The following is a 123,343-nucleotide window of genomic DNA, read 5'->3' on the forward strand; positions in this document are numbered from 1 at the left end:
TACTTGGCGGCGTCGGATCCACTGATTTATAATGACCCAGAGGTGCTCAATTGTATTCAGGTCTTCAAAACGCAAAAGGTATCATCTGTGAAGAAAACGCGGCCCCAATGTTGCACCTGCCAATTCTGGTGTTCTCTGGCAAATGTCAATCCAGCTGCATTGTGCTGGCCTCCGAGCACAGGTCCCACTACATAATTTCGGCCCTCATGAAGTCTGTGTCTGATCAGAAACATGCACACCAGTATCCTACTGAAGGTCATTTTGTAGGGCTCTGGCAGTGCTCCTCCACACACAGGACCATAAAGTCTTGGCCTGAGGAAGACGTTAGTCCAACGTCGAGACACGTAGCCTGTATGCCCTAATAAACTATTGTTGTAATATACAACTTTTTCCTACTGCATTCATTCAACACTACAAATATCAGAAGCACCTTACTATAGGTCCCCAAACATGTTTTTCATAACTTCTTTTCGGTTACTGAAATGGACCTGGATGCAGCGGATTAACTTGATTATTCTCTGCCTACACCAAAGTTTTGCCTGGGATTTGCACAACCCCATAAAGATGAAAATCCACTCGTTTGTCTTTTTTTTTTATCCTCTTTTATTTGCACCATGTGGCGCCGTGTATTTTTGTTTTTATTTTTCTCTCCTCCAGTCTTCTAAGATGTCTTCTACATCGGGGTGTTTTTACTACTTTTACTAGCTGGGCGTTCTGACGAGAAGTATCATCCACTTCTCTTCAGAACGCCCAGCTTCTGGCAGTGCAGACACAGCCGTGTTCTCGAGAGATCACGCTGTGTCGTCACTCACAGGTCCTGCATCGTGTCGGACGAGCGAGGACACATCGGCACCAGAGGCTACAGTTGATTCTGCAGCAGCATCAGCGTTTGCAGGTAAGTCGATGTAGCTACTTACCTGCAAACGCTGATGCTGCTGCAGAATCAACTGTAGCCTCTGGTGCCGACACGATGCAGGACCTGTGAGTGACGACACAGCGTGATCTCTCGAGAACACGGCTGTGTCTGCACTGCCAGAAGCTGGGCGTTCTGAAGAGAAGTGGATGATACTTCTCGTCAGAACGCCCAGCTAGTAAAAGTAGTAAAAACGCCCCGATGTACGCACAAAATACACGCCCAGTTGGACTTTTACTTTAAACACGCCCACTTGGACTTTTGCAAGCCTCATTTGCATAAATACAAAAATGGTCATAACTTGGCCAAAAATGCTCGTTTTTTAAAAATAAAAACGTTACTGTAATCTACATTGCAGCGCCTATCTGCTGCAATAGCAGATAGGGGTTGCAAAATCTGGTGACAGAGCCTCTTTAAAGAGGCTCTGTCACTAGTTTAGTAATGCCCAATCTCCCAGCTAATTTAATAGGTGCTGTCACACTGATAATGATAGTGAAAATTGTGTCCCCAAAAAGATTATTATTATTATTTTAAAAGTTATGAGCTTTTTTTTCTAAATATGCAAATGTAAAGTGGGTGTAAACACCAGTGATTCTCCTGAGGTAGAGCTACGTCACAGCCTCTGACGCTGTCCTATCAGCATGAAGCTGCTTCACACTGTGTGAGAGACTGAGACTGGAGGGAAGGGGGATCACTTCAAATAGCCATATCTCCGGCTGTGGACCACCTAGAACAGTTGGTTCTGATGGCATATGAAAGAGGCGATTCTAATCTTTCATATGGCACCAGGATCGCTGTTCTAGTTGTGAAAGAACCGGAGGTATCACCAGTTGGGAAAGGAAACTGTATAACATATGATCAAGCTGTGTTATTGGGATGGGCAGAGGAGAACTGTAGGACGCTGACTGGACAGTGTCATACAGAAAACATTACACCGCCCAGAGTGAAAATAAAGCGTAACCTCCCATTTGGCAAGTATAGCTGAATTAGCATATTTATTAAAAATCGCAAAGTTTAAGTGCACTTTTCAAAAAAATGTTGAAAAAAAAAAATAGCACCTATTAGATTAGTTAGGAGATAGGGCATAAATAAACTAGTGACAGATCCTCTTTTAGTGTTCCCTTAACTACTTTGAGCAGTGGACATGGACGGCTCAAGTCAATGAACTTCCTGCCTATTACACATGGGTCAAAAGAATACATGGCAAATGTTTGGTAAAGCGCCTTGTTTTATTTGGCTACAAATCAATTATTTTTTAGAAAATAAAACGCAAGTTAAGAAAAAAAAAAAAGAAGAGGAATAAAACTACTCCAACACAGTGCGAGTCCCATAAACACATATTTGGGTTAACAGATTTCAAACATATTTTAGATATTGTTCAGATTTAAATCATATGTATTGCAAAAAAGGGCATTTTAGAACATCAATAACATGATTGTATACGATAAGCTATTGCCACGCCTTAAACTATACAAAAAACGAAAACTAAACTTAGAAATAAAAGTAAAACAAAAACATTATATATATATATATTGGACATATGAAGAAACGACAGGGATAAAATACAGCTTTAACACTTATTTGTGGCATAGTCTAAAACAGAAAACACGTTGACACTTCAAAGCTTTGGAAGGGGGAAGAAAAAAAAAAAGTACAGAGGCAAATATACTACAAAGCTGCAGGCACTTCATGTCTGTATAGTGGAATATTATGGATTTATTCTTCACTTAAAGGGGTTATCCGTGAAATGTCTTTTCTTAGGGGCTGCAAATAAATGAAAGTAAAAAAGAAATACTTACCTATCCTTGCCCCCGGCGATCCAGCGCTGTCGCTCTGGCTGCAGTCTCGGTGCTTGTTTGCATGCTCGTAGCAGGTGACCGCCGCAGCTATCTGAGGGCTCTGTGGGGCTCTCTGGTGATGTATCATATTTTTGGCAGAATGCCAGAAATACACCATATGCTGCGTGCATTTTCACAAGCAACAAGACCAGAGCGAGGGCAAGGATAGGAAAGTATTGCTTTTTAGATTTATTTCATTTGTAGCCCATAAGAAAAAAACTTTGACTTCCCAGATAACGCCTTGAAAGCAATATCTCTAGGGTTGAAAGAGAACGCCACGAGGCTTGCCGCCGTTTTTTTCCTGTTGGATTCATATGGAAATCAGAAAATAAACAACTTTGCATTCAGATGATATGAGATGCCTTTTGGAGGAACATTGGGGCCCCATTCACTTCTAAAGGTGCCATATTACAGCTCTGTATAATAGAGGTTGCTTGAAAGGGGGGGGGGGGTAGATTTTTGCTTATCCAATCCTTCTGTTATCCCAAAAATTAGCAATGACAGGTGTCTGGCAGCCATTTATCTACCCCACTCTATTAAACCTTCGCTATATTAATAGGAGTGATTGAGACTGATAGCAGCCAACAGTTATCCTGTGTAAGAGCCAGTTTAAGAATACATAACATACAAGAATGTATCTCCAGAATATACATCAATTACAAATAATACACAATAGTATATAAAAAAAACACAGATCTCTAGTGCAAAGTTGTACCATCTTTAGATCAGTTCTGCAGTCACTCATAAATATGCTAAGAAGTACATGCCCTTTAAGTAGTAATGTAGTGGACAGTAAATGCACCCACACGACTGACAATTGGGTTGCAGCAACTAGCAACAAACTACCAATGCCAGCAACTATCCCATAAACCATTAACTGGCCACACACACAAAACTCAGGCCATGATTATATATATATTATATAGTTTACATTGGATTAAGTTATATAAATAAAAGATTTGCCAACAGTAGTTTGGCCATATGAGGATGCAACAAAGAGCACCACTCCTACCTGCACCCAGTGCTGCCATTTACCAGAATCCTCTCACACTGGAGTTTCTTCATCAGAAAGCCTAATGCAGGGATTGCAAGTTGTGGCCCCCACGGAGCATTATGGAGGATGCGCTTAACCTGCTTCAGTTACAAAAGCGCAAATACAATGTGTGCGGATAACAAAACAACTGTGTACATAAAACGTGGCTACTTTTGTGGGACACGGACAGACGCAGATGCTTAATTGTGGAAGATAGGAGCAGAAAACACGAGACGTGCAACGTAAGAATGTGCTATGTTAAACTTTAAAGGGCAAAAAAAAATAAAAAATAAGCATAAAAGAAAAATTAGGTTGACTTTTTTTACATGTATTAGATAGAGAGAGATAGATATGAGACTTATATTTTTTCTATCTATCTGTCTATCATCTCCATACTTTTTTTTTTATACCAAAACAAAAAAACTTTCAAACTTTAAAACCTATCTTAAAAACACAAATAAAACAAAATATGCAGACTTAGAACTTTAGAAACCAAAAACAAATAAAACAAAATATGCAGACTTAGAACTTTAGAAACCAAAAACAAATAAAAGCATTTTAAGTGTCAATGTAGAAACTTAAAAAGACAAAATCAGAATAAAGGAACACAAAGAGTTCAAATTAAAAAAAAAAAAAAAAAAAAGGACATGCACCCACTTTTTTTTGCATTGTTCAATGTTGCAGCTAGTGTACCTTAGCAGAAGATACAAAAGCTTACAAAGTGGATAAGGACTACACTAGCAGGTTCTTAACAAGGATGATCTATTTTAAAGGGCTATTCCCATCTGACATTTATCCACTGGATATGCCATAAATGTGATTCATGCGGGTGTCTGAGGTAGCACCCACCTCTCTCTAGAAGGGGGGCCCCCTGGCCTACCCATCCTGCCCTCTGCCTCCAGCCACTGACGAGGTGGCTGGGTTTTTCTGTAAGGCTGGGTTCACACGACCTATTTTCAGACGTAAACGAGGCGTATTATGGCTCGTTTTACGTCTGAAAATAGGGCTACAATACGTCGGCAAACATCTGCCCATTCATTTGAATGGGTTTGCCGACGTACTGTGCAGACGACCTGTCATTTACGCGTCGTCGTTTGACAGCTGTCAAACGACGACGCGTAAATGGACTGCCTCGGCAAAGAAGTGCAGGGCACTTCTTTGCAACGTAATTTGAGCCGTTCTTCATTGAAGTCAATGAAGAGCAGCTCAAGATTTTCGAGCGTCACAGACGCCTCGCATAATGCGAGGAGGAGCTTTTACGTCTGAAACGAGGCAGCTGTTTTCTCCTGAAAACAGTCTGTCTTTTCAGACGTAAAAGCCTCTCATCGTGTGCACATACCCTTACAGCAGAGCATGTCTTGCTAGGTGGTTTCCGGAACTCGCACAGAATTAAGTCTGAGTTCCGAAAACTGTAGCACAGCAAGTTACGCAGTTTCTGGAACACTGGAGTTACGGAAACCACGTAGCTCGCTGTACTACACCGTTTCTGTAACTTCTATTCACTACTATTGGAGTTATATAAACAGCATAGCAAAGCGCAATTGTCTGATGAGGTGGCCGTGTTTTCCAGAAACAGTCAGTGACTGGAGCCAAGCGACAGAACGTAGGACAGGAGTCAGAGGGCCCCATTCTAGAGATAGATGCGGGTCCCAGAGGTGGGACGGCATATACTAGCAATATGCCAATCACTTTGAGATGAAAAAAAATGACATGATTGCCAAAAAAAAACAAACAATAAAACAAAAAAGGTCATGATTTTAAACAAATATGCAGACTTCTATGCACCTATATTAGGGCGATCTATATATAATACAGGTCCATACATGCCCGGATCCTGTCTGACAGCGCGAGGCCTCATTCAGATGGATATACTGTATCAGTGTTTAACAGTCTGTATTCTCAATGTAACACCACAAGGGATCCCGTGTCCTAAGAACTGATCATACATTCAATCTGCCAATCAAAGAGGGTTTTACTCAATATGTATGGCTTGTTCTTTGAAGAAATTGCACATGGTAAAGAGCAGAAAAACACAATAAAACAGATCGGACAGGATTATTTTTAAACATCGAAGTCATTCGAGCATATATTGAGCCGTAAACTACCTGCAATACTGATGGGTAAATAGAGAGCTCAAAAACAAATCAGGTTTTTACGTGATGCTGCCTGGACTGTAAAGATGACAAAAATACTTAATTATTGAACAGTTTGACCCTGGATTTGCACAAGCGAAATGTATGTTCTGGATCACTATTTTCATCCTCTTTTGAAACCCAGCTGGCTTTCAATGGAGTCATATCTGGGGCTACAACATCACCATCCTGAAAGAAAAAAAAGGAGGGCAAGTTTCGTCTATTTGCAACAAGGAAATGTGTTTAAATCAATACACACACACACACACACACACACACACACACACACACACACAAGATATGTATTGTAGACGCACCCATATATTATTAAATAGGATGCAGTATATTACAATAAAGCAATAGTCTCTCAGAACAACGAGGCATTGACAACAGATGCACCCAAAACAGATTATGTTTATTGCATATTTTTTTTCCCCTTAAACTTCTTTTCATTATAGTCAACGTTCATCTCAGATCCCGAGTTTATTTAATCCGCTTTAATGACAGGGGCAGTTAGAGTGAGACATGTTAGGCGCAAGTTGGGCATTAATGACCTACCTACCAGAATTTGGATGAGATTTTTTTAAAGGCTTTGTACGCCTTTGAAAAAGTTTTTTTCTTTTTTTTAATAAAAATGTGTTTGTGTGTTTAGTGTTTAGTGCAACTTGCTAATTGCTTTTTATTAATGTTTATTAAAGAGGCTCTGTCACCAGATTTTGCAACCCTATCTGCTATTGCAGCAGATCGGCGCTGCAATGTAGATTACAGTAACGTTTTTATTTTTAAAAAATGAGCATTTTTGGCCAAGTTATGACCATTTTTGTATTTATGCAAATGAGGCTTGCAAAAGTCCAAGTGGGCGTGTTTAAAGTATAAGTCCAACTGGGCGTGTATTTTGTGCGTACATCGGGACGTTTTTACTACTTTTACTAGCTGGGCGTTCTGACGAGAAGTATCATCCACTTCTCTTCAGAACGCCCAGCTTCTGGCAGTGCAGACACAGCCGTGTTCTCGAGAGATCACGCTGTGACATCACTCACTTCCTGCCCCAGGTCCTGCATCGTGTCGGACGAGCGAGGACACATCGGCACCAGAGGCTACAGTTGATTCTGCAGCAGCATCTGCGTTTGCAGGTAAGTCGATGTAGCTACTTACCTGCAAACGCTGATGCTGCTGCAGAATCAAATGTAGCCTCTGGTGCCGATGTGGCCGACACGATGCAGGACCTGTGAGTGACGACACAGCGTGATCTCTCGAGAACACGGCTGTGTCTGCACTGACAGAAGCTGGGCGTTCTGAAGAGAAGTGGATGATACTTCTCGTCAGAACGCCCAGCTAGTAAAAGTAGTAAAAAGGCCCCGGTGTACGCACATAATACACGCCCAGTTGGACTTTTACTTTAAACACGCCCAGTTGGACTTTAGCAAGCCTCATTTGCATAAATACAAAAATGGTCATAACTTGGCCAAAAATGCTCGTTTTTTAAAAATAAAAACGTTACTGTAATCTACATTGCAGCGCCTATCTGCTGCAATAGCAGATAGGGGTTGCAAAATCTGGTGACAGAGCCTCTAACTTTTTGAGATGCAGCTGCTTTGTATCCTGTATCTGACGGGTTCAGTGTCAGCGGGTCCTGCGTGTATCTGATGCACAGGATCCTCCTGTTATCGATCACATCTAAGTTATGAACATATGTGATCGTTAACAGCTCGATCCTAGGCGTCAGACACACAGGACCCGCTGTCACTGAACTAGTCAGTCAGCTGATCTGATGGATAAAGGTTTCAGCACACGATACAGCCGCTCAGTATACAGAATACAAAGCAGCTGTATCTCAAAAAGTCAAACACAGTAATACATTTTTATTTTAAATTAAAAGACAGCTTTTCAAAAGTGTACGTAGCCTTTTAATGTCATCCACTTGCCTGCAAGTGTCTTCCGGACGCCCCTGGGTACAAAATCCGCTACGAGTGCAGGGGGCCTTAAGCACACTTCAGTGATATTCTTCAGAGTGCGATCAGTTTTTTTTAATGAATAGTACACTGACCCATTCATTTCTATGGGGCCATGCACGTATCAGTTTTGTTTTTTTGCATATCCGTGCGTCCAGCTCGGATATTATAGAACAGGTCCTAATCCAGTCCGTTTTTGCGGATCAGTCTCGGCCATTCTATCCAAACTATGGACCGCACACGGTAGCCATCTGTGTGCGGTCCCGTATTTTGTGGATCTGCGATTTACGGCTGTATAAAAGGTTCACGGATGTGTGCTTAAGGCATAAACCAGATGCCTGTTATCAAAAGGGAAGGCAATACTGGATTGAAAAAAAAGAAAAAAAAGGGAATAAAAAAATTTGAGAGCTTGATCGAATTCACCTTTTTATTATGAACATACAAAAATAAGTCTGCCTCAATTGAATGTAAAACGAAACAAACTTTACAAGAAGCTTAATTTGTACAGGTAGGTTTTAAGTCAGGGGGAATGTTACTATTCTTAATGATCTGGTAATGCATGGAAGGACCAGAGACAGAGAGACCAAAAAGTTCCACTGCAATCGCAGACCTGAGGTTTGGAGAAATCCCTGTTCATACACCACTGCACAAAATATCTCTTAGCAGCTTCCAAGCTCTTTTCATCTGTTTTCTTGCAATAGACGCGGATGATCTGCTCTGCAAATTTTTCTGGGAGAAGCTGTGAGACCTGATGGAGGTGTAGACACATAATTAATATCTTAAAAAAGACTAAAAAAAAACAAACAAAAAAACACACAATTTTTCCAGATAGCCAAGTGCAGAAAAACTATTTGATGTGAATGTCCTTGGATTCACAAGAGATAAAATGAGACTTGTCCACGGATTAATGATCCTGCGGAGACCATAAAGCACTATAAGCATAAAATGGTTATTTTTTTTTTTCCTTTATTATAATGATACCGTATATTCATACAAATACGAAAATCGGTAAGCATACATTGCAAGACAACATATAATATATCCATTCACTTAAGGAATCTTCAACACCAATTTCCTTCCTATACACCCGTAGGTGGATCCTGCTTGATCCATTTAAACAGAATAGTCTTATGTGCCCAATAATCTAGCTTTCTCCTCAAGTCCATATTCCCTAGTTAGTTCGTGGAATACTTTTAGTCCTTCTTTAAAGATCTGTCCTAATTTATATATCCCCTTGGGCTTCCAAAATGTATACTCCTTAGTAAAATAATCATCTCCCATATTTGTATTCCCCCATATAGGCGTACCACTATAGTGACCATCCGCTTCCAGTCTCTTAGCGACTACTTTCCAAACCATAGTGTACATATATAAAAGAGGGAAACTCAATCCTGTATCTTCTCCCCATTCCAGATTTTCAAGCATGTTATAATTCTGTCAGAATGGGAATCTATACCCTAGGGCCCTAACCCAAACATTACCAGTTTTTGTTTTAATAATCTTATTAACTTGCACAGCCAAAAAATAGTCTTTCAATGTTGGAATTTCCAAACTGCCCCTATCAACCGGCTTCCTCAGCTGTTCAAGTTTTATTGTATGACGTTTCCCCCTCCAGATATTTAAAGTAATCTTTTTAACTGCCCTTCCGGAATATGTTCTTTTGCATCAATCGGTAAGATAAAAGATTTTCCCCAGTTAATACCCACACCCAAAATTCGATCGAATTCATCAAATAGATTAAAGATAATCCCAATAGAATTGTGTACCCAAAAACAATAGAATATCATCTGCGAACAATGCTATTTTCTCTTCCTCCCTTCCATACCTATAATCCACCACTTCTGGGCTTTTTCTTATATAACTTGCCAATGGCTCAATTACTAGGTCAAAGAGCAAAGGGGATAGGAGACAGCCCTGTCTAGTTCCTCTTATCAACCTTAAATGGATCCGATATTGTCCCATTTATAGATATCCTTATATCCTTACCATTGTTCTAGTAAATAAAATTTTTATCCACTTTAGGAATTTTGGACGTATTGCTATATACCTCAATACATCCCACATAAAATCCCACTCAATAGAATCAAAGGCCTTGACTGCATCCAGCGACAATATTACGCTTTCCTCCGGATTGTCCGGCATCAGTTGAATATTCCGATATAATCTGGATAAATTATCCATTGTAGATCTACCCATCATAATACCAGCACGATCACTGTGGATTAGATCCTCCACTATTTCTTTTAATGTTGTTGCCAAAACGGTAGCCAAACTCTTAGCATCTGTATTCATGAACAATATTGGTCTATATGCTTCCAAAGATAATAGATCCTTTCCCTCTTTTGGAATAAGTATGATCATCGCTTTCCTCATAGACTCAGGTAAAAGACCAGCCTCAAAAGCTTCCTCATATATAACTAATAGTTCAGGCAACAAGATTTCCGAATATTTTTTTATAAATCTCAAATGGGAGCAAGTCCAAACCAGGGGCCTTTCCATCTGAAGATGCAGCCAATGCCTTTTCAAATTCCTCCACAGGGTAAACTACTCGCATTTATTGCATATCTAAAAAACAAGGCCGGTAAGTGTAACACCAGGGATCCGCTAAGAAACTTCTTAGGATATGCACCTCCATGTGTAAATTCAAGTTTCTAATCTAGACTGAAAAATCAATTGCTCTATGTTTTTCATTCTCTTCATTCACTTGCAGGCTGCACATTCCATTTTAATACAGGGCAGAGTATGAAGGAGGAAGTAAAGGGTTGTAGAAATTCTCCTAACGTCAGCTGAAGTGGATGAGCACGAAAAAAAAGATAGGGGAGAGGGAATAAATGGGAAGAGTAATGTGAGCTAGCACAAGATGACCGTGACCGGGCTGCAGCTCCACTGTATCTGTACCCTGGCAGACAAGGATACAACTGGTTAGTGAATTAAGAAGAAGAGGTCTGCTGCGCTAACAGCTGAGCTTTGAAGTGTAAGGCTTCACAAACACAAGAATCTAAGAGCACTGTAAAAGTTCTGTTCATCACTGAAGGTACACTTTAATCCTTATTTAAAGGGGTTGTCTCATGAAGACAACCCTTCTTCAAAGAGAAGCCGATGAAGGTTCTTACCCCCAGCGGGGAGCTGTTTTCGCTGGGGGAGCTGTAGCCAGCTACTCATTTCCCCTAAAGGGACCGCTGTATTCAGGGGCAAATTGTAAGGCAAATTTTTAATCAGTCTTACAGAGTGAGGTATATTTTAATTCAGGGGCACAGTGTGGGGCATTTAAATTCAGGATGCACTATGTATAGGGCATTGTTATTTTCAGGGGCACATTAGGAGGTTGTGCAGCAAAATCAAGGAGCAGAAGACATCTGTGTGGCCAATTCTGCGCAGACGAGTCGTGGCTGGGAGAAGTCATCATGAAGGTCTGGACCAGATGGAGAAAAAAAAGATAACTACTCCAGTCAGAGAAGACTTCACATTGTGAGTCGCTGGATGTAAAGGTTTATTCTGCCTCGGATTATTCAGTACTGTAATCACTGTATGGTCTGAAGCGATAATGGGTAGTATTATTGTTTTTCATAAAACAACTCCTCCCAGCATACCCTCACTATTGTTCAAGTCATATTGGAAACTGTAGTTTAACACGGTGTAAACTTTTTTGGCAGGAGTTAACCCGATTTTGCAATTGGTCTCTATACGGAGATTAGTTCTGCTACTGTGCGGTGTGGGGACGGGACTTAGCGATTGGAGGACAGAGGGAGTCCCCTCCCACAGTCTAACCGCTCAGATGCTGTGCTTGCTATTGACCGCGACTTCTGAGGGGTTATATGGCTGGGATCGGAATGATATTGGTACCCAGCCGGTGCAGGCAAGCGGCAGTTTTTTTTTTAAAACAGCTGGAACTGGCTGGTAGGGAGCTAAGGAGTTAATTAACCTTGATTGTGTTCGTGAATTTCTAAAGCTTTCAATTTGGTGGGGGGTGCCAGAAAAATGGAGATTTACTGCGGTGCGCAACTTACAACTCTGTGTTTAAAAACAACTAAATCGGCACAGCGTATCGATTAACGACACATACAGAGATGGAATACGGCACATACATCCCCATAGTGAACCGGTCCATTCACTATAGCGTACGCTGTCTGTGTGGGAACGGCGCATGCGCCGCTCCCAGACAGTCCAAAAGGTAGGTCTTCAGCCGAGCGACATCTGGCGCCATTTTCATGTGGACCAGAAGCCGCGGCCGGACAGTAAGAGGACTATTTCCGGTCGCGCTTCCGTCCATATGTTCAGAAGCAAGGACTAGGAGCGGAGGCAGCAGGTAAGTTTTGTTTGTGTATGTTCGTGTTATACTGTGTGATTACCACTGTATCTAATCCTCCTATACTGTGCATTCGCTCAAAAAATGGCGGAACACAGTGTAGGAGGTTTGAACATTCAACCCCCTCCTTTCTCCTGGCACTAGCCAGGATAAAGGTGGGGGCATTATGTGAGTACACTAGAGCGTGTATCTACACCAAATTTGCAGCATAAAGAAATGAGGTTGCTTTACTACATTGCAATGCTGCAATTTTGGGAATTGCTCCCTCTAGTGACCAGCACCTCGAAATGTTATAAATTAGAATCTAATTTATAATATTTCCGGACTTGTGAAAAAATTAAAAAAATTAGACCAATGTGTAACATTTATATACTAACAGTTTAACTAAAAAAAATAGATATATATATTTTTCTAGCGACAAATTCCCTTTAACTTCCCTAATATGGGGAAACACCAGACATAAATTAAAGGGGTTATCGGGGGACCAAAAGTTGCTTTGCATTCATCTTTTTATATAAAAAGAAGTCACTTACTAATATACGTTAATTAAAAATTTGGTACTAAATGGTGCCGTTCGAACCCGGTGAACTGTTCCTGGAGCTTTTCTAATAATGATGACGCGCAGACACAGCCCCACGTGACTGAGGGCTTGCTTCCTGTGCTGTTTTTGTCAGCATGTTATCAACGCATTACCGCAAGGGGCCATCACATTGCCTATTGCTGAAGTCCCCGAGCAGAGCATCAGCTAGTGCTTTGCTCAGAACTCCAGCACTGCTCCTGACATTTGGTCAGTGACTTCAGGGGTTTCCTATACCTGGAGTTCCCGAGCAGAGCATTAGCGAATGCTCTACCCAGGGACTCCAGCAATGCTGCCAACGTCACTGTCCATATATGGATAGTGTTGTCGGCAGCAGTACAGGAGTCCCCAGGCAGAGCATCAGCTGATACGCTGCTCGAGGACTCCAGCGATAGGAAACCCCTGAAGTCACTGTCCATATATGGACAGTGACGTCGGCAGCAGTACTGAATCATGTACCCCACATCCATTACTCTACGCGATACTCAAAATATGGTGATATATTGTTATCTGCAAAACTCATGAGCAAACGTTCAGTTTAACTATGTTCAGTTAAGTTTATACTAATTGTATCATCCTGACCTATGTTGTGCATCTTACATTTGTGTGGGAGTGTTGCTTCCGGTGTGACCGGACGCTCAATCTCTTATTCTAATATGTACGCATGATGTGATGACATTATTTCTTTACTGATGTACAAATTGCAACGTGTTTGTTGTTCAATAAAAAAAGTTTAAATATTTTTTTAAAATACTGACAAAAGTACTTCCGTGTAAAACTGGCCTAACTGGTCTACCCCTCCGCCTCCTTCCATTGTCTGTTCTGTTGATTCCCCCATGTTGGTTGCTATAAACGCCTGGGCCGTTGCCATTGTACTGGTCTTTCTCTAAACATTGTGGTTAATGTTAGCTTCTAGGATAATGGTGTTCCCAAACTACTAAATCTTAATGCACACAACCGTGTGTGCTGCCCGAGTCCTGTCCATGATCCAGGGAAACCTAGGACATGTTCTATCTTTCCACGGATCATACCGCTTAAAGAGGCTCTGTCACCAGATTTTGCAACCCCTATCTGCTATTGCAGCAGATAGGCGCTGCAATGTAGATTACAGTAACGTTTTTATTTTTAAAAAACGAGCATTTTTGGCCAAGTTATGACCATTTTCGTAGTTATGCAAATGAGGCTTGCAAAAGTACAACTGGGCGTGTTGAAAAGTAAAAGTACAACTGGGCGTGTATTATGTGCGTACATCGGGGCGTGTTTACTACTTTTACTAGCTGGGCGTTGTGTATAGAAGTGTCATCCACCTCTCACAACGCCCAGCTTCTGGCAGTGCAGACACAGCCGTGTTCTCCAGAGATCACGCTGTGATGTCACTCACAGGTCCTGCATCATGTCGGCACCAGAGGCTACAGATGATTCTGCAGCAGCATCGGCGTTTGCAGGTAAGTCGATGTAGCTACTTACCTGCAAATGCTGATGCTGCTGCAGAATCAACTGTAGCCTCTGGTGCCGACACGATGCAGGACCGGTGAGTGACGTCACAGTGCTGCACTGCCAGAAGCTGGGCGTTCTGAAGAGAAGTGGATGATACTTCTCATCAGAAAGCCCAGCTAGTAAAAGTAGTAAACACGCCCCGATGTACGCACATAATACACGCCCAGTTGTACTTTTACTTTTCAACACGCCCAGTTGTACTTTTGCAAGCCTCATTTGTATAACTACGAAAATGGTCATAACTTGGCCAAAAATGCTCGTTTTTTAAAAATAAAAACGTTACTGTAATCTACATTGCAGCGCCTATCTGCTGCAATAGCAGATAGGGGCTGCAAAATCTGGTGACAGAGCCTCTTTAAATCGACGGAAAAATAAAAACTTAAGGCTCTCAGAATTTGGTGACACAAAATTACATTTTTTACACTTCGTTTTTCCTTGTAAAAGTAGTAAAATATAGAAAAAAAAACTACATATATTTGGTATCGCCGTAATCGTATTGACCTGCAGAATAAAGTTAACATGTTGTTTTAATTGCACAGTGAATTCTGTAAAAACAAAGCGCAAATAAACAATGGAGGACTCGCTGTTTTTTTAATTTTCTACCCCACAAATATTTTTTTCCCCCGTTTCCGAGTACATTATATGGCACAATAAATGGCGCTACGAAATACTACAACTCGTCCTGCAAAAACCAAGCCCTCATAGTACTATATAGACGGAAAAATTAAAAAGTTATGACTTTTGGAAGGTGGGGGGAGGAAAAAACGAAAATGAAAATCTAAGTTATGTATGTTCAAAGTTGATCTAGATCAGATATACAGTTAGATTAGCTTAAATGGTTTGAAAAGTTAGTGTCTATTTAAGTAAATATTTCACAAGAGATCTGTTCACAACACTGTGGACCTTCATGTGATATGCTAAAATAAACATATGGAAGGAGAAAAAAAAAAAAAATATTTACTTACAGACTAATCAGTAAGCCAAAGCACAATCTCCAAACACAAAAAGGTCACAAGAGGTTTGTTCAGCTGATATAACAATGTAGTGCCCAAAAAAACAACAACCCCACAACTCATTTGAAGATCAAGTACACAAGTTAAAGCTATTCATGGGCACTATTAGCACTATTGCCTTGCTGCGCTCGGGGGACAAATCTAACCAAAGGAAACATTTATATGTAGTTTGCATGTTCTCCCCGTTGTCGTGGATTTCCTCCCGATACTTTTGTTTCCTTCCAAACTCCAAAAACATACTGATCAATTAATTAAAAATTTAGATTGTGAGCACCAATAGGGACCGATGTGAGTGATTTTACAATGTCTGTACTGTGTTGAATACCGTACGTTGCCGCTATATAAATGAATAAAATTACATTTAAAAGGAAAAGTCAAATCTTTGAGAAAGCTTAAGAAGACAAAGACTGGATTATGATTTTACCTGATCTTTTGTGATTTTTATAGCCTTCGTCAGATCAGTTTTGCAGTAAAATCGCACGTTATTGATTGGATTTTGCTCTTTCATTCCATAATCCATATGAATGACCTACAAAGATGAAGACTGTTAAACGGATACACGAAGGTGTGAAAAGTTAGAATGTACATATATCCTTTTAATCTGGCCATACACTTCGAAAAATTCAGTCGAACCCATCAATTTAGTCAGGATCAGATAACGATCTCATGTGTATGGGGGCCTCCCAACTGTCCTACAAGAGCATGTTGGATTTCACCATGGTGGATCCTTTGTTCCCACAGAAGATAGGCCATTGCCTGAGGTGTCTGGCAGTCCTTTATTTCCCTTTACTCATTGAAATAAACATGCACGATAGAAGCCGGTTCAGCTAACAGCTATGGCAAGTGTATAGCGGCTTTAAACCGTACAAAAGTTATTCTACGCTATAATAATATCAGCGTAATTAGGGGTGTAAGAGAAAAAAGGTCTCTACATTTTCTATTCATCTAGATATGTAATAGAACATGGAAATTTTGCCAAGCAAGGTCAACCTGATAGCAGATGACTCATTAAAGCACAGAGGAGTTCTGAACATGTTCCTTTTATTTTTTGGGGGGTAAGTTGGCCATTCTGTCAATACAAAAAACAATTGCCAATAACCGGCGTCTCTACGGTATAAAGTTTTCTGAATGCTGCACCGACTGTCACCTTATCATGAATAATAAATAACACTCAGAATATTTACTCAACATTTTATGAAAATTAGCAGAACATTTATTTGATAGGGATAAAACCATTGTGTTTGTGGCCAGTATAAGAGATGACTTACATCCACTATAAAATCTTCTGGGTTGATCCTAATCTCTGGTTTACAGGTCTGAGGGGTGGAATTTGCCAGGTCAGCGGGTAATTTGTCATATTCATCCTGTAACACATACCAAAAAGAAACCGATAAATAGCGGTTTATAGAGTAGGAAATGCAAACAAACCCCCGTGACATTGTAAGCTCACCGGTTTAATCCTGGTATCCGCATTTGGCTGTGTCTGTCCTACATACTTATAAAGTTCACGGCGTTCCACTTTGCACAATATATCTCTGGCTTTAGACAGTTTAGGATCACTGGAGTATAAAATCTGCTGGAAAATATGATCTGGGAAGGGACAGATGAAACCGTGAATAGATCGTGTGTTTATCAATACATAATGTCTAGAAACTAGGTAGAGAAACACAGTAATGTTGCATTTAGCAAACATTCAAAAGGACAGATTATAATTGGTTGCCATAGGCAACAGCAATGTTTATATTTCCACTTAACCCAACGGTCTTTTAAAGAGGTATTCCAGCGAGAAATATTTATCACCTATCCACTGGATTGCTGCTCCATACAAACTGCTTCTCACCCTGGCTGGTGAGGGTAAAGGGGACGGAGTCAGCGGTCTTTTTTCTTAAGTAATTTGGATAGGGAACCCCCGTTCCGGCAAAAGGTGGGGGTCTCAGCAAACGAGCCCCCACTGATCTAGCATTTTGCACCTATCCAGTGTATAGGTGAAAATGCTGAAGGCTGGAATACCCCCTTAAGCAATTGGCACCCAGGTTCCCACACCCCAGATGTCAAGCCATTTTCCCCCACGAGTGCAGTATTTGATACACTGCCAAGTCTTACAATATATACAGCTAAATAGAGTTATTATAGTAGGGTTGGGCATTGTACTGGGGTACTAACTGGGCACTGTATGGCATTATTATTGGGTGCAAACTACAGTAGCATTCCTCACTTCAGAAGTGGACCTCTATATTGACCGATGAATGCACACAACTTGTGCTGCTTTTTACTTTTCATTTTTAGCCATTGATTTATGTATGCATTGGTACCAATGGCCACATCATTTATTTTTTTTACTAGGAAGTGCTTTGTTTGGAAAAAGTTGGTGACCGCTGGTCTCATTTGCTTGAACACCAAACTCATGCTTCATAAACTACATTTCATCCAATGTAGAACACAAAATAATGATCAATTCACACATTTCAGAAGTAACACAAAAAGCTGGAAAAACAGATTACCAATCGCCGTATAAAAAAATAAATTAAAAAAACACCCCTTACCGGTGAGCTTTGTATAGGCAACCATGTCATCCACGGAGCTAGAAATTGTATAGTAATTCCCTCCCGATCCTTCTATCTTTATATGCGGATCAGCTTTCAAGAAAGCATCTGTAATCCTGAACCATTATAAAAAAATAAACCGTTAATTATCGGAGGAGCAGAACAGAACTAGTGAACGGAACATTTAGTTTTATGCCCGATTACTAGTCTTTGGTCTTCCCAATTCCCCTAGAAGTGCCAACATAACCTAGACTACAACTTTCTGGTCTCCAGACTAGATCCTTAGGCACAAGTTGTCCAACATTTACCTGTGAAGAGGACATTATTGGGCCTCGACACGAGCATGAAGATCTGGCCTAATAATCAGTCATCTGCATCTCGTGTAACCAAGCTGCAACCCAAACATATTTGGACTGCTGTTAAGCAAACAGCAAGGCTAAAATTGATTCATTAGGAAAACAGGGTACTGCCTGACGGTTTCCAAGTACAAAAGTGGCAGAGCCTAGTTTGCCAATGTACCATTTCAGAGTCTTCCATCTTTCCCAACTCAGCTGTGTTATCTCATTGTGGAGAGAGAATGTTAAACACAACAAATTCAACCCTGCTACATAACATACTCAATTAAGCCGTCTAGATTATGTTTTAGGCTACGTTCACATGTATTTTGGTGCAGACAAAAGAACAGCAAAGAGTCTAAAAGAAACACAAAAAAAACGCTATACTTCCCTGGGCTTCCATGCCAACTGTTCCCTGTCGTCGTCCCCAGTCTCTTTGCAGTCGGCCTCCAGCGATGACGTGCGATACAGCTAATCATGGTCTGCAGCAGTTACGCGTAATGACAACATCGCTGGATGCCAAGTGTACAGATGCCGGCGGGGGAGTGGTGAAGATATGCCATTGGAGCGGCAGGGGAGGATAGTTGTTTTTTTAGGTGTTTTCTTTTTTAACTTTCAGTATAGTGTTTAAACGTATCTGGACTTGCGGATTTCAAGATTTGGAGTAAAATCTGCAATAAAATTTGCTTGTGGATTCCTTCTTTCCCATTGAATTTAATAGTGAAAATCCGCAACAAACCTGTGCACTTTCTGCAACAGAAATTTAAATGCTGCAGATTTAAAAATTCACACTGCAGATCAATTTCTGCACATATGGATGAGAATTGTTCAAATCTCATCCACTTTGCTGGTACTGTATTTCGCTACAGATTTTCAGACTTAAAAATCGGCTTTATGTGAAAGTAGCCTTGAAATATCCAAGTTCTAGTAACCAACCTTACATTGTTTCTATGATGTTGCCAACTTTATGCTGGTATGCCCGTCGATGAAGACAGTTGCGTGTGTGGAACATATCGTACAGATTTCCAACCTCCTATGAAGAAGGGAGAGGGAAAAATACAAAACTTACTTATCCTATGGAGTAATAATGATAAAGCTATTTGAGTGTAACTATAATTTTTTTGCAAATGTATGTAAAAGATGATAAACTTTATAAAAATGTAGATCTTGCAGAAAATGCCTCTTCACATATCAGACAACTGTCCCCTATACCTGGCCTGTTAAAAATCTTAATGTTCAGAATCTCAGCACTCACTAAAAATTCAGGAAAACAAAGACGCATGAAAGTTGTTGGAACTTCTCACTAAGGAATCATAGCCGAGCAGAGATACTTTGAGGGAGGGTGATGAGAAGGGTGGCTGTCAACACAAACATTTTCTAGTTCGTTTAATGATATTCTAGTGTGTGTAATGCTAAGGCTTCGTTCACATCTGCGTCAGGGCTCCGTTCTGACGTTCACTGCTCAACCTTTTTGAGAGTAAAATCTAAGTTATAATGTTATAAACAGAGTGTTTGTGCAAATAGCAGTATTTAAGCTGAGAGAATATGGGGAGCTCACCCAGGTAAAGCTGGCATTTAGAGATGGAGTATGCAGAGATGGAAAACTGCTCAAGAATACATGATAAAGGTGACATTGTAGTCGTAAATAGTGTTACAAATGTGACAGCTTATTCGGAAAATTCACCTGGAATGATATGTACGCTTTAGGCAAGCATAGCAAGTGCCTCTGCCAAGGCTCAATTTATAACGGTAGTCACCACGCTCTGCGGGATCTGTTCTTCAATGGATACCTGATTGACCCCCATTAACTTGTGGTGTCCGTCGTTTTGACGGGAAGAATAGAGCTGAATGCATCACTATTCCTCCTGTCAAACCTGATGGAATTTGTTAACTGAGACGCAATTCGGATCAGTCTCTCGGTCAGTGCATTTATTGATACCCAAACAATGATTTGTCTCAAACCATACCATCTTGATTTTATTATAAAACACTTACCTTCTCTCTTGTGCATATGTGTTTCTTGTTCCCAATCTCACAAACTCTGGCAAACTTGAGAAATCGCTTATAATCAAAGTTGTTTTGAATACCTAGATGATGACAGTCCCTATTTAAAAACAATATATGTAAAATATGAATTAGGATTATGGAAGGGCTATGCCAGTCTATTCGCAAGCTGAAATATGTCCTCAGCATGATAACAGAATTATTTTTTAAACTATCCACATAAGTAAAAAAACAAAAACTTGAAATATTAGAATTTTTACATTGGCCACTAGAGCAGTCACAATAAGGCGACTCTTCCTGTAGCCCAATTGTCAGCTTTGCTGTATAGATTGGGAAAGAATGAGCAGTCATGTTACAGAACTACAATTTCTTTTTTTTTTTTTATCTTAAATTTTTATTGAAAGATTTTTATACATTACAACCAAACAAAAATACACATAAGTAACAGACACACAATACTGTTCGTATTAGAATGACACTCCATATAAGTAAAACACATCTCAAATTAGCCATTTAAGATCATAATTAAATATAGTATTTTGAATGAGTCCAAGAATTCCATCTCTTCACATTCCGACCATGAAGAACTAAATCAGAAACTAAATAAGTTTCATGATAACATTGGCTATTAACTCTTCTAATGACCTCCTGGATAGAGGGGGAAATCGGAGATTTCCAAGATTGTGCGATGGCCATTCTAGTGGCTATAAGAATATGATGAATAATTAATCTATCTAGCCGATCTATTTCCTCCAGATTAATATCCAAAATTGCTATGGCAGGGGATAACGGCACAGGAACCTCTACGAATTCCAAAATAAGTGTAAATACCCGAACCCAAAGGCCAGACACTGATGGACACGACCACCACATATGTAAAGGAAATCCTATTTGTCCACAACCTCTCCAACAAAGTTTAGAAGAACCCGTGATGATATGCGCTAGTCTAGAAGGTGTTAAATACCACCGCAGGTCAATTTTCCGCATTAATTCAGTATGATTTACAAATTTAGAGTGTTTTGCGGCCCAATTTGAAGCTTTAATCCAGGTATCTTCAGGAAAAACTGAACCCAGTTCAGAACTACAATTTATTTCAGATGCCATAAAGGCACCCACCCACGCTGCTGTACTGTTAATACAAGAACAAAAATGTGTATCTCCAATTAGGCAGCCCATGATCGTTTTAAAAAAATGGCTACAACATAAAGATGCATTTCTCTTCTACGGACTTAAATCTAATTAATGAAACTAAAATGTACATACATGAGAAATTTAGGCTCTTTTTTGGGTAGTCGAACGAATGCCTAATTACTACCCGAGATTCAGGTATGCACACAAGGTTTTATACAAAACAAAAAAAATAGGTACAAAAAAAACCACATGAAAACTATTTTTAGCTGTTTAATAATCAGTTAACACAAGACAGCAGGTACCTGGCAAAGTAGTCCCATTTATCCACATCAATGCCATTGTGTTTGTTGGCCACAATCTCATAAAGAAATCTTTTGTCTTCCTGCCGACCTTCATAAGGCCACTGAAAGAAAAAATTAGAAAAAATAAAATAAAAAAAGACAGGCATGTCTAAAATGGCCTAGAAGATTTTGATTGGCCAGAATTGCAGCCGATCAATGGCACCAGCAACATGCCAGACTAAACTGACCAATCAGGAAGTCAGTTTACAAAAACAAACAAACCTGAGTGAGTTTGCGCAAAATGGAAATTGATCGGCCGAAATCTGGCCAGACACTTGTATTTTCAGCCGACCACGGACAAAAGAAGTCCAAATTAACAAATCACATTGTCGGCAGTCAGTAGTTGGCCATCACGAACGATAGTTCGCGTATTATTTTAAAAAGGTTGGTTGTCCGAAATAACCAAAATCTGCTATTTTGGCTGACATTTATCTTCGGCGTATGGGCAGCGTTAAACATAGGATTATTTGTATTCTTTAAAATGGAAAAGCAGCTGCTGTTAGCCACGCTGAATCTGCAAATTGGGGTCACGGAACCCTAGTCTCCAAATAAGTGACAGTTCCAGTTTTGGGACCCTCATCTATCAGGTATTTATGGCATTTCCTGCAGATATATCATACATTCGTAAAATGGGAATACTGCTCTAATGTGTATGGCCATATTGGGCTGATGGATTCCCCATTGATGTGTTCGCACAATGTGAGAATCAGGAAAACCGATAATCAATGCCAAAACGATGGAAAAAATGGATAGATATACGGTTTCTGTCAATGGTAAAACATAATACAGATTTCCAAAAAGTTTCAATACTTCAGATGTAGTTAAAATATTTAGTATAACTTTGCATTCAATTTATTGGTGAGATTCTCTTATGATTAAGGGTCCTTTTACACGGCCCTATATGGGCAGTGAAAACAAGCGCCAATCAACAAGGCAGCACGGGTCGGCTACCTATAGGAATCGAGCGTTCGATTGTTCGTCCCCAGAGTGTGAGTGTGAATCAAAATACCAAATATTTTGTCGGAAAAAAAAAGTTTTATACTTACGGATGTGTTCTGACTAGAATCGAAACACTCCTCATCTTCAGGAGGTAGAGGTCCGGCTATCTGCTCCTTAATAAATTTCAGGTCTTCAGGTAAAACAAGGCCATAACTTTTCATTACGTCCTCCAGCTTGTTGGATTTAATAAGATGGTCAAACATCTTTACAGAAGCCTCTTCATGCTGAAAATAAATTTTAGAATCTTGTACATTTGAACACGAAAAAGTTTCTATATTGCACTGCCAAATAATGACAAAAAGATAAAAACTTTCATTTATTTGAAAGAAAGGTACTTGATCCAGCTCTTTAAAAAGGAAATTCTTCCAACTCTATTAGTAATCCAGTTAATACTACAGTGGGCAAGATGAGGTGGACAGGCGTTCAGGGACACTAATTACAAGGGAGGACTATATAGGGTTCCCGAACTACAGGGGAGGACTATATAGAGGCACTAACTACAGGGAACACCTCAGGGGGCACTATGTACAGGGGACTCTACGAGGGGCACTATTTATAGGGAGCTCTATGAGGGGCACTATCTACGGGGGCACGGTGTGTGGTGCATTACTTTACAGCGTTTAACACAATTTTATTCATGAGCACAGTATGTAGCACTATTATATTCGGGGGCACAGTGTATGATATTATTGTATATATGTACTGAGCTTGGTTCTGGTGCTGTATATATATTTACTGAGCTTGGTTCTGCTGCTGTATATATGTAACGAGCATGATTTTGGTATTGTATTTATGTACGGAGCTTAGTTCTGCTGCTGTATATATGTACTGAGCATGGTTCTGGTGCTGTATTTATGTACTGAGATTTGTTGTGGTGCTGTATATATGTACCGAGATTGGTTCTGGTGCTGTATTTATGCAGAGATTTGTTGTGTTGCTGTATTTATGTACCGAGCTTGGTTCTGGTGCAGTATTTACGTACTGAGCTCGGTCCGGATACCATATCTGTCTATTAGCCTGGAGATTTGTCGTGGCTTACTGCGCACTCCGCACTATCCTCCACCCTTCTAATAGTGCACAGCTTTACTAAATGGGCTGAGCACGCTAAGGATCTCGTGCGCATAGACGTCTGGACGTAATGGGCGAGTGTAATGTGTGTGGGTAGGTAGGTATGTACGCTTAGGCAATTATATACATAGTGTGGAAATCTACACAAACATTCTGGACAGGGAATTTCCTTATTTAGAGTCCCCTTTAATATAGGATGTATTTCGGAATATCGTAATTGTTTTATTTTAATATTAGAATAATTTTCCATGGTGTGATACACCGCAACCCCCCTCCTCCCGGCACCTGTTTTTGTCCACAAAACAGGCAACCTGTTAAAAATTTGAAACACACACACACACACGCACACACACACACGCACGCACGCAGAACTTCTTCAGGAACCACATTTTGCCAAACAATTGATATCCTTTTCAGATCGCCACAATATCATGCATCCAGAGGGGCGAAATAGCAGAAGCTGATCCGCTATTGGCTCTTATAGGTCTTGTGCTCGGACGCTCTACTAACTTATTTTCTAAATTACTACATCATGAAGCACTCTCTCCCTTGCTTTTTTAAATGTATTTGGTCGCATCTTTATAAAACAAAACGGGCATGTCAAGTTCCAAGTCATTGTCAGAAGTCAACAATAGAGGAGTCAGGCAAGTAAAGAAGGAGGTCAGCAGTGACAAACCTTAAACTCTTTCTGTGGACATGCAAGAGGCATGAATCTTCCATCAAACATATGAGAAAATGGTCCATGACCTAAAACAAAAACGTTCTATAAGGCCTTATGAGACATTCGACTGGATAAAGTATTACACATTTGGATGATATTTACCCAAGTCATGGCACAGGCCAGCAATCTGAACACACAATATATCTCGCTCATTTATTCGCAGCTCTGGTTGTCTTTCATGTAAGGTCCGTACGAGGCATCCAGCCAGGTGACCAACACTGTTTAAAAAAAAATACAAAATAAAATCGTATGAGCTACAAAACTGCGAATGTCCGCTAGATCCATTTTTGGAGGAGAGAGAAAAACACAGCTCAAGAATGGCCATGGACTCCATATTGTGCTGTAATGTCTAGTCTTAAAGGGTAACTAAACTTTCAGAAAACTTCTAATATGTCAGTGACACGTCAGAAGTTTTGATTGGCGGGGGTCGGAGCGCTGAGACCCCACCAATCGCTTAAACAACGTTTGCAGAAGCACTTGTGTGAGCGCTGAGCCGCTTCGTTTCTGATCTGCATTTTTCGGAAGAGAGAGTGGTCTGACAAGAATCATGGCAAATATTCCATGGAATTTAGTGGTTGTAAAACACTATCCGTCCCCCAGGGCCAAGTCAATACGCGATAGTGCATCACGTGATCTGGAGTGGCATGAGAATTATCGCACCCCGAATGGCGAACACGCTAGAGATCAAAGAGCGACAATTCCTTTAGTAACTACCAAGGAGGGGTGTCAATAAATTCTGCTCCACAACATGCTCCGAGCGCAGCCTATCCCAGTATGGCTGAATTACATTATTCAAATCCCATAGCATGACAATAGAAACTGCTGGCATGGAATATGTATCATCACTGTCCAGAGAATCCTGCTGGTGTATGGGTGTGCTATGTAAATAGGGACCAATAAATATTTTCCAATGAAGACATAAATATCTACTCTGGATATACTTTTGCAGTCATATATTCAAAAGGGCTAGCCCTGTGTACCAAAATACTAACCCCCCCTAGCATAGTTATTATATGTAGACTGGAAGGCACGGCTTATCCACGACCTATAAAAAAAATTCCATCTGTCATCATCCATTTGGGTATCCTGCAGACAGATAATGGCCGGCATGTAAGCGCGTAGGAAGTTCATAACCGCGAAGCCGGATCTACCAAACCATGCACATTCCAGCTAACTATGTTAAAGGAACAGTGTCATGGCAAATAATTTTTTTTATATGTTAAAGATGTTAGTGCTTTAATAAAAACGTTTTTATTCATTTGTGTGTTTGTGTTTTACTTTTTCTTATTTTTACACTTTTTCTTCCCTATGGGGGCTGCCATTTTTTGTTCCATTTCTGTGTGTGTCGATTAACGACACACACAGACATGGAGTACGGCAGCCACAGTCCCATAGGGACTGTGAACGGCTCCCGTCCCATTCACGTCCGTGTACGGCGTCTGTGTGGGAACTGCGCATGCGCCGCTCCCACACAGTCCTATTCGAAATTGGCGCCGTCCGGCGCCATTTTCCTGTGGACCGGAAGTCGCGGCCGGACTGTAATATTACTACTTCCGGTCGCGGCTTCCGGACTTGTGCACATGGAACAGCGGCAGCAAACGGAGCGGACGGGCCAGAGGGAGCCGCGGCGGCAGGAGCAGGTAAGAGATTTCAATGTATGTTAGTGTTTGTGTGTGTTTACTACTATATGTAAACCTACTACACTGTGGGTTACCTCAAAAAATGGCGACACGCAGTGTAGCAGGTTAAACCTTTCAAACCCCTCGTTTATCCCGGCACTAGCCAGGATAAAGGAGGGGGGGATGCTGAGAGCTCACTAGAGCGAGGGCTTTTAACCCAATGTTGCAATGCTGCAATTTTGGGAACATCTAGTGGCCAAAAATGGGTAGTATTATAAATTAGAAATAATTTATAATATTACATGGCTCGTGCCAAAAAAAAAAAATAAATTTGAACAATGTTTAATCACCCACACACTAAATGTTTAATTTTTTTTAAAAAAACATGTTTTTAGGGCAACACCATGCCTTTAAAGAGTCTCTGTCACCAGATTATAAGTGCTCTATCTCCTACATAATCTGATCGGTGCTGTAATGTAGATAACAGTGGTTTTTATTTAGAAAAACATTTGTTTTTTTTAGCAAGTTATGAGCAATTTTAGATTTATGCGAATTACTTTAATGCCCAACTGGGCGCGTTTTTACTTTGGGCGTTGTACAGAGGAGTGTATGACGCTGACCAATCAGCGTCATACACTTCTCATTATTCTAGCCCAGCTTCATTCACTGCACAATCACACTTTGCTGTGGATCATGCTGGGCTGGAACAATGAAAAAAAAAAACCAAAACACCACACATACGAAAGTGTCAGACAGGCCGGGGCACAAGTCCTTCCTGTAACCTAGATATGGAACAATGAACCAGATAAAGAGTCAGAGTCAACTGTGGATCTCCCGCTTTTTAAAGGACACCTGAGCTCATGGGCTAGGAGATATGAAGCAGCCAGTCTCAGAAGCTCCAGTCTGTCCTGACACAGGTGTTGCTCATGGAATACGAGTATTGCTGTATGGAACATGAAATACAAGATTTCTAGGGTATGTAGGCGATGTTCCACATTTTGGAACTGTACCCTCTTCTTCTGCACCTCAGCCAAGAAATAAAAAAAAATAAAAATATTATATATATATATATATATATATATATATATATATATATATATATAAAAAGCCAGTCGATGTCAGTCAATGGTGAATGGTGAAGTATCTTCAGTTTCTGGCAGTTTTGAGAATTGCATCCATCTTTATAGCGTAGCAGCTTTAGTAGCACCTTGCGGTAAAGGACGGGTCGAGCCCCTATAGGCCCTCTTCACTGCATATAATGGTAACAAGACTTCTGAGACAAATATATTTCTAAGCCAGTGCTCAATACCCCGTATTCAGTTTTCTCAGACAGCCCAAGGATCCTAACATTATTTAGTCATAGACGTTTCCAAATCATCCGTTTAGTCAGGAGTGCGGTAAGTTGCTGCTCATGTCTGCGGGAATCAGATTGTAACACTGGCAGCTTATCTTCCACCTCACTGACACGACTCTCCACTCCCACCATTCTCCCTTAGTTTCTGCAGATCATGCCACAGGGAAGAGACCTTGTGTCACTTCTGTTCTATTTTCACAGTCGCAGAAGCCCAACAGTGATTAACTGCTTTTAAATCATCAGACAATGTGGGCTCAGCTGACCGCTGTGCGATTCCCACCGTCTCCTTACGTCCCTGTGCTGGGGCTGCCTCATGGCTGCTCACTGTGCTGGTGAGGAAGATCCTCCATATCCTCTCCACTGGTGTCCACCTGACTGAACTCCTCCACTAAGAGCTCAGCATATCTGTTGTGCATCCTAGAGAAGGAGCCACGAGGCAGAAGTAAACAGAGCCCTATCGTCAGTTTTTTGCTGAACTTCGCTCCACAATGGGCAGCTACTAGATGCTACGATGGTCTCCCAGACTTAGGAACGTGTACCCTGTATTCCAGCTCGAGACAACGTGGCCATATCAAATAAACAAGCAGAGGGTCCAGATCGTTGTCCTGGATGAGCTCCCCATATTCTTCCAACCTAAATACTGTGATCTATCTTCTACTCCTCTAGAATACATAAGAACGAGCAGCATGTCTGCGGACCACCCCCCAAAGTCTTATTGTATAATCATTTGTTTGCCAACAATCTAAAAAGGTCTGGGGGAGAAAATCTATTTGATTTGCACGTAGGATTTGAGGAAAACTTAGATCGTAACCATTAGTGGTCTCCTTATAGGAATATATTTTTCAGGTTCATTAAACCTTTAAAAGGTCCAGACATTTTTCATTCTTATGTTTTCATTTTTCACTTTCCGCTTTCCAAGAGCCATAACCTTATTTTTCCATCAATAGAGGGGTGTGAGGGATTATTTTCTGCGGTGTGTGCTTGGGGGGGGGGGGGGCAGGGGGAGATGAGATGCAGTTTCTATTGGCACCACTTAAAGTACCAGATAATGTACCGGGAAACTAAAAAATGGGTGGCATTAAAAACAAAACCCCAAAAAACAATGGACGATTTGAGGTTTTTTTCCCAAGACTTTCACCATGCGGTAAAAACGACTACTTACAAAGTAAAAACTATTTAATAAAAAAAAAAAACAAAAAAAAAAAAACACAAAACATTGTTTTGTTTTACCACATTCCGAAAGCTATACGTTTTTTTATTATTCCATCAATAGAGCGGTATGAGGGCTTATTTTTGCAGGACAAGTTTTTTTGTAGTTTTTATTGGTACCATTTTTTGATCAATTTTTATAAAAAAAAAACATTTTTTAGCACGAAGGTGACCAAAAACCAACGATTCTCGTGTTTTAAATGGTTTGTTGGTTTTTCTTTTTTACAACGTTCACGGGAAAATGTTTTGGTTTTTTTTCACTTATACATTTTTCAGGAGTGTAAAAACAATAAAAATGTAGAAAAAAAAGGTTATTCTTTTTATCGTTTGATTGCTGGTACAATACACTGCAATACTAATGTATTGCAATATATTGTCATTTTTACAGGCTTCTGTTAAGCCCTGCTGGAGGCATGGCTTAGCAGAGGCAGACAGAAGGCAGACCTGGGTGTTCTTCATTAGGCCCCTGGGCTGCCATGACAACCAACGGCGCCCCTCGATCGCAGCCGATGGGCTGTCGGAGGGGGCCGCCCTCTAACGGTTTAAATGCAGCGGTCGCTATTAAACACGGCATTTAAGTAGTGAAACGGACAGGAACGCGATCGCCGTTCCTGGCCGTTAGAGCAGCGTGTCAGCTGTGATATGTAACGGACATCTGCAGGGTATAGAGAAGGCTCAGAACGTGAGCCAGCTCCAAACTTCAATCCCCGGCTCCATGACATTGTTTTGCCATGGGTCGGGAAAGGGTTAAAGTCTATTTCAAAATCTTGACAATTGAGATAGCATCCAGCAGCCCCATAAAACATGAGTTGGCCGAGAAGTACCACTCCATTCAAACAGGGCACAAAGGGACCGCCAGGTAAGCCTGTTCTTGGGATCGGTGGGGATCCCAGTAATCGGAGCCCTACCGATCAGATATTTATCACCTATCCTATGAACCTTTTTATGGCCTGTTTTTTTCCATACAGTTGAAGTATACCTTTTTAATGCACTTAAACGTATAACTCAAGAGGGGGAAAAAATATATAGAAATTTAACAGTGTACGTCTGGACTGAAAAATGTCAGGCTGCAGTTTTCGGTCCTGTCAAAAGCAGTATTCAGACTTTTTATTTTTTTAAGCAACCTAAGTCAGTGATGTCATTATCATATGCATCCATTCTCAACCTTTTAGTGCAGTAACAGCGGAGAGTAGTCATCCTTTGCCTTGCCTTCGTGAGACAACCCTTTAAAAGTGCAACAGCAGTGGGAAAATAATCAATCTTAAAAACAGGGACCCCACTCAACATTTGTGGATAGAAACCGTAAATCAATGCTCGTCCTGAAGAACACAACATGATAAATGTATGGCAAAAGAACAGAAAATAGTCACATACCCAATGGAGTGCTCAAATCTATTGTGGGAAGCTCCCGGAAACACATAGTAGCAGCCGCCAAGCTGCTTAATATATCGCAGACGCTGGAACTGAGGAGTGTCTATAATACAGACCAACAAGGGGTGTAACTCAATATGTCCATGTATCGGATCATTGAAGACCTAAAGTGAAAAAAAGAACATTTAAAAACAAATATATGTTTCATTATATGCCATGAGTAAAGACGTGTGACTTGTCCGAAACGCGTAAGCTATCTTTTGATACAACCACCCCTTTGTGCCATTTGGATTTTAAAATAAATCGAAATAAAGTTGGAAGACTCCTTTTTAAAAACATGAGCCAATCAGATTATGTAGGAGATAGGGCACTTATAATCTGGTGACAGAGCCTCTTTAAAGAGACTGAAAAACGGACAAGGAGGCAGCAATTCCAAAAATGAAAAACCTTTAATCACCCATGCGTTTCTCATTTTTGGAAGTGCTGCCTCCTTGTCCGTTTTTCTGTCTGATATTGGGGACCTTGGACCGGGTTCTGAAGAGGCGTGCACCCCTTTGGTGGTTCAGTGCTGTGTGATTTCTCCTCTTTAAAGAGGCTCTGTCACCACATTATAAGTTGCCCTATCTCCTACACAAGGAGATGGGCGCTGTAACGTAGGTGACAGTAATGCTTTCTATTTAGAAAAACGATCTATTTTTACCACTTTATGAGCGATTTTTAGCTTTATGCTAATTAGTTTCTTAATGCCCAAGTGGGCGTGTTTTACTTTAGACCAAGTGGGCGTTGTACAGAGAAGTGTATGACTGACCAATCAGCGTCATGCACTTCTCTCCATTCATTTACACAGCATATAGCAATATAGCTATATCGCTATGTGCAGCCACATACACAAACACTAACATTACTGCAGTGTCCTGACAATGAATATACATTACCTCCAGCCAGGACGTGATATGTATTCAGAATCCTGACACTTCTGAATCTTTTCTGTGAGATTTCCAGCAAGGCAAACGTAATCTCGCGAGATTACGATGTAAACTGTCTTTTAAAACGAGATTACATTTGCCTTGCTGGAAATCTCACAGAAAAGATTCAGAAGTGTCAGGATTCTGAATAGACATCACGTCCTGGCTGGAGGTAATGTATATTCATTGTCAGGACACTGCAGTAATGTTATAGCGTGTTTATGTGGCTGCACATAGCGATATAGCTATATCGCTAGTGCTGTGTAGATGAATGTAGAGAAGTGTGTGACGCTGATTGGTCATGGATTGGTCAGCGTCATACACTCCTCTGTACAACGCCCACTTGGCCATATAGTAAAACACGCCCAGTTGTCCATTGAGAAACTCATTAGCATAAAGCTAATATAGGTCATAGCTCCGACAAAAATGATCGTTTTTCTAAATAAAAAACACTGCTGTTATCTACATTACAGCGCAGATCACATCATGTACAAGATAGGCCACTTATAATGTGGTGACAGAGCCTCTTTAATGCAGAACTCGTAGATTAGCCAAAAACAAACATAGTAACTGATTAACAATGCATCATTCCGTCAATACATGCAAGAGGTTCAAAAATGTAAAGTCAAAAAACCTGGGTACACAATGATACAATGTGCGCGGTTGAGCCGTAAAAACAGAGAGACACACAAAAAAAAAACAGCATTTAGGAGTAGCAATTAACAATTTAAAAGTAATTGTATTATATTTACGCGTATCCAAGTTCGATCCACAAGAGGAGTAACGCAGCAGTGGAGACGATCAAGCAGTTAGCGAACGGCACACACATTTTCCCCGTAGTTGTGGCAATGGAGCAGGGACGGAAGCTGCAGGGTGCCAAAAATAAGAAGGCGGAAAAACAAGGTAAACAGTATAAGCTCCCCAAGAGGAAAAAGAAGAGAGATGAAGCGATGAGACCATGAATAGGTGAGTGTGCACAAGGAAAGACATATAGTGGAGGGGAGAGAATGAAAATGAATAATAAAAAAAGTTGCTGAATAATAAAATGGTCTCCAAGATATTGTCAAGGGGTGATATGTTACAAAGTGTGGCTGAATTGATAAAATAAAATAATGAATGAACAAAAAACTGTGTACATTATTAAGGCAAATAGAAAAAAAATAAATTAAAAAATTTATTATATATATATATATATATATATATATATATATATATATATATATATATATATATACACACACACACATACACATATATATTAATGCATTAATAATACATAAAGTGCTAAGCATGACATAAAAAGATAAAATACAGTGACTTAAAAATGTATATCAAAATAATATACTACAACATGTGTAGAAACAGTCAAAAATCATGAATAAAGAACAGGCGGAATCGATCAACATGTGAATTAATGTGTTGAGGGTTTAATCCAGTGAGGATTCAGATAAATCATTGAGGCCAGTGGGTTGTAAACAGGAGAGGTTAAATATCCAGAAATGTTCTGTTTTAATCTAGTAAAACAATCACCATATGAAGGGGGGATGTATTCTATAGGGGTGACTAGGATATTACTAAAATCACTATTGTGCACTGTGATGTAATGACGAGACACACTATGTTTCATAAATCCAATTTTCACATTAGATCTACGCTGTTGTGGTTCTTACCACATATTGTAGATTGCAAGGACATTTAAGCAAATATATAACACAATTATTACTACAGTTGAGTGATTTTATTGGAAGAGATTTGCTAGTTGTAGAGGACATGAAGGTTTTGCAACCATGTGTGATATTGGTGCAACACATACATCTCTGATGTCCACAGCGGAAAGAACCACAAATAGGAGGAAGTGTATTGTGTGTTTTCATGCCTATATTCCGCAATCTACTGGGTGCTAATAGGTTGTGTAACGTTTGGGACCGTCTGAACGTGATTTAAGGTTTATCAGGGAGAATTCCTTTCAGATATGGGTCGCTTTTTAGGATATGCCAATGTTTTTTAAACAGTTCAAACAAGCTCTGCTTCCAGGATTATATGTAGTAATACAATTGTACCCAAAATGGTTGGAATCGTCACTTTTTTTATTTTTTATTATTCTATTGGAGGGTATAATACATGAATCCTGTGTGAGTTTGGATGCTTTATACATAGTTCCTTTTATTAGACTGTGTGGAAAATGTTTCTCCTTAAAAATGGTGCATTCTGAATGAAATTGCTTGTTGCTAGAGCAATTATTTCTAATGCACCTGAATTGCCCAAATGGTATGTTGCGGAGCCAGGAGGGATGGTGCGCACTTTTAAAATCTAAATAGCTGTTGACGTCAACAGTTTTAAAATGTGTATTAGTGGTAAACAGCCTCTTTTCATCTTTGTTAATGATCAGATCTAAGAAATCAATAGAGGAGGAATATTTGTGGGTAAAAGTCAGACCAAAGTCATTAATAGTTAAAAAGTTAATAAAGGATATTGCCTGTTTCATTCCCCTTCCAAATATAAAAACAGATAATCAATATATCATCTGTACAATACAATGTTCTCCCTAAATGTATGCTTGTTGATCCTACATCTTAAAGGGGATGTGTCGCTAGAAATTATTATTATTTTTTTTTAGTTAAACAATTTATTATTTAAGTGATGGTTTTAATTTTTTCACAAGTCAGGTTAGATTCTAATTTATAACATTTCCATGTGCTGGTCAATAGAGGGAGCAGTTTCCAAAATTGCAGCATGGTCAATTTGGTAAAGCAACCTCATTGCTTTATGCTGCAAATTTGGGGTAGACACACTCTCTCTGGTGTCCTCACACAATCCCCCCTCCCTTATTCTTGCTAGTGTCCTTGCAATCTACAATATGTGGTAAGAACCACAACAATTGAGATGTAGGATCAACAAGCGTAGATCTAATGTGAAAATTGGATTTATGAAACATAGTGTGTCTCGTCATTACATCACAGTGCACAATAGTGATTTTAGTAATATCCTAGTCACCCCAATAGAATACATCCCCCCTTCATATGGCGATTGTTTTACTAGATTAAAACAGAGAGAACATTTCTGGATATTTAACCTCTCCTGTTTACAACCCACTGGCCTCAATGATTTATCTGAATCCTCACTGGATTAAACCCTCAACACATTAATTCACATGTTGATCGATTCCGCCTGTTCTTTATTCATGATTTTTGACTGTTTCTACACATGTTGTAGTATATTATTTTGATATACATTTTTAAGTCACTGTATTTTATCTTTTTAGGTCATGCTTAGCACTTTATGTATTATTATTTTTCATTATATATATATATATATATATAATTTTTTTTTTACTATTTATTATTATTATATTTTTTTTATCTTTATTCTCCATTTGCCTTAATAATGTACACAGTTTTTTGTTCATTCATATTTTTTATTCATTATTTCATTCCAAAATTTTATTTTATCAATTCAGCCACACTTTGTAACATATCACCCCTTGACAATATCTTGGAGACCATTTTATTATTCAGCAACTTTTTTTATTATTCATTTTCATTCTCTCCCCTCCACTATATGTCTTTCCTTGTGCACACTCACCTATTCATGGTCTCATCGCTTCATCTCTCTTCTTTTTCCTCTTGGGGAGCTTATACTGTTTACCTTGTTTTTCCGCCTTCTTTTTGGCCCTTTGCTCCCGTCCCTGCTCCGTTGCCATAACTACGGGAAATTTTTTGTGCCGTTGGCTAACGGCTTGATCGTCTCCACTGCTGCGTTACTCCTCTTGTGGATATAACTAGGATACATGAAAATATAACACAATTACTTTTAAATTGTTAATTGCTACTCATAAATGCTGTTTTTTTTGTGTGTCTCTCTGTTTTTATGCTCTCCACGGCTCGACCGCGCACATTGAACGATTTAAAAGATCAATTATGCCAAAAGCTATTGCACTTTATAATATGTCTTTATAGTGTGTGATGATGCTTTTTAATATATATTATATTATATGTTGTTGTTGTAAGCTGTATTGAGTTGTATAATATGTACTGAAAATGGGAGTTACAACTGTAAACCAATTTCCCCTTGGGGATAAAGTATTTATCTATCTATCCATCTATCTATCTATCTATTGTATCATTGTGTAACCCGGTTTTTTTTACTTTCCATTTTTGCACAGCTAAGGGTATGTGCACACACACTAATTACGTCCGTAATTGACGGACGTATTTCGGCCGCAAGTCCCGGACCGAACACAGTGCAGGGAGCCGGGCTCCTAGCATCATAGTTATGTACGATGCTAGGAGTCCCTGCCTCGCTGCAAGACAACTGTCTCGTACTGAAAACATGATTACAGTACGGGACAGTTGTCCTGCAGCGAGGCAGGGACTCCTAGCATCGTACCTAAGTATGATGCTAGGAGCCCGGCTCCCTGCACTGTGTTCGGTCCGGAACTTGCGGCCGAAATACGTCCGTCAATTACGGACGTAATTAGTGTGTGTGCACATACCCTAACATGTATTAACAGAATGATGCATTGGTAATGCATCATTAATCAGTTACTATGTTTGTTTTTGGCTAATTTACGAGTTCTGCATTAACATCTGTTTATATGATGACGTCACTGACAGCTGCTCTCTCCATGAGCTCTGCGTTCGCTGTTTTTTTGGGCTGTTCTGGATTTGTGTAATCATGTTTGGTTTTGTATTTAAGAAGTCTTTTTGTACTGTTTGTTCTTCCTTGGCCTGACGAAGACACATGTCCTGTGTCGAAACGCGTGTAAACAGGGCAACGATCAGCTGATGAACAGCCAAACGCTCGTTCATCTGCTGATCTTATCGTTTTAGCTGCCTAAAATATTATCGTTGTCGGTAGCACATCTCCCTGTGTAAACAGGGAGACGTGCTGCTGACATTATAGAAATGTATGGAGACGAGTGATCATAGTAACAAACGCTCATACCCATACGTTAATAATCATTAACGTTGATCGGCGCTCGTTTACACGGCCCATGTAAGGGAAAGGGGAGAACTATAGAAAGCGGATAACTGATTTTCTATCGCCGCTAGAACATCTAAAGGATCACAGTTTTTAGAATTAGGGGACTTGGATTGATGGAACATAACATTTTTAGGATTCACATCTTTTCGAAATTCCCATGAAAATTATATAGGGAACAAACATGGAAAGTACATTTCTTCCAACTCCACCAAAAACGGACCCCCGACTCTACAGCCCTGGAATGAACCTGATGATACTTTGCTTTGCATAACGCCTCTGTAGGAAGGAAGTGCAATGCCCGTGCGTTTTCTTCCAGTGGGGGATAAGGGGATTTCACACTTGGAATTTTTTTAAATGTCTGAGGATCAGGACCAACGTAGAGCGGTGAGGGGGGGTTAGAAATATAATACAATTTTGAGAAGCTTATTGTGCACTCCAGCTTCTTTTCTTTCACGTGCACTATTTGGAAAACCCCTGGTGGTGCTGGTAATTGATTGGACTTGTATGGGAAAGGACTACTTGACAGCGGATCTTGCCGAAGCTCTCGGATCAGCGGATTACTGTGGTGGTGCTCATGTTAAAGGGGTTGTTTGCGATGACATAACCTCTTTAAAAAAGGGTTGTCTAGCGAATAAAAAATAAAATTTTAAACTTGCTCACAATGGTGTACAAAAAAAAATAAAAAATAAGAAAGCCACTCACTTCACCGATCCCCCACTGTTCCCATACGGAGGCTGCCCGGTCTCCAACAGTCTTTATGCCCTGCTGCAAGCTGCGTCAGGACATCATCGCTGCAGCAGGAAGTAGAGACCGGGGGGGGGGCGCGTGGAAATCGGTGAGGCATGAGTGTTTTGTTTTTTTATCTTTCACATCACTGTGAGCTGGTTTAAAAATTATTCTTTTTTGCTGGACAACCCTTTTAATTGAGGCCTTATAGGTTTTGAGTGACGGTGAATAGATCACAGCAGCCTTTATAGGTCTGTATGAATCTCTTAGGGTTTATCTACACGTAACGGAATTGCTGCATATTTTCCATCCGGAATTGCGGCCAGAAAATACGCAGAATACAGTAGCAGCAAAGTGGGTAAAATTTAACAAATCTCACCCACCCTCGGTGTAAAACTTCCAAGCAGAAATTCACCTGCGATGCATATTTTTTGAACCGCAGCATGTCAATTCCTGCTGCGGATAGTGGACTGAATTGCTGCGTTTTTCAGAGGAGATGTCACCATCTCCCAACATTGAGAAAAACGCAGCAAAACACGCACCATTTGAAACGCAGGAAATGGTGCGGTTTTTCCGCAGTGGAATTTCTGCAGAAATTTTCTGCAGCAATTCCGTTATGTGTGGACAACCTTGCTATTGAAAAATTTGACAACTCCATCTGCTTTGCAGCTCATTCCTGTACCATTATATCCAGCCTTCTTTCTACCTGGCACAGTTTGTACTCGTATTGTTTCTCTAAATTTAGACTTCTATTCTGCTACTAGCCAAAAATTTGTGCACGCTGCTAATGATGAGGAATCTATCATCCTAGATATTCTCGAATCTTGTCATTGTCACTTTAAAGAGGCTCTGTCACCAGATTTTGCAACCCCTATCTCCTATTGCAGCAGATCGGCGCTGCAATGTAGATAAGAGTAACATTTGTTTTTTTTTAAAACGAGCATTTTTGGCCAAGTTATGAGCATTTTTATATTTATGCAAATGAGGCTTTCTTAAGTACAACTGGGCGTGTTTAAAGTTAAAGTACAACTGGGCGTGTATTACGTGCATACAACTGGGCGTGTATTATGTGTGTTACATCTGGGCGTGTATTGTGTGCGTACATCTGGGCGTTTTTACTTCTTTTACTAGCTGGGCGTTGTGAATGGGAGTGTATGATGCTGACGAATCAGCATCATCCACTTCTCTTCACAACGCCCAGCTTCTGGCAGTGCACAGACACACAGCGTGTTCTCGAGAGATCACGCTGTGACGTCACTCACTTCCTGCCCCAGGTCCTGCATCGTGTCGGACGAGCGAGGACACATCGGCACCAGAGGCTACAGTTGATTCTGCAGCAGCATCAGCATTTGCAGGTAAGTAGCTACATTGACTTACCAGGACTATTCTTACCATCAAATACTGGAACTCTGACATACACAGTTAAAGGATCCGTTATAAAACCGAAGACACAATGTTAATGTGAACAGAGCCTTATAATTTATTCTCAGAAAACTGGTGGGGGCTTAGCTTCTAAAGGGTAGGGACACACAGCGTAAGCACTGCAGATTTTCCACAACGGATTTCATTGCTGAAAATCCGAAGCGTATTACAGTAGCAGCAGAGTGGATGAGATTGCAACAAATCTCATCCACACAGTGGAAAAAATTGCCAACAAAACACTCATAAATTGACCTGCGGAGCGGTTCCCTAATCCGCAGAATGTCCATTTATGCTGCGGAATTGCTGCGCTTCTGTTGCGTGTTTTCCCAATTGAGATCAATGTCGAGGCAGAACTAGCAGCAAATAGGCAAATGTTGCGAACTCGCAAATCAAAAAAAAATTTAAAAAAAAGGGACTTTAAAAATATAAAAAGGGTCATACTTTCTCCGGACGTTGTCACAGCGACACGATCCCCTGTTCTGAGCGCAGCCTGGCCTCCTGGGATGGTGCCTGTATTCCATGTGACCGCTGCAGTGATCACATGGACTAGACTAGAGTCATCCCAGGAGGCCGGGCTGAACACCAAGCAGAGGGACACGTCGCTATGACAGAGAACAGAGGAAGTGATTTTTTTCTTCTAGCAGTATTTCCGCAATGGAGATTCCACCCGAAAAACTGCACTACAATTGGTTGCGTTTTACACAGGAAGCTGTGCTGCCGACAACGATAATAGTTTCAGTATTTAAAACGATACGATCCTTCATCGGCTGATTATTGGAAATGACAGTTCTGTGAACGCTCTTTTGCCTGATCATTGGCCCGTGTAAAAGAGCCTTTAGATCTAAATTCCAAGATGTGCAGTTTTTCTGTACAAGGAGCCTTTGAAGAGTGAGAACAAACAAAGGAAACTTGCACATCTTCTAAGCAAACATCAATTATAGTGTGCTCTTATCTAGGATTCTCTTGTGACCTTGTAATTGTTGGCTGGGCGGTTTTTAAATGGCCTTGGGCCGAAAACGGGTTCCTGTAAGCAGCTGAGCTGGTTTCGTTTTAACATTGTAACTGCACATCCCTCACTATGTTGCATATTCCCCTTTCATTGTTAGATGTGTTTTATATTGACATCTTGAATGAAGTCTAAGGCTACATTCACACAAGCGTGACAGATTTACGCACGTAAAAAACGTGCATAAATCTGGTCCGTATGCGTTGCGTTATTTAATCTGTGCTTTGCAAGTGGCATGCGTTTTTCAGGCACTCCAAAAGCACATTCTTTTTTTAATGGAATTGATGCGCAAATCACGCACAGCACATGGATGTGCATCCGTGTGCTGTGCGTGGGTTTCAGGCACCCATTGACATCAATGGGCGCGCAAGTGCGTGAAAACCCACCAATATAGGACATAAAGTGAGTTTTACGCAAAGGACTGTCGCTGCGTGAAAACTCCTGCATGTGTGACGGCCCCATTGAAATCAACGGGTCCGTGTGCTGTGATTTCCAGGCACAGCACACGGACGAGATTGACGTTCGTGTGAATGGGCCCTAACACAAATCAACCGGTCCATTTATAACGGTAAAGAGGAGGATGACCATCCCTGTCCTACAGGTATTTCCACTCCCGCTATCCTCACCTTCCAAGAATTTACCATCTATAATCAAAACCATCACCAAGTAGATGGAACGTTATAGGCAGCTAGTTTAGGGATCGCCGTTATTTAGTTTAGTTGATTTTAGCCAATCTGTCTCGCAGTTATGACTAGCAGCATACGTTTGGGGCGCAGCAGTTATACGCCACGTATATCACCATCAGATGCTCTGACATGTTTCCTACCTGTGGGAACTGTTAATAATCATAGTTGTTTCTCATGCTGTAAGAGTGCAAACAATAATGCCAACAGTCTGTGTGTATTGCATACATTACACAGAGACTAGAATATTTTGTCACTTGGGACACCAGTTCTGTCCTTTTTCGTGGAGTAGAAATAACATACCGCTTAGGCCCCATTCACATCGCGTTTGTGACATCTGCCGGGCGTATACACTAAACACTAAAAAAGTATTGAAACGTATAGCTCTATGTATATATAGACTATAATGGGTCAAACGTAGACCAAAATAGCATCCGTTTGGTCTATGTTTGTCATGGTTTACGTTAGGATACTGTTTTTTTGAAAGTATTGAAAAGCGTAGTCCGCTACGCTATTCTGTACTTCAAAAAAGACGTATATGCGACGGATCATTTTTTTTAGCATTGATCTCAATGGACGACGTATGCAAACGTAATGCTATACGTTTGTATCTGTTGACATATTGTAAATCAGTTTTTTTCTTTCTTCGTATACTTTTTAGGTAAAAAAACGGACAGAAACGTATACCAACATATAAGTATATGCTAAACGTACACGCCTTAAAACCACAAGACGTGAACAGAAAATGCTACAGCGTAGATGCTCAGCGGATAACACAGACGTGATGTGAATAGGGCCTTAGTGGAATACTGCACGGATGCATAAACATTGTATCAATACATAACAGAAGATAAACAATAGATATTTGACCAGTTCACCAAAGTCAATATTTGTCTTTGACTGGATTCCAATTTCAATATTGCGGCTAAAATCTACTAATAAATATTGCGCAGGAATGAAGCGCCTATTTAAGCTATATTAAGGAAGACTGGCTATACAAATTGGGGACATCCAGCCATCCGATCCTATAGGGCAGGGGTCTCAAACTTGGCTGGGTAAGTGGGCCACATATAGAAAAAAAAAGTGAAGTTGACGGACCGCATTACATTCAAATTTGATACCATACAAAATTATTGTTAATCAATTAGTTATTTGAACTACTATAATAATACTACATTACTAAAATACTACTACATTACTACACCAATACCACATTACTACACCAATACCACATTACTACAACAATACCACACTACTACAACAATACCACACTACTGCCACAGTGCCCTCTGCAGATGCTGCGACACCCCCCCCCCCCCCCCCAGTAGATAGCTCCATGGGGGCTCCCGACAGGAGTGGAATCCCCAGCCAGAGCATTGCCGACGTTTTGGCCAGGGATTCCTCTGCTGGTGGAGCCCCTGATGTCACTGTCCATACACAGTGACGTCAGGGGATCCTCATGGACCTGAATGTGATGTCAGGGGCAACCCCAGAGCCCGTGTCCCAGTGTCCCAGAGCGGAGCACTAGTATAGGCTCTGCTCCGGAGCTCTGGGGAAGCCACTGACATCAGTGTCCATATAGCGACAATGATGTCAGGGACTTGCCCAAAGCTGGAGTCCCGGAGCAGAGCCGCTTCTAGCACTCTGCCTGGGATTCCAGCTCTGCTCCTGACATCACTGTTCATACAGCGCTCCTACTGGGACTCCAGCTGTGTGCTCCTGACATCACTGTCCAGCTCTGGGGAAGCCCTAGACATCGCTGTCCATATGTGGACAGCAATGTCAGGGGATTCCACAGAGTCCCGGAAGAGCCTATACTAGCGCTCTGCCCGCACTGCGGAAGCCACAGATATCACGTGTCCATACATGGACAGCGATGTCAAGGGAATCCACAGAATACCGGAGCAGAGCCTATACTAGCGCTTTGCCCGGAACTCCGGCTCTGGGGAAGCCACAGACATAGTGTATCCATATATGGCCAGCGATGTCTGGGGATTCCACAGAGTCCCGGAGCAGAGCCTATACTAGTGGCTCTGTGTCCCGCGAGCCGCAAATGACAGCCTCAGGGGCCAAATGCGGCCCATGTGCTTGAGACCCCTGCTCTAGGGTATAAATATTACTCAGCTACTACACATTTTATTAATTTTGGGTTTTGGAATATTTTAGGATTAATAAATTAAAAAGTTTTTTTAGTCCCTACACCAATGTTTTCCAATTCCCCTTTTCCTGTCACTTTAAAATACCTAAACTACCTGCCAATGCTGAAACTGCCGCGGTAGAAACATCTGAGAATCCCAGTCGACTGCGCTATCGATTCCGTCAATAACAACGGAACCCTGTCACAACGGTGACAGATGAAAACCATTAGCTAGGTTTCAGTCACCATTGAGTGCAACGGTGAGGGAAAAGGAAGTTTACATTTGCTTTCCGTAAAGGGGTTAACCCGACGGAAACCTCTGGCGGAACCCCTTAACGTGAACACAGGCTAAATGTGGTTGTTTCTGCAACAGGTATACGGATTTCTGCAAGTTCCCGTCAGATAAGTGGAACAGATTTTTAGTTGCAGAAATTTCTGCAACAAAATCTGCCACCTGTGATTGCACTCTGAGGGTACGTTCTCATGGTTCGTTTACGCTGCGTAAAAGTACGCAGTGTATCCAACCTAGAATCCACAGGGAATTCCGGACAAAAAAAAAAAAACACACCAAATCGTGGTGCAGATTTTCAGTTAGGATTTCCGCTGTGGAAAACAGTGCTAGCAAGGGAAAAAGCCAATACTTACCCCCCGGGCGTTGTCATAGCGAAGTGTCCCTTTATCCTCTGTGCAGCCCGGCCTTCTTTGATGACTATGCAGCTTATGTGACCACTACAGACTTCAATAATTGGCCGCAGCAGTCACGTGGGATGAAACGTCATCCCAGGAGGCCAGGCTGCACGGAGAACAAAGGATCACCAGAGCAAACCCCCCCCATGACCATCTGTTCGGAAATGGACCAGACAGACCCTTGTGAAGACCCTCCCTTCAACATAGACTCTAGGGCAAACACCCCCCAGGCCCCCATTTAATACAGACCCCAGACCAGCCATTCACAGAATGGACTAGAGACTCCAGAGCAGACACCCCTATCAAGACAGACACAGATCAGCCTTTCACAGAACGGACCAAAATCGTCCAGCCCTACTTTGTTCATATGCCAGTTCCATAATTGCTCATAGAAACTTCTATAAACAGAAGTGCTGGGGGATCTTTGATAAGTCACTCCTCATTGCATCTGTATCCACACACCATTTAAAAAAGGGTTGCCCAAGCACGGACAATGGATGATCTTTCCACAGGATAAGTCATCAGTGTATGATCGGTGGGGGTCCGACACACGGACTCCGCACCGATCTGCTGCACCGGATGCCTCTTCGCGCCGGATGTCCATGCCGGAAGCAGATGGTTTTAGTCATGGAATAGCGGCAGAGCTGCAGGAGCTGAACAGAAGAGACGCGGCTCTGAAGCATGGCCGCTATGCAGTGATCGGAGCTATCTGCCTCAGGCTACGAATACTGCATACCCTACATAACATCTGGCACACGGAGCAGCTGATCGGTGCTGGGTCCGTGTGTCGTAAACCCAATCAATCATATACTAATGACCTATCCTGTGGATAAGTCATCAGTTATTCGTGCCTGTACAACCCCTTTAACTACCACAAATTATTAATATTATTTGGGTCAGAAAAAGGGTTTCAAGAATCTTCAGAAATATATAGTGTTGGCATAAACACATTTTCAATACAACGACCCCAGATCACATTGATGAATTTCCTCATTGGTTAGACATTTTGGGTGGCAGAACGTCTCCTAGCCAACATGCACTGAAGAAGTAATATAATGACATACCTTCATATCGGGATGGTTCTGGCACAGCCGATGTAAACTGTGAAGCAATTCCAATCGCTTTCCTACGGAACTGGTGGCGAAAAAAAAAGGAAGTGTTTAAAAAAAAACACGATCAGTACGATGCCTGGACGGACCCCACTGACAAACAGGTCCGGGGTAAGAGAGAGACAGAGAGAGAGAGAGACAGAAAGAGAGAGACAGAGAGAGAGAGACAGAGACAGAGAGAGAGACAGAGAGAGACAGAGAGAGAGAGACAGAGAGAGAGACAGAGAGACAGAAAGAGAGAGACAGAAAGAGAGAGACAGAGAGAGAGAGAGAGACAGAGAGAGAGAGACAGAGAGAGAGAGACAGAGAGAGAGAGACAGAGAGAGACAGAGAGACACAGAGAGAGAGAGAGAGACAGAGAGAGAGAGACAGAGAGAGAGAGACAGAGAGAGAGAGACAGAGAGACACAGAAAAGCCGACACTTCAGAAGAACTACCCTGAACGGCCGACGTAAAAACACTATACGCCAGTCGTTAAAAGGGGTTAAAAACAATGCAGAAATAATAAATAACAAAAACAAAACAAAGAAACAAAAAAACTAGAAGCAACAACTAATTTTACCTGATCATTTCCTTCAAATAGTCTTCTGTGAGGTACTGAAGTGTTGATCCCTTTATTTCATTTTCTAGGGGACGAACAAAAAAAAAATAAAAAAATAAAAAAAATGGTAAAAAGGTCATGTTGAAAAAACAAAACAAAAAAACACCACATGCCTAAAATAAAGATGTCTGAAAGGACCTTTATGCAGAGTACTATAGAATTTAAAAGCCAGTTCGATCAGTAGTCAGGCAACAAAAACTTCATAGACAGCAACAAAAAATAACCTAAAACGTTTGATGCCAGCAACAAATTTCTAGGTGGATTGGCCTTTCCTTACCCTCATCTGATCAAGTGACATTCAGCTAGTCTGGTTATGTGTATGTGCGAGAAATATATATATTATTTAAACCATTTTTAAAACCCACCAGGGGCTCCAGGAGAAATCCCTGGCCAGAGCATTGCCAGCACTCTGGCTCAGGATTCCACTCCAGGAGTAGGTAACCCCTGACCTCACCATCCACATATGGATATATGAACATGGACGTCAGGGGCTACTCCTGGAGCGGAATCCCCGGCCAGAGCGCATGCCGACGCTCTGGTAAAGTATTCCGCTCTTAGAGGGAGCCCCTGACATCACGGTCCATAAAGGACAGAGCCACCAGGGGCTCCCTCTAGGAGCGGAATCCCCGGCCAGAGGGATTCTGCTCATACAGGAAGCTACAGTGGCGGTTTCTACAGGGGGGTGCTGTGCCATCTACAGGGGACACTATGGCGCTGTCTACATGGGCACTGTGGCGCTATGTGGGCACTATGTCACTTTATATGTGGGCACAGTGGTACTATGTGGGCACTATTTACAGTGTGCACTGTGGCACTATTTACATGGGGACTGTGGTGTTTTCAGGGGGTTGGGACCAAAAAAAAAAAACCCCGTCAAATTAAATCCATCCGTTTTTGTTTACGGCCACGAAAAAGGGATGGCAAACGGCCATTAAAAACGGACAGACGGACTGTAAATGGATGAAGATTTGTAGACACACTGATGCACAATGGCCATGAAAAACATGTGAATGTAACTTTATGTAAGAGTGCTATAGACATGCTCTGTGTTCTGTGCAGGGAGGGGAGCTGTGTCCATCATCTATTATCAATGGTGGATCCTGGGTTATCTGCCTCTAGCTGTGTTGGTTATTATTCAAATCCATTACGTAATCAATATTAACCCCTTCCCTCCACAGCAATTTTTGGGATTTTCATTTTTTCCTCCCCACCTTCCAAAAAAAGCCATAACTTTATTATTTTTCTGTCTACATAGCCGTATGAGGGCTTGTTTTTTGCATGAGGAGTAGTAGTTTTTCGGGGCACCATTTATTGTACCACATAATGTACTGGGAAACTGGACAAAAAATCTTTGTGGGGTGGAATGAGAAAAAAAATTCCCTCCATTATTTTTTTGGTTTAATTTTTACTATGTTTCCCGTGTGGTAAGCACGACATGTTAATTTTATTCTGTGGGTCAATACGATTACAATGATACCAAATGTATCTATTTTTTTTAATGTTTTACTACTTTTACAAAGGAATTTTTTTTAAATTAAATTATTAAAAATTGTTTTGGGTCGCAATATTCTTAGCTATTAACCCCTTAGATGCCGCGATCAAAAGAGATTGTGGCATCTTAGTGGTTTCCAGGAGATCGGCATCGCTGCGATGTGGTCGCAGGGATGCCGATCGTTGCTGTGGCAACCGGAGGCCAACATTTGATATTATTGTAATGAAGTTTGGCAATAAACCCTCAGGGGAGTATTTTGAGCATACCAGCAGTGTCTGTGTGTTATTTCTCCTCTTTTGATATATATCTGTATGAAATCTCCTGATTAGGATGCTGGATAAAGTTCCTACCATGAGTGTCTGTTCGAACACTCGTCTAAATGTCAGTCTAATATATATTTTGAGCCATTGACTTCCACGAGACCAGTAAAATCCCAAACAGAACTACCACCAAGCAAAATCTGCGCTCCAAAAGCCAAATGGCGCTCCCTCCCTTCTGAACCCTACACTGTGCCCAAACAGCAGTTTACATCCACATATATGGCATCGCAGGCTTAACAGGCTATGGAGGTATTTGTTTTCAGTGGCACAAACTGGGCGCAACATATTGTGCACTAAATTGGCATAACAGTGGAAAATTGCTATTTTCAAAAAGCAAACACTTTGCACCATCCGCTGGGCACTAATTTCTAATGTAAAATCACCTGTGGGGTCAAAATGCTCACTACACCCCTTGAAATGCCCTAAGGGGTGTAGTTTCCAAAATAGGGCTCAATACTTGGGGGTTTCTTTTACCATTTGACCTCAGGGCCCTGCAATTGTGGGCCAATGCTGCGAACATCACCAAAATAGGCCTCAAGTGATTACGGGCACGGTCGTGTGCATGGGGCCTTACTAAATACCAGAGCGGGTTGTTCTTCTTAATGACTACAGACTGACAAATTTGTTTATCAGCTTAACAAAGTCATATTTACTGGAACGTGAGGTTAGGAAGATATCCCCTTTAGGAGTACAATTGTCTTTGGTTTGATACCAAAAGCGTACAACATTTCTAAAAATTTGATCAATAGAGAAATAGATTTATGTTCTGTAGATTTTTTTATTTTTATTTTGTGTTTTAGTACTTATGCACAATAAAAACATTTTTTAAAGAAAAAAAAAAGTTTGTGTCGACAAAATTATAACTTTTTTATCTGACAGTTGTATGAGGGCTTCTTTTTTGCGGTACAACTTGTAGTTTTTATTAGTATCATTTTAAGATACATATGACTTTTTGATCTCCCTCTATTACTTTTTTTGGAAGGCAGGATGAACAGAAAACAGAAATTAATTTTTTACGTCTTTTGCAAGTTAACCGCTTAAGGACTAGGCTGTTTTACAGCTAAATGACCAGAGAAAATGTCACAATTTTGCGCTTCTTTAGATGATTATAACTCAGCAGGTGAATAAAGTTCATCTTTGAATTTTACACTCTTTTTAAAGGACAGATAGGGCTTTGTTTTAGTGGCATTTGTCAGTATCGATCATTTTTATTTTTTTCTCTAAAGCGGGCAAAAATTGGAAAAAAATGCAAGAATGTAGCAATAGCAAATCAGTTTATGCTAGCATTTTTCACACACAGTATAGACCACGGACAAAATTAATGTCCTTTCACATTCTTCCACTTCTCCCGTGCATGGGCATACCAAATATATGTGCTTTATTCACTGTGCGGGAATGTGCCAGGGCTTGGCATAAAAAGGAGCCTTTTTGGCCCAGGAATTCTGCACTTGATTTTATAGCAGCATACGGTTTTCTGGGGGGCCTAATGCTTTTGAAACACCCCATAAATTACTTCATTCACACAAGTAGACCCCACAAGATTTTCTTCAAGGGGTTTATCATATTTTTAGAAAGTCCAGTTTTCGTCTGAAAGTTTCTTTTTTGGCAAATGCATCAGTTTATGCCAGCATTTTTCACACATAGTATGGACCACGGACAAAATTCATCTCCTTTCACATTCTGCCACTTCTCCTGTGCATGGGGATACCAAATATGTGTGCCTTATTTATCACATGGAGATGTAGGAGGGCGGACGATAGAAGAAGCTTATTTCACAAGTCGCGTTTTTTCAAAGCTGGTTTTCCAAAACTCAACAGAGTTTGTTTTGCGGTGTATTAGGGGCTGTTCACATCTGCGCCGGAGGGTCTGTAAGGCCGGGTTCCCACATAGCGTAAACGCTGCAGAATTACCGCAACAGGAATTGTGTTTGGAAATTCCGCAGCATTTACAGTAGCAGCAAAGTGGATGAGATTTAGAGAATCTCACGCCCACGCTGCAGAAAAAACCTGCATCTAATTTTATGCTGCGTTTTGGTTGATTTTCCGTTGCGGGTTTTCCCCATTGAATTCAGTAGGGATTTCAAATCCTGCAAAAGAAAGCCGAGTGTTGTTACTTTTTTTGCGTCCGGACTCCTGGGATGACGTTACAACCCATGTGACCGTCGTTGCAGCCAATCACAGGCTACAGCGGTCACATTGGTTCTAGAGTCATCCAGGAAGGCTGGACCGGACCGCACAGGAGGGATGCGTCGCCATAACAAAGACCTACGTAAGTGCGAGTGTTTTTTACCGCTGCTTTTCGTAGCGGAAAATACGTCCAAAGAAACGCACCACATCGTGGTGCGATTTTTCGGACGGAATGTACTGCGGGTTCCAGGTTGGACACGCTGTGTCATTTTTATGCAGCGCATCCGCCTCATGAGAACTTGGCCTTAGGTCCTCTGCCGCAGACATTACCGGAAACACGCCAGCGGAAATCTGACGCAACCCATTAAAAAGTCGTTGGGTTCCGTCAGCCGCAGGTGGTGTCCGTGTTGGAACCGTTGCGGGCGGCATTTCCTTGTTCTGCTCCTCTGACCGAGTGTAACAACGGAATGCCCTGACACAGATGTGAACAGGGCCTTATGCTGTCAGTGTAAGACAGACAGGGCCCTAATAGGCATACACTGCTAGGCCCCCGGCAGCCATTAAAAAACAATCGGCAATGGCGTTGCCGCACAGCTTAGTATTGTAACACGTGACTGTAGTCAGAGCGGGGCTATTGGTGTGTAAGGCTGGGTTCACACGAGCACATTACGTCCGTAATGGACGGAACGTATTTCGGCCGGAAGTCCCGGACCGAACACAGTGCAGGGAGCCGGGCTCCTAGCATCATAGTTATGAACGATACTAGGAGTCCCTGCCTCGCTGCGAGACAACTGTCCCGTACTGAAAACATGATTACAGTACGGGACAGTTGTCCGGCAGCGAGGCAGGGACTCCTAGCATCGTACATAACTAGGATGCTAGGAGCCCGGCTCCCTGCAGTGTGTTCGGTCCGGGATTAGCGGCCGAAATACGTTCCGTCCATTACGGACGTAATGTGCTCGTGTGAACCCAGCCTAACACAGCCATTGCCCCGCTCCTGACAAGCGTGTGCACGGTCAGCATGAGGGGACAGTAGTCCTGCGGGGAGGCCGGGACACCTAGTGTCATACAGAACTATGACACCCGGCTCCCTAAACTGTGTTCAGTCTGGGAAATGTGGCCAACGTGTGGTACGTAGATCACGGACCGAACAGTTGTGTGACTAACGCCTCGTGCAGATGACAGTGTGCGCCGGCCGAGTCCGGTCAGTGATGTGTGGAAAGATTTTAATTTCAGTTTTTACAGACCCCGTTCACCCGCTAAAGTGAATGGGTCCGTGAACACTATCGGATTCCACTCGGATGACGTTAAAAATGGCCCAAGTGGCACATCGGTCGTGTGCAAGTGGCATATGCCTAATTCTGATCCCTGTCATTAGAGCAGGAGTTCAGCTGTCCTCAGGCTGTCAGACACCCGTGCCGGGCCTGAACAGGTGTATGGTGGTCATTAAGGGGTTAACAACTGGTTTAGATACTTATTGCAGACAAGACGTCATGGCGTGGAGCAAAAGGGGGCACGGCCTAGTAGAAAGGGCGTGGCTTATAGTGAGCCCCGATGTGTAGTGTGCCTGTAGCTGTTTTAGTACTACAACTCTCATCATTCTCCGCTGTACAGGCTCTATAGCCTGCATTACCTCTAAATATCTCCTGCAGGTCTCCAAGCCCCTGCTCCTGGAGGAACAAACACACGTCCTCCACATCCCAGAGCTTGTAGTCCTCGCGCGCCTCCTCACACCGTTTCTTCACCGATTTCTCGGGGGTGACAGAGCAGCCCTCCTGCATCGGAGAGCCCTCGCAGCGGCCACGCTTCTTGCAGCTCATTCTCGGTGGTGTGGAGCAGCTGTGATGCGGTAGAACACAGACATGAACCCGGCAAATGACGTCCATAACAAGACCCCGCCTCAATTACCTCAGAAACCAATGGCGGCGGGCACACTCCTCCACTTGTATCTGCGTAGAGGCGGAGGGGGGAGCGGCGTCTGTGACACCTCACACTTATTGGGGACTCACAATTATTGGGACGAAGAGGCGTGTTTAGAGGCCGTGGTCCCTACCACGATACTTATATAGGATACTGCCCGTAGGCGGCGCTCTTCTACTTCTGCAGAATGGCGGCAATTTGAAAGCTATGGGCGCCCAGCCCTGTAATGTAGACCGGCAGCTTCTGAGTCAATCTAGTCAATTACAACTAGAGAGCGCGGGTGACCAAAAGCTGATCACGAGATATTCACTGTGTATGACAAACAGTTGTGTGTTATTGCCAGACTATTAGGCTTGTTTGCTTTGGTTTTGTTTGTTTTTAAAGTCTATTTTAACGTTGATGATCAGGGTATTTTTTATGTTTTTCCATCTTCGCATTCCAAGAGCTATAAATTTTATTTTTGTGTCGACATTTACGCAGTTTACCGTGTGGTATAAATAGCATAATAATTTTATTCAGCGGGTCATTACAATTGCGACGATACCAAATTTCTATGGTTTTCTTATGTTTTACTACTTTTACACAGTAAAAACTTTTCTTTTTCAAAATTGTGTTTTTGTGCCTCCATATTTCAAGAGCCATAACTTTTTTTATTTCTACGCCGATGCAGCTGTATGAGGGCTTTTTTTTGCGGGACGACTTAGGCTGGGTTCACACGACCACATTAACGTCCGTAATGGACGGACGTATTTCGGCCGGAAGTCCCGGACTGAACTCAGTGCAGGGAGCCGGGCTCCTAGCATCATAGTTATGTACGACACTAGGAGTCCCTGCCTCTCTGTGGAACTACTGTCCCGTACTGAAAACATGATTACAGTACGGGACAGCGAGGCCGGGACTCCTAGCGTCGTACATAACTATGATGCTAGGAGCCAGAGTTCGGTCCGTGACTTCCGGCCGAAATACGTCCGTCCATTACAGACATTAATGTGGTCGTGTGAACCCAGCCTTATAGTTTCTATCAGTATAATTTGAGTGCATGCGACTTTTTGATCTCTTTTTTTGAAGTCAAGATGAACAGAAAACAGCGGTTCTGGCATTATTATTTTTTATTTTTTTTTACAGCATTCGCCAAGCAGGTTAAATAAGAATAGCTTGATAGTTACGGACGCGGCGATACCAAATGTGTGTAACTTTTTTTTTTTTTACTATTTTTCTTATAATAAAGCATTTTGTAAGGAGAAAAAGTGTGTTAATTTTTTTCACTTATTAATAACTTTATTAAACTTCTTTTTTACTAGTCCCACGAGGGGACTTCACTATGCGATCGTCCGATCACTTTTATAATACAATGCAATACTTCTGCATTGCAGTGTATTACTGCCTGTCCGTTTTGAACGGACCGGCATCTGCTAGATCATGCCAGAGGCACAGCCAGCAGGCATCCAGTAAGACACTGGCTCCCTGCGATCCCATAACAGGGTGAGAGGGAGCTCCCTCTCCAAACCCACTTCGATGCGGTGCTTGCTATTGAGCTCCGCATCTAAGGCCTTATTCACACGAACGTAAATCACGCGCGTCGCACGGACCTCTGTTAATGAATGGAGCCGTTCAGACTGTCAGTGAATTTCACGCAGCGTGTGTGCGCTGCATGGAATTCATGACATGTCCTATATTTGCCAATCACGCACCCATTGAAGTCAATGGTGCGTGCAAATCGTGCTCGGCCCACAGAAAACACTTCCAGGTGCCACGTGTGATTCACGCAACAGCAGTAAAAGAAATGAATGAAAAGTACCACGTGCTTTTCTGTTTGTAAATAGAAAACCAGAGTGTCACCATGATACTGGCTGCACGGAAATCACGCACCGGTGCACCATATGCTGATGTCACACCGACCTTTTGCGTGCGCAAAACGGACACGTCCATGTGAATAAGGCCTAAGGTGTTAAAGGGCGATGCCCCAAGTTTTCAGCTACATCTGGTAGCTGAGAACGAAGTTTTAACAGCCCCCGGCGCCGCAGATTTATTCTGATGCAGCGTTGTGAAAAGGCATATGCATCAAAATAAAGCCAGTTAGTGGCGGCCCTAAAAAGGCGTATTGGCGGTCACTAACGGGTATTTTTCTGTAGCCAGCTTTGGCCACGTTCAGTGTTATCAGATGGACATTGCATACATTTATATCTGCCAAATTACAAGAATAGTCTTTTGGGGATTTTTTTATTGTTTTTTCTTACATACACATACAAACAAGGCCTTACAATTGCAATTTGCTAATTGTTACATGTGAACGGGTCTCGAGGCTAGATTCACGCACACGTTCCACTGTGTTTTTAGGGTCAGTGTGTCAGTGTTTTGTTTTTTTTTAAATAAATTTTTTCTTTATGGCTGGGTTCCCACGTAGCATAAACGCTGCGGAATTCTGTGTGGAAATTCCATAGCATTTACAGTAGCAGCAAAGCTGGCGGAGTCGTTGCTTTTCTGTTGTGGGTTTTAACCATTGAACTCAATGAGGAAGTAAAACCCCCAAAACAAATAGTCGAGTGTTGCGATTTTTAAAGCAGAGCCGCAACAAAAAAAAACCTTTTTAATTAAAATTAATTAAAGAGCTTCTACTTAAAGGGGTTTTCCCATAAGGCACCTTTATAACATCCACAGGATATGTCATATAGATGCGGGTCCCGAACATGGTCCCCTAAACCCAGTTCTAGCTGAGCTACGCTGTTTGCCTAACTCCCATAGTAATCAATGGCAGTTACAGCAGCAGCGTAGAATGCGAGCTACGAGGTATCCGTAACCACTGCTCAGTTCTATGGGAGTTACGCGGTTTCCCCAACTCCCGACCATGTAATCAGGAAGTGGCCGGGAGGAAACGTGCGCACAAAAAGCTAGAACGGGGTTTAGGGGACTCCGTTCTAGAGATAGGTGCGGGTCCCAGAGGTGAACCCCTTTTAATGTCAGATATATCAGCAACGTATTCCACACCACTTTATAAACAGTGTCATCATTTACTGTTCCTAGTGAGGCTCATAATATAAATCTGTATGTTTTTAGGGTGTGGGAGGAAACCCACACAAAAGACGAGGAGAACATACAAACTCATACCTCCCAACCGTCCCAGATTCAGCGGGACAGACCCGCTGTCCCGGGTGGCCGGGGGTATGTCCTCCTGTCAACTGTATCTGTATTTTTTTGATGAATACACAGCATTGAAACTTTTGCAGTGGAAACGCTGCGATTCCGCTGCAAAAGGCGCAAATAAGACATAGCCTTTTTTTTGTGTAAGAGGAAAAAAAAAAAAAAAAGTATATTTCCCCCAGCCATTGTCCCAGCGACGCTTTCTTCTGTTAATTCAAGCCGGCCTCCTGGGTTGATGTTTCAACCCATGTCATCCTGCAACGTCATCCCAGGAGGCTTGACTGCACCGTCAACAGATGGACGTGTTGCCATGACAACAGCCCGTGGCATGTATAGAACGGAATTCAGGGTAACGAAGCACTGGCGTTTCTATGGAGTTTAAATTCGATTTAATAGTTTCCATAGCAACAGCCCGACAGACCTATTCTGCATTGTAGTCCACCAAAGGAATTTTGTCTGAGGGAGGTAGATCCATCTAGCTTTTAAGATGATGTTTTTATAGTGGACTAGAACGGAACTAGACCCACTTTACTGTTGGCAGTCTAGCTCAAATATGGCTTCTCTGATGGTGGTCAGCGGCTTTGGAAGCAAATTCCACAAAAACCTGGTAAAAACTAAAAACTTATTCTCCAAAAAGTAACAGTAAGAACTTATGCCAATAAAACTACTTTCCCACCCAGGAGAGATAAGGAAGCAGTAAAATGTTTAACGTGTGCTGCCATGTCCACTTTTAGGGGTAATGCATGCGGACTGTTTACGGCTTCATTATACCAGTAAGGATCGTACGTTAAACGCCATAAAAAAGAAAAAAAAAAAAAACTAGTTGACTTTTCATCAGGGTAAGGGAGGAAAACCTTGCACAATGTGCGTCAAAGTCAGGTAGGATAAATAAAAACGCCTAGAGCATTATACATACCTGAACAGTCGTCTGTTGAAAAAACACAAGTTGTAGCATTTCATGAAAGCTGCGGACTCCGTCACACCGGCCTTTCTGGGACTGTTCATTGCAGTGTTACTGAAAGCATGCAGAATATTCACGTGAACTCGTTCTATTAGGGCACCATAAGTCAAGGATAAAAACGTGTCGACAAGTGAATAGAAGGGGAAATTTTTTTTTTTCTCAATCCAATACCAGTCTGCCAGACGTTTCTGCATCCACATGTAATTGCCACATACATGGGGCCTAAAACTTTCCTTGTGGCCAGCGGCCGAACAAAATATCTTCTAATGCGGATAACTTGCGAGCGTATAGACCGATAAAAGAAGTAGTTATGTAGAAAGGAAATTTATGCCATAGTCCGCATTGCCTTTATTGGCTGAGCAGCTGGACAACATTTCATACTGATCTTCAGAGGGATTATGGACGTGAAGTAGTGATTGTGACGAAGACATTTTTCTACTTTTGTGATTTTTGTTAACTATGGTTTTGGGATCCATTTATCATCAAATTAGGCACACTTCACTCGCACTATTATATATATACACACACACTATATATATATATATATATATATATATATATATATATATATATATATATATATATATATATAATCTCACACACACACACAGAACAGAGGACAATAAAGTGAAGCAAGGATAAAAGTTTATTGTACATATATACAAAATGTGTGCAAATAAAACATTGTGTATTAATGTACACAAATACATAGGATGTGTAGATGCTACACAACATTGTCTAGTTTAAAGTGGACCAAATCGCCTATGCAAAGTGCTGGCAGACATTTTTCATTTGTACTAATTCAGAACAATATTCAGTAGTTTATTAATATTGTAGGAACCACTAATGCTTAATTTAGGAATATCAATAGGACTGTCAATTATGACAATGGTTCCTGGCACATTGATAGGCTGCAAACATACAAAAACTGCTACACACTGTATATCTTTGTTATGCATCTTAAAAACTGTAAATATTAGTTAAAAGCTGCACTTAAAAACAGCTACGGCTTTGTTTTCAACAATAAAAAGTGGAACCATTAATACACTGATTTTCTTACCAGATGAGAGTTGGCCGAGCTTATTATTGCTACGCTGAAGAAGCAAAGTTTTCTATAATACAATATTACAATTATAAATCACAAGAGCACAAGTTGCTAACAAGCTTAAGGCCAGGTTCCCAGGGGACGGATACGATGTGTAAAAACCAGGCAGCGTATTGGACCTGGAACCCGCAGTACATGCGGTCCAAAAACCACACCACATTGTGGTGCGTTTTTTCGGAAGGAAATCAGCAGTAAAAAACGCTCATACTTACGTAGGCAGTTGTTATGGCGATGCGTCCCTCCTGTGGAGTCCAGTCCGGCCTCCCTGGATGACGCTGCAGCGGTCACATGGGATGTAACATAATCCCAGGAGGCCGGCCCTCTGACGTCATCCAGGCAGGCCTCCTGAGAGGACGTATCATCCCATGTGACCACCGCTGCAGCACGGTCACATGGGATGCAACGTCATCCCAGAAGGCCGGACAGCAGGAAGAAGGAGAGCGTTCTGGGTATGATTTTTTTTTTTCCCCAGTAGTTGCGATTTTTGCACTGTAATCCCTGCGAATACGCCGCAAAAGTCCCAACACTTGGCTTTTTGTTGCAGGTTTTGCATCCCCATTGAATTCAATAGGGGAAATCCAGCAACGCAAAATCAACAAAAACGCAGCATACATTGACATGCACTGGAATTAAATTCAGCACCGCAGGTCAATTTGTTAACGTTTGCGCAATGTTTTTTTTTTCCCCGCAGCATGGGCATGAGATGTGATGTATCGAATCCACTTTGCTGCTACTGTAAATGCTGCAGAATTTCCATACACAATTTCATTGCGGAAATTCCGCATTACCCATCTCAAATACAGATCAACAGAAATAGGTGCAATGTGGTTAGTGAAGGACAGGAAGCGTCCTTTGAAACAATTCTACATGATGCACAGCGTATTAAGCAACCTTTTAAAGTGGGTTATATAAAACAAAACTTGTAAAACGTAGTATCAGAACATAAAAAACCCCCAAAAAAACCTAAAAATTGCTACAATGCCGCAAACAGCATTCAGATTGCAGAGACTTAAAAATAAACCAATACGGCACGCAGCTATGGAACAGTGCATTATACATTGAAATGGCAAAACGACAACCGCTAACGGATCGCCCTCTCGCTCACAACATCCTGGAGCCGTTTTATTAATACGTCGTCGTTTTCAGTACACATCCTCTTCGCAGGAGATTCTGAGTCGCTGTCTATGGTTATTGCGCGTTTGCGGCTCCTATGGTCTTGTTTAATCATGCTGTTGATATCTTCTAAGCTCTAAAATTACAAGAATGAAGTCAGGATCAACAGACATCATAAGTTACAGCCAGATTAACCAGCAGATACATTGTTTTTACGCTTGAGATCCACCCAAAACTAAAATTTCCCATGTGTCGCATCCAGTCTCCAACCTGATTATTTGCGGCTTCGATCACTAAATATCATGCTAGGGCCGTTGCATAGCAATAGTATGAATCAGACTTCAGTGAAATGCTATTTTTTTTAAACTTACTGGTATTTAAAATTGTATAAATTATGTTGGCACATGGGCAATTGGGTATTAATTCAGGGTCGACGGGCCACGGTGTGTGACAGGAGGTCAGCGGGACTGAACTCCTCCTTTCATTCCATACTGGTGGGAGATGTGTGTCAGTAAGGAGCGCATGGCCAGGAAGGAAGGAAGGGAATGACCAGTAGGTAGTGCTGACGTCTCTCAGTTGAACGGTTTGTCTTGCAGACAGCAGTTCGCTCCTGCCCAGCTGCTCCACTACGAGAATGTAGGGCTGGCGACAGACAGACACACAGACAAGACTAGCGTGTCTGCTTGACACAGGCACCGTGTACCTGCAAATGCAGCGTTGTCTGTGCAGACAGGCCCTACCCGGTGTGCTCCTATTCTCTCATCTCTCTGCACACTTCAGAGTAGTTTATGCAAGATGGAAACAGGGTAATTCTTAAAAACGCCACCTCTAAAAGGTGTACGTGATGTCTATTCCGAATCCTGACACTTCGGTAATGCTTGTGTGAGATTTACAGCACGGCAAGCGTAATCTTGCGAGATCACTCTGTAAACTTTCATTTAAAACGAGATTACGCTTGCCTTGCTGTTAATCACACACAAACGTTAGCGAAGTGTCAGGATTCTGAATACACATCCTGTCCTGGCTGGAGGTGATGCCCATTCATTGTCAGGACACTTCAGTAACGTTAATGTGTGTGTATGTGGCTGCACATAGTGATCTAGTAAGATCACGATGTGCTGAGTAAATGAATGGAGAGAAGTGTATGACTGATTGGTCAGCGTCATACACTTCTCTCCACAACTCCCACTTTGTCAAAAAGTAAAAAAACACGCCCAATTGGGCATTAAGAAAGTCTTTAGCATAAAGATAAAATCGTTCATAACTCCGTCAAAAATGATCGTTTTTCTAAATAAAAAAACTGCTGTAATCTACATTACATCGCCGATCATATGTAGAAGATAGGCCACTTATAATGTAGTGACAGAGCCTCTAACAAAAAACATCTGAAAATACGGAGCCGTTTTCAAGGGAAAACCGCATCTAATTTTCAGATGTTTTTTTAAGCAAATTTGCGTTTTTCGCGGCGCTCTTTACAGCCGCTTTTGGAGCGGTTTTTCTAGTTAATGAAAAACTGCTCCAAAAACGGCTGAAGTGACATGCACTTTTTCACGGCCGTTTTTCAAGACTGCCACGTAAAAAAACGCCCCGTCGGAACAGAACACTGTTTTTCCCATTGAAATCAATGGACAGATGTTTAGAGACGTTCTGCTTCCGATTTTTCGGCCGTTTACGGTCCGAAAACAAGCCGTGTGAAATCACAACTTATCCTGCCTGACGTATGGTCGCTTCGATCATCCCCCCCCCCCCGTGTGTTCTCCTAAATAAGCTTATAGAAAAGGCAGGGATGGTACTGACTATAGCTGCACATATCGCTATGCGGAGTCATCATGGGATTGATTAAATAGCATTAAAAAAAAAAGCTGGGTGAAATCTACAAATCAAGATGGCAAGTGAAAGACGTGTGTGTGTGTGTGTGTGTGTGTGTGTGTGTGTGTGTGTGTGTGTGTGTGTGTGTGTGTGTGTGTGTGTGTGTGTGTGTGTGTGTGTGTGTGTGAGAAAGTTGTCTTTCTGGTGGAGGTCTTAAGGATTTTGTTGTGTTTCAACTTAGGACGCCATAGTTACTCAACTATAAAGAAAGCCTAGGAGACTGGTTTGTACATGAACAAAATAAAAAACAAATAATTAGAAAGATTCTGAGCACGTGGTGGAAGTGAACGTCTATTACTATTGTTATAGTAAACTTACTTTAGAAGGACTTCCATTGAACTTATACAGAAGTGCTGTGTGTGGGGTGAGGCAGCTGGTGTTTTTATGTGGAGACACATAAATAGAGTGCTGCTGGGACACACGACGTGGCGACACTGCTTGTTGTTTGATGCTGGGGAATGGGGATAATGGAGGAGCTGCCACCTAAAAGGAGAAAAAGGGAAAAAAAACAATCCGTTACTCAGAAATCTTTTAATTCTTCCATTTATTGCTCATAATAATTAGGTCTGCTTAGTATAGTTGAAGTAGTTGTACCGATATAATGATTTTTTTTTATGGTCATTACATAGTTGACCATAGAATTGCAGAGTTGCCACAGTTTAAATGGGTGGCCATCCGCAGCTTCCCGTGTGATAGCAGCTGATCAAAGGGAGTTTCAGCAGCAGATTTGCTGCAGATTTTGCCTGCATTTTGAAAGCCAAAACCAGAATTGGATCCAGGAGAGCAGACCTATTAAAGGCCTTTCTTTATATATTCCTTCTGTTTAGGTTCCATTCCTGGTTTGGGCTCAAAAGTACATGCAAAATCTGTAACAAAACTGCACTGTGTAAGCAAGGCCTTAGGCTACAAGCACACGTTGCGTAATTTGATGTGGAAAATCTGCAGGTGTATGCACGTAATTCCGCAGCTAATATCACACCTAATGGTGCGGTTTCTTATGAGGTTTTAGGTGTGGTATTTACATTTTGTTGCGGAAATAGGTGCGGTTTTATGCTGCATATTTTGGTGCGTTTTTCTTTAAAGAGGCTCTGTCACCAGATTTTGCAACCCCTATCTGCTATTGCAGCAGATAGGCGCTGCAATGTAGATAACAGTAACGTTTTTATTTTTAAAATACGAGCATTTTTGGCCAAGTTATGACCATTTTCGTATTTATGCAAATGAGGCTTGCAAAAGTACAACTGGGCGTGTATTATGTGTGTTACATCTGGGCGTGTTTACTACTTTTACTAGCTGGGCGTTCTGACGAGAAGTATCATCCACTTCTCTTCAGAACGCCCAGCTTCTGGCAGTGCAGACACACAGCGTGCTCTCGAGAGATCACGCTGTGTCGTCACTCACTTCCTGCCCCAGGTCCTGCATCGTGTCGGACGAGCGAGGACACATCGGCACCAGAGGCTACAGTTGATTCTGCAGCAGCATCAGCGTTTGCAGGTAAGTAGCTACATCGACTTACCTGCTAACGCCGATGCTGCTGCAGAATCAACTGTAGCCTCTGGTGCCGATGTGTCCTCGCTCATCCAACACGATGCAGGACCTGGGGCAGGAAGTGAGTGATGTCACAGCGTGATCTCTCGAGAACACGGCTGTGTCTGCACTGCCAGAAGCTGGGCGTTGTGAAGAGAAGTGGATGATACTTCTCATCAGAGCGCCCAGCTAGTAAAAGTAGTAAACACGCCCCGATGTACGCACAAAATACACGCCCACTTGGACTTTTGCAAGCCTCATTTGCATAAATACAAAAATGGTCATAACTTGGCCAAAAATGCTCGTTTTTTAAAAATAAAAACGTTACTGTAATCTACATTGCAGCGCCTATCTGCTGCAATAGCAGATAGGGGTTGCAAAATCTGGTGACAGAGCCTCTTTAAACTGGTCAGATACAATTCACAAACGGAAACGCACGGAAATCTGCACAGTGTAGATGAGATTTCTTGAAAACTCGTTTACTTTGCTGGTACTGTAATACGCTGTGGATTTGCCGCATGAAAATACGTGGGCATTCAGCCTTAGGGCCAATGCACACATTGCGTATTACAGCGTATATGTACATATTATAAAGGCGTGCAATATAGAAATAAAAAAAAGTTTAAAAAGAATATATATCTCGGAAAACCCCTTTAAATAAGAATTTTGAGGCATAGATAACCTGAGAAGAGAGATCAGCCTTTGTCTAAAGAATCACTAAGTGATGCAGATTCTCAGAGTGGGATTGGTTGTGCTTTTAGACAACCGCAAAATAGGGGGATCCACTGAAGGAAAGATAGTCCATTTAGAAACCAAGTCCTGCTGGAACGGAAACCATGTATTCATATGTTTAAATTGGCTAAGCACCGGTCAGGGTGTTTTTATTCAGTGGGTAGTTTGGGAATAATAGCCCCTGGTGCCATGGACCGTGTAGGGCTCTTCTATCTGAGATGTGGTAGTGGAGTGAAAAACATTGATCCTGTCAGAAAGCAGACTCTCCAGTACTGGTCTTAACCGTGGAACCTTCGGAAGAACATGAGGAGTGGGACCTTTACTTTGCGCTTCGGAGTCTTTTATGTGACCTACCACAGGCAGCAGAGGCTAAAGGGGCTTTACTCGTGCCACTATTTGGGGCAGCAAGTGTTGTAAAGACTCAACCATATAGTGTGGGAGAGTTGGAAATGTCCCCAGGGACGGTCAGGTCCTGCCCAGTCAGGGGGTGCTACATCCCTGAGGGGGGGCAACCTGGAAGGTGCTGGATTGCAGGCACTGTGGGCAAAAAAGTTCAAACTGGCCACAGATTAAATTCTTTTTACAGTCGCCACAAGCGTTATACACAACCAGGCACCCTTAGTGTACAACGAACACACACAGCGTAAACCCTGCCGATTTTCCGTAACGGATCCATTGCGGAAAATCCGCAGTGTATTACAGTAGCAGCAGAGTGGATACTTCAACAAATCTTATTCCCACACAGCTGAAAAAAGCCGCCGAAAAACGCACATAAATTGCTGCGGTGCGGTTTCCTCAATCGGAGCATGTCAAGTAAAAAAAAAAGGTTTCTTTAAAATTTGTTTCGCGTCACTAAATTCATACTTACCCATAATACTTATTTTGTCATCAATTGAGCAGTGTGAGGGCTGTTTTTTTTTTTTTATGGGGAAAGCTTTAGTTTTGGGTACATATAACATTTTGACCGCTTTTTATTCCAGATTTTAGGAAGATAAGGTGATCAAAAGACAGCGAACCCCCTCAAGCATTCACCCTGTAGGTTAGCGTTATATTGTAATAAATCGGACTTTGTTTTAGATGTGGAGATGTCAATTATGTTTATCTTTTACATTACTTGAAAAGGATGGGATGTTTTTTTTGCTTTTTTTACTTTTAATCATTTTTTTAGTCCTATAGTCCTAAAAACCTTGAATAATTTTTACAATTGTTTTGTCCTATTAGGGGGACAAACATGCGATTGTGTGTTGTGTGCATTTAGCGTCCTCCTATTAAACCTTAATAAGATCTCAATAGGAGGACCAAAATGGCAGACCTGGGGACCTTCATTAGTCCCACAGGCTGCCATGACAACTTCAGCACCCCGCAATCGCGTGTAAAGGTTTAGGTGGAGCGTCACTATTGACCGCGACATCTAAGAGGTTAAATGGACGGGATCGTAATTCTCTCTAATCCCATTCAGTTAATGCGATGTGTCAGCTATTCTGTACAGCATACACCCACAACATGTGGAGCAGGTTCAGCCGTGAGCCCATTCCGCACACCCTCACCCGACTCTGACCTAAATGTACATCAAATGTTGGACGGGGTTAAGGAGAAACACCCACAAATACACGTTCACTACGATTTAATAGGGAAGTTCTTACCAGATGGTCACTAGTGCTGACTGCATATTTAAGAGCAAACAATTGCACTCGTTCCACATAGACGTTGTTATAAAAGGTTATCAGGTCTCCTCTTTCTTGTTCGCCAGCACCCGCAGCCTGTTTTGGGTAGGAGAGCGAGTCATTGGAATCTGTGAATAGGGATAATACAAAATAAAGACGACTGTTTCTTGGAGATACAACATACAAATGTATATTACAAAGTAAAACATTTTTCTGGGTTAAATTTTACCTCGGAACAGCTGGAGAGCCCTAGGTTGGGGACCGCTCATCACGTAAAGATTATGCTGGTGAACCAGTCTACAAAGCAGCATATATTACGTGCGGATTTAGTTGCCGATACAGCAGTGGATTTCACTCATTGCAATGAACGTGGTAAAAACGTGCGGCATCTCTGCCACAGATGGGGCATGCTGCGGATTTTCAAGTCTGCAGCAGGTCTAGAAATTGCTGCATATGGTTTACAATGTAAGTAATTAGGGTTTGTTAAAACACCAATCACCTTCATTGTACTGTACTTTGTTGCAGAATTTCAGTGTGGATTCCGCAACAAATACGTGGCGTGTTAACCTGGCCTAAAAGGGTCAGAAAGTTTAAAATGTAGACAATTGGAAAACTACATGAGGAATGTGGAGACCAAGGCTATTAGTTCTAAAACAGCCAGATGAGGCTTGATCCATGGACATCTTTTCTTACCACAATCAACCATTTCCACATCTTGGCTGGATCCAGTGTCACTTTGCTGTACGTCAGGCAGTTTTTTCAGTAAGACATGCCTATACACCTAACAAAACAAAAATAAAAGTATGTAACGCTGGCATAAAACAGTCAAAAAAGACAAGACCATGTCACATCCGATTTAACTTACATGTCTTTGTGCTTGGGGCTGATTTCTATAACATTTCATGATGTCTTGAAAAAGCTGCTCTTCCTTTGTTACCTGTGGAATAGAATTACAGAAGCCCTGTAGATTACAAAATGATGCCGTTTATTGTATTGACCCGTTTCTTTTAACTATGGTAATTGAGGATTTAATTTTTTTTGTATGGGTGAAGAAGTGGTGCATGACTAAATTACATACAGGTTCTTTCGTCAGGTGTGAAATAAAGTTAACATGTTTTAAAGTACAACTCTGGACAGGAACTGAAAATTCCGCAAATATTGATCTACATCCCCCCCCCCAAAGTTTCACTTACCTGAAATGCACCATTCTAGAGATCCCCTAATGTCCTTTTCTAGGATGCAGCAGGCCATGCCAAACGCGCAGGAAAGCTTTCCTATAATGACTGCCAGGTGGCTTAAAATAGTCTTGTTGCCTAGAAGAGAACAGTGTCGAATCTCTGGAATGGCGTTGTTCAGGTAAAGTTACGTTTAGGGGCACTTAAAAGGTTAACTAATGTTAAGATCTAGGTTTCTTTTCCTGAAGCTACATTCTAAAAAGGTCAGTTGCACGTGAAGAAACTCCTAAAAGCAGAATATACTCTATGGAGGCATCTAGACAGCTTCAAAACAATACAGGCAAAGTCGCACAAAAAAAGTTAAAAGGGAAGGTGTCACGAAAATATATATATATATATTTTTTTTTATATGTTATTACTTTTAGTATGTCATTAAAAGAAATTTTATTTATTTGTGTTTTTGTGTTGTACTTTTTTCTGTTACTTCTCTTTGGGGGCTGCCATTTTTTTTTCCATCTCTGTATGTGTAGATTAACGACACATACAGAGATGGAATACGGCACATACAACCCCATAGAGAATGCGAACAGGAGCCGTTCCATTCAGTATAGCGTAAGCCGTCAGTGTGGGAACGGCGCATGCGCCACTCCCACACAGTCCAAAAGGAAGGTCTTCGGCAGAGCGACATCCGCCGCCATTTTCATGTGGACCGGAAGCCGCGGACGGACAGTAAGATGACGACTTCCGGTCACGGCTTCCGTCCATATGTTCAGGAGCAAGGATTTGCAACGGAGGCAGCAGCATGTAAGTTATGTTTGTGTATGTGATGTATGTGTATGTTCGTGTTATACTGTCTGTATCTAATCCTCCTACACTGTGTATTCGCTCAAAAAATGGCGGCACACAGTGTAGGAGGTTTGAACATTCAACCCCCTCCTTTCTCCTGGCACTAGCCAGAATAAAAGAGGGGGGATTGTTTGAGGACACTTGAGCGAGTGTGTCTTCTCCAATTTTGCAGCATAAAGCAATGAGGTTGCTTTACCACATGCCAATGCTGCAATTTTGGGAACTGCTTCCTCTAGTGACCAGCACATGGAAAGGTTATAAATTAGAATCTAATTTAGAATATTTCCTGACTTGTGAAAAAATTAAAACAATGTGTAATCATTTATATACTAACAGTTTAGAAAAATATATATATATATTTTTCTAGCGACACACTCCCTTTAAGCAAAAATAAAGCCTTATGCAAGGTTTTGCTTGAAAGGAGAACTCTATGTATATTGCAGTAAATTGTGAAGGTTTAAGAAGAACGACAGCCATAATCTGTCCTTGGCTTCAACCGGATTGCAAAAAATTCAGTTGGAGGGGGGGTTCCCACATAGAATAAGTTGCCACAAATGCAGGATTATACAAGTAAAAACATTAACATACCCCTTCTATTTCATGGTCTTCTGTGAAACCACGCCAGTGAAAGAAGCTCTTAAAGCTTTTCATGGCATCATCCACATTCGCGCTTCCATCACTCTAGAAATAAGTACATTAAAGAGAGGCTGTCACGAGGGTACACGCTGCAATAATCATGGAAGTGTGCACCTCCGCGACTAAAAAGCTTCTAACGTCAAAAACATTGGCGGCTGGCTAGAGCTTTAAGCTTTGGACATTTGTATGGAATTGACACCACCATGTAAAGGTGCCATACAAGCGGCTATGCGCAAGTACCAAAGACGTTTGTCAGATTTACAATGGTGCCGTCATTTCCATACTAGTTGCAAACATGTCCAGAGCCTTCAGCTGTAGGTACCAGTTACTGTTCTTAGCGGGAGCATGAGCACCCAAAGTCACGGAGTTGCACGCTGCATGATTATGGTGTCCTGCACCTTTGTGATAGATTCTCTTTAAGGTGCTGCGGAGTTGTGAATTATCACAGTTCTATGACATGAGCACCACCAAACAAACAGAGGAGATGTAAGTATGCAAGATGATCTTAGTTGGTAAAGAGGACAGACCATGTACTAAGCAACTTCTTTGTATCCAGTGTTAAATCAAGGAGTTGCGAATTTATGGAGGAAAGATAAAAGAAGGTGAAAGTATTTGGATGGGGTGACATTAGCCCATGTAATCTCAAACTTACTTGGGACAATCCAAAACCATAGAGGATCTACTGCCAGATAAATCTTGTGTAATGTGTAATTCAAGTATTTGGGGAATTTTTGGCAAATCAAGAGGTCTAAAAAGGATTTTGTTCCCAGTCTGGATTCGGGACCATGATGCAAACCAGCAAGATGAAAAATTCAAACATTGCCTAGCAAGTCTTCTGCCCACTCTAGGACACATTCTTGCCCATCACTATTTGGCGAAAGTTCACTTATTTAAAAAAGGGTTATGCACTTGACAATCCTGGTTAGAAGGATTCCCAGACGATACTTAGATCTCAGGGTCTTCCGCTGCCGAGACTCCCAGCATTCAGCTCTGCTCTATGGTGAACCTGGCAGGAAGCGTTCCACTCCCCTGGAGCGCTACCACAGGGGAAATGGAACATTGCATAGTTTCTATTGATATCAATGAGCTCCCTGTTTAATGCACAGTTGTGCTGGGTCCTCCCGAGGTAGAGACACGCATTACAGAATCTCTTTCATCTGGCTGATAGTTAAGGGTCCAGAATAAAAAGGGCCACCCTCGATTAACTCAGAATTCCCTAAAAGGGAAATTGAAAATGAGAATTCAAAACCAACCAACCCCTTTCACGAGTAAAAGGCAAGAAACGTAGTTGTAGGTATAATGTCATATCAAACATGCAAGTCTTACAGTATTTAAAAAAATAGGATGCAATAATTGAGAATGTACAGTAAAGTTTTACCTTGGCCATAATGTACACTCCACATAGAAGAAGCTGATCAAGGTGTCGATCTTTCATCAAATCCGTGCAGTGAACCAGTGAGTACTCAAACAATGTCCAAATCTTGCGTCTTAAATCATTAGACAAATCAAGCTTAAAACACAAGTCTTTCAGACGAACACTGGCCAAATGGTACACCTATAAATAAAAGTACAATGTGGTATTTGACTTAAATATTTTTTCTATCTTAAAGGGGTTATCCGGGGACCAAAAATTGCATTGCATTAATATTTTTATGTGAGAAGTCACTTAATATACTTTAATTTAAAATTCGGTACTAAATGGTGCAGTTCTAACCCGGTGAATTGCTGCCGGAAGTCCTGTAGCTTTTCTAATATTGAGGACGCGCCAACACGGCCCCACGTGACTGGGGGGGTTGCTTCCTGTGCTGTTCACGTCGGCGTGTTATCAAGCGCATGAGCGCAAGGGGCTGTCACATTGCCTATTGCTGGAGACTCTGAGCAGAACATCAGCCGATGCTCTGGCCGGGGACTCTAGCACTGCAGCCGACATCACTGTCCATATATGAACAGTGACAGGGACGTTGGCAACGGTGCTGGAGTCCCCAGGCAGGGTATCAGCTGATGATCTGCTCGGGAACTCCAATGATGGGAAACCCCTGAAGTCACTGACTGAATGGCGGGAGCAGTGCTTGAGTCCCAAGCAAAGCGGTAGCTGATGCTCTGCTCGTGGACTCCAGCAATAGGCAATGTGACTGCCCCTTGCGCTCATGCGCTTGATAACACGCTGACATATACAGCACAGGACGCAAGCCCTCAGTCACGTGGGGCCGTGTCGACGCGTCATCAATATTCGAAAAGCTACAGGACTTCCGGGAACAATTCACCGGGTTTGAACTGCAAGATTTAGTACCGGATTTTTAATTAAAATAGATTAGTAACGGATTTCTTTTTACAGAATATTAATGAAGTTTTGGTCCTGGATAACCCCTTTAACCAGGAAAAAATAAAAGATAAAAAATAAATGTATATACATTTAAGAAAGAAAGAAAAAACCACACAAACACACACACACACACACAAAAGTGTAAACACCATACCTTTCTGAAGAACAGAGCTAGAGACCCTGTTCTCTTGGGCTTGTTTGATGATGTGGGGCATACATCTTGGGTTCGGAAAACCTGACGTTTAGGGCTGATCAAGGCCTGTGCTGTCAAAGGGACCTGAATGCCATTTTCATTTTGTGACTGTGGATAGATCTTTACTGACTGTGAAGATTGCTGGTAACTTTCATATTGAAGACCTTTAGATAAACGTCATGATCAAAGAGAGAAGTATTAGATTGTAGACAATTAAAATGGCCCAAAATAATGTCTGTCCGGGACACTTAACAATTACCTGTTACATTCACCTTCTGCTCAGACAATATTGCCTTATCTGGTGACACGCACATCTGTTCAATGGGCTGGCACGGAACAATTCTTATTCTGGTAACCTCTGGTGTAGTGTGCAATCTTTCTACTGGCAACTCCTTTGGACCATCATCCCCAAAGAGTCTCCTTTTGGCACTGCCAGCAGTAGGCGAGTTGTAGCGTTCATGAACAGAAAGTGGCGACAGAGGCTGCATATCTGAGGAATGAATTAGAACATGCGTAAACAAAAATGACCATCAACAAGATCAAGATTTCAAATACATACTTTCAATAGATATGGAAAGAATGTAAAAAAATTTTTAGTACTCGCCGTAAAAACATTTGCTCATCCAGTTCATTGGGGGGCAGACTGTGGGTATATGCTGTTGCCACTAGGAGGCTCGATACTAAGGCATAAAAAGTGATAGCTCCCCATACAGGATATACCCTACCTACAGACACAGAGCTAATCCAATCTATCTGTAAGCAGCAAGAGAAGCAGAAACCACTATAAAAGGTAAGAAACTTAAGACTCCACTTTTCGCCTTTGTATCATCGGGGGACAGAGACAATGGGACGTCTTAAAGGAGCCCCCAGGGGCTGGAACAGAAGAAAGGAAATGGTCACCCACTCCACAGATGTCTGCAAGACCTTGCGACCAAGAAGAGCATCTGCAGAAGCAAAAGAGTGCACCTGGTAGAACTTGACAGTGCAAAGAGTGAGCAAAGGCCAGGTAGCCGCCTTGTACACCTTAAGAGCAAAAGCCTGATGGCAAAAAGCCAAGGAAGCGCCAACCATCCTAGTGAAGTGAGCCGTAATCTGAAAGGGGCAGTCCCCTACCCTTCATCCGGTAGGTCTCAAATAGGCAACGGAATTCAGCAGGCAATAGTAGCCTTAGAGGACACCAGACCCTTCTGTGAACCCTCTGATACAACAAACAAGGATTCTGGCCTGCGGAAAGCAGTAAGGGAAACGTAAACTAGCGAGGCGTGGACAAAATCCGGGTTGTGAAGTAAATGCTCTCTCGGATGAACAAAAAGGACAGCAGTACGTGGTCTTTGTTCAGGTGAAAGGAGACCACCATGGGCAAGAAAGAGGGGACCGTATAGAGCAGCACCTTATTCTGGCGAAGAGTTAAGAATGGAGGATCAGAATGAGATCCAGCTAGGGAGTGATGGAAATCCTCCTTACTTTTAGTGAAGACACTATGGGGCTATAGCCATGTCGAATGGGAACGCCACAAACAGGTGTATTTTTAGGAGAGACTGCAAAGCTCTGGCGGGATTGGCACATAGGGACATTAGGGTACACGTCTTCCATCCACATATTAAAGATAAAAATTCCCCCTTGATCCATGGACGCAATGACCGAGCTTTGAGACTCCGTAGAAAAACGACCGGCTCGGACGTTTAGATCCATGTGGCGAACCAACACTTCCTTTCTCAGTATGACAAAGATTGGAGTAGAAAACGGTGCAATCTCTGGTCTGGAGGCACAGGGATGATGACCTTTTGTAGTAGCAGATAAATCTATTGCCTGAAAAAAGGCAGTTACTCTGGAAGGCAACCAAGGAAGCCCAGACTGGATGAAACATTCTATTTTCTATCCCGAGAACAGCACTCCCTAAATCCAGGCGTCCGAGATGTGTGAGCCAGACGTCCCAAGAGTGCAGAAGCCAGCTCCCCACCCGGACCGAACTGAGTAGGGCCGCACCTTCAACCTGAGCTGGTCTTTACTGTACTGGGCTTGGTAGCCTGAGAGCTTGGGCAGCAGGCAGGACGGTGATTGAAGGAAGGCACAAAGGGATTTGCGAACTCACAAAAGGGCTAAAAACTGAAGTGGTAGGACAGACCTTGTTCTGAGGTAAGCAAGAGCTCATTACACCTGTAGCTTCCGAGATGATCTCGTCAAGACGAGTCCAAAAGAGACAGAAACCTGCGAATGAAAGAGCAGTTAAGACCTGTTTGGAAGCGGTGCTTGCGGGCCAGCACTTCAGCCAAGCCATTTTTTTGGATGGCAATGATTGAAGTAGAAGCACAAGTCAACAGGCATCCAGCAAGGCTTTGCACAGAAATTTGTGCTAGACAGATCCACCAGTTCCTCCTGAGAGGCATTTTAAAAAGAACGCCATAGCAGAGAAGTCAGGCCCACTCGGCGGATGCCCTGCTGACCCAAGCGTAAGCAGAAATTGGAGGCGTGGAGGAGCATGGAAAAACCCAATGCGGCAGTCAAGGTCACGGAAAGATGCTGCATCCGCTGTACGTATCGTAGTTGTATTGTCCAGATAAAAGACAAGGGGGGGGGGTCCACCGATGGCAATTTCAACTATTTTGAAGAGAGGTGCTCTGGAAAGGGACACAACATCCCACCAGGAGGTCTGGGAAAACTTCTTGTTGGAATGTTTCTTTCATTGGAGACCACCTCCTCTAACTCTGTCAAGTTGAGGTGATGTGGTTGGGGAGAGGGGTCTGTTTCCTTACTTACCCCTCTGTTTCAGATCAGTGAGCCACACTCAAATGAGGGAGGACATTGGTGGGGAGCAGTAGGAAAGGTATGCCTCTTAAGCTGAGGGGGGGGGGTGACTGAGGAGCTGCGCTATTGTCCCTCGTCTTTATTGGCAGGGGGACACTGTGTGCCCACCAAGAGGGGGAAAGCAGCGTCGCCCATTTACCACCTATAGTGGAAAGAAAATAAAAATGACAAACTCATAAAAGAACGGACAACCTGCTAAATCTGCCTCTTACGGACACTAAATTAAGACTATTAGCTTAGTGTCGGTAGGTCGGGTATATCCAGGTCAGTGTCCACCAATGATACGAACAAGAAATTACATTTACAAAACCACTTTTATGGAATACTTTTTTCAGCTGCCATAAAGCACATATACTCTGCAAACCTTATTCTGACAATGCAGAATGCATGCTTCCAATATGGCTGTTCCCAATAAAACTAAGAGTCATGATGGATTCCCTACTCAAGAAGCAGATAAGTCAAAAAGTAACTACACCTCTTCTGCAAGAGCCCCCAAGATCAGTGCGGACTTCTTTCAAACGAGGATGAACGATTGGTGAAGCTGGCATCATAGGGAGATGCCCTAAACCTGCTTCATTGTCCGTTTCAAAGTTGCTTGGTATTATAACCTGAAAGTGAAAAAGAAACATGACACACTAAGCAAATGTGCAATATGTTAGTTTAGTCTTAGGAGGTCCACATGTGATGTAATGCACAACATGGATTGTAGAATGAGACACCAAAACAAAGATTACGTTCAAAACTAGAACGCATTCATTTACGGTTGGTTTGCTTCCTTTCAGTACAGGTCTGCCACTACTGAGTAACTTGTATGTTCTGACTACTGTATAGTACTGGGTGGAAGACAAAGACTTACTCATGACATTGCCTACAATATGATCACAATACATACTTCCTCACAGGTGGGCACAGTCTCAGATGCCTGAAGTAGCTCCCACAAAACAGAGTTGCTTGTCCAGGCTTGGCTCTCTAAGATCTGTTCTTCGACGCTGTTAAGGTGTTTTACCATGTCTCGCGACAACCCATCCTCTGACCGGATGAACACTTCGATGACCTATGCAATAAAATAATTTTAATGTTGCTCTATATTTTACTTGCCATAACAGTGTTTTTCTTATTCAAAGTTTTATTAAGTTTCAGTACACAAAGTTACAAGACATAGTGGAGGGAAGGCCTCCACACAGTAAATTAACAAACAAACAAACAAGGTCAAAGACCAAAGCAAAAACCCACCAAAACAAAATCAGAAATGTGCATCACATCCCCATTCAAGAACATTATTCAGTATACGTCAGTAGCATGAATGAGTTCATGAGCAAAGCAGCAGAGCATACGTTGAGGCCACTTAATTGAAGCAGAGAAGGAGAGGCACATTACCCTAGACAGGGGAAAAGAACGAATAGAAGAGGCCCCAAGAGAGGGAGGGAAAGGAGGGAAGGGCGAGGGCAAGAGGATCCTGGACTCCTGTTCCGGGGTATTATGAATGCAGCCAACAGAAAATAAGCACCACCGTACAATTCACAGGGGCATAGGCCCACTCAGGTTACGGCCGTGAGGTATGAAGAAGACGAAAGGAACACTATCCATGGCGACCATGTAGACGTATATTTTACCACAGCTGCCGGGGAGTGAGCTACCAAGTGTTCCATGTGCTGTATCACGGCAACCTCCCGAAACCACTCATCTAATGTTGGAGGCATTGCAGTTTTCCACCTGCACGGGATCACTGACTTTGCCGCCTGAAGGAGATGTCTAGCTAGGGAACTTTTATAAACGTGTATTGGCATCGGGAACATAAACAGCGCAGCTTCTGGGGAATCGGGAACAGAAACCCCGGTAACCTCTAGTATTAATTTAAGTACTGCATCCCAAAAACTCCTCAACAAGGGGCAACTCCACCAGACATGTGACATGGAGCCTCCCGCAGCACCACACCGCCAACAACTGTCAGGCACAGATGGAAACCATTTATGCAGAGCCGCCGGGACCCGATACCATCTAGAGACAATTTTGTAACTAGTTTCCTGGGCCCTACTGGCTATAGAGGCTTTTTGAGAAAGGGTGAAACACCTCTTCCACTGAGCTTCTGTAAATGTAGTCTGTAATTCTCTCTCCCAAGCCCCGCAGAAGGAGGGGAGTTGTTGGGATCGCTGTGCAAGTAGTAGTTTGTATAATGTGGAGATGGCGTGGGTAGGGGGTTGGGTGGAGACACAGAGGCGTTCAAAGTCAGTTAACAACCGGTGGAGATGTGCGCGTCGATTAACGGCTCCATAAAAGTGCTTCAACTGGGCGTATTCATACATACGGCGAGGAGAGAGCACGTCATCGGGGCAGATAGAGGTTAAAGGGAGAAGAGAGGAGGCAGATAGAACCTGTGCAAAATACAAGGGGTTGGTGGGTGACCTACCTAGGAAGGAGCGACCAGCCTTACCAGCAGGAAAGGCAGGATTGTCCGTAACCGGAGTTAAGGGACCCAGGGGGTCAACCAGCGTACTTCCAGGCTTTATGTGCCTCAACGCCACAAGGGTATGGTGTACAACAAAGGAGGGTTGGGTCGGTCTATTCCCAGGCAGGGTCCACGGCAGGGTAGATAGGGTACTGGAGCATAGTTGTTGAGCCAAACGAACCCACAGTTTTGATTCTCAGTTGTGAAAAAAATCTAAAACCCGCGCATGTGTTGATGCTAGATAATAGAGCCGACAGTCCGGCAGACCCACCCCACCCGCACCCCTGGAGCGAGTCAGAAGAGCTCGACTCAAACGCGGACGACCAGTCGGCCAAATGAAGGAGCCAAAACACTGCTGAAGCCGCAACCAGTAGGTAGATGGGATAGTGATGGGGATGGTCTGCAGGAGATAAAGTAAACGGGGGAGTAGAGACATTTTAATAATATTAATCCGGCCGAACCAGGAGAATTCAGTCTTATGCCAGGAACTAAGGTCAGTACGAAACTTGGCCAGCAGGGGGATGAAGTTATTTGTAAACAGCTGTGTGAGGTCTCTACTTATACGAGCACCTAAATATGTAATGCCTCTGGAAGGCCACGAGAAAGGGAAGTTACTTTGGAGAAGCGACACTAGCTGGGCAGGGAGAGAAACATTTAACGCTTCAGACTTAGAGAAATTAATCTTGAAATTAGACCAAGTTCCAAAACGGGACAACTCGGACATCAAAGAAGGGAGGGAGACATGAGGGCCATAACAGTGTTTTATGCATTTTTGTAGAATATTTTTTCCCCTTTAAAACGCATATCCAGAGATTTGAATAAAAACTTCAGGGTGCCTAAGGGTGTAAAGCAAAACTGTTTCAAGAGGCCAGCTTTCTGTACCAACATCACAGGTGGGTATGGTTACAAGAGAGAAAGACAGCAAAGCTCTTACATACAGAAGATTCAGGAGCACAGTAACTTTCATTTTTCATCTGCTTCAAAACAGCATTATTTATCCAGTCTCCCGCTGCATGAAGAGGCGCATACCCAGAGGTCACCACCTGGTCTTCTGCACAGGTTTAGGGCTTAGTCTATATTAAACTTCCAGAAAGCAATGTTTTGTGTGTCTACAGAATTAGCTTTAAAGTACTTCATATGTAAGCCCCCTCCCCACCACCGCCGCCTGAATATGCACTCTGTAGAAATGTAGAGCTGTATACTTGCCAATATATACTAAACATGACTGCTGCTAGTTGTTCTATGTTCCACTGTTTAGCTCGCATATTTACACTCACTAACCCTAATTTTTGATGGCAGACTTGCTTCTCCATTCCAATTCTCCCATTGGGAAAGTTCACCAGTAAACGACCTTTCACAGGGACCAATGACCGGACAAACTAGCGTTCATATGAATGCTCCTTCCCTATTATTGCCCTGTGTAAACAGGGCAATGATCAGCTGGCTATCGTTTATGCAGCAGAAATCATCATCATGGTCGGCAGCACATCTCCCTATGTAAGCCGGGAGATGTGCTGCCAACATCATGGTAATGCATTGGGATGAACGATCGTGGTAACAAGCGCTCGTCCCCATACATCGCTCCTTGTGGGAGGACCAAACCAGTGCTGGTGTAAAAGGACCCTTAGTGTGCTTCTTATTTCTTATGTAGATAATATTTGTACTTCATTTCCTTTGCATATATTCCATGCTCTATTCTATCATGGACATTAGTGTAAGATTTGTGGTATAACGGGATTTATTAAAGGACTATTGGTTTTAGAACGCTACCCACTCAGGAATTGCAACCATTTTTCTACACAGCCTCCTCATTTCAGGGGCTCAAAAGTAATTGGACAAATTAGCATTACCATAAATAAAATGTTGTGTTTTTTTGTTTTTTTTAATACTTTGTAGAGAATCCTTTGCAGGCAATGACTGCCTGAAGTCTGGAACCCATGGACATCACCAAACGCTGGGTTTCCTTCTTTGTGATGCTTTGCACGGCCTTTACTGCAGCGTCTTCAGTTGTTGCTTGTTTGTGGGTCTTTCTGCCTTAGGTTTTGTCTTAAGCAAGTGAAATGCAGCTCGATCGGGTTGAGATTGCAAGAATATTCCACCTCTTTGCCTTAAAAAACTCCTGGGTTGCTTACACAATCTGTTTTGGGTCATTGTCCCTCTGTGCTGTGAAGCGACATCCAATCAACCTTGCTGCATTTGGTTGAATCTGAGCAGAAAGTAAATCCCTGAACACTTCAGAATTCATCCGGCTGCTTCTGTCTTCAGTCACATCATCAATAAACACTAGTGATCCAGCGTCTTTGGCAGCCATGCATGCCCATGCCATCACACTGCCTCCACCATGCCATCACACTGCCTCCACCATGTTTTACAGAGGATGTGGTGTGCTTTGGATCATGAGCCGTTACAAGTCTTCTCCATACTTTCTTCCTCCCATCGTTCTGGTCCAGGTTGATCTTAGTTTCATGCTGTTCCAGAACTGGGCGGCTTCTTTAGATGTTTGGCAAAGTCTAATCTGGCCTTTCTATTTTTGAGGCTGATTAATGGTTTGCACCTTGTGGTGAACCCTCTGTATTTGCTCTCATGAAGTCTTCTCTTTATGGTAGACTTAGATACTGATACACCTATTTCCAGGAGAGTGTTCTTCACTTGGGTAGATGTTGTGAAGGGGTTTTTCTTCACCATGGAAAGGATTCTGCGATCATCCACCACTGTTGTCTTCAGTGGACGTCCGGGCCTTTTGGAGTTCACGAGATCAGCAGTGCGCTTTTTTTTTTTTCAGAAATGTACCAAACTGTTGATTTGGCCACTCCTAATGTGATCTTTCTGAAGGATTTTTCCCGCCTAACGATGGTCTGTTTCACTTGCATGGAGAGCTCGTTTGATCCATGTTGTGGGTTCACAGCAACAGCTTCTAAATGTAAATGCGACACCTGGAATCAACTCCAGACATTTTACCTGCTTAATTGTTGATGGATTAACAAGGGAATAGCCCATGCAGCCCATTAAATAGCTTTTGAGATAATTGTCCAATTACCTTTGGTCCCTTGAAAAAGAGGCAAATACATATTAAAAAAGAGATGTAATTCCTAAACCCTTCCTCAAATTAGGATGTGAATACTCTCAAATTAAAGCGGAGAGTCTGCACTTTAAGCCCATATAGATTACATAACTGTATATTTGAATTAAAATGCTAAAACTTGTGTCACTGTCCAAATAATTCTGGACCTAACTATTTTATACACAGACACACACGTTTTGCATGTTTTTGTAATTTAAATTTTCCATACTTTTTTTGTAAGCATGTTTGTTTTTATATTAAAGCTTTATAGGTGGCACTTGTATGCTCTAAAGAAACCATAGGCTTCCCTTACAGTGTGTTAACACTGACTGTAGGAGAACAGTGCATGCACTGGTATATCTGTGGATAGAGTTCTGAGTGCTAAGTCTTAGGCCTAATCCAGTTTTTTGAGGCAGGTTTTGAACCGCCAGCTTTTTGGTTTTTTTCCACGTTATTCACAGCGTTTCGTGCCTGTGGCCATGGAATTTAATGTAAGGACCGTAAGCAAAAAGCACCGCAGACGAAATTTAAAAATAAAAATAACTCAGAAACTAGCTCCCCAGGTTCTTTTCTGCCTACCATTGATTTCAATGGGAGGTCTGAGGCAGAAACTGATGGAAGTAAGATCATGCCGCTTTTTTTCTCCCCGCAGGTGGCAAGACACTCATGCTGGGTATTCCAGAGCAGGTACTGCATTATAAAGATCACTTTATTCATAGTGATCAGTTATTCATTTTACACCGTGATTAAACCTTAAACCTACCTTATAGAAATAGAAAGGACTCAGATTGAGAATGTCAATGGTCCATGGAAATTTTCGGGGAGAACTGTAAGCAAACAGCACAATTTCAAGACAACATGTCAGCAGTGACTGGTGAAATATATCTTGCTCCAGTAGTGCCTACAAAAATAAAAACACACCTGTTAAATTACAAGCAATCCAAAACATTTTTCCTAATTCAGCACAGAAAATAAATAAAAAAAAAAAAAAAAGGTCTTACTGACGAACTCAGATTAAATAATATATAAGTAGCAGGACAAGGTGCTGTAAAACTTAGAGGCTCTGTCACCAGATTATAAGTGCCCTATCTCCTACATAATGCGATCGGCGCTGTAATGTAGATAACAGTGGTTTTTATTTTGAAAAACGATCATTTTTTAAAAAGTTATGAGCAATTTTAGATTTATGATAATTAGTTTAATAGACAACTGTTTTTACTTTTTACCAACTGGGCGTTGTACAGAGGGGTGTATGACGCTGACCAATCAGTGTCATACACTTCTCATTGTTCCAGTGTGATTGTGCAGTGAAAGAAGCTGGGCTGGAACAATGAGAAGTGTATGACGCTGAATGGTCACTGATTGGTCAGCGTCATACACTCCTCTGTACAACGCCCAGTTGGTAAAAAGTAAAAACACGCCCAGTTGTCTATTAAGAAACTAATTAGCAAAAATCTAAAATTGCTCATAAATGATCGTTTTTCAAAATAAAAACCACTGCTGTTATCTACATTACAGCACCGATCACTTTAAGTAGGAGATGGGGCACTTATAATGTGGTGACAGAGCCTCTTTAAACGCCTACTAGACAACTTCAGTCTCTCCATACAGCCTGGCAATAATGTTCCATAGACATCAATAAGAAATAATAAAATAAATAAGAATCAAAGTTTAGGTGTATTGGTTCCTGGGATTGGTCCAGCTCTAAAGCATGCCATTTAATAAAGGCAGCAGTCCTGTGCCCTACATACACGAAAAAACAAGACACTATGCTTCATTGAACAAGACGGATGTGCAGCTATAGCGAAATAAAATGCAAAAGGAATTGTCAGAAATGCTGTGAACACCCGCCTTTAAAGCTTATACTGTATTATAAAAAGCCTTGCAACGTCTTTCAATCATGCTTTTGGATCATGCATGCGATAGTATCCAGGAGGCTTTCATTAAGAAGGGTTGTCTCATCAAGGATCAGCCCTTTAAGAGTGCATCCTCTGGGTGATCAGCTGACCGTCCTGGGTACCACCCCTGGCAAACAGCTGATTTTGCCAGGGGAAGCAATGGCCAACCAGTCATTTGCTGTGCAGCTACATGTTGGATCTCCAGACTAATGATCGTCCTTTTAATAATAGGACAGCTTCAGTCTGATAAAGAGCTCAGGGGAGGACCCCGCTCTATGTCGTCTATATGCCCTAACAGGCAAATGAACAAGGGTTTTCTTCAGGAGACAACCCCTTTAAGCTAGAATCACGTATCCTAATGGGTGACCCATATGCAAGAGGGTTATTTTCAAGTGTCAACTGCAGTTAAAATTGGTTCATACAAATCTGTAAACTAGCAAGGAGCCAAGTATGACCTCAAATGACCCTCTTCCCGTCAAATGTGAAAACATTTCAAGCCTATGTTAAAGCATTATAGCCCAAAAAGGACAAGTTGTTGCTCTTCTTACAGTCAAGTCTTTTCCATGACGTCTCTTCACTTCTTGAACAACAATTGATTCTAAAACCTTATAGTATAGAATCTCTGCCAGTTTCCAACGATTAATAGCAAAGTCTGACAAAGGAAGAGATAGAGACGTTATTCATATATAATAAGGGCTCCATTTTGCAACATTTACACCACATTGGGGGACCCTCTAGGAAAAACTTTTTTTTTTTATATACAAATGCAATAAATATTTTATATGTACCCCAGAATACCAATAAAAATTACAACTCATGCTGTATCTAAAAAAGAAGCTATCTTATAGCTACATTGACAAAAAAAAAAAAAAAAAAAAAAAAAGAAGAAGTGGGGGATTTCCCCCCCCCCCCCCAACTCATTGAGGAGGAGGGGGAGGTTAACATGGCAACACAGCACCCCTAGTCTAATGAGCTGGTTTAAAAAGTAGTAGGATAAAGCAAGCCTGCATGGCACAGCAACTGAAGACAAAACGTAACCTGGCCCTGGGAGAAAACTGAAATCAGAACTTTTAGGGAACCCAATCCGAGGCTCTATGTGGCCATGGAATATGCGCAAGATGATTGACGAGATAGGCATAACAAAAGGTCACTCTTATGAATTTAAACAGGAGGGAGGCTATCTGCCTTGACTTGCTTGAGTAGAGAAACTTGAGCACTTAACATGAAATCATGAGAGCGGCCATGAAAACAGTGACCTTGTAGTTCAGATGGAACGCAGTAGAAGTTCCACATTGTCCATCCCTTTTGCCATTTCTTGAGAAAAACCTCCAGGTGCAGCCTCCCAAAATAGAAAATACTCTGCCCAATTGTGCATTCCTGGTATATGGCTGGCATGTGATCCTCATCCAGTGCAGAATCGATGAGGACCCCCGCATTGCAGTGTGGTTATAAATGCCTCCCTAGTGTTTCAGAAAGGCAACTGCCATTGGATTGTTGGTCTAAATCCTGACTGGAGGGCCCTGAAGGAAGGGAGGTCTAATGATGTACAGCTAAGAAAAAACAGCCCTTATCTCCAGGAAGGACAACTCTTCCATCCACAGGGCTTGAACAGAACTCCTCCAGCCTGAGGCTGAAGTCTATAGAGATAACCAGCCACTTGAGGCGCAGGAAGGACTGTCCTTGTAGAATCACACGAGACTATTCTCCCCAAAGAAGATCTGTGCAAATCCACAGAAGCAAAATAACCCTTTTGTCCAGAGAAGCAGGGGATTTGTTCCAAAGTGAAAGTATCGCCCATAGTACAGGGCAGAATTGAAATTGCACATGATAGGCCATCTTACCCAACACCCTCATACAGCAGTGAAAGGAACAGGGACCATTCCTGTGAAGAATCGCTACACCTGATTGGATGGACCCGATCGTTAATAGAATCCGCAAACATTTCATTTTCTGGGAAGGAGATAGGGAGAACCACTGTTGGTGGACAATCTAACCAGATCTCTGCAAGGTGTCCAGCAAGATTCAAAGGCTGGAAAAGCTGTCTTGTCTGAAAGGTAATTGGGCACAATGCTAATGTACGCTTGAATACCCTATGACTGCAGCTTACCCAACGAGCTAAAACCGGACCTGGAAATGTAAAAAAAAACGGTGTTAAAATAAGCTATAAAATGAAGCGCTGCGGGAACATGCCTTGCTAGGAGCACACCAGTCTAGGAGCCGTCCATTACTTCCACAAGGTTAGGACAAGGATCTGAAAAGAGCATTACAACGTCTCCTGGCACGGAGAAGCACCGTAAGAGCAGTAATGAACTTGGTAAAGACTCGGAAGGCAGTGGCAAACTCAAAAGGGGAGGATGACAAACTGTAAATGCAGAGAACCTACAGCATTATCTCTAGAAACGCTGGTGGTACCTGACAATGGAACATGAAGGCAAACGTCGCACATGATGGAGGACGGGAACTCAGCTTGTTACATCCACCGCAAGGATTCCATACGGAATCTAAATGCACACAAAACTATTTCATTTCTTTGGGTGCCAGACAGCCTTCAGGAACAGTCCTTCATTGGCACTATTAAAGAGATTTGAATAGAATCCCTGGAAGCATTCTGATTCTGGAACACCGACTTGAAGTAAAGGAAAGCGAATAGCTTGGAAAAAAGTGGATGAGCCAGGTGGTGAAGGAAAGAACAGTTCTGATGGTAGGGGCAAGAATGCTATCTTATACTCTGATAGCCCCAGCTCGGTGTCATCCACATGCGCACGCCAAACATCCTGAAAGCAAAGAAGAAATCCCTCCCATACGAGGGGGAAGACCTTTATGCCAAAGTGAACATAGCAGAGACTGGTTTTCTGGTTTGAGAGTGAGGCTGCCAAGAGTATTCTAATTTGAGAGACTGTCTCCTACCATCTGAAGGCATAAAAGGGGGAAACCCTTGGAATTGTCTAAACAGGGTGCAAGCGTCAAGGAGGATTCAGTGGCAGAAGAAAAAAAAAATAAAAAAAAAAATCTTCTTCCCAGTTGCTACAGAGAGGGTTTTATCCATGAATTTTCCAGAATGTCCACCTCCAGAAAAAGACCGATAATAGACTTCTTGGTGGCAATGCCGGTTACCCATGACATATGCCAAACAGAGCTACACACAGCCACAGAATTAGCTGCTGCGTTTGCCACCAGAGAAGCATAACACAAAAAAATTGAAGGCATGAAGAATTAGCAGGATCCACAGACTGGGCTTAAGAGGAGGTTTCCTGATGTAGCGGTGTAATCCAGAGCATGCCTTGCAGACCCAAGAGTAAGCAAACACTGGACAAAGAGTAGAACTACCTTGTACCATTGACACGACCGACACAAAAAAAGAAGCAGACTTAGATAGCGATTCCAGTTTCTTGGAGAGAAAAAATAAAAAGGCCACGGGATTCCTAGCAGAACAGGAAAAGGTAAGGACCCCACAGACACAAAACAAAACTAAAGGGCCCATCAGGGAACAATGTGAAATTCTGCAAGAAATAGGGAGAAGAGAGAGGGGATTTAAAGTGGAATAACTATATGCAGGGATGCCAGCACGCCAAAGAAAGACAGAAGGGGGGAGAAAAAAAACAGAGAATAATATTTCTTCTGTCATTTTTAGGTGCATGGAGGATCACACCTTTGATGGACATCGAACTTGTGGTGGTTACCAGAATTCATGGAAAGAAAAAAAAAAGTTTTCTTGCACCCTTAGGAATGTGCAACTAGTGTAGGGGCCCATCGCTGACACCAATCCCGATGTAGAATGATGTGGTGACCCCTGTTTCCATCACTACCTCAAAGGAAAGAGAAGAAATTAAAACCTAGCTAGACTAAAACGGATATTCCTCCTGCCTTATGAAAGGGGTATAACCTGCATAGGAGGAGCCAACACTTATGCCTAGTGTCAGGACCATATTTTTTATATAGATTTATTTATATTAACTGTTTGTACTCCAAGCAAATGGTTTCTATAACTCACCAATATGAGAACCCGGCTGATCTCCTGACGGCTGAGTGTATTGATGACAAAACCGTTTCTGAGCATCATTCACAGTGTTCTGTATATTTTCTATAGGAATGCGAGAACATGATCTACAGCAAAACAAAATACGTGAGACAGGGCAACCACTATTAAAGCAGTGTAATGAAATACGTATACCGTATACATACTTGAAGAGATTAAGAAAATGTTCGCTGGGGGTATCTCGGAGTCCAGCCACCATGCTCTGCAGCTTGATCACACACTGTGTTGCTGATGAGACCGGAGTAATTACTTCCTCCTTCTCCTTCAGGTAACGTCTACCAGTTAACGGAGTCGATGGAGCGAATAATCGTCTCTGTGGAACAATGCATATCCTTAACCAAAACATTATACCAGTAATAATTGAAAGGAGACCTGCCAGGTGGAGGTCCGAACAAAGAGCTCCCCTTTATTAACTCATTGCCCTAATAGGGTATTCGAAAATGAGTTTTTTAAACCAGACAACCCTTTTAATGACAATATTGTAGCTGACAAATCAGTAGTGCAGCTTCAGAGCTTTGGGCCTGCAACGTAACCAAGCAGAACTCACATTATCAAAGTTTGCACTCTGCTCTCATTCAGATGTCAACAATTAAATCCACCCGCTTTACTTCAAGAGTAGAGAAGATCTTTACACACTTGCCTTTAATGCTAGAAACCAATGATTGCTAAATTTTAATTTCAAACCATAACGGATGTCCTTCCGCCAGTTCTTCTCATTTTCAAGGATTATTACCAAGAAAGCACATTACGGTTTCACGTCGGTCTAGTCACAGATATTTAATACGGTTTGCTAACAGAAAAATAAATGCTTTCGGCTACCTTCTCAAAATGCTGCTGGAGGTTGGACTCCAAATTCTTCCTTGGTGTACAATTGCCAGTAGGAAGCTCAGTCAAAAATTTCCTGGGGGTCCCAATTTCCTCATCTGCATCATCTCCCAAAAACACGCGCTCATCAAAGTCTCCAACTGTAAGGACATACTCTTCATACTCCTTATTTAATGCTTTACTGTAGGAAAAACAAAGGGCAGAATTTTTAAGAAATATCAAGAAAAGACATGAAGACAAAATATAAGTGCCAGATAGGAGATTAACCCAACTTTTATTTCGTTATTTGTGCTTTACCCCTGCATGCAGGACACCATTAATGTGGAACCAAAAGTGCTACAATTTGAATTATTTTTTAATTAAACCAAATTAACTTTACAGCAGCCTATCCATATCTCCTGCATACGGAATTAAGTGTATACAGACACTGCTTTATGACCATAGACATATGTATACAAGCCTAGCACATCTATACATCAGCAGCATGCCTCTTGATAGAATGCACACATTCTCATTAGAAAATGACTACGTCCCCTAAAGGCTATGTTCACACCATACATTGTTTGTTTTTTTAAAGATAATCTGCAGCGGAAATAGATTTCTGCCGAGGATTGGCCAGTGGATCCACACACAGATTAGCCCCATCCTAAATTCAGTGGAGCTAAACTGTGGCTTTCCAGGATGAAATCCGTGAACGTGGCCTGATGCAGAATAAAATAAATATAAAACTAACAAATATTTTTACTTATGCGCCAGCATAATAAGGGTATTCAGAAGTCATATTTAAAACTATTATATGTACATACTTGTTGTCTGTAAAACTTGAAACATCCAGAAAGCATTCTCCTTTTATGATCTGAAAAACATTTAAGAATCAATGTAAACAAAATTAAATCCCAATTAAAATGTAAAGACAGCACCAGTTTCATGTATCTCATAATTTTGGGTTACTTAGCTGTGTAGAGTATCCTTATAAACAGATCAATTGAACTTCATAGTAAATCCATGTGTAGTAAGTAAGCTCCTAAAACTACTCCCTAGTGACTACCACTACTTTAAAGGGGTATTCACATTACAAAACATTTACGGCATATCCATGAGATACGACATTAGTGAGAACTAGCCATGAATAAGAACAGACCGTGATCGAAACGCGTAGGCTCCCTCATTCTGCCATCTAGACCACCTTGTATTGCGTTCCTTATTTTATCGCTCACTTTCAATAAAGTGGAAACTGAGTTTTCCTTTTACCACTACACTTCGCTGGATCCTACCTTCCTTTCTTTTATACAACATTAATGTCTTATATATACACGTGTCCCAACTCTGAGATCTATACCCATTAGTGTATGGGGGTCCCCCAACACACTCTTCCCGCCTGGTGAGGTGGCCGCCTTATCCAGGCAGAAAATGATTTGAAAGGTGGCGCTTTATTCGGTTTTATGGATACAGCTGTGCAAGCAACTCTTATAGTAGTGAACGGAGAGAACTGCACATCTATGGTGGGAATAACCCTTCGATTATTGTTTAGTAGTTAGCGTTTGTAAACCATACCTTTCTATCATACAGTTTGGATATATAAGGCTTGAAGTAATGTTGCTTTATTCCTTTAGCTTCTACTGCAAGACCATCGTAATGGTCACATAACGTACTGATGATACACGGGGGATCTTCACCACAATTGCCAAAATCTGACAGCTCTGCTATTTGGATAAGAAAACAAAATGAAGGATTAGCTTTTACTAAAATCATTCAAAAATAGAATAAAGTCAACATATGACAAGGCCTCAGATGAAAACGCAAGATGTGGAGAAGGACAAGTCAGGTTATTTGTTCCATGCTGCAAAGTTTTTAATTGCTATTAAAGCGGTTTTCACAACATGTCTCTTCCCTACTTTAAGGGTGTACGTCGGGAAAAGCTCCATTAGCCTGTGGAAGGCCAAAAGAGTGTCCTTTTGGCCTCCATCTGGCTGGTATACCTTTTTTTTTTTCTTTTTTAAAGCCTTGGGGCCCCAGGCCTATATTAAATATGCGTCGGGAAGCTCCAGTGATGTAACATAGGCCAACCTGCCCGCAGACTCTGACAACGCTGTCTCCCAATGTCACCTCTGTGGGAGCCACTCGTGCGGCGGCCCTATCACAATTTTCAGGCAGCCACAGTCCTTGGCTGCTTTCAGATCTGATATGCAGGCCTGGGGAAGCTATGCCAGTGGAGCCACTTAGGTCAGCGGGACTATCCCTAGTAAAGGAAAATGACAATCATTTTCTAACATCTTCAAAGCAGTCTGTCTGATTACTTCTTCTTGAGGAACCTACGGTAACACTAGTCCATATGGCCACCCAACTATTCCACTTTCACTTTTTTTAGGTCGAAGCAAAGGGGACTTCCTTGGGGTAGGCACATCCTAGGACCTAGCTTACCTGGGCGGAGATCAAAAGCAGCCAGGGACTCCAGTTGCTCTGAAGTTCTTGCTGTCGGGCTGTCCTGCAGGTAACAGTATTCTGGATCCCAGAGGTACTGCGCAGGCAGGCATGTAGGTCATCCAGACTGCTGCATCAGGAAGCTCCAGTGATAACTATCCATATACGGACAGTTACGTTACTAGAGCTACCTGACATACGCTTGTGATGAATGCCCAACAGTGGCAGCTGTCACCCATGGGCTAAAGTGGTATCTGTTTAATAGATACGTCATAAAAAGGGGTCATAAGAGTTTGACATCTGTTAAACGGATACGTCATGAATTCTTCCGTCACCTTTTAACGACGTATCTATTGAACGGATTCCATCATAGCCTATTGGTGGTTGACGCCACTATTAGGCATCCCTCATAGCCTCCGTGTAACATATATGTTGGGATATTTTCCCTGCATATATGTTAAACGGAGGACAAAAAAGCAGTGTAAACAGAGCCTAAGTGGTCTCCTGCATGAAGAAGGTACTGCGCATGCTGAAATACAACGTGACTAATCCCCGATGTCAAGGGAAATACGGGACGATTCGTAGCACCTTATACAGGATTAGAGGAAGCAATGCAGGAAAAAAAAAAAAGATACTCACCCTAGCGCAGTAGGGAATCTACAAATTATTATTATTATCTCTGTGTATGATAAAAGTAGGAAGTTCTCCAAAGTAATTCCAAGGATATTTATATGCACATGAAAAACGCGTTTTGAGGCCGTACAGGTCTCATCAGGTAATGAACTACCTGATGAAGAGGCCAATTCTGCCTCGAAACGCGTCATCATTCATGTGCATATAAATATCCTTGGAATTACTTTGGAGAACTTCTTACTTTTATCATACACAGGGATAATAATGTGTAGATTCCCTACTGTGCCAGGGAGTGTATTCGGTTTTTTCCTGCATTGCTTTCTGCGATATCTCTGGATAAAATCTCTATCCTGACTGGAACCCAGCTTGCAATTCATTGGGAACTACAGCCCGAACCGGGCATACTGCACATCACTTCAGTGGATGTTGTGCTGTGAGCACAACACCATCAGGTCAGCATAATTTACCTTATTTCTCTTTACCTCACCATTGTGTCGGCTGATGCACTGTGTTTCTGTTTTTTGTTTGCATCTAGCGTAGCCTTCGTTCACATCTGCATGACAGTCGACTATGCTATTGATTCCGTCAAAACGATGGAACCCTTGTACAAGGGAGACAAACGGAAACCATTGGCATCGGATCAGTCACCATCTAAATCAATGGTGATGGAAACATTCCGTTCCGACGGAGAGCTCCAACGAAACGTCGGAACGGAGCCCTGACGCAGATGTGAACGAAGTCTTATACAAATTAGATCTTCAGCCAATCCTGCCAAAATACATATGGCCAACTTATCTACAATGCCCCATTGAGGCATATTACACAGTAACTGGAGAAAACTAAAGTGTGCAAATGTTTGTATACACATGCTAACAGAACCACCGGTTGACAGATTTCTATTTAGAAATTGAACTTATTTTCATACGTGAAACGATAAAGACTGAATGCAATAGCAAACGAACCAGAAACCACTTACCTGTGAATGATGAATTCAGCAAATCATCTTTATGGGGGCATTGCAAGGTGTGGGAATATACTAAATCCAGGCAACACAAAAGCAAGTGGTAAGAATTAACCAAGTCATCTCCTATCAAGCTGAAATTGCCTAAAAAAAACAAAACAACAAAAATCCAAAAAGATTAAAAAGACATATCAAAAGTTTGATGAAAGTGCAGTTACTCTAACAAAATGTTTATGCTGTTGATTTATGTCAGTTTGTTTCCTTAGGATACTGGAGAATTACACTCACCTTTGGCATACACAAACAATGTCCAGCAGAAGTTAAAGAGATCTTTAACATTACACTGCAATTTCCTAAAAAAGCAAAAAGAAAAGCGCATAGATTAGTACTGCCGAACAAACAACTAAACTGAAACATTTTAACAATGCTAAAACGGAGATACAATGAACGGTCCTGTGCAGCAGTCCACAAGAGGCCTGAGTTTTATGCTCTTATGCGTCAATAGAGGATTACAGAAAGTTATGGGGCATTCCAGGCAGGGTTAAAATATCCGGTGATTTGGGATTTAACCCCTTGCGTACCTTCGACGTAATAGTGCGTCGCTGGCCACTTATTCCAGCGTACCTTCGACGTACTATTACGGCGCAGGAATAAACTGTCACTATGTGAAATCACATAGTGACAGAACAGCGGCGGCAGCTGTCATTGACAGCTAACCGTCTCTGCTACCGGCCTGGGGACCAATTAGCAGTCCCCAATGCCGGCGATAGCTGTGATTGGTCAGTCTCCGAAGACTGACCAATCACAGCCGTCTGTGACGTCATCTGCAGGAGAAAGCTCCTGTCACTTTCTCTGATCTCCTCACTTCTGTGAGATACGTGAGGAGATCAGAGAAAGCGGTGTAAAAAAACAAAACACTATTTTTATTAACCCCTTCCTGAAAATGGGCGTATAGTAACGCCCTGAGGATGAAGCGGGCACAGGAGCTGTGCTCGCTCCATCTTCATCGGATGTCGGCTGTAATATACAGCCGACATCCCACTGCAACTACAGCGATCACTGTCCTCTCCGATTGCTGTAGTTTAACCCCTTAAATGCCGCTGTCAATAGCGACAGCGGCATTTAAGTGATTGATACAGAGGGAGGGGGCTCCCTCTGCACCCCATTGCCCCCCCCCCCGCGAAAAATCGCGGGGTTCTGATGGTTGCAATGGCAACCAGGAAGCCTAGCAACGGCTTCCTGGTTGCCAGGTACGGGAGCCTATTAGGTCCTGCCCAAGGCAGGACGTAATAGGCTCAACTGTCAGTTGTAAAGTGACAGTTACAATACACTGCACTACATCAGTACATACAGAAGTAGTGCAGTGTATTGTGCAGGGGATCAGAAGATCAGATCTTCCAGTCCCCTAGTATGTGTGAAATAAAAAGTTTAAAAAAAGTTAAAAAAAAGTTTTAGATAAATAAATAAATACATACAAGTTTACCGTAATAAAAACAATAATCGCCTTGTTTCCCTGATCAAGCCCTTTATAATTAGAAAAAAAAAAAAAAAATGAAAAAAAAAAAAGACAAAAACTAGACATAATAGGTATCGCCGCGTTCGTATCGGCCTGACCTAAAAAAATATCATATTATTTATCCCGCACGGTGAACACCGTAAAAAAAATACCATAAACAACAATGGCAGAATTTCCTTTTTTGGTCACGTTGTTTCCAAAAAAAATGGAATAAAAAGTGATCAAAAAGTCGCATGTACCCAAACTTGGTACCAATAAAAACGACAGTGTGTCACGCAAAAAATGTATGTACTCCGCACAGATTACATATGCCCCCACATTATAAACTGAAACACCAGTAAAACACTAAACAAAACTACTACCAAGCAAAATCTGCGCTCCAAAAGCCAAATGGCGCTCCTTCTGGGCCTGGCAGTGTGCCCAAACAGCGGTTTATGACCACATATGGGGTATTACCGTACTCTGGAGAACCGCTTAACAATTTATGGGGCGTACGTCTCCAGTGGTTCAAGCTGGGCCCAACGCATTGGGCACTGAAATAGCATATATGTGGAAAATGGCAATTTTCAATCTGCAACATCCACTGTGCACTAATTTCTGCAAAACCTTTGGGGGGTCAAAATGCTCACTACACTTCTAGATGAATTCCTTGAGGGGTGTAGTTTCCTAAATGGGGTCACTTCTCGGGAGTTTTCACTGTACTGGTACCTCAGCGCAATGCAACATGGCGTAAAAAACAAATTTTGTAAAATCTCCACTCCAAAAACGAAATTGCACTTTTTCCGTTTAGACCTTTGCCGTGTGTGCAAATAGCAGATTACAACCACATATGGGGTATTTCCGTAATCAGGAGAAATTGTGTAACACATTTTGGGGTGTCTTTTCTCCTGTATTCCTTGTGGAAATGAAAAATTCTGAGCTAAATCTACAGGTTATTGGAAAAAAAAAATGTTTTCATTTTCACGGACCAATTCTAATAAAATCTATAAAACACCTGAGGGCTCAAAATGCTCACTACACCTCTAATTTAATTCTTTCAGGGGTATAGTCTCCAAATTGGGATCACATCTGGGGAATTTCTACTGTACTGGTACTTCAGGGACTCTGCAAATGCGACATGGCCCCCAGAAACCAATTCAGCAAAATCTGAGCTGCAAAATCCAAATGGTGCTCCGTCCCTTCTGAGCCCTGCCATGGGTTCAAACAGCAGTTTATTATCACATAATGGGGTATTTCCGTAATCAGGAGAAATTGCTTTACAAATGTTGAGGTGCTTTTTCTCCTTTATTCCTTATAAAAATTAGAAAATTCTGTGTTTTTTCCAAAAAAAAGTCTCTTTTCATCTTCACAGACTAATTCCAATAAATTCAGCAAAAAACCTGTGGGGTCAAAATGATAACTATACCACTAGAAAAATTCCTTGAGGGGTATAGTTTCCAAAATGGGGTCACTTTTGGGTGGATTCCACTGTTTAGGTCCCTCCAGGGCGTTGCAAACGTGACAGGGCACTGAAAACCATTCCAGTAAAATCAGAGCTCCAAAATCCAAATGGGGGTCCTTCCCTTCTGAGCCCTGCTGTGGGTCCAAACAGCAGTTTATTACCACATATGGGGTATTTCCGTAATCGCGAGAAATTGCTTTACAAATGTTGGGGTGCTTTCTCTCCTTTATTTCTTGCAAAAATTAGAAATTTTTATGTTTTTCCAGAAAAAAAAGTAGATTTTCATTTTCACAGACTAACTCCAGAAAATATAGCAAAATACCTGTGGGGTCAAAATGCTAACTATACCCCTAGATAAATTCCCTGAGGGGTGTAGTTTAAAAAATGGGGGTCACTTTTGGGGGTTTCCACTGTTTTGGCACCACAAGACCTCTTCAAACCTGACATGGTGCCTAAAATATATTCTGAAAAAAGGAGGCCCCAAAATCCAAGAGGTGCTCCTTTGCTTCTGAGGCCGGTGTTTCAGTCCATTAGCGCACTAGGGCCACGTGTGGGATATTTCTAAAAACTGCAGAATCTGGGCAATAAATATTGAGTTGCGTTTCTCAGGTAAAACCTTCTGTGGTACAGAAGAAAATGTATTACATATGAATTTTGTAAAAAAAAATGAAATGTGAAAATTTCAGCTCTACTTTCCTTCAATTCCTGTAAAACGCCTAAAGGGTTGAAACACTTTCTGAATGCTGTTTTGGATACTTTGAGGGGTGCAGTTTTCAAAATGGGGTGTTTTATGGGGGTTTCTAATATATAGGGCCCTCAAAACCACTTCAGAACTGAACTGGTCCCTGAAAAAAATTGCTTTTTGAAATTTTCTTAAAAATATGAGAAATTGCTGCTAAAGTTCTAAGCCTTGTAACGTCCTAGAAAAATAAAAGGATGTTCAAAAAACGATGCAAACATAAAGTAGACATATGGGAGATGTTAATTGGTAACTATTTTGTGTGGTATTACTATCTGTTTTACAAGCAGATGCATTAAAAATTGGAAAAATCATAATTTCTTCATATTTTCGCTAAATGTTGGTGTTTTTCACAAATAAGCAATGAATTTATCGAAAAAAATTTTTGCACTAAACTAAAGTACAATATGTCACAAGAAAACAATCTCAGAATCAATTGGATAGGTAAAAGTATTCCAGAGTTATTACCACATAAAGTGATACATGTCAGATTTGAAAAAATGGGTCTGGTCCTCAAGGCCAAAATGAGCTGGGTACTCAAGGGGTTAAGGTTAAGTCTGCAATGAGCAAATCGCCAACTAGAAAAACAACACATGGGGCTTTAGCTTGTATAGTTACCTTTGCTTTCTGCTTCTTGGCAGTCTTGGAGGCTCTTCATGGGGGTTTTGAAATATATCCATGAATATTGGTTCAAACTTCTTGAATATGACTGTAGAAACCTCAAAGTTTCTCTCCAGCCGTTCCACTCGCTCCCTGAACTCTTGGGGAAGATTAGACATGTCCATCCATTTCTTCATTTTATTAAAGAACTGTATTAAACTGCGGAACAGATATTTACCATGAGCCCATTATTTCAGTATACTAAAAAGTCATATTCTGTATAAAAAAAGACATACAAATAAAGCAGACTATTTATAAGGGGGGCAATGAGGGCAACCCACCTCAACTTGGCAGAGCGGAGAATACGGGTAAGTGACACCCCATTACCCTCCATGACACCTCTTCCAACAGTTGGGATAATTCCTTTACGACATGCAGCATATAAAGCGCATGCCAACCAGTGCTTCACCTCTCCCTGTGAGATAAACAAAAGTGATTCAATATATAGAAAGAAAAATGAGCAAAAAGTTAATTCTCAGAATCGAATTACAAAAAAATTACTACAACTGCACATTAACATTTAGGCCACATACACACGATGCATATTAGGTGTGTATTTGCCTGCTGCAAATCCGAGGAGAAATATAGTACCAGCAAAGAAAATGGGAAGTCAAGTAATCTAATTTACACGTTGCAGAATTTTTCCACAACGGAATTGTGTTCGGAGTTTCTGCAGCATTTACAGTAGCAGCAAAGTGGATGAGATTAAGAAAATCCCATGCCGCGCTGCGGAAAAAAAATGCAGCGTAAACCGTAATAAATTGACCTGCGGTGCAGAATTTAAACCCGCAGCATGTCAGTTTATCTGCGTTTGTTGATTTTCTGTTGCAGGTTTTCCCCATTGAATTCAACGGGGGTGCAAAACCTGCAACGGAAAACCAAGTGATGCGTCTTCCGCCACAAAAAAAACAGGCTTACTCAGAACGCCCTGCTTCTTCCTACAGCCCGGACTCCTGGGATGATGTTTCATCCCATGTGACCGCTGCAACCAATCACAGGCTGCAGCGTCACCTGGCCTGCAACGTCATCCCAGGAGGTCTGACTCCATGCAGAAAAGAGGGAGGGGGTAAGTATGAAGATTTTTTTCCCCCCCAGTGCTGCATTTCACAGTGGAAATCCAGTTCGAAAAACCAGTAGTGCAGCTTTTTCGGCAGAAGGTGCTGTGGATTCCAGGCCTGATACGCAGCGCAGTTTTTATGCAGCGTATTCGACCCGTAAGAATCCGACCTTAGAACACCCTGCTGCTACATCTATTGACAGGTTGTCTCATTACAGACAACTCCTTCTATATATGGGAGCTGTCTCCCGGCAAACCAGTGATTTTGGCATTGGAAGCCACCAGACATTTCCCCTGCAGTGGCCGCGGCAGTTTGCCAGAGCGGCTCTCCATTCTGCCTCAGAAAGGGCACCCACTCTATGACATCCATATGCCCTAATAGGGCATAGGGACAGGGGAGGTCTTCATAAAAGACCCCGTTAAAGGAATTGTTCAGGATTAGAAGACATGACTTCTTTCTTCCAAAAACAGCACCACACCCATTTATAAAGGATTGGGAAGTGAGCAAAATAGCTGCCACCTGGGCAGACCCAGGATTTAACGTTACAGGGCTGTGCCATGATTGGTCATTATGGTCTTGTGATTTAATGTCACTATCTAGAAGACCGGTGTCGGGGCGGGGAGCTGGCCGCTGCACTGGAAACAGTCTTTTTCAAGAATAATTACATTAGAAATATCCGCATTTTCCAAGTGAAGGAATACTCCAGGAATCCACCCTGATCTGGGAAGACCCTGTTAAAGAGACTGTCCTGTGAGACAGTAAGGCTGGGTTCACACGAGCATGTTCAGTCCGTAAAGGACGTCACGTATTTCGGCTGCAAGTCCCGGACCGAACACCCTGCAGTGAGCCGGGCTCCTAGCATCATAGTTATGTACGACGCTAGAAGTCCCTGCCCCTCTGCGGTACAACTGTACTGTAATCATGTTTTCAGTACGGGACAGTAGTTCCACGGAGAGGCAGGGACTCCTAGCGTCGTACATAACTATGATGCTAGGAGCCCGGCTCCCTGCAGTGGGTTCGGTCCAGGACTTGCGGAGGAAAAATACGTTCCGTCCTTTATGGACCGAACATGCTCGCGTGAATCCAGCCTAACTTCGCATATAGCTATATGGAGGTCTGACATCCTCAAGAGGTTCCCGGTGACCAGCAGTAGTCGGAGACGCTCCTTAGGACAGGGTCACACATACAAACTTGGTGCCGTTTTTGGAGCCAAAAGGAAAGCGAGATATAAAGGAAAACACTGATGCATTTTTCTTCTGTGCCCACTCCTGTGTTGGACTAAGAAAAAAAAAACAGACTAAAAAACTGCATCAAAATTGGGTGTGATCCGGCCCTTAGGCTGGGTTCACACGACCTATTTTCAGACGTATATGAGGCGTTTTTTGCCTCGTTTTACGTCTGAAAATACGTCTCAAATACGTTGTCAAACATCTGCCCATTACTTTCTATGGGTATAACGCTGTATTGTTCCCACGGCGCGTAATTTTACGTGTCGTACGGCAATTACGACGCGTAAAATTCCGCCTCGTAAAAAGAAGTGCAGGACACTTCTTTGGACGTTTTTGGAGCCGTTTTCTCATAGACTCCAATGAAAACAGCTCCAAAAACGGACGTAAAAAACGCCACGAAAACGGCGCGAAAAATGCGAGTTGCTCAAAAAACGTCTGAAAATCAGGGGCTGTTTTCCCTTGAAAACAGCTCTGTATTTTCAGACGTTTTTGGTCACGTGTGCACATAGCCTTAGAAGTGAGTGGTGCGGCCCTTGTGTTTAGTGTCATCTACAACGAACAATTGCCCCATCTATGAATTCACTAGTGTAAAACCTTCTAAACCAGCGACATTCATCCAGAGCCGCCAACCCCAGGAGAAAACAAAGAGGTTACCTCTTATAATAAGTATATGGAATCCCTTCATCTCACTTCCAATGTTTTTTTATATTAACGTAATCCATTTTTCCAATTGGTGCACATGTGCCCCCCATACCACACCCGCAGTCACTCCTCCTCCATGCCCCACACCATTTATCACCCTGCCCAACCACTATATCACTTCTGTCGCAACAAATGCAACCCCACCCCAAATAAAAAGTCGTAACGCCCCAGTCACCCCACCCCCAATCGCCACTAGTACTGCCCCAGTCACCCCACCCCCCAATCGTCACTAGTACTGCCCCAGTCACCCCTCCCCCCAATCGTCACTAGTACTGCCCCAGTCACCCCTCCCCCCAATCGTCACTAGTACTGCCCCAGTCACCCCTCCCCCCAATCGCCACGAGTACTGCCCCAGTCACCCCTCCCCCCAATCATCACGAGTACTGCCCCAGTCACCCCTCCCCCCAATCATCACTAGTACTGCCCCAGTCACCCCTCCCCCCAATCATCACTAGTACTGCCCCAGTCACCCCTCCCCCCAATCATCACTAGTACTGCCCCAGTCACCCCTCCCCCCAATCATCACTAGTACTGCCCCAGTCACCCCTCCCCCCAATCATCACTAGTACTGCCCCAGTCACCCCTCCCCCCAATCATCACTAGTACTGCCCCAGTCACCCCTCCCCCCAATCATCACTAGTACTGCCCCAGTCACCCCTCCCCCCAATCATCACTAGTACTGCCCCAGTCACCCCTCCCCCCAATCATCACTAGTACTGCCCCAGTCACCCCTCCCCCCAATCATCACTAATACTGCCCGTCACCCCTCCCCCCAATCATCACTAGTACTGCCCCAGTCACCCCTCCCCCCAATCATCACTAGTACTGCCCCAGTCACCCCTCCCCCCAATCATCACTAGTACTGCCCCAGTCACCCCTCCCCCCAATCATCACGAGTACTGCCCCAGTCACCCCTCCCCCCAATCATCACGAGTACTGCCCCAGTCACCCCTCCCCCCAATCATCACGAGTACTGCCCCAGTCACCCCTCCCCCCAATCATCACTAGTACTGCCCCAGTCACCCCTCCCCCCAATCACCACAAGTACTGCCCCAGTCACCCCTCCCCCCAATCACCACTAGTACTGCCCCAGTCACCCCTCCCCCCAATCATCACTAGTACTGCCCCAGTCACCCCTCCCCCCAATCATCACTAGTACTGCCCCAGTCACCCCTCCCCCCAATCATCACTAGTACTGCCCCAGTCACCCCTCCCCCCAATCATCACTAGTACTGCCCCAGTCACCCCTCCCCCCAATCATCACTAGTACTGCCCCAGTCACCCCTCCCCCCAATCACCACAAGTACTGCCCCAGTCACCCCTCCCCCCAATCACCACAAGTACTGCCCCAGTCACCCCTCCCCCCAATCACCACAAGTACTGCCCCAGTCACCCCTCCCCCCAATCATCACTAGTACTGCCCCAGTCACCCCTCCCCCCAATCATCACTAGTACTGCCCCAGTCACCCCTCCCCCCAATCATCACTAGTACTGCCCCAGTCACCCCTCCCCCCAATCATCACTAGTACTGCCCCAGTCACCCCTCCCCCCAATCATCACTAGTGCTGCCCCAGTCACCCCTCCCCCCAATCATCACTAGTACTGCCCCAGTCACCCCTCCCCCCAATCATCACTAGTACTGCCCCAGTCACCCCTCCCCCCAATCATCACTAGTACTGCCCCAGTCACCCCTCCCCCCAATCATCTCTAGTACTGCCCCAGTCACCCCTCCCCCCAATCATCACTAGTACTGCCCCAGTCACCCCTCCCCCCAATCATCACTAGTACTGCCCCAGTCACCCCTCCCCCCAATCATCACTAGTACTGCCCCAGTCACCCCTCCCCCCAATCATCACTAGTACTGCCCCAGTCACCCCTCCCCCCAATCATCACTAGTACTGCCCCAGTCACCCCTCCCCCCAATCATCACTAGTACTGCCCCAGTCACCCCTCCCCCCAATCATCACTAGTACTGCCCCAGTCACCCCTCCCCCCAATCATCACTAGTACTGCCCCAGTCACCCCTCCCCCCAATCATCACTAGTACTGCACTCAACACCTTACAAGTGGTCAGGTAGCCCCTGATCGCTTTATTGACCTCCCCCTCCAGCAGCTGCCTCACCTCCAGGCTGTACGTGCTCCACGTCTTGGTGAAGTTGCTCATAGTCTCCGCCGCTGTCTCTTCGTCTAAGTTGAGCTCCCGGCACAAACTCTCCAGCTGCTCCCGCACCCGCTCTCCGGGCCCTCCGTCCGAGGAGTTGGAGGATTCCGGGTCAGCCTCGACTCTCTGCATAGCGGAGTCGAGATCGTCCTCTCCCGGCTTTAATTAAATCCCAAGCCCCAGAACTCCTGGTATCCAAACACTGAACCTCCTTCCCACAAGACCTTGCGCTGCCAAAAAGGCGCGAAAACTGACAGGATCACTTCCTTACTTTTGTGCGGTATCCCTCCGCTGTAGTTCAACACATTTTTATAGACCTCGATTTTAGACCGCCTTTCGTTGAACCTGTCGCTGCCTCTGAAGACGCAGAGTTTAGCGCCTATAACAGACAATAAGGAGGATAAATATAGGGGCACAGAGCACGTTTTTCTGAGTGGCGGATGAATTTCATGGTCGCAGTGAAATGCATTGTGGGAGTTGTAGTCTCTCTGAAAATTAAAAGTCCAGTTTGTTTTTACAACGAGGTTGGGGATGGAATTCCTGTAGTTCGGTTTTCAGATCTTACGCTGAGAGTTGTAGCTCCCCAACTGCTGGAGTTTAACAGCTCGTCTGTCCTCCTGTCTGTTCACCGCCGGGGCAGCACATTATGTCTGGGAGAAATAAGACTTGGAGAGCTTTGTCAATGCATTTGTGCATTTAAACAAATGTTCTTCACCACGTTGCCATTAATCTTCCCTGACACTTCTTTCATTTTATATTAGTTGTATAAAAAAAAATGGGGTGTGATTTTCAATCCATACCTCATGTGACTGATCCACATAAATTGTCGTAATTTGGTAGCTGCGCTGAATTCCATTCGCCATGTTGGGGAATGTGACGCTTCACTTAACACCCATAACGTCAAAACCACTGACCGGTGAAGTGAATAACAATGGTTATCTTGTTACAATGTCACCTATCAAGTGGTGGGATATATTACGTAGTAAACAGTCAGTTCCGGAAGCAGGAATAATTAGCAAGTGTAAGGATCTCAGCGACTTAGAAGGGACAAATTGTGATGACTACATGACGGGGTCAGAGCATCTCCAAAATGGCTGCTCTTGTGGGGTGTTCCCAGTATACAATGGTTAATAAGGAACGGTCATGGGCACCCCTCGTTACTGCGCACCTCTCCGTGCGCGGGATGTTATGCAGTGGTGGTCGGGGCTGGAAACAGATGGCTCCGGTCGCAGTATAGCGGACGTGCTGGGTTGCTGTAGCTCTTCTCCTATTCACTTAAATATTAGTATTACTGCAGCACGGCCAAACGAGCGGATTTAAGCCGTCATCTGAATGGCCAGCATATAATACTGTATTTCCCCTGCAGAGGCCGCAGCAGGGGAAATGACTGGCTGGCCGTGGCTTCCCCCCAAAAAAATGAACTTTTTGCTGGGAACGGGACCCAGGGTGACCAGCTAATAGCCCCAGGGTGCACTTTCTAAAAGATGTTGTCTTTGAGGAGACAACTCCTTTAACTCCTTCCCTCTTTGGCCACTTTTGACCTTCCGGACAGAGCCTCATTTTTCAAATCTGACATGTTTCACTTTATGAGGTAATAACTTCGGAATGCTTTTACCTATCCAAGCGATTCTGAGATTGTTTTCTCATGACACATTGGACTTTATGTTACTGGCAAAATTTGCTCGATATATTTAGTATTTAAATGTGAAAAACACCAAAATTTCGCGAAAAATTGCAAACATTAGCATTTTTCTAAATGTAAATGTATCTGCTTGTAAGACAGGCAGTTATACCACACAAAATAGTCGCTAATTAACATCCTCCACATGTCTACATTAGATTGACATCATTTTTTTAACATCCTTTTATTTTTCTATGATGTTACAAGGCTTAGAACTTTAGCAGCAATTTCGCACATTTTCATGAAAATTTCAAAAGGCTATTTTTACAGGGCCCAGTTCAGTTGTGAAGTGGCTTTTAGGGCCTTATATAGTAGAAACCTCCAAAAAAACAAACCCCGTTTTAAAAACTTCACCCCTCAAAGTATTCAAAACAGCATTTAGAAAGTTTCTTAACCCTTTAGACGTTTGACAGGAATTAAACCAAAGTAGAGGTGAAATTTACAAATTAAATTTTTTGTTGTTGCAGAAATTCATTTTTAATCCATTTTTTTTGTAACAGAAAGTTTTACCAGAGAAACGCAACTCAATATTTATTGCCCAGGTTCTGCAGTGTTAGGAAATACCCATGGCCCTAGTGTGCTACTGGACTGAAGTACAGACCTTAGAAGTAAAGGAGCACCTAGTGGATTTTGGGCCTCCTTTTTATTAGAATATATTTCAGGCACCATGTCAGGTTTGAAGGGCTCTTGCGGTGCCAAAACAGTGGAAACCCCCCAGAAGTGGCCCCATTTTGGACACTACACCCCTTAAGGAAATTATCTAGGGGTATAGTGAGCATTTTGACCCTATAGGTTTATTGCAGAAATTATTCTTTAGCAAACCGGGTTAAGCAGAGGTCCCCCTCCTGGTCTTGATCTCCTATTTATCTTCTTATACGCAGGTGTAGGTATAACACTTTACATGTCGTTTTTACTTAGATTGTACCTTATATATATTCTCTATACTTATTTATGTGTTCATCTGTGCAAAGCTTACCATGCCTAGTACCTGCTCATTAATATGTACTTATGCACTTTAGCCATATATAGGTTGTGTCAGACCATTTTTACATCTGGGGGGCTACTCTGCTTTTACGTTCGGATTCCGTTTGTGTTCGAGGGTCCATGGCATTTTATTATGTCTAAGTGTTATACGTTGTCTCCATGTGTCTAATTGACTTTAATAAAGATTATTTGTATTTTTTCAAACACCTGGTCGTGACTTGTTTCTTGTTCTGGTTTAGAAATTATTCTTTCAAAGAAAATGTAGGTTTAGATAATTTTTTCTCATTTCCACAAGGACTAAAGGGGAAAAAAAAAAGCAAAATTTGTAAAGCAATTTCTCCCGAGTAAAACAGTACCCCACATGTGGTAATAAATAGCTGTTTGGACACACGGCAGGGCTTAGAAGGTAAAGGGCGCCATTTGGCTTTTGGAGCTCAAATTTAGCAGGAATGGTTTTCAGAGGCCATGATGCATTTGCAAAGCCCCTGAGGGACCAAAACAGTGAAAACCCCCCACAAGTGGCCCCATTTTAGAAACTACACCCCTTGAGGAAATAATCTAGGGGTATAGTGAGCATTTTGACGCCGCAGGTTTTTTGCAGAAATTATTGAAAGAAGGACATGAAAATGAAAATCTACATTCTTTCAAAGAAAATATAGGTTTAGCTAATTTTTTCTAATTTCCACAAGGACTAAAGGAGAAAAAGCACTGGAAAATTTGTAAAGCAATTTCTCCCGAGTAAAACAATACCCCACATGTGGTCATAAACGGCTGTTTGGGCACACGGCTGGGCTTCGAAGGGAAAGAGCGCCATTTGGCTTTTGGAGCTCAAATTTAGCAGGAATGGTTTGTGGAGGTCAATGGCTCAAAATATATTAGACTGAAATTTCAGTCCAACAGACTCTCAGGCCAGGCACTTTATCCAGCATCCTAATCAGGATATTTCATATTTATTAATTTTCTGTAAAAAATGTGATCCTTATCCCAATGCTTTGTTTGCAATGTTTCATTGCTGTATGTAATGATTAGATGTATACTGGATCAATAAAAATCTGTTTATTAAAAAAGGATATTTCATACCGATATATATCGAGAGAGGAGAAGAAAACACACAGATGCTGCTGATACGCTCAAAATACTCCTCTGGAGGTTTATTTCCAAACAAACTATAATACTATCATTCAGAAGGGGTGTAGGCTTGAGGTTGAGAACCCCTGAGGGGACAAAACAATGAAAACACCCAAAATGTGACTCCATTTAGGTAACTACAGCCCTTGAAGAATTCATCTACGGGTGTAGTGATCATTTTGACCCCACAGGTGTTTCATAGAATTTATTAGAATTGGGCAGTGAAAATAAAAACAGCTTTAGCTCAAAATTTTTCATTTTCTCAACAAATAAAGGAAAAAATGAACCCCAACATTTGTAAAGCAATTTCTCTGGCGTACGGAAATACCCTATATGTGGTCATAAACGGCTGTTTGGGCACATGGCAAGGAACAGAAGAAAAGGAGTGGCTTTTGGAGCACAGATTTTGCTGGATTGGTTTCTTGACTCCATGTCGCTTTTGCAAAGCCCCTAAGGTACCAGTACAGTGGAAACTACCCAAAAGGGACTTCATTTGTGATACTACACCCCTTGAGGAATTAATCTAGGGGTGTAGTGAGCATTTTGACCCCACAGCTGTTTTATAGATTTTATTTGAATTGGGCAGTGAAAATAAAAATTAAATTTTTTTTCCAATAAGATGTAGCTGTGGTGCAAAATTTTTAATTTTCTCAAAAAATAAAGCAGAAAAAGAATGCCAACATTTGTTAAGCAATTTCTCCCGAGTATGGCAATACCCCATATGTGGTTATAAACTCATTTTTGGGCACACGGCAGGGCTCAGAAAGGAAGAAGCGACATTTGGCTTTCAGAGTATAGATTTTGCTGGATTGGTTTCTGGTCGCTATGTAGCATTTGCAAAACCCCTGTGGGACCAAAACAGTGGAACCCCCCCAAAAGTGACCCCCATTTTGGAAACTACATTCCTCAAGGTATTCACCTAGGGGTGTAGTGAGCATTTTAACTCTGCAGGTGTTTTGCATAAATTAGTCTGCACTCAATATTGCAAAGTGAAAATGGGATTTCTCAATAGATATGCCAATATGTGGTGCCCAGCTTCTGCCACCATAACAAGACAGTTCTCTAATTATTATGCTGTGTTTCCCGGTTTTAGAATCACCCTACAAGGGGCCCTAATCTTTTGCCTGGACATTTGACAGGGCTCAGGAGTGAGAGAATACCATGCGATATTGAGGCCTAATTTGGCGATTTACACAGAATTGGTTCACAATTGCAGAGGCTCAGATGGGAAATAATAAAATAAACCCCCCAGAAGTGACCCCATTTTAGAAACTACACCCCTCAAGGCATTTAGTAAGGGGTGTAGTGAGCATTTTCATCCCACATGTCTTTTCCATAAATAAATGCGCTGCGTATGGTGCAAAGTAAAAGTTAAAATGTTTCCCCAGAATTGCCAGTTCAGTGGCAAGTATGTCGTGCCCAGCTTATGCCACTGTAGACACACACCCCAAAAATTGTTAAAATGGTTCTTCCGGGTATGGCGGTGCCATATATGTGGAAGTAAACTGCTGTTTGGGCACGCTGTAGAGCTCAGATGGGTTTGAGCGCCATTTGGCTTTTGAAGCGTAGATTTTGCTTGGTAGTTTTGTTTGAGTATTACTGGTGTTTCCGTTTATAATGTGGGGGTACATGTAAGCTGGGCAGAGTACATCAGGGGCATAGTCAGGTGGTATAATAATGGGGTAAACAATAAAATAATCCATAGATGTGTGTTACGCTGTGAAGCAATCATTTCTGCACAGGCCGGTGTCACACTGATAAACGGTGTCTTTACTTATCCCCCTTTTGGTCCACACTCCGCACCTTTGCAGTTTGGGGAATTTTGCTAGGAAGTGTTGTCCTGGTATAATACGGGCGCCCTCGCTTCTAGCAGATATGTTTGGGCCCTGCCCTTCCTGCTTCCCTAATTTTAGGGCCCCGATAAATCGCCTCTTGAAACAGACAAAATGTTCCCCTCTGATGTGCACAACTGCATATTTTTTATTTCCTGACTTATTGGAGACTTAACTAATTTTATTTTTTCATAGACGTAGTGGTATGAGGGCTGTTTTTGTTGCGGGACGAGCTGTAGTTATTATTGGTACCATTTTGGGGTACATGCGACTTTTTGATCACTTTTTATCCTATTTTTTGAGAGGCAAGGTGACCAAAAAACAGCAATTCTGGCATAGTTTTTTTAGGGTTTTTTTTTTTATACAGCGTTCACCATGAGTTATAAATGACATGTTATCTTTATTCTGTGGGTCAGTACGATTCCGGCGATACCTAATTTATGGCACTTTTTTATGTTTTACAACTTTTTTCTGTCTCCAAGTTGTGAGAACTATAACTTTTACATTTTTTCGTCGACGGAGCTGTATGAGGGCTTGTTTTTTGCGAGACGAGCTATAGTTTTTATAAGCACCATTTTTGGATACATGCGACTTTTTGATCACTTTTTATTTTAATTTTTGGAGTGCAAAGTGACCAAAAAACTGAAATTCTGGCATTATTTTATACGGTTTTATTTATACGCCGTTCACCGCGTGGAATAAATAACATAATATTTGTATAGTTTAGGCCGTTACGGTCGCGGCGATACCAAATATGTATGGTTTATTTATTTTTTCAATAATAAAGGACTTGATAAGGGAAAAAGGGCGATTGTGTTTTATTTTATTACTTAAAACTTTTATTATATTTTTTACAACTTTCTTTCACATTTTTTGTCACTTTTTTTTTACACTTTACTTTAGTCTCACTAGGGGACATGAAGGTCCAACTGTCAGTGCAATGTATTAGATCTGTCAGTCATTCACTGACAGCAAGCAGATTAGGCTTTGCCTTCGGGCGGGGCCTAATCGGCTTCCGTAATGGCAAACAGGAGGCCATTGTTAGGTCTCCTGGTGTCATAATAGCAGTCGGCAGTAGTGCGATTGCAAGGCACAGCTGGCGATCTGCTAGCAACCACAAAAATGCAGCAATCACATCCGATCGCTGCATCTGAGGGGTTAATGGCAGGAATCGGAGCTAGCTCCGGTTCCTGCCGTTACAAGTGGATGTCAGCTGTAACATACAGTTGATATCCACCGCTGATGACGCCGGCTCATCTTCTGAGTCGGCGCAATTTTGCCGGCGGCTACGGAAGCCTTTTAGGCCCCGCCTCTGGGCGGGGGCTGGAAGTTTTCCGTGCTAAGCACACCGGCAGGCCAGTATTAGGCCTCCGGTTGCCATTGCAGCCATCAACACCCTGGCGATTTCATTGCTGGGGTGTCGATGAGCTGCAAACACCTTAAATGTAGAGATCGCTTTTGACGGCTGCATTTAAAGGGTTAATGGCGGGGATCGAAGCTAACTTTGGTCCCCACCGTTACAGCAGGATGTCAGCTGTCAGATACAGCTGACATCCGGGGATGATGGCACCGACTCAGCTTCTGAGGTGGTGCCAAACATTTGGCGTAAGTATACAACATTTTGCGGGAAGCACTTTCTTTCAATGTCGTATACTTACCACAAATGTCGGGAAGGGGTTAATCAATAAATCCTATGTCCCTCAAAATGGGACGATTTAAAACTTGTCCTACAAAAATACAAGCCCTAATAAAGCTAGGTCAACGGTCAAAAGGGTTTTTATTGTGCAAAAGTAGTAAAGCATTAAAAAAAGATATACATTTGGTAATGCCATAATCGTAACGATCCCCAGAATAAAGTTAAAATGTCATTTATATCGCACAGTGAACGGCATAAAATAAAGTGCAAAAACAACTATGGCAGACATCCAGTTCATTTTTTATTTCCTACCCAAATTTATTTTTTTTTTAAAGTTATTCAATATACATTATCTGTACCCCAAAATGTTGTTATTAAAAATACAACTTGTGCCATAAAGAACAAGCCCTCTGTCATGGCGCGGGGTGTGGACCCACTGGGCCGTACCGTGTAGCGGGATAGCAGCTGGCTAAACAGGTATAATGCAATGTCTCTATGACATATCAAAAGTTTGATGAAAGGGCAGTCACTCTTTAATGGAACTTGCAGAAATCCATACACCTGCTGCAGAATCAACTACGTTCAGATGAATGCAACTGATTTTCAGTGTGCCGCGTGTAAATTCACCCCTTCTCTAACCAGCTTTAACAGGTTGTTGTTTTTTATGCAGTTTTCACTCTTTGATTGACTGTAGGATTAAACAAAACGTAGTGGATTTATGAAAAAAAAATACCCAATGAATGAAATATTAAAGTCATAAATAATTTTTATTGATTTAATCAAAGGCTGAAAAGTTGTATGGAATTAGCCTTCTTTTGCAGATGGTCCTTACTCAGTTGGAAGGTCAGATCGTATAAGTCCACCCACCTTGGTACAGATCTGGTTATTTTATAATTTTATGGAAGGCTGAGATGGTGTTTGGAATAAGCCTTCTTCTGCAGATGGTCCTTACTCAGTTGGAAGGTCAGATAGTATAAGTCCTCCCACCTTGGTACAGATCTGGTTATTTTATAATTTTATTGAATTCTGAGATGGTGTTTAGAATAAGCCTTCTTCTGCAGATGGTCCTTGCATGCTTGGAAGGTCAGATAGTATAAGTCCTCCCACCTTGGTACAGATCTGGTTATTTTATAATTTTATGGAAGGCTGAGATGGTGTTTGGAATAAGCCTTCTTCTGCAGATGGGCCTTGCATGCTTGGAAGGTAAGATGATATCATTCCTTCCTCTTTGGTACATCTCTAGCTGTTTTGATGATAATGTTATGGAAGGCTGAAGAGATGTTTGAATAAAGCCTTCTTCTGCAGATGGTCCTTGCATGTTTGGAAGGTCTGATGGAGCTAGTCCTTCCTCCTTAGTACAGTGGTAGACTTGCTGTACTTACTCCAGGGCGCTACATGGTTCTCGAGGAACGGCGGCAGCTAACAAGCGCACAGCCTCCTCCAATGGTACGAGCAGCCCTGGACAATCCACGCCGGCACGATGATAATATCCGGCGTATAATAGAACCTTTGAAAAAAATTGAAAATAAAGTAAGTTATGGACATAATATAAAAAAGCAGCATCGTAGGAATATCAGGTGTACAGAACAGAATGGCCACTGTCTATTTCCTTATCTTGCACCTGCATTTCGTAGTTGGGACTGCTATTAGGAATATTTAATGATTATATTATATATTGTGAATTATTATTAGTGAATATCATTAAGGGTATGTTCCAACATGGCATATTTGCTGCGGACATTCCCTGCAGCAAATTCGCAGTGGAAATATGCCTTTCATCTTCATCTGCCTATGTCTGGCCATATTTAGGGCTGAGCTGCCTTTCTAGCAAGCAAATGTGCTCAAAATGGTGGTTTTTCCACTTCCTCCTTTAAATGATATAATTTCCAGTTCTTGGATCGCAATCCACACTGAAAATCTGCATCAAATCCACAACACATATAACACATGGAATTCATTGCAGATTTTTTTTCTCCATTGAAGTCAATTTAGAATTTCTACAATAAATCCACAGTAAATCAATAAAACGAATAAGCATGCTGAGAAATTAAAAATCCGCTCCGCAGCCTCTTTTCCGCACTCATTTTTTTTGGCACCGTGTGTACTATATATTTTAAATTCCTGTTTATTTCCGTGAAATTACACTCTGCTGTGGATTCCGGCTGCGGAGTGTACACAGTGGAAATTCGCAGCAAATCCACCGTCAAGAATATCACCTAAAGATCATGTCCTCTATTGCTGGCCTCTTACCTCTCGTTCTCCGTTCTCCTTGCTCTCTGTCATTTTTTTGTCCAGTCCGGGTAAATGTCAGTCCTTGTTTCTTCTGAGCTAGAGTAGCTTGTTATAAAATAAATAACAAAAATGGCTGTAAATATAATGCAGAAGAGCAATAAAGGGCAATATACAGAATGATCTCTATAATCCAGCAACTAGGCCTCAGCGACAAATAGATGACACATTATTACATCCCAGGCACTGCTAAATATGGATCATTCTGATTTAACAATATAGTTTATCTAAGTTCTTCTATCTTAAAGGTGTATTACATCATAAGAAACGGTGGCGTTGTACTAGGAAATGCGATCACTTCATGGACAGAGGGGGTCCAACTCTCAGAAACCCCCACCGATTATCTAAACGACGAGGCAGAAGCCCCTGTACATACCTGGCACTGTGGAGCTGGATGGTAAGTCGCTACTATCATTGTGCCTCTGCTTCTCATCATCAGCTTCAGAAGAAAATAATTGTCTCTGCCTGTTTAATAAAACATAAAATTCTGGTAAAAATGACCTCAAACCAAGATCACTGTATAATAAATATATAAGAAGGAAGTTGTAATATAAAGATGTCGTGTTCTGCCAGTATAGAATATTACTGTATAAAGCAATATGCACATTGCACACATTATATCCACAATACTAATGTTATATTCTCCATCCTACACATTATAATGGGAGGATATGAGGATAATAGTCCATTATACAGCTCCGTCCAGCTACATTCTGCTCTCAGATTCCCTGTATATCAATTGTCTATTCCTCTCTGCCAGATATACTGCACCCCAATAACTTATATTACCAAGAACCATTCTTCCCCTGAATACACAGTAATAACCCCATATTCTACTCACATGTCTGAGTCACTGACGGGAGAATCCTCTGGAGGTAACTTGGGATCCTCCATGTTATTGTCCGTCATCCTGGTTGTGTGGGTACACAGCTAAAAACATATAGATAGTTATAATATACAGTCAGGAACTGCAGCACATATGTCCTCGTGTCTATCATTATCAAAATCACTTCTTTTATTTTCCATTTTCCTTTTCTTATCTTGAACGACAACTGCCATGATTTCATTCCTTTAGGGCGGGTTCACACATGGCGGAATTTCACTTAAATTCCGCTGCGGACACTCCGCAGCGTTAATCCGCAGCGGAGCCGTTTCTCCATTGACTTTCACTTTAGTTTAGCAGTGTTCGTTTACACGATGCGTACAATTCCGCTGCAGAGCATAGGCTGCGGAGCGGAATTTGGTGTCCGCAGCATGCTCTGTCTGTTGCGGAGCAGTGGCGGACTGGTTGCGGACTCATGGCGGAATTTCTCCATTGACTTCAATGGAGAGTCAAAATTCCGCAATGAAGTCCGCAGATCTTATGTGTGCTGAGGAGCGTATTGTTTTTACTAGCATGACATTTCTTCATTCTGGCTGGACCTATGTATTTCTAGGTCTACAGCCAGACTGAGGAAGTCAATGGGGCTCCCGTAATGACGGGAGCGTTGCTAGGAGACGTCTGTAAATAGTCACTGTCCAGGGTGCTGAAAGAGTTACGCGATCGGCAGTAACTGTTTCTGCACCCGGGACAGTGACTACCGATCTCAATATACATGTATCTGTAAAAAAACATATAAGTTCATACTTACCGAGAACTCCCTGCGTCTGTCTCCAGTCCGGCCTCCCAGGATGACGTTTCATTCTAAGTGACGGCTGCAGCCAATCACAGGCCAAGCACAGGCTGCAGCGGTCACATGGACTGGAGCGTCATCCAGGGAGGTCGGGCTGGATGCCGAAAGAGGGACGCGTCACCAAGACAACGGGCGGTAAGTATGAATTTCTTTGACTTTCACTAGGGAAAGTGCTGTCCCTTCTCTCTATCCTGCACTGAATAGGGAGAAGGGAAGCACTTTTCCTGCAGTCCGCAGCGGCCAGTCCGCATCAATTTTCTGCACATTTTGTGCAGATCCGCAGCCGTAATCCGCAACCCGGATTAGGTGCGGCATTGATGCGGACAGTTGCGGAGGAATTCCGCCATGTGTGGTCATGCCCTTAGATATCCCAGGATACATTGTTATACATTGTCTAAGGTTCATAACATTATATGTATATAATACATATCGATAAGGGACCAACCAGCATGTGGTACTAAATTTCCCTGCAACAGACGCAACAATGAAAATGTATAAACAGCCAGAACTTCCCCCGACGACTAAAGTGATCGAGCGAGTGGATAAAGTTTTGCATGATGACCTTATATATATATATATATATATATATATATATATATATATATATATATATTTTATATTTTATGGGCCATTATGCAATAAATAGTTAACTGGATATTTTACGGATTTATAGACTTACTTTAGAAAACCTTTTCGTAGATGATGTGAAAGGTGCGAATACTGTGTACCCAATATCCTCGCTTGTGTCTTCCCCTTCATCTGATGCCATGAGATGATGTTTCTCAGAGTGAGCTAAAAGTCATAAATATTCCAACGTTAGCGGAGATTTTATATATTACACATCACAGACACAGTTATCATTTCTGACTGGGGGTGACAACTCCTGAGTAAGTTTGGTCAGCATTTCATAAATGTATTCCTCATCCATAAACTTGATGATAATGATGTTCTCCACTGGGTTTCCTATGAATTCCAACCATTGTCTTCATGTTGTAATGATGTTCTCCAAGGTGACAACAGATCCCAGCATTTATCTTCACCTCCACACAACAACATGGTCTAGGTAACTTACGTTCAAAATTACTGGTGTCCTCAGCCGACACAAGTTCAGGAATATATTCAGGTTGTTGACTCAGAATGCAATCAAAATTAATGTCACTCATGAATGGGTGAATTTTGACCTCATGTGCTCCTCCTGGAAAAACAAGGGAAAAGATTGATTGGATTAATATATATCCACCATTGAGCTGTTAACTGAAGGTGTAACAGTGCAGGGTACTATTCTGCTGTCTACAGGAAGAACCGTTATACAGCATTATATTTAGCGGATGAACCGGTAAGGGACAACATATGAAGTCGTGTTTCTCATAGACATGAAGTTTACGTCTTGTGACAGAGTCCTAGGTGTTATACGTCTATATTAGTACTATTTATATACTTTACCTGTCCCAAGTCTACGTGCAGGATTTTTCCTGAGCAGCTCAGTGATGAGATCTTGAGCATCAGGCGGAGGAGCTTTATTGTCAAAATTCCAAGTGACGTCATCTGTCACACAGAAAAACAAATGTTACCAACAAGTAATGGAAGTGGGAAATATCAATAATTCTTAACAATATATAGAAGGTTACATCCAAATACACTCCCTCTAAAGATCTGATCGAAATGTATCACTTGGACTATTTCTCATTGATGCTGATCCAGCAGGAAGCTCGGACCATAATGTATTAGATTAATATATTTAGATCACACGACAGATAACATGCAGGATATATCATCCTAATGTATCTTCTACTTACCCTTGATCACAGCATTGAACACCTTCTTTGTGGTACTGCCAAAGAATGGAACAGATCCTAGCAGGAATTCATGTAGAATAATTCCCATAGCCCACCAGTCAATGGGCCTCCCATAGCCTTCCATCAGAAGCATTTCTGGAGCGATGTATTCAAGGGTGCCACAGACCTGGAAAACAATGGATGAAAGAGAAGGGGGTCAAATTAAAATATTACTTATTTGAAATATCTGCTGAATTTATTTATACTTCTGCTGCTTTATAACAGACTCTATGAACTCGCCTTTCACCCCAATTATAACATCATATAACATTAGCTTTTGGTTATATGGACGTAACTCTCTTAAGGCTTAGAACCCCTATAACCTGAACATTTAGGAACCCTGATATATATTGCACCAAAGTTATAGCTAGACGTTCCTTTACCCAAGGAAAAGATTCAGTTTACTGCCGTAGCCCCATGTCTTAATACTCCAGATATGGCAGGGTGGCTTTTTGGTACCCAACACCTGGAGCATATGTCCCACCAGCCCCGCTATCTAAGTTGCGCTCCTTCATTGTACCACACTAATATGTATGAAGGAAATAAATCTATAGATATATCAGTAAAGCAAACCTCATTATCAAGGAACTCTTTGGTGATGTCCTCCATTTGAGCCTTGTAGTTGTTGCTTGTCAGTCTCATGAGGCCGAGTTTTGATAGTCCAAAGTCGGTGACTTTTATGTGACCTGATGGTGTTATCAGCAAGCTGTCAATAAGAGAGAGAGTTGTATCTCCAAGTGATAATCCATAGACCGGCTGTTACCAAACTTTTACTTTCTTCCCTCTAGTAGAACAGAAACTTTTCACCTCCAGTTTATATAAGGACGATCACATCATAAGACATTTCTATTCATCAGAACTGTGTGACATAAGGTGTAATTGTCACCAGTATGGGCAGCTTTAGCCCTCATCCACACTAGCGGGTTTTGTTTTTTAGTATGTCTTTTAATGACTGTAAACTGAAGAACATTGGCAGCTATTTGTCCCATATAAATGAATGGATCAGTCATGATTAGATATTATAACTATATAATAAGCTACAAAATAATGCTAGTGTGTACACGTCCTTAGACTAAGGCTACAGTACTACTCTAGTCTTACACTATTAGTTGCAATGTTTTATAACCCTCGTGACTTGTCTCTTGCTATATACACAGCAGTGAATGAGGGATCTAGTATGTTACTGTCACTTACTTGTCAGGCTTCAGGTCTCTGTGCACCACACCGTAGCTATGCAGGTGTTCCAGAGCAAGAACCATCTCTGCAAAATACAGACGGGCCAAGTTCACAGAAATAGGACCCCCATATTTTATTAGGGTCCCGCAGTCTCCTCCTAAAGCAGAAAGGAAAAAGATGACAGGTGAATGATTTATACCAAGAAGTTAGACCACAAATGCTGCATAATGATCATCAAGCCCAGACTATGGAAGGACTAATAAAGGTCACTGGCGATTAGACGACCATTAGAAGTGATGTATAAAGAGAGGAAAGCTTTATAGCTTAAGCCTATTAAGACATAGGGATGTCATAGAGGGGGTCCCCCTCTTAGGATCTCCCCTACTAGCCAGAACCACTGGAAATAGTGCACTGTCTTTGGCGGACTCAGCGGATCTATGTATATGGTGGCTGCTCATTCACTTGAACAGGTGACATATAATACGACATTTCCTGCAGGGGAAATCTACAAGCACCTGCAACTTTCCCATCCATAACAGCTGATCACTGGGGGTGCAGCCAGATCCCCAGCAGTTGGCTACATGCCAGCAATCCAGAATTTATTGAAGGGATTTAACCTTCTGGACAACCCCTTCTAGACAGTCATTGCTATAGTCCATAGCTGGAATTAGAGACATGACCAATGTGGACATATCTGAACATGTTTCCCCTTTTAATGTTTCCTCCATATATCCATATTAATAATGACATGTCTTACCTCCTATATACTCCATGATCATACACAGGTGACGCTGACTGGAAAAGGAGCAGACCATGTTGACTATAAATGGACTCTCTATGAACATTAAGATGTCTCTTTCAAGAAAGGCCTGTTGAAATTTGTCTGCCATGAACAGGTTCTGCTTCTCGATCTTTTTCATAGCAAATGCACGGCGGGTGTCTGTATGATGGACTAAGTGGACAGTCCTGGAGAGGAAAAAGAAGCTTTATTATCAATCCTCATTCTCATCTGTAATACTTCTGTTTGGAATAGTCAGAAACAGAAGTCTTGACGCCAATGTGAACAGAGCCTAAGACTCATATTATTCCAACATAAAGCTCACCCATAAGTTCCACTGCTGATCAGTGTGGATGTCTCAAAGTGGCTCTTACAAGGCTTTCTGCCCACGTCCAGTGATCTGATCAAGTTCTAAAAAAGGAACAAGAAATGAAATATAAACATAAAAGCTCCAGACGCCACCAACGTGTCCCTTCTATAATATGTCCCAATAAACACTGTCGTATATGGAGAGGACGTGATACATGCAGGACTCTATGCAGACATGATCTGCCTGATATATTATATCCACCATTCAGCCAGAGCGCCAAAGATTAGAGACCACCGCCATAACCTAATGGTAAATAGACGCCCGCCTCTATGATACTTACACTGGCAGATTCATCAATCTCAGGTGGTTCAGATTTTCCTTGATCATTGTTTGCCAGCCCAGATGTTTCTAAAATAATGATAATATAATGAATATACATGACGTAGCTGATCATAAATACAGAATAATAATACAATGAATATTAATAACAAGTAGAAGGCTGGAAAGAAGGCCACAAAATACAATAGCCTGGACATGACAAGTATTCTTCATGAAATATAACATTTAGACTCTGTCTCCATGGTTACATGGCATCGCCAGTTGCAAGAACATATGTGACCCCCTTACCTAAAATCAGATCCTTGGGTAGTTCTTGGTGACTGGTATTTGGCTCAGTAGAATCAGTTGTTCCATTTTGTTCCTCTTTGGCTCGGCCTTCTGGTGTTTCCTGTAGAAGATTTAGAATTATTAGGTGTAAAAGTTCACAAACATTAAATACCTGTCAATTTGCCTGTATTCTGGTCTATAGAATATAATACAAATGTAATTTGCCAAAAGCAAATTCCCGACAAATCAAATAAATCGGCAAAACTGAATTGATATCTCTCTAATTTTAGATTTTTTGGATATAAGGAGTTGCATCGTTCTACTGTTGGAGTGCTCCTAGTTATAAATGAACCAGTTATGAGAATTTCTATATATTTTAGGAGATTACAATTATATAATATATACCAGTTATATACAAGTGTTTCATATATACATGAACTAGATAGTTACATAGTTACATAGTTACATAGTTAGTACGGCTGAAAAAAGACACATGTCCATCAAGTTCAACCAAGGGAAGGGAAAAGGGAAGGAAAAATTTCTACACATAGGAGCTAATATTTTTTTGTTCTAGGAAATTATCTAACCCTTTTTTAAAGCCATCTACTGTCCCTGCTGTGACCAGCTCCTGCGGTAGACTATTCCATAGATTCACAGTTTTCACTGTAAAGAAGCCTTGTCGCCTCTGCAGCTTGAACCTTTTTTTCTCCAGACGGAGGGAGTGCCCCCTTGTTTTTTGAGGGGGTTTTACAAGGAACAGGATTTCACCATATTTTTTGTATGTGCCATTAATATATTTATATAAGTTAATCATGTCCCCCCTTAGTCGTCTTTTGTCAAGGCTAAATAGGTTTAATTCTTTCAATCTTTCCTCATAACTTAAATTCTCCATGCCCCTAATTAGCTTCGTTGCTCTTCTTTGTATTTTTTCCAACTCCAGGGCATCCTTTCTATGAACTGGAGCCCAGAACTGGACTGCATATTCTAGATGAGGCCTCACTAATGCTTTGTAAAGTGGTAATCTTACATCCCTGTCCCGCGAGTCCATGCCTCTTTTAATACACGGCAATATCCTGCTGGCCTTTGAAGCAGCTGATTGACACTGCATGCTGTTATTGAGTTTATGATTTACAAGTACACCCAGATCCTTCTCAACAAGTGAATCCGCCAGTGTAGCTCCCCCTAGGACATATGATGCATGCAGGTTGTTGGTACCCAGATGCATAACTTTACATTTATCTACATTAAACTTCATCTGCCAAGTGGACGCCCAAACACTTAGTTTGTTTAAATCTGCCTGTAATTCATGAACATCTTCCATAGTCTGAACTATTATATCATATGACGTCATGTATATAGTGCTGGCTGATCCTAGGACATGTGATATAGAAGATGATAGATCCTTACCAGGCAGTCCAATGAGTGAGGTAGACGAGGAATTACACACAGGACTTTCTCGGCCAGTTCTTTGATAAAGGCCAATTCTTCATGTTCTGATTTTTCTCCTGCCTATAAATAAAATACAAATAGAAGAAGTTGAAACACATCAGCGTTTTATCATTTACTATGTGAAGAGAAGCAGAAGATTTGGAGCTATGAGCAGACATAGATTTATACCAACATTTTCTGTATTTTCCACTTAGTTCACTTAATAAATTTGGTGTAAAATTTGCCTCCTTGAAGACCATGCTCACATTCTTGTTATTTTTAAATTTGGTGAGTCATAAGAAAAGTCGCAAATTTTACCTCTAACTTGTCGTAAGTCACCGTTTTACCCCGAAAACTGAAGTAAAATGCTTAGTAAATGTGTGAAAACTAGAGCTACAACCCTTCTGAAGATATGTTACAGAATTGTGGTGGACATTGACTATAATAAATAAGTAGTACATTTGTAAGGGCCCATTCTAAGTTTTGTTTAGGGGCCCTATGATTTCTGTGTCCGCTCCTGTCTGGAGATATATAAAGGCGTCTCTATTCTAAGTTGTTTTTTATCCACTCCACTACATGTCACTTACATGCTCAGAAATATCTGCTTTATTTCCTCTACATTTTATTTTTGGGTTATATAAATTTGCTTTCTATGACATTTTGCTCTAATGACAATAAATACGTGTAAATTAATTTCTCTGACTATTATTCTCAGGTATTGTTTACTTTACATTTCGTGCTGAGTCTCTGCTATTTACCTGTTGTAATAACGTCTCTATGTTCTGCTGTAGATCCTCGAGGTATGTTTCGGTTATTAGGCCTCGTTGGTGTTTAGCGAGGCAGTCTCGTGACAGCTCCACAACCAGCCGGTGAGTGAAGCTGAGCACGCCATCGGGTAGTGGAAGCATGGCGTCAGGGGAGTAGCTGGTAATAATCCCCTGTAGATGCGCTTCCATTTTAGTCTTGTCCAGTGGTAATCTGGCCATTTTCGGTAAAAGTAATCGCTGATAATCAGTAACGCGCTACCAGTGTATCCACAGCTGGCAACATTAACATACTGATAGAGAATGGAGGGCAGATGGAACTTTTCAAGACCAGTGATGTCATAATAGAGGATTATGATGTTTGATGACCAGTGATGTCAAGGAAGACTGTGATACAACCTCCAAGGAATATCTGTACTTAACCCTTTCTTGACTGAGGTATTTTTGGAACGGTTTTCCAGTTTTTTTTTTGCACATACTGATTTAAAGCCTATAACTTGTTCATTTTTCAGACTAGTAAAGATATTATTCATTTTTTTTGCTTTGGTACATAGGGTTATGATAAAAAAAATTGTTTTGTACCATGTGTGCCTTTTTTTTAAAATAAATATATACCATGTGAAGCAAACATTTGTGGTAATGTGAGTAAAATTTTTCTTTCAAATCATAGATGTGCCTGAATCCACTGTGAAAGTTGAGTAGCCTCATGCCTGACCAGTACCAACATGGGGGACTGCCTGGGAATACTAGGTGCCGTAGACATACTATGCGACATAAGAGATTGTAGACAATGGATCTTCTTGGGCTTTTTTGTAAATTTTGTGAATGAGTGATATGATATGAATCTTCTTTGGAGAGTATGAATAAAAAAAATGGTTGCAATAACTGACGTATTATTAATATGTTTTTTTGTACATGGGTGTGTGTGTGTATATACATATACACATGTACATATGTATATAGACAGCAGCACTGTGATTTATATAGACAGCTTGGTTACAAGCCGTTGATTACTGATGCAATATCCAAATGAAGTATAAAAAGTAAAAAATGGCGGCACACTAGGAAGTTCAGTGAAGAAGTAAGTGGACTTTATTCACCTCTGCAACGTTTCAGCTCACTCAATAGAGCCCTTCTCAAGCAATATAACATGTGGTTGAGACAAGTATATAAAGTTGCTCATACGAATTGATGTAATTAACATATTAGGTTACAAACTTCATAATAAATATTACTTGCAGTTAATCATCAATAATAGATAATAATGATCAGCTGCCATATGTGACCCACCACATGAAAATGTGTTTATGAAATGTGTCTATGAATCCACTATCGCAGAACCATGCCGGCTCTCCCAGCGATCTACTGTGCATGACAGCTAGCAGGCCGTCTTTGGATAGGCTACAATGGACATCTGTCAATGGGGTCGGGTGCGCGTGCATCTAGCTACTGCGCATGCCAGACCCAAGTGTGTGCATAAAGGTACTGCGCAAGTCAAGAAGAACTTTAATTTACCAAAACTTGGTCCACAGAACAGGCCCAATTCCTGGACACTACAGTCCGGGTAGGACAAGACAAGTTTGACACGGATCTGTTCTTTAAGAACACAGAAAGTAACAATTTATTGAAATATGACAGCTGCCATTTGAGGTGGATGATTAGATCATTACCAGGAAGCCAAATGCTGCGAGTAAGAAGAATAGCTAACGACGAAGGTCTCATTGATGACAGATTAGATACCATTTATCTACGTTTCCGATAGAGGGGTTACTCTAGGAGACTCACCACATCAGAAATAAGTACGTATGATGGACAGAGCATCTTTATTGGGGGCTTCCAAACCCCTAAAAAATTTGGTTAGCATTCCATTCATATCTACATACACTGAACAGAGTAATTTGGTTACGACCATCATACGTAAAAATTAGCACATCATGGGCAATTGCTTAAACCCTTACAGTCCAAGTCATTGTTTTTTTTCGTTTGAGCCATAACTTTTTTATTTTTCCGTCAATGTAGTGGTGTGAAGGCTTGTTTTTTTGGGGGAGGAGTTGTAGTTTCTATTGGCACCATTTAAAGTACCATATAATGTACTGGGAAACTGAAAAAAAATTCTTTGTGGGTTGGAATATGAAAAAACTGTGATTCCTCCATTTCCTTTTGGGTTTAATTTTTGTCTTCACTCTCGCAGAGGCTCTCCCAGCGATCTACTGTGCATGACAGCTATCAGGCCGTCTTTGGATAGGCTACAATGGACATCTGTCAATGGGGTATGTCTTTTACCGTGCGGTAAAAATGGCAATTTTCTTTATTCTGCTGGTCAATACGATTACAGCGATACCAAATTTATATAGTTTTTTTTAATGTTTCACTCCTTTTACAAAGAAATACAAATTTTTGTTTTTTCCATATTCTGAAAGCCCCAACTTTTTTATTTTTTCATCGATTGAGGTCTTATTTTTTGCAGGACAAGCTGTGGTTTTTATTGGCACCATTTTTTTTCATACATACAAGTTTTTGATCGCTTTTTATAAAAAAGAAAATTCACCTCTTAGTTGAACAAAAGACAGAGATTCTGAGTTTTATAACTTTTGAGTGCTCTTTATTTTGTCACTGTGAGTATATGGAATAAAGTACCAAAAGATTTTATCCAACGCTGCAGTCTATGTTTGTCTGCCTTTATCCTTTTCACAACCACTTTATGTGAAGGCTGGGAGACTGTACAGTAGAAACACCAAGTGCGTTCTGATACTTCATCTACCACATCTAACCTCCTTGATATTGGGGATGGTGAGGAACTTTTCCTGGACAGTGTGTTGAATTTTTATCAGTGTATAGCCCCATTGCATATAATCTTTATATATGTATTTGTGAGTGGACTTCTGGACTTTATTCAATGTAATTGGGTGCTCCATTGAATACAGATTAGTGCAAACCATATGTCAGTACATCATACATCACCCCTTGTATCTCTGTAACAATCCATCAGTAATTGTTAGCCATAACATTTATTAGCTTAGGCATTTACATTCAATCTAACAGACAGAAAAAGGCTGCTTTAACCCCTCCCCGCTCCTTGACGTACTAATCCGTCATTAGGATGTTTTCCAGTCACCACTAAAGGTTTGCCTTCAGGTACCAAAACAGATGAACCCCCCCCCCCTCCTCCAGGACACTATTTTAAAAACTACACACCTCAAGAATTTATGTAGTGAACATTTTGACCAAACAGGTGTTCTATGGACTTTATTAGAAGCGGGCCGTGAAAATAGAAACTTATATTTTTTCCAATAATACATAGATTTAGCTCAACATTTTTTATTTTCACAAGGAATATAGGAGAAAAAGCACCCCACAACTTGTTATTCAATTTCTTTGGAGTACAGCAGTAACCCATAGGTGGTCATAAACGGCTGTTTGGGCACACATCGGGGCTCAAAAGGGAATGCGCGCCATTTGGCTTTTGTAGGGCAGATTTAGCTGAATTGGTGTTCGGGCACGATGTCGCATTGCCCTTAGGTACTAGTGCAGTGGAATCCCATGAGAAGTGACCCCATTTTGGAAATGACACCCCTGAAGACATTTTGTTAGGAATGTAGTGAGCATTTTGACCTCAAAGGTGTTTTACTGAAATTGAATGATGCAAATCGAAAATTGCTATTTTTACACTGCTATGCCCAACATGTTGTGCCCAGCTTATACCACTGGATAAGCACACACCATAAATTGTTAAGCGGTTTCTCCTGTGTATGGAAATTCCATATATGTGGACATGAAATGCTGTTTAGGGACATTCCAGAGCTCAGAATGGAGGAACTGCCATTTGGCTTTTGGAGCATGGATCTTGCATGGTAGTAGTTCTGTTTGGGCAGAGGCATAGCTAGGTTCTCCCCCGGGGTAAAGATTCCGTTTGGCACCCCCAATTTCTTTCACGACATCCCCTTCACCCTCGCCAAATTTGCTTTCTCTACCAATCAATGAGGTGTAATTTTTTTTTCACTTTTTTTTTCTGTTACACGAGCATAAAACCATTTATAAATTTTACAAGCAATATATTTATATAAGGTAGTTTACATAACAATAGATGAAAATAAAATAAATGAAAGAGGTCAGTGTGCTTGACTAAAACAGACTATATTGTGACATAATGAACAACCCCTTCTTGTAGACAGTGCCACAAATCCCCCCCTCAGCAGCCTATGAGACGGGATCCTTGCAGGTGACGCTACCTGGAATGAGGGGGCCCGTGCCGCTGGCACATTATGGGCTGGGTGGCATGGGACCCCTCATGCCATGGGCATCTAGTTAGCGGTGCCTTCCCCCTTCCTTCTCTCCTAGTTGCGCCCGGGCACATGTCCCGCCTGCCCCCTCGTAGCTACGCCCCTGGTTTAGGGTTTTACTGGTATTTCCATTTATAATGTGGGGCCATCTATAAGCTGTGCGGAGTACATTAGGGCATAATGATGGGGGATAATAATGGGGTAAATGTATAATACAAATAATCCATAGATATTTGGTAATTCTTTATGCACAGGCCGGTGTCTGCACCTTTTTTGGGACCTTACCTTATTTGCAGTTTGTTTTACAACAGGTCCTTGCAGCGTTGGACTGGCCCACCGGAGGTTTGGAGGATCCTCCAGTGGGTCCAGGTGCCGAGCTGCTTTTGTCATGGTTCAGCTACAACTGCGAAGGGGCGAAATTTCCTCAACCTGTTGCTGGAGAAGTTTGTGGAAGACCCGACTAGAGGTGAAGCTCTGTTGGATCTGGTCATTTCTAATAATGCAGAGCTTCTTGGGAATGTCAATGTTTGTGAAAACCTCGGTAACAGTGATCACAATATAGTTACATTTTAACTATACTGTAAAAAACAAACACAGGCTGGGAGGGCAAAAACACTTAATTTTAAGAAGGCCAATTTCCCCAGGATGAGGGCTGCAATTCAGGATATAGACTGGGGAGAACTAATGTCAAATAATGGGACAAATAATAAATGGGAGATTTTCAAATCTACTTATTATAGTGTAAAATGTATTTCTATATGTAACAATTATAAACAACTAAAATTAAACCCCACATGGCTTACACCTAATGTAAAAAGGGCAATACATGACAAAAAAAAGACCCTTTGAAAAATATAATTCTGAGGGTACATCTGCAGCCTTTATAAATTACAAAAACCTTAGTAAAATCTGTAAAAAAATAAATAAATAAAAAAGTCATCAGCAAAAATACAAAATAAAAGGCAGGTGGCCAAAGACAGCAATACAACTACCAAAAAATTCTTCAAGTATATAAATGCAAAAAAAGTCAACGTCTGAACATGTAGCACCTCTAAATAGTAGTAATGGGGAGTTAGTCAAGAGAAGGCAGAGTTACTAAATGGGTTCTTTAGCTCTGTATATACAACAAAAGAAAGAGCATCTGATGTAGCTGGTGCCAGTGCTGTTAATATATCAGTTGATGTACTGAATTGGCTGAATGTAGATATGATCCAAGCCAAGTTAAATCAAATAAATATGCACAAGGCTCCGGGACCAGATGGGTTACACCCTAGAGTTCTTAAAGAGCTTATTTCAGTTATTTCTGTCCCCCTCTTCATAATATTCAGAGATTCTCTAGTGACTGGTATAGTGCCTATTTTAAAAAAGAAAGTATAGCTTGTAATGAGATTGAAAATTGTCTCAAGGACCGTATCCAGAGAGTTGTGGTCAGTGATTCCTACTCTCAATGGTCCATGGTTATAAGTGGTGTAGTAACAAGAGCGAAGACAAAAACACCTGGAAAAAAAGAATTGCCAGTTCAGTGACAAGTATGTCGTGCCCAGCTTATGCCACTGTAGACACACACCCCAAAAATTGTTAAAATGGTTCTTCCGGGTATGGCGGTGCCATATATGTGGAAGTAAACTGCTGTTTGGGCACGCTGTAGAGCTCAGATGGGTTTGAGCGCCATTTGGCTTTTGAAGCGTAGATTTTGCTTGGTAGTTTTGTTTGAGTATTACTGGTGTTTCCGTTTATAATGTGGGGGTACATGTAAGCTGGGCAGAGTACATCAGGGGCATAGTCAGGTGGTATAATAATGGGGTAAACAATAAAATAATCCATAGATGTGTGTTACGCTGTGAAGCAATCATTTCTGCACAGGCCGGTGTCACACTGATAAACGGTGTCTTTACTTATCCCCCATTTGGTCCACACTCCGCACCTTTGCAGTTTGGGGAATTTTGCTAGGAAGTGTTGTCCTGGTATAATACGGGCGCCCTCGCTTCTAGCAGATATGTTTGGGCCCTGCCCTTCCTGCTTCCCTAATTTTAGGGCCCCGATAAATCGCCTCTTGAAACAGACAAAATGTTCCCCTCTGATGTGCACAACTGCATATTTTTTATTTCCTGACTTATTGGAGACTTAACTAATTTTATTTTTTCATAGACGTAGTGGTATGAGGGCTGTTTTTTTTGTGGGACGAGCTGTAGTTATTATTGGTACCATTTTGGGGTACATGCGACTTTTTGATCACTTTTTATCCTATTTTTTGAGAGGCAAGGTGACCAAAAAACAGCAATTCTGGCATAGTTTTTTTAGGGTTTTTTTTTTATACAGCGTTCACCATGAGTTATAAATGACATGTTATCTTTATTCTGCGGGTCAGTACGATTCCGGCGATACCTAATTTATGGCACTTTTTTATGTTTTACAACTTTTTTATGTCGCCAAGTTGTGAGAACTATAACTTTTTAATTTTTTCGTCGACGGAGCTGTATGAGGGCTTGTTTTTTGCGAGACGAGCTATAGTTTTTATAAGCACCATTTTTGGATACATGCGACTTTTTGATCACTTTTTATTTTAATTTTTGGAGGGCAAAGTGACCAAAAAACTGAAATTCTGGCATTATTTTATACGGTTTTATTTATACGCCGTTCACTGCGTGGCATAAATAACATAATATTTGTAAAGTTTAGGACGTTACGGTCGCGGCGATACCAAATATGTATGGTTTATTTATTTTTTCAATAATAAAGGACTTGACTCTGAGCAAGAGTGGACCAGTGCACTCACGTTCATAGCAAAGCACTTGAAATGCACTCTTCATTATGAATCAGGGATGAAGACGATACTTCGTTGGTATTACACGCCAGATAAACTTCAACGCATATATCCAAATGCTTCTCACTACTGTTGGAGGAACTGTGGAGGTAGAGGAACTTTGATACATATTTTATGGACCTGTCCACTACTCCAAAGCATATGGAAGTCCTCATTCCAATTACTGTCAGATATCATAGGGATTACAATAATTCCCTCCCCTTCACTAGCTTTACTTTTTTTAAACATTAAAGATATTCCGAGAGAATTTAGAATAATAGCCGCACATATCTTTATTGAGACCAAATTAGCAATAACCCGGTATTGGAAAAGCATAACATTACCCTCAATTACAGAAATTATCGCACGTGTCAACAGCACATGCTCGCATGAGAAGATGATGGCACACAAGAACCATTCAATAGCTCAATATGAGACAGAGTGGGATCCGTGGTTACATAGCATGCACAACCTTATTTCTTAAAGAGGAAATACAAATTAGAGGAGGATAGGGAAATGAAGAGATTAATTCGCTAAGAGTCAAAAGGGAAGCTAGGCTATTATATAATACGTAAGGAAAGATTACATATCTCATATGTACTGTGTTATCTCAAATGTAAGGCTGTATGGTAGAGGTACAGTGTTTTTCTTTTTTGGACTGTGTCTGCATATGGTATGTCGGTTTATTAGATTATATTGGTCGGATGATGCAAGTACTACACATCTTCTACATTGAAAAACAAATGTATATAAAATGTATGTTAAATTTGTGTTGAAAAATGTCAATAAAAATTTATTGAGTTAAAAATAAAGGACTTGATATGGGAAAAAGGGCGATTGTGTTTTATTTTATTACTTAAAACTTTTATTATATTTTTTACAACTTTCTTTCCACTTTTTTTTACACTTTACTTTAGTCTCACTAGGGGACATGAAGGTCCAACTGTCAGTGCAATGTATTAGATCTGTCAGTCATTCACTGACAGCAAGCCGATTAGGCTTTGCCTTCAGGCGGGGCCTAATCGGCTTCCGTAATGGCAAACAGGAGGCCATTGTTAGGTCTCCTGGTGTCATAATAGCAGTCGGCAGTCGTGCGATTGCAAGGCACAGCTGGCGATCTGCTAGCAACCACAAAAATGCAGCAATCACATCCGATCGCTGCATCTGAGGGGTTAATGGCAGGAATCGGAGCTAGCTCCGGTTCCTGCCGTTACAAGTGGATGTCAGCTGTAACATACAGTTGATATCCACCGCTGATGACGCCGGCTCATCTGCTGAGTCGGCGCAATTTTGCCGGCGGCTACGGAAGCCTTTTAGGCCCCGCCTCTGGGCGGGGGCTGGAAGTTTTCCGTGCTAAGCACACCGGCAGGCCAGTATTAGGCCTCCGGTTGCCATTACAGCCATCGACACCCTGGCGATTTCATTGCTGGGGTGTCGATGAGCTGCAAACACCTTAAATGTAGAGATCGCTTTTGACGGCTGCATTTAAAGGGTTAATGGCGGGGATCGAAGCTAACTTTGGTCCCCACCGTTACAGCAGGATGTCAGCTGTCAGATACAGCTGACATCCGGGGATGATGGCACCGACTCAGCTTCTGAGGTGGTGCCAAACATTTGGCGTAAGTATACGACATTTTGCGGGAAGCACTTTCTTTCAATGTCGTATACTTACCACAAATGTCGGGAAGGGGTTAATCAATAAATCCTATGTCCCTCAAAATGGGACGATTTAAAACTTGTCCTACAAAAATACAAGCCCTAATAAAGCTAGGTCAACGGTCAAAAGGGTTTTTATTGTGCAAAAGTAGTAAAGCATTAAAAAAAGATATACATTTGGTAATGCCATAATCGTAACGACCCCCAGAATAAAGTTAAAATGTCATTTATATCGCACAGTGAACGCCATAAAATAAAGTGCAAAAACAACTATGGCAGACATCCAGTTCATTTTTTATTTCCTACCCCAATTTATTTTTTTTTTAAGTTATTCAATATACATTATCTGTACCCCAAAATGTTGCTATTAAAAATACAACTTGTGCCATAAAGAACAAGCCCTCTGTCACGGCGCGGGGTGTGGACCCACTGGGCCGTACCGTGTAGCGGGATAGCAGCTGGCTAAACAGGTATAATG

General features: G+C 41.9%; 3 protein-coding genes across 6 annotated transcripts; all 3 read right to left on the bottom strand.

The window, feature by feature from the left end:
• Positions 1-4,907: 4,907 nt before the first annotated feature.
• Positions 4,908-50,350, bottom strand: LOC142666767 (deoxynucleoside triphosphate triphosphohydrolase SAMHD1-like). The gene is made up of 16 exons (XM_075846951.1): positions 49,846-50,350; positions 44,236-44,299; positions 43,630-43,699; positions 29,960-30,120; positions 24,506-24,621; positions 24,359-24,429; positions 22,662-22,838; positions 21,577-21,677; positions 20,135-20,243; positions 19,081-19,172; positions 17,805-17,920; positions 16,712-16,851; positions 16,530-16,625; positions 15,686-15,790; positions 8,479-8,616; positions 4,908-6,105 (listed from the first exon to the last, which is right to left on the bottom strand). The coding sequence occupies exons 1-16, from the start codon at positions 50,096-50,098 to the stop codon at positions 5,977-5,979; spliced, it is 1,938 nt and encodes a 645-aa protein (XP_075703066.1). The 5' UTR covers positions 50,099-50,350; the 3' UTR covers positions 4,908-5,976.
• A 4,509-nt stretch (positions 50,351-54,859) lies between these two features.
• RBL1 (RB transcriptional corepressor like 1) lies at positions 54,860-96,310 on the bottom strand. 4 transcript variants are annotated; one of them, XM_075846464.1, is made up of 23 exons: positions 95,968-96,310; positions 91,138-91,271; positions 90,815-91,015; positions 86,789-86,853; positions 86,516-86,644; positions 84,040-84,185; positions 83,292-83,341; positions 82,480-82,666; positions 81,807-81,973; positions 81,616-81,728; positions 78,173-78,276; positions 76,490-76,627; positions 71,112-71,273; positions 70,695-70,827; positions 67,674-67,904; positions 67,376-67,578; positions 66,277-66,453; positions 64,851-64,943; positions 63,107-63,178; positions 62,935-63,022; positions 62,221-62,369; positions 58,637-58,801; positions 54,860-56,585 (listed from the first exon to the last, which is right to left on the bottom strand). In XM_075846464.1, the coding sequence occupies exons 1-23, from the start codon at positions 96,136-96,138 to the stop codon at positions 56,418-56,420; spliced, it is 3,246 nt and encodes a 1,081-aa protein (XP_075702579.1). In that variant the 5' UTR covers positions 96,139-96,310; the 3' UTR covers positions 54,860-56,417. The 4 variants fall into 4 exon arrangements, with proteins under 4 accessions (XP_075702579.1, XP_075702578.1, XP_075702580.1 ...); XM_075846463.1 differs by having other exon boundaries at positions 84,040-84,188; positions 95,968-96,309; XM_075846465.1 differs by lacking the exon at positions 64,851-64,943 and having other exon boundaries at positions 84,040-84,188; positions 95,968-96,307.
• Positions 96,311-104,072: 7,762 nt separating this feature from the next.
• On the bottom strand, positions 104,073-114,409 carry LOC142665506 (microtubule-associated serine/threonine-protein kinase 4-like). Its single transcript, XM_075845221.1, has 16 exons — positions 114,121-114,409; positions 113,342-113,443; positions 111,956-112,055; positions 111,669-111,736; positions 111,344-111,429; positions 110,998-111,206; positions 110,259-110,397; positions 109,638-109,770; positions 109,026-109,191; positions 108,673-108,774; positions 108,302-108,424; positions 107,909-108,021; positions 106,398-106,486; positions 105,933-106,021; positions 105,518-105,604; positions 104,073-104,774 (listed from the first exon to the last, which is right to left on the bottom strand). The coding sequence occupies exons 1-16, from the start codon at positions 114,346-114,348 to the stop codon at positions 104,659-104,661; spliced, it is 1,950 nt and encodes a 649-aa protein (XP_075701336.1). The 5' UTR covers positions 114,349-114,409; the 3' UTR covers positions 104,073-104,658.
• Positions 114,410-123,343: the final 8,934 nt, after the last annotated feature.

This window comes from Rhinoderma darwinii, chromosome 13 (assembly GCF_050947455.1).
Source record: "Rhinoderma darwinii isolate aRhiDar2 chromosome 13, aRhiDar2.hap1, whole genome shotgun sequence".
NCBI lineage: Eukaryota > Metazoa > Chordata > Amphibia > Anura > Rhinodermatidae > Rhinoderma > Rhinoderma darwinii.

Excerpts from the sequence above, each read along its gene's own strand:
- LOC142666767 (XM_075846951.1), bottom strand. The coding sequence starts at position 50,098 with ATGGACGTCATTTGCCGGGTTCATGTCTGTGTTCTACCGCATCACAGC. Across the intron at positions 22,839-24,358 it reads GTCCACAGAAAGAGTTTAAG|CATGAAGAGGCTTCTGTAAA; the intron begins GTTTGTCACTGC and ends ATTTATTTTCAG. Across the intron at positions 21,678-22,661 it reads ATTCTAGTCAGAACACATCC|TGGCCTTATGAAGGTCGGCA; the intron begins GTAAGTATAAAA and ends TTTTTCTTTCAG.
- RBL1 (XM_075846463.1), bottom strand. The coding sequence starts at position 96,138 with ATGCAGAGAGTCGAGGCTGACCCGGAATCCTCCAACTCCTCGGACGGA. Across the intron at positions 83,342-84,039 it reads CCAAACTGTATGATAGAAAG|ATCATAAAAGGAGAATGCTT; the intron begins GTATGGTTTACA and ends AATGTTTTTCAG. Across the intron at positions 81,974-82,479 it reads TCCAGCAGCATTTTGAGAAG|AGACGATTATTCGCTCCATC; the intron begins GTAGCCGAAAGC and ends ATTGTTCCACAG.
- LOC142665506 (XM_075845221.1), bottom strand. The coding sequence starts at position 114,348 with ATGGCCAGATTACCACTGGACAAGACTAAAATGGAAGCGCATCTACAG. Across the intron at positions 109,771-110,258 it reads AGAGACCTGAAGCCTGACAA|CTTGCTGATAACACCATCAG; the intron begins GTAAGTGACAGT and ends TCTTATTGACAG. Across the intron at positions 108,775-109,025 it reads GTTCAATGCTGTGATCAAGG|ATGACGTCACTTGGAATTTT; the intron begins GTAAGTAGAAGA and ends TCTGTGTGACAG.